Below are 143,144 nucleotides of genomic sequence, written 5' to 3' on the forward strand. Positions count from 1 at the left end.
AGCAGGTCCAGGAACAGCTTCTTCCCTGCGGCTGTTACACTACTCAACACTGTACCTCGGTGACTGCCAATCACCCCCCCCCCCCGGACACTCCTCCCACAGGAAAAACACTATGACTATGCATGTAAATAGATTGAAATCATATTCTATGTCGCTCTTAGGGAGATGCTAACTGCATTTCGTTGTCTCTGTACACTGACAATGACAATTAAAGTTGAATCTAAATCTGAATCTTTTAGGAACTGGCACACTCCCCCTTTCTAGGTTATGGTCTTTCCAAATTAACCCTAACCCCTGAATGCATTTAATGTATTTCGTTGTCTCTGTACTGTACACTGACAATGACAATTAAAATTGAAATTGAATCTGAATCCTGTGCTGTAAACTAAATAATGGACAGATTATTTCTATTATTTATATCCCAGCATAGGAGTGTAAATTAGTTTGAATATGAATAAAGGCAAAAGATAAAAATGCTTTCAGTTTGGGCTATCAAGTGATGAGCACAAAGCCTGTCAGCAAAGCTAATCAAGGACTAGCATTCAATGCAAGAGTCATTGATTTAATGACAAAGCATCTTGTTATGGCAGTTTATGGGGAAGCCATGATCAGAGAACGTGCTGTTTTGAGCCAAAAAATGTTTGGAGAGTATTGTTTTTTTTTTTTGATAAAGTAGATAAATTGAAATTGTAACCACATCCAGAAAAATCAGCAACCACAGAATCAAGATTATTTGTAAAAAGATTTTTGAAGTGTTGAAAGAGGCATAACAGCTGATTTCTGCATGGCAGGCTCCCACAAACTGTGATAAATGTTTGACATGCCAATTTTTATCGGGGAGAGAAAGAGTTAAGGCTTTGGGTCAAGAACTAGAAACATGAGAAAACAAGCACGTTTGAGGATGTAGATACGGGGAGGAGTGCAGAGAACAGAAGGAATGGCTGTGAGAGGATGCTGAACAAAGTTGTCCAAGTCATTACTTGAGAAACTGACAGACCTTTGTTTCCATTGATAATATTCCAGCTTATCTCTGTATCATGTTATTCCAGCTGCTGGATTTTCAACCAATTCTTTCTTTGCCAAACAGGCCAAGTGCCAACTGAAAAACGAGAAGTTCCCAGGAGCAGATGCAGTTTGAAAACTTGACAGAGAGGAATCCAGTTGCAAGCCTGCATCCTCGTCTTCCACATCTGGAGAAGTTTGCCCTCATCCACTTTGGAAAGAAGAACACATTATTATTTACATGGAGTGTGACTTCAAAACCTTGTGCAAAAGAATCTGGAACATGAAGAGTTAAATCTTAGCATGCAGGAAGGGTATGTGATTGGGAAGGTGCATGCAGGTAGACTGGTACTGAATGGTCTGTTGTGTAGACAATAGGTGCAGGAGTAGGCCATTCGGCCCTTCAAGCCAGCACCGCCATTCAATGTGATCACGGCTGATCATCCCCAATCAGTACCTCGTTCCTGCCTTCTCCCCATATCCCCTGACTCCGCTATCTTTAAGAGCCCTATCTAGCTCTCTCTTGAAAGCATACAGAGAACCGGCCTCCACCGCCCTCTGAGGCAGAGAATTCCACAAACTCACAATTCTCTGTGAGAAAAAGTGTTTCCTCGTCTCCATTCCAAATGGCTTACCCCTTATTTCTTAAACTGTGGCCCCTGGTTCTGGACTCCCCCAACATTGGGAACATGTTTCCTGCCTCTAGCGTGTCCAAACCCTTAACAATCTTATCTGTTTCAATAAGATCCCCTCTCATCCTTCGAAACTCCAGAGTGTACAAGCCCAGCCACTCTATTCTCTCAGTATATGACAGTCCCGCCATCCCGGGAATTAACCTTGTAAACCTACGCTGCACTCTCTCAATAGCAAGAATGTCCTTTCTCAAATTAGGGGACCAAAACTGATACAATACTCCAGGTGTGGTCTCACTAGGGCCCTGTACAACTGCAGAAGGACCTCTTTGCTCTTATACTCGACTCCTCTTGTTATAAAGGCCAACATGCCATTCGCTTTCTTCACTGCCTGCTGGACCTGCATGCTTACTTTCATAGACTGATGTACAAGGACCCCCCAGATCCTGTTGTACTTTCCCTTTTCCCAACTTGACGCCATTTAGATAGTAATCTGCCTTCCTGTTTTTGATACCTAAGTGGATAACCGCACAGTTATCCGCATTAAACTTCATCTACCATGCATCTGCCCACTCCCCCAACCTGTCCAAGTCACCCTGCATTCTCATAACATCCTCCTCACTGTTCACACTGCCACCCAGCTTTGTGCCATCTGTAGGAAGGAACTGCAGGTGCCGGTTTAAACCGAAGATAGGCACAAAAAGCTGGAGTAGCTCAACGGGTCTTTATTGGAAAGGATGGGGAGTACAATAACAACTTTGCAAGGCTTGGTAAGATCACACAGGAGTACAGCGTGCAATTGGACCTACTTGCATTGGAGGTGTTGCAGGGATAGTTTCACTGGGATGAAAGGGTCCGCGCACAAAGAGTGGTTGAGTAAGCTGCGTCAAAACTCGTTGATGTTTAGAAGACCTAGGCGTGATTTTTATTGAACCACGTGAGGTTCTGAAGGGTTAGACGGGATGAATAGTATTAGATGTCGAGGGGATGGCACTCTCTCCCCAGACAGCCTTGGAGGCGGAATGATTGAGAACGTTCAAGGTGAAGGTTGACAGACCTTTAAGTTATAAGGGAAGCGAGAGGTAAGGGGAGAGAGACTGGATCAGCTGTGATTTTCTTAAATGCTGGAGCGAGTTCAGCAGTCGGACACTGCTGCTATTATTTATGTTTTGGTCTCACACAAATGCAACTTGGAGCAGTAACCTGGAGAATGGGGCATAAGCCCACGGCTGCTGATTCTTTACAGCGAGTGTAGAAATAGCACCGATGGATGAATAAGAAATTGTCTTGCAACAAGCGGCAGCCGCTTGCAAAGGTCTGGAATATATAACATGAAATTGGGCGGTGCTTCCAGAAAAACAGAGACTGCCGGGATAGTGGACGACCACAATTTCACGCTAATTTACTGGGGATCTGGTTGTGTTTCAGGTTGTCTTTCTGCACTCGCTCGATCTGTTGGTCAGGATGGGCAGAACCGGACTCTTTCTCTTGATCCTTGCCTCTCTGAGCGGGTTTTCCAGGCAGGATGAGAAAGTGCAAGAACTTAAAGTGGAAGTGTTGGTGAGCAAATCCCTTTTACAAGCTGTTACAAGCTCCGAGACCTTTAACTTTCGCGACAACAATGCGAGTTGTCTGCTACAAATATCTGTCTCTTCATTTGCAAATGTGTATGTTTTAATCAACAGCTGAAACCAGAGGGATGTCCTGAGCTGTCGAAATTTGGGGACACTCTTCACATCCACTACACTGTAAGACATTTTAACTTGCTGTGCTTTTTTTTGCTTTACAAAGTCTGCAACTTGAAAATTCGAATTGTTTTTGCTACTGTTGAAATTTAAGACGGGGAATGTTACTCCACGCGTGGGACCCGGTGGGAGGTCTGGTTGTACTAACACGTCAGCAGATATGTCCCCGACCAGGGAACGGGATTGAGAGAGAGAGAGTATATTTTCACGTGGGAAGCCACCACACTTGGGGGAGGTGGTTGTTGGAGTTGAGGAAGGACAATGATTAATGAGCGAAACGATGTGGCAAGTGGACACGTCAGTGGAAACTCACACTCCCCACTCACTGATCAGTTTCTGCTGGAGTTCAGTCCCACACCTCCAAACAAGTGAATTCATTTGAAAGTAGCGTGGGGGTGTGATGCAATATTCCATCTATTTTAACTAGAAGCAAACTAACAATATGGTCATTAGGAATTCTGGAGGTTCATTAGCTCGTGACATATTTAAATTTTGCATTCACGTTACTCAAGTTAAATGTGTTGACTTAATGTAAATAAGAACGCGGATATAAATAACACACGCAGAAATCCAGCGCAAATTGAATATTTATTTACTGACGAAATTAAACTGTGGAGCAAAGGAAGGCAGAACTGGACAAATGAAGTAACTGGGAGCTTCTTTTAATATAGACATCGGAGGATGCAAAAATAACTTGAAGGCATGTGCTCGATGAATGAAGCAGAGATAGGGAAGGATAACACTTGAGAGACTGAGCCTCCAGCATTACAACAGCGACCACTCACTTGCTGTAAATTGCTCTGGGCATCCTGGCTTGCCAATAAAAAAAATCCTTAAGAAATGCTTTTACATGGGCAAAATCATCAAATGTAGATCAAAGCAAACCATCACACCAGATCTGTAGAGATTGTTCCACTTCAAGCTATTCAATCCTACAGCCACTTTAAATAAGGGGAAATTAAATTTATATATTGGTCAGTTATGTCCTCGAAACAGAAAGTGCTGGAGGAACTCAGTGGGTCAGGTAGCATCTGTGGAGGGAATGGATAGGTGACATTTTAGGTCGGGACCATTCTTCAGTCTGTGTTACTAGAGGGGGGATCTTATAGAAACTTACAAAATTCTTAAGGGGTTGGACAGGCTAGATGCAGGAAGGTTGTTCCCGATGTTGGGGAAGTCCAGAACAAGGGGGTCACAGTTTAAGGATAAGGGGGAAATCTTTTAGGACCGAGATGAGGAAAACATTTTTCACACAGAGAGTGGTGAATCTGTGGAATTCTCTGCCACAGAAGGTAGTTGAGGCCAGTTCATTGGCTATATTTAAGAGGGAGTTAGATGTGGCCCTTGTGGCTAAAGGGATCAGGGGGTATGGAGAGAAGGCAGGGATGGGATACTGAGTTGGATGATCAGCCATGATCATATTGAATGGCGGTGCTGGCTCGAAGGGCTGAATGGCCTCTACTCCTGCACCTATTGTCTATGTCTAGAGCACTTTGGGTTTTGCTCAAGATTCCATCATCTGCACTTCCTTGTGTCTCCTAGTACACTATTACCCTTTGTTGCCGTTCAGACTGTGAAATGTTGCTAGCTGCCGCCGCAGGTATAAGTGATCGTTAAATGTGTATTTGCAATTACTTGAGTAATCTTTTGCCTTTGGATATTCAATATCACGCTAAACTGTCATCTATCAATTCCATGTTGTTCAAGAAGGAACTGCAGATGCTGGAAGATCGAAGGTACACAAAATTGCTGGAGAAACTCAGCGGGTGCAGCAGCATCTATGGAGCGAAGAAAATAGGCGACGTTTCGGGCCGAAACCCTTCTTCAGACTGATGGGGGGTGGGCTATTCTATCAATTCCATGTGTTTGAAGTAAAATGCTGCAAGTGGTATGTTGAATGATATAGAATATTAAATCTGGATTCGCTGGGGCTCTTCTGGAAATCACCACTTTGGTGTGAATTGGGATGCTCCCCAGTTGATCAGTGGAGGAGTAATCGAATGTTAGATGGTCAAGGTTACTGCTTGTGGCGTTGTTGAATAACTATGACAAAGCCCTATGGGAGTGCGCACTGGAAAGTTGATGTGCTTTTATTCTGCTCCGTTTCTTAGGGCAAGTTGGAAGACGGGACGTTGTTTGATAATTCTTTGATCCGGGATCCTTTGATGGTAGAACTGGGCAAAAAACAGGTTATTCCAGGTAAAATGTGACATTCTGGTGCTGGAATGAAACCATACTGAAGAATTGCCTCATAATCACAATTACAAAGATCGATTCAAGAATGAGATGATTACTTGCCCCTTTCAATACTATAAATATGACACGCATGAAAGTAATTTTGACTTCCATCCGTAAACACAAATCTTCATTGAGGTGTGATTGCGACCAAGAGGTTCATTACGATTCAGGTATTTTAATTCAGTTCCAATTCTGAAACCATTGGTGGAAGTGTGCTGAAGAAAAATTTGAATCTGATTTTAATTTTGTTTGTAGGTTTGGAACAAGGTCTTCTTGACATGTGTGTTGGGTAAGTTGATTTGATTGCATCAAATTTCACTTGAGCCGAAGTCTAGTTGATGTGAAAAGCAAATAAAACGACAGATGCTGGAAAACTGAAATACAAAATGCGGGGAAAGTCAAGGCTATATCTGTGGAAAGGGGAGCAGAGCCAATGATGATGGGTTTCCAACCCGAAACAGTAACTGTTTCCCTCTCTTTCGCCAGCACTTTCTGCTTTTATGTTAATTCTTTTTAAAGTCAGTGACTTAAATAATATGTGTTCACCTGTGCCTGTTCTTCACAAGATCATGAACAATTCATATCTGTCGTAGGTACACAAAAAAGCTGGAGAAACACAGCGGGTGCAGCAGCATCTATGGAGCGAAGGAAATAGGCAACGTTTCGGGTCGAAACGTTGCCTATTTCCCCCGCTCCATAGATGCTGCTGTCTATTTCCTTCGCTCCATAGATGCTGCCCCACCCGCTGAGTTTCTCCAGCATTTTTGTGTACCTTCGATTTTCCAGCATCTGCACAGTTCCTTCTTAAACAATTCATATCTGTCAGTGTGTTTAGCTTCAGCTTTGCTCCAGAGTCAATCTCATTTCTGGCCTGGTCTCTTCCCTCTCAAACTTTTAAAAAAGTGGTTGGACAGAGTTAAGCAACTCCAGATGGGAAAGCTGCCTTGTTATTGATCATTGCATCATTTTGCTCAATGCTGTCGATACTCTTGAGCACAAGAGGTTCTCTGGGTGAAGTGATGATGCGATGCATCGTTACCTGCTCTTTTGGGACAGTTGGCCAGTAAATGAATCGCCTGAATTGGCTGTGGAAGACTGCTGACTGTTGTTGGCGGGAAGAAGTAACGTCCTAAAACTGAATATCAGCGACTGTTTCTCCAAGTGTTGAAAGTTTACATGGCATCCATCATTTCTGCAAAAGGTCTCACTCACTTCCTGTCAGACTTTCCCTATTTGGAAAGACACACTTTCTGGAGCCCCGAAACCACTGTCATAGAAAATCGGCAAGCTCCATTTGTAAGAAGCAGAAACTGCAGGATTTTGGGGATGCAGCGTTGATATTGTATGGATGGCTGACGGCAACTCGGTCACAAACGTGATATTGCTCAAATAATCCAGGATATTATCTTATAATATGTGTTGTTTATTATGCAAAGATTAATTTGAATTTAGTTTACACACACAGTGCAGTAATGATGATTGGTTATATGTTCTATAATGTATAATTAGCATACAGTGTAAACAATTTCTAAATATTTGGAGTTTCAGGCAGTTCATAACATTCTGGTCCACACACTTTCCAGGAAAAGTTACACATTACAGAAAGGTGCTTTGAATTTCCCTTTTCTAGCCCAACTATACAATACTGAGGCTAATGCCCCTGTCCCACTTAGGAAACCTGAATGGAAACCTCTGGAGACTTTGCGCCCCGCCCAAGGTTTCCGTACGGTTCCCGGTGGTTTTTGTCAGTCTCCCTACCTGCAACCACCGGCAACCACCTGCAACCTCCGGGAACCGCACGGAAACCTTGGGTGGGGCGCAAAGTCTCCAGAGGTTTCCTAAGTGGGACAGGGGCATTACTCTACTTGCCTTTCACCAGGGAGCGACCTTTGCTTTTGTTAGTAATACGCCAAAGTTACCAACTGAGCAATAGTAATCTATTCGATACTGGATGATTCGCAGATAATATAGTAAGAAAATAATGATGTTCTTGCAGAAAAACTAATAAAGTGTATTTATTTAGAGAGAAAAGAAAGTTAACCATTCCATCCAATCTGGCGTATGGGAAACGAGGCTTTCCGCCGACAATTCCAGGTATGTACACATTTGGTTTTCTGAAGCCACCTCAAATTTATGTACCAACTTTAATCTCAATCACTTGCAGTATTTATTGCACAATGGTAGAAATTGATATGAGGACCCAAATTTGCATGATTTGTAATTTAAGACTTTTTAACTTAAAATTTGTGACGTAAAGTGGGAAGTTAAATGATTAGATGAGGCAAGGAGAAAACGTGATTAGGTGGCAAAGCAAATGGGTTTTGACTTTCTGCACACTGCATGTTTCTCAGAGAGGCAAGGACACAGTGAGATTAATTTTGATTTCAATACATGGAGATGTCCAGAGAACAACAGTGCATAGGATGAATAATTTGGAGAAGTGAGAGGAATATTCCAAGCAGTAATCAACACTGAAGGTTACAATTGAGAGGGCTTGGAGACTGGAGGTCACTGGAAGATCACCTATGAAATGGCAAGTTTTTTCCCTGATCTACTGCAGAAGTGTGGACATGTGATAGAAGTGTTGCCCAGATAGAGAGAGCGTTGTTTGTGCTCTACATTGTTAAATATTCGGAGAAAAATTAGTGATCTCCTCCAGAAAGTGAGAACCAATCTTTATTGAGACCTTAGGAGTTCAACGTGAGATTGAAATCTGCTTTTGATAGTGAGGCCCAGATGATGGTCAAAATAATGAATTGAATGCTCGGGTTTGGTGTCCGAATCACCCTCCTTTCAATTCCACTAGTGTTCGTGTACCTGCATAGTAAGTACTGAATTATATTAAATATATGGCTGTATATTGAGTTTAGAACTGTTTTCTGCATTTCAGGAGACACTGTACTGTTATTTGAGACGGAGTTGGTGACATTAGTGAAATCCACATATTGGAAGAAGATGATGGACAATGTGATCCCAATAGTCTGCCTGCTGCTCATCCCTGGACTTCTGTGTCTAATAGGCTATTACCTCTATTCAAAAGCACACACCCCAAAAATCTCCAAACGAAAGGCCAAGGAGGAGAAAAGAGGAAAAGCAAAAAATAAATAAAATTTCTGCTGAAATGTAACTTTTGTTTGTATTTTTTCAATAGAGTTGCTTTAATCTTTATTCACAGCTTATCACCCTCTGATTCTGGGAATGGTATCTGTGTAGAACCACTTGCAGGCTATTTATCATCAGTACTTCGAGTAATAATCACAGGTTCAGCTTTAAGCAAACATGCAGTGTTCCTCAAGTCTACATGTATAACAGTGTAAAACATGTACTCCACAACACTTCTACAATGGAGGGTTTTATTCCCAACTTGATTTTCGTTTACGTAATGTCCTTATCACTTTTGTTTTAAATTCTGGTGGTGGTGTCAATTATCAAGACACGTACAGATGTACATTCAGATGCAAAGAAAATAATCTTTTCAATCCTGCCACGGTGCCACTCTGTAGAATTCTGAATTATGCAGAGGTGCACAACGCATTGAAGACAGTTCCCCAACGTACCTGCGATGCAGTTCACTCCAAATGATATAGAGTGGGAAGTGGATGTGCAATGTTATAGATAATGTGTCATATCAAACCTCCATTAGTTCAATGCAGGAAATGAGCATTGTTTTACACAAATTATTCAAACAAAAGAGGAAGTTGGAAAAAGCCTGCTAACTGTATAGGCTTAAACCCAGTCATGGTGTTTAAACTCCTAATTGGGGTCAAGGAACGTGCGTTCACGTCGCGGCAACTGCTTCCACCAATCTCTCCACCACCACACACAAGAAGCAACAAGACAGACACCATTGTCTGCAGATGCAGAGAAGTGTGTGCAGCTCTGGCTGAACAACTTCTAATCTTGTGCGTGGACTCGATAAGAAGAATTGAGGAGGAAGCCTTGGGCAATCTCAACCTGGTTCCAAATAGGTGAGAATAGGGAAGGAAGAAAGTCCATAATTCAACACGAATCAGCATGGAATTGGTCGTCCCGCTCACAAGACTTGGTGACAGCTGCAGTGGGAAATACAAATTCACACTGGTGGAATTGTGTTCTGTAGTATTGCAGTTGTGCCAGCTTGCTGGACTGTTTACACCCAGCCGTGATATTACTCGTGGATGAGAGGGCTTGATGTTGAAATGTAAACCAGGAAACTATCACGTTTCTTCAACTGTGGCAACAAAACCCGCTATAAAAAAAGTGTCAAACCTTCGCTGGCAAGCTGCCATCAATCAGTCGTCAGGCTCAAGCTGTGTGGACAGCACTACTGTGGAGGGAGGTATGGACAAGGTTGGGCCAGTGTTGGGGTGTTGGTGATCAGATCCCATAGTCTTGCCTCAAGTATTTTTATTATTTCAACTGTGACTTCTGCCTTATGAAAATGTTAGACTAAAGGTTAACTACCAGTCAAGCAATTATCCTCCAGATAGTAACCTATAACACCACAAAGTGGCAGTAAAATAATTAGTCTTTGCTATTTTGCTGCCCACTCCCACAACCCCCAGGTTTTAATGAAGGAGAATCATGGTTATGTATCTCCTCTCCTTTGGGCCATAATCCCCCAAATGACTGCCACTTTGATCTCTGGTCAGTTAGTAACAAGCTTCAGGTAGCCACCCCTTCCAGCAATACTAATATCCAGTCATAGAACCAAACAGGTCAGAATCAGGCCCTTCTGCCTCCCATCAAGTACTCATGTACACTAATCCTATTTACCGGCCTTCTGTGTCTTGGTGATTCAAGTGTTCACCAGGTACATCTTAAACATTGTGAGACTTTTGGCTTCCACCACACCCTCAGGCAGTGTGTTCCAGAGTCCAACTATGCTTTTGTGGAAAAACAAATCTTCCTCAGATTCCCACTGAACCTCATACTCCTCACTCTAAACCAATGCGCTGTAGTATTAGACACTGTTACGCTGAGGAAAAGTTTCCTATTTATCCCATCTGTCCCCCCCCCCCTTGTAATTTTGTACACCTCCATCAGGTTTCCCCTCAGCCTCCTCTGCTCCAAGGCGAGCAAAACCTGCCTTTCCTGCCTTGCCTCAGTACACCAGTCCCACCTGCAGCAACCTTACATCAACTAAGTGGTAGACAAAAATGCTGGAGAAACTCAGCGAGTGAGGCAGCATCTTTGGAGTGAAGGAAATAGGCAATGTTTCGGGTCGCGACCCTTCTTTAGACTAGGGTCTCGACCCGAAACGTTGCCTATTTTCTTCGCTCCGTAGATGCTGCCTCACCTGCTGAGTTTCTCCAGCATTTTAGTCTACCTTCGATTTTCCAGCATCTGCAGTTCCTTGTTCAACTAAGTGGTAAATGCTTGGATTATTTGTCATTGTTCTTGGTCAGATCTGTCTTAGTAGTTATTTAGCTCGATAATTAGGGGGGAGGGGTGGTTAAATGGCCATATCGGTTAGGCACCAGTCAATAAATTTAAATAAAAAGACAGACACATTTAGATATGAACTGAAGTGATTGTTAGACTGTGTGATCAATGATATGTGCAGCCTCGATCACATTGTAAACTGGCTTTGAAGCTGCAGATTCTATCACAGGTATATTCATTTTCACATTAGTTTTGTTGTTGATGACAATGAGGGGGTTCAGATTTGATAGGATTTCTTCATTGACTGAGATTCCATCTAAGTACTGCTTGAGGAGTTGCCGAAGATTCATGTTTTCCTGCAGTAAGGCATGTTTCTCTTGTTCTAATACCATCTGGTCTAAGAGAACCTTATTGTAGCGCTTCCAGAAATGCTCCAGGGCCATATAGTTCATCATCACCTTGAAAGATAAGAGGGAAAAGTCCCCATTTACCATGGAATGTGAGAAGAACAATCGCTGTGGCAGATCTGGGATGACATTTCCCACATCCAAATCACAATTAATATCTTTCGTTTCAGCCCAAAATCTCAACTAATTAGAAACATAGAAAATAGGTGTAGGAGTAGGCCTTTCGGCCCTTCGAGCCTGCACCGCCATTCAATATGATCATGGCTGGTCATCCAACTCAGTATCCTGTACCTGCCTTCTCTCCATACCCCCTGATCCCTTTGGCCACATCTAACTCCCTCTTAAATATAGCCAATGAACTGGCCTCAACTACCTTCTGTGGCAGAGAATTCCACAGATTCACCAGTCTGTGTGAAAAAAGTTTTCCTCATCTCGGTCCTAAAAGATTTCCCCCTTATCCTTAAACTATGACTCCTTGTTCTGGACTTCCCCAACATCGGGAACAATCTTCCTGCATCTAGCCTGTCCAACCCCTTAAGAATTTTGTAAGTTTCTATAAGATCCCCCCTCAATCGTCTAAATTCTAGCGAGTACAAACCAAGTCTATCCGGTCTTTCTTCATATGAAAGTCCTGACATCCCAGGAATCAGTCTGGTGAACCTATTTAGAAGGTCAGGAGAGTTAACACTGCCACCCTGGTTTATCACTCGACCAGACTATCTCGTCATTCCCACGTTTGCTATGCACAGTGTGGTTGTTGCATTTTTTACATGACAAGGGTCTACACCAGAAGTACTTCATGGAAGAGTGTCCTAAAGGTGACGGGAAAACCCATGTAGAAAAAGTACAGTTAAAATTCTTGCATGATTTACTATCCAAATATTGTCGCATCCCTGAAACAATGTTCTACAAATTAAATGAACCAGATACTCAGTGGCCCAATTTGGTCTGTTCCATGTTCTCTGAAGAGAAAACTCTCTCACATGCACAAGGTTCAAACCCTAGAATACCTATCTTCACCCAAATCTTGCCTTTACTCCTTCCATTCCTAGCTGTAAGCATAAGCATTAGCTAAGATTTAATCTTCATTGAAGATAGACACAAAATGCTGGAGTAACTCAGCGGGACAGGCAGCATCTCAGGAGAAGGAACGGGTGACGTTTCAGGTCCAGACCCTTCTTCAGTCTGCAGAAGAGTCTCGACTCAAAATGTCACCCATTCCTTCTCTCCAGAGATGCTGCCTGTCCCGCTTCCGTCTGAAGAAATCGATCACCCATGTCGCCCATTCCTTCTCTCCAGAGATGCTGCCTGTCCTGCTGTGTCTATCTTCAATTGAAACCGGCATCTGCAGTTCCTTCCTGCACATTTAAACTTAATCCACCTCCAACCACAGGCCATTGACATTTCCACAAATCCCAAAGTTTTCATGAGGCAGAACTTGCCCACCACCTACCTCAGCGAGTGCCTCGCATGGCTTCTTAATCATTACAGTCTGAACCCTTTTCTCTTCGTCTGGGGTCAGAGAGGACGCGTAGAATGGAAGAACCTTCTCTTCTTCCGTTTCCAGTTTCCTGCACATCTCTGCCATCTTCAGTATGTGTTCACCCTGGGGAGATCAAAGGTGTGAGCATTCACTCTGCCAAAAATAACAAGTCTTCAAAATCGGCTCTATAAACAATTGCCTTTGGAAGGACTCCAGCGCTCATCCAGAACAGAGGGTGGACAATACTTAAGGAGTTTGTTTGAGGAGATCTGGAGCACCTTTAAAATGGAACCCATGGACAGATTAAATGACTCCCAGGGTTTTACCTCACAAGGTTTGAACTTCTGTGAACAGCTCGCCAAATTCCATGCTGAAATTGTAAAAGTACACAATACTTTCATAGTCCGTATACTATGCTCTGGACACCATACTCAGGACTTTCATATGAAGAAAGACTGGGTAGACTCGGCTTGTACCCACTAGAATTTAGACGATTGAGGGGGGATCTTATAGAAACTTACAACATTCTTAAGGGGTTGGACAGGCTAGATGCAGGAAGATTGTTCCTGATGTTGGGGAAGTCCAGAACAAGGGGTCACAGTTTAAGGATAAGGGGGAAATCTTTTAGGACCGAGATGAGAAAAACATTTTTCACACAGAGAGTGGTGAATGTGTGGAATTCTCTGCCACAGAAGGTAGTTGAGGCCAGTTCATTGGCTATATTTAAGAGGGAGTTAGATGTGGCCTTTGTGGCTAAAGGGATCAGGGGGTATGGAGAGAAGGTAGGAACGGGGTATTGATTGGGGATGATCAGCCATGATCATATTGAATAGCGGTGCAGGCTCGAAGGGCCGAATGGCCTACTCCTGCACCTATTTTCTATGTTTCTATAACAATCAGGACAATAGGGTGTGAGATCACCTTTCGCTGCTCCTGATTTCCGGCGAGCAGAGGCCAATTATAATCCCTGATCCCTGGAAACAATCCAGTGGATCAACATTGCACTGACTCCAAGCCAACTCTCTCCACCATAAAGCACGGAGACCGAGTTCGGGAGTCCTGGACGTTACCTTAGCACAGACACTCTTCAGTACTTTGGTTGCAGCGTTACTCTCGAGGGTCAGTTTGACAAGACGCTCATGCTCTCGTGCTCTGAGGTAATTCATCTGGCTTTTCTGCATGAGAAAGTGCTGCTTTATTGCGTCCTTTTCATCCCGCAGTTTTTTATTTTCTGCCTCACACTTTCGTGAATTGGCTGCTATCTTAATCTTCAGTGTTGCTATTGTATCCTATTAAAAAATACGGCAGTGAATGTAAATATTGATTTAAACTCAGATCTAAATGGAAGCGGCAAGGATCACAGTACAAGTAATGCTACAGGTAAGACACAAGACAAAATAAATCAGCAAATTGTGGAATTCATTGCCACAAAGGCTGTGGAGACCAAATCCTATATATTTAAGATGGAGATAGATTCATGATTAGTACAAATGTCAGGGGTTATGGGGAGAAGGCAGGAGAAGAGATAGATCAGCTATGATTGAATGGCGGTGTAGACTTGATGGGCCGAATGGCCTAATTCTGCTCCTATCTCTTCGTAAATTATGAAGAAACAGTAACAGCAAGTTTTAAATGCTGTAGGTTGAAGGGAAACGGACAGGTGGAAAGACAGAAGTAAGGAAGAAAACAGTTGTGTGGGGCTTGTAAACAGTGTTTGAAGTAGAAAGCTGTGGAGAAATTCCCTACATCCATTCCCCCAACTGTTGTTACTATAAGTACTGAGGATGAAGTTTCAAGCACTTGCCTCACAGTTTTCCATCCACTATAATTGAGTTTGTCTGAAACTTCCCAATGCATTACGAACCACCCACACTCTGCTCCACTGTCATTGCTCGTTCATCAAATCCACCCTACACTTCTTGGGGAAGAACATTGCAGGTTTGGAGTTTACATGACACAGCAGAGAAGGTTCAGGGAGGGACAAGAAAGAAGGCCACAGAAAGACCATTATTAATATTCTAGGCCAGTGATTCCCAACCTGGGGCCATATGGCAAATTTCAGGGGGGCCACGGAATTTTGGGGGGGATTTAGGGGGTTCACAGGTTCAATGAAGGGGGGCACAGAGCTACCCCTTCATAAGTTGCCTCCTAAATTTCAGTTCTAATAAATTTAAATCTATGTAGTTGAAATATATTTTTATGTATGATTATAAATGGTTGTTTCATTGAACCCACAAAATATTTTTGATGTTTGTGGAATAGAATAAAAGAGAATATATGTGCAATTAATAGACACTGATATTTTTATGGAAGGTATTATAATATTGAATTACTTTTTTTCCATTAATAATGTCGGGGGGGGGGCACAGAAAAATTAAAAGATCCCAAGGGGGCCATGAGCTAAACAAGGTTGGGAACCACTGTTCTAGGCTATCAAAGAGGAACGTTGTCTGTCCATTTCCCTTCACTGATGCTGCCTGACCCACTGAGTTCCATCATTTTGCTACCAATCCAGTTTCTGTCTATGGATAGACTCGCGCACATACACATACAGTGACGTTATACTCGGCAACAGCTATGGTGAAGTATAACAGGTACAATCGCTATTTCTTCACACCTACTTGCATTCTCTGCAGCTTTTTCATTTGCATCTCAATCTCTTTTGCACTCTTCTCATCGCGTGACTTCAGTGTTTCGAATGCCAATTTCCGGTCCTCGGTTGCATCAATGTAGTTCTTCAGTGCGAGCTGGAACTGCATCCACAAGTCTTCCACTAATCCTTCCAGATAAACCCGGAGTGAATGCTTCTCCTCCAGACTCTAAATACAGCAAAAACATTGCCCCGCTCACTTAATGCCAACGAGCTGTTTGGTGAAGTCATTGAGAAATATTAAACATGACAAATGTCAGAAATGGAGACACAAGGAACTGCAGATGCTGGAATCGTGATCGAACAAATATTGCTGGAGTTACACAGCGGGTCAGTCAATATCTATGGAGGGAAAGGACAGGTGACGTTTCCAGTCAGGACCCTTCTTCAGACTGGCCCAAAACATTGTTTGTCCATTTCCCTCCCCAGATGCCGCCTGACAAATATTAGAAGTGCTTCTTTTCAATAAGGCAAACAAAGTCTGCCATAGTTTCCACAATAGTAATTCTAAAAGAAAATCTATGAACACACAGGGGTCAGTTTTAATTCCAATCTTCCTAATGTTCTTGGGCCCATGGTTGCTCAAAAGTTATATTCATGAAAAACACAGAGAGAACAAAATTACTAAAGAAGCTTTTAGATAGGTACGCGGATATGCAGGGGAGGGTGGGACATGGATCAGGTGCAGGTAGAGAAGATGAGTTTAACTTGGCATTATGTTTGGCATGGATATTGTGGGTCAAAGGGCCTGTTCTTGAGCTGCACTGTTCCATGAATTCTATGAATCTTCATTTATTTCCTGTATTTGATTCCATACTTAGTCCTGCACTGTCCAAGCTTTTTTTACCTTGTTTTTGAGGTCTTCCCTTGTACTGTTAAATTCTTGCCGTGCATCATTTGAGACCTCACCAAAGATTTGGTCCATTGCGTACATGATATCCTCCAGATTGGTCATCTCATGCTCATGTTGTGCGATCATCTGTTCTCTGTGCAGATGGAGAGTGTCTTCAACAACTACCACAATAACACTTTATTAACCGTAACAAAGAAATAAATCACTTCATTACTTGTAGAAACATAGAAACATAGAAATTAGGTGCAGGAGTAGGCCATTCGAACCTGCACCGCCATTCAATATGATCATGGCTGATCATCCAACTCAGTATCCCGTACCTGCCTTCTCTCCATACCCCCTGATCCCCTTAGCCACAAGGGCCACATCTAACTCCCTCTTAAATATAGCCAATGAACTGGCCTCAACTACCTTCTGTGGCAGAGAGTTCCAGAGATTCACCACTCTCTGTGTGAAAAAAAAGTTCTTCTCATCTCGGTTTTAAAGGATTTCCCCCTTATCCTTAAGCTGTGACCCCTTGTCCTGGACTTCCCTAACATCGGGAACAATCTTCCTGCATCTAGCCTGTCCAACCCCTTAAGAATTTTGTAAGTTTCTATAAGATCCCCTCTCAATCTCCTAAATTCTAGAGAGTATAAACCAAGTCTATCCAGTCTTTCTTCATAAGACAGTCCTGACATCCCAGGAATCAGTCTGGTGTATGCTGGTTGTATGCTGTCTTGTATCATTAAAGGGCCATTACGTCAATGAAGAAACAATTTATCTTTTCTAAATTGAAACAGTCTGCTGACTTTATTATTTACTATTTCAGAGTTTAAGGGTTGCCTGCCGCGACAAAATGGCCGCCGGGGAAAGTCAGGGAAGCAGATATCATAATAATGTTTAAGAGGGATTGAGACATACACGTGAACTAGTCGGGAATGGACGGATATAGACTGTGCTGATGTACAGCATAAAATGGCATCATGCTTGGCACAGACATGTGGGCAGAAGGGCCTGGTCTTGCGCTGCACTGTTCTATCTGTTAAGTCTAATATAATTAAGGAAATGGTGGCATAGTGGTTCATTTACTGGACCAGTATCTAAAGTTATTGATCGAGAAACACGGACTTGCATCCCACCATGGCAATTAAGTAATTTAAAGCCTATTAATTACATTCATCCAAATTAAAAAGCTCACCCTTAAGAACATCTAAGAAACGTTATTCGATCTTTCTTTAGAATACTGACATTTCTTTTGGATAGGTACATGGATATGCATGGAGTGGTGCGATATGGAGCACATGCAGTTCTGCAGCTGACGTGTTCACCATGGACATTGTGGGCCAAAGAGCCTGTTCCTTGTGCTGTAGTACTGCCCCATGTTCTGACATGATTCACATGAAAGTACTGGACTGTCATAAAAGATGTTCATTAACAACTTTCAAGGTCTCACCTCCTTGTCACATAGAAACACAGACATAGAAACATAGAAAATAGGTGCAGGAGTAGGCCCTTTGGCCCTTCGAGCCTGCACCGCCATTCAATATGATCATGGCTGATCATCCAACGCAGTATCCTGTACCTGCCTTCTCTCCATACCCCTTGATCCACTTAGCCACAAGGGCCACATCTAACTCCCCCTTAAATATAGCCAATGAACTGTGGCCTCAACTACCTTCTGTGGCAGAGAATTCCACAGATTCACCACTCTCTGTGTGAAAAATGTTTTTCTCATCTTGGTTCGAAAAGATTTCCCCCTTATCCTTAAACTGTGATCCCTTGTTCTGGACTTCCCTAACATCGGGAACAGTCTTCCTGCATCTAGCCTGTCCAACCCCTTAAGAATTTTGTAAGTTTCTATAAGATCCCCCCTCAATCTTCTAGTCTACCAATGTGGGCATAGATAAAGGTGAATAGCCACTGTCTTTTCCCCAGAGAAGTCTTAATACTAGACATAATAGGTGTAAGATGAGGGGATTGATTGAAAAGGGACGTGAGGGGGAAATATTTTACACAGAGGGTGGTTCATATATGGAACGACCTGCCAGAGGAAGAGGCGGGTACAATTATGACATTTAACAGACACTTGGGCAGGTGTATTGACAGGAAGGGTTTGGAAGGATATGGGTCAGGTGCAGCCAAGTGGAAGTAGTTTGGTAAGACAACTTGATCAGCATGGTCGAGTTGGGCCGAAGGGCCTGTTTCTGTGCTGTATAACTCTATGACTATGACTTTTTTTCCCTTTTTTTTTAATTAGAAGCAATGTACATACATAATAATCATGGTATATAACATAATACATTTCATGTACAACTTCTTTTTTTTATTTTTTATTTTAAGATAGAAAAGAAAGAATGAAAAAAGAGAAAATTGAGGATAGTAGTGATGTGTAGGGCGCAATAGTTGACGGTTAATGATTGATATTTAGATAAATAGAGTGCGTCCTTAGAAGTGTGTAAAGAAAAAGCCCCAAAAATAAAAGGGCCTTAAGAAAAGAGAGCTCTATCTTTTTTGCATATTCTGCATATTTTCTTTCTTTTCTTAAGTCTATGACTTTTAACTGCACTATAAAATGGTCTAGTAAGACGCCCAGCTCAATAAATGTTGGATTTGCTAGTGAAATGCATGTCTTGTGGAAGGAAGAGACAAAGACTTTTGCCTCCGTCATAGTGAGGAGGTGCCTGGTGAACTCATTGTGGTGGATGTTAATTTGTGTTTATTGTATGTTTCGTTATTTATTATTATATATATGACCGCAGGCAACGAAATTTCGTTCAGACCGATAGGTCTGAATGACAATAAAGGAATCTAATCTAATCTAATCTAATCTAATCTAATCTTGTGAGCAAATAGAAAAAAACTGTTTTGCATCCTAACCTTATTGTCAATAGATGCTCAAATTGGATACTGACCTCTCAACATCAAATTCTTCTTTCAGTGACTCCAACTCTGCTTCAAACTCATTCTCTAATAAGACCAGTCTACTCCGCTGCAGGTCCACCAACTTGTCCACGTTTTGAATGTGGTTACGCATGGCTGTTGCGTACTGCTCCTCTGCCTCTTCCAAATCCTTTGTTAAAGCCTGGATGAAGAGACAATAGAAATACATCAGTGGGTTCGCTTAACATCAGTAAGTTTAACCAACTCACTCAACACCATTCCCTGTGGCAAAAAAAAAAATCTGCTGGGGGAACTCAGTGGGTCAGGCGAGGAAAATGGACAGTTGAATGTTTGGGTCGAGCTGCTTCAACTGGGCCATCCCTCAACGTCATCTGGGCCATCCCGCAACGTCATCTGTCCATTTCCCTCCACAGATGCTGCTTGACCTGCCGAGTTTTTTTGTTTTTTGTCCCAGATTCCAGCATCTACAGCCTTCTTGTGTCTCCGTTCTGTGTGGTTTGGCAGTTTGGAATTCCACTGCTGGAAACGCTTTAACATAGAAACATAGAAACATAGAAAATAGGTGCAGGAGTAGGCCATTCGGCCCTTCGAGCCTGCACCGCCATTCAATATGATCACGGCTGATCATCCAACTCAGTATCCCATCCCTGCCTTCTCTCCATACCCCCTGATCCCTTTAGCCACAAGGGCCACATCTAACTCCCTCTTAAATATAGTCAATGAACTGGCCTCAACTACCTTCTGTGGCCGAGAATGCCACAGATTCACCACTCTCTGTGTAAAAAATGATTTTCCCATCTCGGTCCTAAAAGACTTCCCTCTTATCCTTAAACTGTGACCCCTAGTTCTGGACTTCCCCAACATCGGGAATAATCTTCCTGCATCTAGCCTGTTTCTATAAGATCCCCCCTCAATCTTCTAAATTCTATTGTGTACAAGCCAAGTCTATCCAGTCTTTCTTCATATGAAAGCCCTGACATCCCAGGAATCAGTCTGGTGAACCTTCTCTGTACTCCCTCTATGGCAAGAATGTCTTTCCTCAGATTAGGAGGATTGCACTTTACTGCAATATTTGACTGCGCTTGGCATGCTTGCCTTCGTAGGCAAGTCATTGGGTTGAAGAGTTGGGACAGCATGTTGCAGTTGTTCAAAACATTGGTCGGACTGCAGTTGGAGTATTGTGTACCATTCTGTTCACACCACACAACAAGAAGTATGCAGAAGAGATTCACCTGCATGTTGCCTGGAATGATAAGCAGACATCGGATAGCTGGGTTAATTCTCACTGCAACATGCAGCGTGACCTAATAGAGGTTTATATAATTATGAGGGACATGGATAGAATGGATAATCAGAAGTGTTCAAGAAGGAACTGCAGATGCTGGAAAATCGAAGGTAGACAAAAATCATCCGAGGACGTACATCCATTGAGGATAAATGGGGATACTGTGGATAGGGTGAACTGTTTTAAATACCTGGTAGTCCACATCACTGAGGATATGACATGGACATCACACGCCTCAGCACTCGTGAGTAAGGCAAGGCAGCGCCTTTAACACCTCAGGCAATTGAGGAAATTCAGTGTCTCCGAGGATCCTCCAGTGCTTCTATTCAGCGGCTGTGGAAAGCATCTTGTCTGGGAATATTACCATCTGGTTTGGGAACTGCTCTGCCCAGGACAAGAAGTCTCTGCAGAGAGTAGTGCGTTCGGCCGAACACACTATGGGAACTTCACTCGCCCCTCTGCAGGAACTATACATCAGGAGGTGCAACTCCAGAGCCAACAAGATCATGGGAGACCCCTTCCACCCCTGCAACGGACTGTTCCAGCTGCTACAGTCATGCAAAAGCCTCCGTTGCCATGCTGTGAGAACGGAGAGGTTGAGAAGGAGTTTCTTCCCAGAGGCCATTCGGACTTAAAACTCCTATCTCACCAGGGACTAACTTTACTGAACCTTTTTCTTTCCACCCACAATATTTAATATGTAAAAGAATATGTGATTCTGTTTGTAGTTTGTTTGGTTGTTTGTTTGTCTTTTTGCACAAAGTCCGCGAGCATTGCCACTTTTCATTTCACTGCACATCTTGTATGTGTATGTGACGAATAAACTTGACTTGACTTGACTTGAAATGCTAGAGAAACTCAGCGGGTGCGGCAGCATCTATGGAGCGAAGGGAAATAGGCAACGTTTCGGGCTGAAACCCTTCTTCAGATGATAATCATGGATAATCGGAATCTTTTTCCAAGGACCAGTCTAAAATTAGAGGGCAAAGGTTTTAGATGAAAGGGGAAATTTTAAAGATCTGAGGGGTATGTTTTCCACACAAATGGATGGTGAATATCTGGAACGAGCTGCCAGAGGAGAGAGTGGAGGCAGATACAATTACAATGTTTCAAAGACACTTGGACAGGTACTTAAATAGGAAAGGTGTAGAAGGGATATGGGCCTAATGCCTGCAAATAAATAGCTTACATGGGCATCATCGTCAACATGGGCGAGGTTGGCCGAAAGGGCCTGTATCTGTGCTGTATAGTTCTGTGAGAGGCATAGATAGGGTAGACAGTCAGAACCTTTTTCCCAGGGTGGAAATGTCAAAGTCGAGAGGGCACAGCTTCAAGGTGAAAGTTGCAAAGTTTATAGGAGACACACGGGGCAGAGGGTGGTGGGTGTCTGGAACATGTTACCAGGGGTGGTGGTGAAGGCAGATATGATAGTGGCATTTAAGAGGCTTTTAGATAGCCACATGCGTATGCTGGGAATGGAGGGATATGAATCATATGCAGGCAGAGAAGATTAGTTTATCTTGGCATCATGTTGGGCACAGACATTGTGGGCCGAAGGGCCTGTCCCTGTGCTGTACTGCTCTATGTATGTCCTATCTTCCCTATGATCTGTGATTCTATGTTTGTGTTCGTTCTACTTTCTCTCCTAATTCATCTGCTCCAGTTGCATTTCACAATGACTTTAGCGAGGGGCAAAGGATCACTTATGCTCTCACCCTGATGACACTGTCTTTCCGATCGACAATTCTTTCAAAGGTTTGACTCAAGATCTCAATGTCTTTCCGCAGGTCTGTAGCTTTTGCCTCTCGCATCACAGTGCGCCATTTCTCATTTAGCTTCAGGGTGTTGAGACGGGTGTTGTGTTCTTCTTTCGACAGTTTGTCCTAAGAGCAGAAAGAATGAGGTAAATCAGAAGTATGATACACAAACCATACAATAAATAACAAGATGCAAAGTAGTAATGATGGAAAAATTATCATTATTTACACAATCAATGAAAATGATATGAATTACAAGTATTTACAGTCTAGTCTCACTACAGAACACCATGAAAATCTTGTGTAGGCACGAACTGCAGTTGCTGGTTTAAATCGAAGATGGACACATAACGCTGGAGTGACTCAGCGGGTCAGACAGCATCTCTGGAGAGAATGATCAGGAGATGTTTTAGGTCCTGAAACGTCACCTATTCCTTTTCTCCAGAGATGCTGTTTGACCCACTGAGTTACTCCAGCTTTTTGTGTCGATCTTCACCATGAACATCTTAATCCTCAGTGCCTGAGATCTCAGTCAGTCAGTCAATTTTATTTGTACAGCACATTTAAAAACAACTCACGTTGAACAAAGCGCTGTACATCGGTGCAGGTACTAGTGAGATACACACAATGGTACACAGACCTAACAATACATACATAACCTGTTTACAGCTCCCTTCTCAGAGGGGCCTCAAATACGCTAGGGAGTAGAAATAGGTTTTAAGTCTGAACTTAAAGGAGTCGATGGAGGGGGCAGTTCTGATGAGGAGAGGGATGCTGTTCCACAGTCTAGGAGCTGCATCCGCAAAAGCGCGTTCGCCCCTGAGCTTAAACCTAGACCGCGGGATAGTCAGTAGCCCCAAGTCGGCCGATCTGAGGGACCTGGAGGTAGAATGGTGGGTTAGAAGATTTTTGATATAGGAGGTGGTGGCGGGGAGGGAGGGGGGGGGGGGGGGGGGGGCAAGCCCGTTAAGGGCTTTGTATACGAATAAGAGGAGCTTGAAGTTGATTCTGTACTGTACTGGGAGCCAGTGGAGAGAGGCCAGGATCGGGGTGATGTGGTCCCTTTTACGGGTACCCGTCAGAAGTCTCGCTGCGGCGTTTTGGACCAATTGCAGGCGGGACAGGGATGATTGGCTGATGCCAGTGTATAGGGAGTTGCAGTAGTCAAGGCGGGAGGAGATAAATGCATGAATGATTTTTTCAAGGTCGTCGAATTGGAGGAATGGTTTGATTTTAGCTATGGTACGAAGCTGGGATGTTTTAATGCTTAGCAATGATCTATCCATGTTCTCCACAGATGATGCCTGACCTGCGGAGTTATTCTACCACTTTGTGTTTTTCAATAAAACATCCTGGCCACTCATGCGGCTCTCGGGGAGATCTGTGATATCCCCTCCCTTGTTTGAGGGGTGTTCCCACCTGTGTCTAGTAGCAGAAGGACCGTAGACTGTGGTCCTCCCCCACAGAGCCTTGGCATTGGCTGCACTGAGCTTCAGTGCGACCCTCAGCACAGCTGCACGACACCATGGACCCTTTGAAGCTGAGGACTGAAGGAGAGACATTTCCACTGCAGAGATCATTGTATCGATGTGGGGCCTTCCTTTGAGATCAGGTGACAAGTGCCATCATCTTGCCGTTGGCCTCAAATTCCAGGCTCGTGATTATCAGAAGATTCCTTCATTCCTTAAACCCGTTGCTTGCTATTTGTTACGTGAAGTGATTGTTGCTCTTGATAAGTCACAAGCCAACGAAGTACGTAGTGGGTAAGGAGCTGCAATATCACACTCCCCACTCTTCCACACATCCTACCTGAAAGCTTTTTTCTAAAGAAAGAATTGTACTACTGTCCATCCCATGTACTAAAACTGTGCAAAAGCTCTTCATACATTCACAGTGTCTATGCATTCAATATTGTCATACTCGGTCGTGTTCACATCTATCTTTAACCGTCCTTGACTCTCATGTGGCCTCCTTGTGCTGCAGTGCTGAGAACTATATTCTATCTATTGTACTCGTGCTTGACTTGGTTGTAATTACGAACGGCACATCTGATCTGTTTGGAAAGCACACTATTCACTAAACCTCAATGATAAACTTATAATCTCCAATCTAAACCCACTAGAAACACACCGAATGGGCCACCATATGCATCATAGCAATCACAATGATAGGGACGTGGCTCACATCGGCCAAGTCACAGTTAATTCTCGTGACAGCCACTGTTTTATGCAAAACCTCTGACTACCTGCCAAGTGTTTAGCTACAAAACAGGTTTGCAGTCTAAGTTGCTGTCTCTGCTCAAGACCATATTGCTTTCTGTGGCCTGACATTTACAATATTGCGTAGGGTTCAGAGATAAAGAGCGTGGTGTGGTCAAGTGTACAAAACATGATACTTTTTTTCCAAGAAACCGACCACGATAACAGATGACAGATTACGAAGGTGTAAGTGACCTCAATGTTATTTTTGGCACCAGCTAATCTGTAGTGAGATTTACAAACTTCAACAAAAAACTCAGAATAAATTAAATGCACACAGGGAGGTATGGTTTTCAACAAATACTGTGAGAACACACAGGATGGCTAATAAGCAACATCTGTAAACATTTTAGGACAATAATGATACCAAAATATGAATAACAACCGACCATTTTTTTTAAAAAGCGGCTTTTATATACCGCTCCCTCTGCAACTCCTTGGTTCACTCATGCCTTCCCACTCAAACCATCCCCTCCCCAGGTACTTTCTCCCGCAACTTCAGGAGATGTAACACCTGTCCCTAGCATGGAAACAGGCCTTTCGGTCCACCGAGTCCACGCACTCCAATGATCACCCATTTACACTAGTTCTATGTCATCCCACTTTCTCAGTCCCTCCATACACACTGGGGACAATTTACAGAGGGCTTATTAACCTAGAAACCCACACGTCTTTGGGATGTGGGAGGAAACTGGAGCACCCAGAGGAAACCCACGCGGTCACAGGGAGAACGTGCAAACTCGACACAGACAGCACTCGGGGTCTAGATCGGACCCGGGTCTCTGGCGCTGTGAGGGAGACTCACCAGTACATGGGGTGATTCAGAGTGGATGACAAATGTTGGTGGTGCTTGCCTGTGCTTGCCTCAGGTTCCAGAAAACAGATAATAAAAACTTATAAAACAGTCTTATTAGTTAGTAACTGGGCATAAAAATACTGGCAGGGAAACCGTTAAGATTCACACAGTAAACAGTCTCATCTCTTGTTCCTTAGTGAAATTAGGGCGAGGAAAAACTGCTCAACCACGCTTTGGACAAACACTTAGATGTGAAATGAGGAAGTACCTTTAAGAATTGGCTCAGCATGTCCTCTTTCTTCTTTTGCATTTCCTCTTCCTCCAGCAACTTCTGCTGCATATACAGCAGGCGTTCCTCCTCGGTCATCTTGGCCAATTTTTTACCCGCTTGCTTCGGCATAGTGATTTAGTCTGCAGAGTTTAAAATATAAATGTCACCACCATGAGAAAAGGACACCACCATCCATTTAAAAACCCTCTGTGAGAATGCAATATGTAAGAGCACTGGATATTTATTTCAGCTTTGGTGCTGTTAATGTTTAGAATAGGTAACAACAACAGAGAATTGGTTTCCAAGCAGCATTTTATAACATGGTTTATACCATGGGTAATCTTGATAATAAAAAATTATAATATTGGTTAATTTGGTGACAACAAAGCCAAAAACAGATATATGTAGCATTAATTAAGTAATCTGAGTTCTGGTCTCCAAAACAGTTGATGGCTGTGGAAATGTGCTCCTAGTTTAAGACCTGATCAACCTCAATCCTCTGTCTTTGTCAGCAACACACCTTATGAAGGGTCTCCCAGTCAAAACTTGACTCAGCCACACCCTAGTAATAACTGAGAATCTCCCAGCTTTTCTGTTTTTGTCAACCATTTGACAACCAAGTCCTATGTCACGAATGGGGTAGAGGTGAATCGAACAGTATCTTGGATTATGGATGATATTTCCTTCAAAGGGCCGATAACAGAGGGGAAGAAGCTATTCCTGAGAGACTGATATCAGAGGGGAAGAAGCTGCTCCTTTATCTCCAAAATACTTTATAACATATCTGAGAAATAAGAAACAGAAAATGCTGGGAGTACTTCGCAGGATATGCAAATTGAGAAAAAATAGAGTTAACAAGTCAGGCCCTTGGCCTTTCACCAGAGAAAGCTGTTTCTCTTGCCACGGATGCTGCCCGAATCGCCAAAGATTTCCAGCATTTTTTGTTTTCTTACGGATTTACAGCATCTGCAGTATTTTGCATGTATGACCAAAAGAGAATTGTCTGTGACATTCAGACTTTCGGGAAGGTTGACAACATTCTACCAAAGATAGAACAGCGGTTACTGCTGTTTTTGAGATATATGCATCAAGCATATACTTTGAGTTAGAGACACAAGATACTACAGATACTTGAATCGTGAGGTAACAGACGAACTGCTGGAGGTACTCAGTGGTTCAGGCAGCATCTGTGGAGGGAATGGATAGACTGTCTAAGGAAAAATCTCGACGCAAAACATCGCCTATTTATGTCCACTGTCTGACCCACTGAGTTACTCCAGCACGTTGCGTTTTACTCAAGATTCCAGCAGCTGCAGTTCCTTGTGTCAATATATCAATGTATTGTTATGTATTTGCTAATTTTATGAAAAAACAATTTTCTTACAGTTGACCTGGTATTTAGGGGCTTACACGAAACATTAGATTAAGCTCCACATGATAGGCTCATCGTCAACAGTGATGATGGCAGATTAAATTATAGTCTTAAAAATGTGGAGTGTTAGATTTTGGTAGGAAAAGTGAGACGAGGCAATATGAAGTGGAGGTACAAAAGAGAGCTGAGGGTATACGTGATAGTTTAATAGAATCTGCAGAGCAGGTTGTAAAAGCAGTTTAAAAAAAACAAGGGTGTCCAGGGACACACAGAGTAACCCAGTAGGTCAAGCAGCATCTCTAAACTATCTCTCAACCTGGAGATCATGGATAGGTGACGTTTCTGTGTTGGGACCCTTCCTCAGACTGACTGTGCGTGGGGGAGAAAGCTGGAATCTCTGGGGTTTATAATAGAAGCATAGATTACAGGAGCAAGGAAGCAGTGACGAACATTTATGAAACACTAACAGAAGCTGTCTACATAGTTTCAATCAAGTGAGTCCGTTTCAGAAAAAGCATTAAGGTGACTGGGAGCCTGAAGTCTGAAGAAGGGTCTCGACCCGAAACGCCACCTATCCATGTTTCTCCAGAGATGCTGTGAGTTACTCCAGCACTTTGTGGCTATCTTCAGTGTAAACCAGCATCTGCAGTTCCTTCCAGTTTGTGGGATCTTGCTGTGCAGCCGATTAGCTCCCCCCCCCCCCCTCCTCGCCATAAGAGTGCTGGTACCGGACACCTCATTCACTGGGAAACACTTGGGGATGGGCTGAGCGGGAAGAGGCCGGGGGAATGGAAGTGTGTGTCCCACCGCCCAGGCTGGAGGCCAACATTGAACATGGGTCTCCATTACTGGGGGCGGCCTGTATTCTACGGGGAGCCGCCGGCCTATCCCTCGCCCTTCCTCACCTTTCCCCGTCTCAATTCTGCTTTCGTTCCTTCTGAAGCACCAGGCTCTTTCGCGTTTTTTTCTTCTTTTTCTTTCTATTCCTTTCTCCGCTCCCGGTGTCGCGCGTAACCTAGCAACCGCTCGGTCTCACAATGCCATAGCAACTGCCAACAAGGAGTGGATGCCCAGATGGCCTCTTGGTCTGACAACCACCTCCCCTCCTCTCCTACAGCGCCACACTCAGGCCTGGAGGATTCATATGTTTCAAAATAAATCATCCTGCATCATCTCAGATATATATATGTACAATATATGCGTAGGAAGGAACTGCAGATGCTGGTTTAAATCCAAGATAGACAGAAAATGTTGGAGTAAATGCTGGACACAAAAAGTAACTCAGCGGGTCAGGCAGCATCTCTGGATAGAAGGAATGGGTGACGTTTCAGGTCGAGACCCTTCACCAAAAAGTATATTTATATATTTATTTATTTTTAAATGATACAACACAGGAGAAAGACACATTCTGGAGTAACTCAAGGGGTCAGGCACCATCTCTGGAGAGAAGGAATGGGTGACGTTTGGGGTTGAGACCTTTCTTCAAACTCATGGGTGACTTTTCGGGTCGAGACTCTTCTTCATACAACATGAGTCTCCATTTCAATCATTTGTTCAAAAGCAACTGTTTGTGTGTTCTGGCACAAGTACTTTGTGTTTTAACAGTAGTTGAAGGCAAAAACCACCATCATCTCAAATTGCAGATTACAAAGTCTGAACAGGCATCAAAATATTTCTTTTTGATTTACATTTGGAGTTTGGAATAAAGCAGCACATATTTTTTTTATTGTATACATAGCAACAAACTGTGAAATAAGGGCACCATAAATTACAGAGATGCCAAAATGGAGTTGATGCTATCACTGAGGAGAAACCTGGCAAGTCATTGTGAAGTTTCAATTACAATTTACAAACTCAATGAATCAAAAACCATCAATATAGATGGTGTTGCATGCAAGAAACTGAATTCTGCTCTTGCTAAGTACAGTTCCAATGTCTGGGGAATGCAAACGTCATGATTTTTTTTGCAATGGAAATTAACTGAACTATGAGTCAAAACAAGTCATGACACTGAGAGTGCAGCAGGAAATATTCTTGACATTAAGCTACATGCATGTGAACCCAATTGCCTGTGGGTTTGGTGCTCAACTCCATTAATTAACTCTTAAATTGCCTCCTCAGATGACCAGCAGGAAACATGGACATTTGCAACTGGAGGTGCAGCACCCGCCATCACATGAGGAAGCCACTTCGCAAATTTTGATTGAGATCCTGGGTTTTCTGCAGGATCTATTTTCAATTTGGTTAAACATGAAAGCTACCTGGAATGATGATGATTAGGTCAGTTAAACCTATTAATCAAATCTAATAGCTAGAACGCTGTTTGTAACTAAGATTGTATTGATGCCAAAATATACTCCACTCACTGCATTTATTGTCAACTGTAACATGATGTCTCAAATCTTGTACTCAGTGACCTGAACAATTAAGGCAAACGTGCTAAACAACTTGTTCATCACTCTGCATCGCCACTTTCAGGGAATTAAGCACTTGTATCCCTGGGTCTCCCTGTTCCACAACACTCTCCAGGACCCTGGGTACAAGTTTCTCCTCCCCCATCAATCCCTTAATTCATCATGTGCTGAACTTTGTGGCAAGACTTCGATCCCTTACGCCCATACTTAATAAATTCAGTATAGGTTTGGGCAGAAGGATATCTTGGAATATCCGCCATTCAGGAAGTAGTCTGTCTGAATCGTGAGGCTCTGTAGGTGTCAGAGGTTATGGGGAGAAGGCAGGAGAATTGGGTTAGGAGGCAGAGATAGAAGAGCCATGATTGAATGATGGAGAGGTCTTGATGGGCCAAATGGCCTAATTCTGCTTCTATCACTTATGACCTTATGAAAAGTAGGTGTGGATCCAGTCGGGTGTGTCTCTGAGGAGAATGTCACTTGGCAGAACACCTCACTCCCAGAACTTTCAAACAAGCACCAAGAACTTGCTTGGCTGGCGGTGAGGTTTTTGACAATCCACAGGTCTCGCAGTCACCATTACCGATGCTAGTGTATTTTTACTCCTGACTTAACAAAACAACTTAAACAAAATTTAAATTCTTCAGTTTCCATAGTGGAATTCAAGAAGGCAGCTCGTATCATCAGAGACCCACACCATCCTGGCCACGCTCTCATTTCACTCCTGCCATCGAGAAGAAGATATAGGATGGCCTGTACCTATTATGGTAACTAAAAACTGTAATGTCCAGCCATTAAGCTCTTAAACACTACTCAACAATAACCAAAACTATGAATTATGGACTGTCTTTGGTTGCACTAAGAACTTTGGGCTTTTTTTTAGGATTTCATTAGGGTCTCGACCTGAAACGTCCCCCATTCCTTCTCTCCAGAGATCCTGCCTGTCCCACCCGCTGAGGTTATGTCTCCTGTGTCTATCTAAGAATTTCATTGTTCCATGGTCAGTACATATGACAATTGATTTGTTGCGTTAATGTAATTGTAAAGCGGCAGCAAGTAAGAATTTCATTGTTCCGTTCCTTTTGCGTATGATAATTAAACACTCTTCATTTGATCTTGACTTTTAATTTATGGGTTAATATCTGGAAGCTGCAACAATAGACAATAGTGTTTAAGAAGGAACTGCAGATGCTGGAAAATCGAAGGTAGACAAAAATGCTGGAGAAACTCAGCGGGTGCAGCAGCATCCATGGAGCGAAGGAAATAGGCAACGATTCGGGCCGAAACTTCCTTCGCTCCATAGATGCTGCTGCACCTGCTGAGTTTCTCCTGCATTTCTGTGTGCAATAGACAATAGGTGCAGGAGTAGGCCATTTGGCCCTTCGAGCCAGCACCGCCATTCAATGTGATCATGGCTGATCATCCCCAATCAGTACCCCGTTCCTGCCTTCTCCCAATTTCCCCATGACTCCTCTCTTTTTAAGAGCCCTATCTAGCTCTCTCTTGAAAGCATCCAGAGAAGCTGCCTCTACCGCCCTCTGAGGCAGAGAATTCCACAGACAGTATTAATTTTATTCTGTGGCTCAACGCAACACATAATTCTGAGTTGCTGACAATAAAAAATGGTCAGAGTTTGATTATTACTTTTAATCGGAGGTACTAGTGGGTCCTTCAGCCTTGGGGACCACTTTGAGATGTATTCTACTAATTACACACCAAATGCATTCTGTACCAAATGGAAGTGTGAGTCAGAAGTGCCCACCAATCCTAACAGTACTCCCCGTACACCAATTATTATTTTTAATCACTTAATGATAGCAATTTTACAATAGCATAACCCATTATGGCTTTTTAAATTCTTCTTCTTAACACTTAAAGAAGCTTTGTTGTATTAAACACACTTATTTGTATTACCCCCTCTTCCCCAACCTATGGATGCATGTGTTTCCCCCTGAAGAATTCAAGAAAATGGTTTAAAAAGGCAGCTGGAGGTTGTTTATGCATTTGGATCCCAGGATCGCTGCTGGTTTCTGCCTCCTACCATCAGAGTGCCCTCAGCGATGGACAGCAAGTTATTTCTCCTCGTCTTTGTGGCAGTCAGTTACCTAAGAATGTCCGCGTGCTCTAAAGAAGGAGAGTTCAGGTCTATCTATCAGGCAGATCACGAGGTCAGTCCCCCTGCAAGAACTCAAACTGCAGTGGTAAGAACCCCTTCAGAAGTATTTTTTTACATCCTCCATTTAAACTAAAAATGCTGTGAACACTCAGAAACAGAGTTAACTTTGGGGAAAAAAACCAAATAAATTGCAGATGCTGGAAATCTGAAATTAATATCAGAAAATGCTGGAAATACTCAGCATTTGTGGGGAGGAGGGAAATCTGTCACAATCGATCCTGCGAACTGCTTCCAGCATTTTGATTTAATCAGTTTTGCCTTGAAATGTGAACACTGTTTCTCTCTCCATTTGAATTGTGAATTCCAAGCGTACAGTTTTTATGTCAGATTTTCAGCATCTGCAGGATTTTGCTTTGGTTGTTAACAAATGCCTGTGGGTTCAGGTAACTTTCAACGCTTTTAACGGCAATGTATTCTGCTGGGCACCCATAAATAATCTTCCTAGGCTTGGGAACGAACACTTATTAGTTGGGGGGGAAAAAGGTACAAAAGATACAAAGAAACTCAGCAGATCAGGCAGCTCGTTGTTTGTTCAAGAAGGAATTGCAGATGCTGGAAGATCGAAGATACACAAAATTGCTGGAGAAACTCAGCGGGTGCAGCAGGCAGCTCCCCTGGAGAGAATGGACTGACGCTGTTTCAGGTCAGGAACTCTTCTTCAGATTGAAGAAGGTTCCCGACCCAAAGCGTCACCCATCCATGTTCTCCAGAGACGCTGCCTGACCCGCTAAGTTACTCCAGCTCTTGCGATCGAACCCGGTTCTCTGGCGATGTGAGGCAGCAGCTCTACCAGCTGCACCACCGAGCTGGCCTAAGAGACGGGGGAAACGAATGGAGTTCCCATTTGCGTACAATTCGAGGACTTGGGGATGCAGAATAAACAGTAGGGAATATGAATACTGGGAATGTGAGGAAAGAAAGAATTATGCATTCAGTAGTTAGAATCTGGAAATCACTGCCTGGGGGGGGGGGGGGGGGGGGGGGGGAAGGACTTTGCAGGGATATGGGAAGGAGGTTAGAGGTTGGGGTTGTGGCAAATCAAACGGATTGCGTTCGTCCACAAGGAGCTAGCATGGGTTCTCTGGGCTGAATGGTCTTTTTTTCTGCACTGCAATAATTCTATAATTTTATATGTTGCTGTCCTTGAGGAAAATTAATAAAGCAGTAACAGACACTGAGACTTTCTGGCTTATATTCTGCAATAGTTGCCGGGTCACAGAAGATGCAGATTGTAGCTTGAAAATATACTTCAAAGCTGTGTTCTGATGTGTACAGTGCACAACGGTCAGGACATTGACATAAAATGTTATAAATACAGATGTTGAAAGCAGAAGCATGTCTGTGTGTCTTTATAGAGTTGGCAAGGTGTCCACATGATAACAAATACAACAATGTCCAGGGCTATTGTGTTTGCGGTATATTCCAGACAGCCACACTGTATTAGATGCACATTCCATTCCCCGTGACATTCTTAAGTACAGGCACATATTGCAAACATATGTCATTAAGTTCGAAAATCAGAGACATTAAGCATTGGAGAAGCATTTCTTGAGCTGTTTGCACGTTAGCTAGCTGCATTCAACGTTCAAAGACTTTTGTAACAGCTGCAAGTTAGTGAGAACGTATGTGCATCCAGAACTAGGCCCACAGTGGCGCAGCTGGGAGAGCGATCCTGACATCGGGTGCTGTCTGTGTGGAATTTGCACGTACTCCCTTTGACCGCATGGGTTTCCTCCCATGTCTCAAAGACGTGCAGGCCTGTAGGTTAATTGGCCCTCTGTAAACCTCTCCTCAAGTCAAGTCAAACCAATGTGCAGGGAGCGGATGAGAATGTGGGAAAAGCAGAGAACTAGTGTGGACAGGTGATCAATGGTCGGCGAGGACTCGGTGGGCTGAAGGGCCTGTTTCCATGCTGTATCTTTCAATCAATCAGTCAAAATGCACTTAAGAAGGAACTGCAGATGCTGGAAAATCGAAGGTAGACAAAAGTGTTGGAGAAACTCAGGGGGTGCAGCAGCATCTAGATGCTGCTGCACCCGCTGAGTTTCTCCAGCACTTTTGTCTACAATCAAAATGCACTGTTCATCTGGATGTGTTACAATTTTCAAGTCCTGTTAAGTTGGAACTAAGGTCAAAGTCAATTCAAAGCACAAAGTCAGTTCAAAGTCAATTTGCAAAATGATGTGGTTGATGCTCTGGAAGGAAGCAAAGAAAATGCACAATTCTAATTATTTTTGTTTTGTTTCTGCATCTCAATCCTGCTCTTGCGCTCCAAACCCCTTTGCAAATGAAGGTATTTTGTCCTGGTCTGAGAGGCTGACTAATTGCTTGGATCTGACTATCTGCAGAATGGCGATGGATACAGTGTAAAGAGGCTGGGCAGTGATCACACGCTCAACGCGCTGCTGAACTCCATAATCCATGTCCCAGAGAAGGCGGGAAGAAACCCTTCCTTTGTATTCGAGCCACAAAGGTAGGTTTGCACTTCGTCTGTGTTGGTTTGTTCAGTAACCACTGCAAAGACGTACAGGTTTGTAGGTTAATTGGCTTCGGTAAAATTTCAAGTTGTCCCTAATGTGTGTAGGATAGTACTGGTGTACAGGGATCGCTGGTCTGCGCAGACTCGGTGCCTTGTTTCCGCACTGTATCTCTAAACTAATCTAAAGATAGACACAAAAATCTGGAGTAACTCAGCGGGACAGGCAGCATCTCTGGTGAGAAGAAATGGGTGACGTTTTGGGTCGAGGCCCTTCTTCAGACTTCAAACTAAACTAAACATCCCTCTCCTTAAAACAGCCCTTTGACAACTGGATTATTAAATTTGCCTTGGAGAAGGGGAGAAAAATAATAATAATAATAATAATAATACATTATACTTATGGGCGCCTTTCAAGGACTCAAGGACACCTTACAAAATTTAGTAAGCAGATTACAAAACATGTAAGCGGAATGATACAAAATATTTTTTTAAATAAATAAATAAATAATAGTAAGGACATCAACAATACCCAATTCAGAGAGAGAGAGCAGCGGCAGCTAATCGCACTAGCGTTCACTCTCCCTTCCGGCAGCCATCTTGGAAACGGAACAATCAAAACACATTTGAACATTGAACATCCACCATAGTGGCTCCTACACACTCCTCACAGTGGTGGAAGGCAAAATAAAGTTCAAGTCCTTCCCCTAGCTCTTCCTCGGTCGTGGGCCTCGAGCCCCCGTTGACGGGACGAACTTGACTCCCGTAGCCGGCGTTGAGGCCCTCCGCGTCGAGGCGCTCCACTCCCCCCTCCGCGGCGTTGGAACACCCGACTAGGCCTCACCCGAGACTGCGGGCCCTTGATGTTAAAGCCTGCGGTGGTCACGGTGGGAGCGACCCCAGGCAAGCGACCCGCTCCGATGTTAAATCCGCGCCCTGGGGTGGGGCTCATGACAGTCCGAGGAGGCTTCCAGCTCCAGTGATTGTAGGCCGCAGCACCCGGAGAATGAGATCCGAAAATTGATCACATCTACGGGAAGGTAAGAACATGAAAGAAGTTTCCCCCACTCCCCTCCCCCCACATAAAACACACCAAAGAACAATAAAACAAACTTAGAACAAACTAAAAAAAAAAAAAAAATTAGAACATTTAAATAATTAAATTAAGTTGGAATTAAAAAGCTGGTGACCATGATGTAAAAATCCATAAGGAATGTAAGGATAGACACCAAATGCTGGAGTAACTCAGTGGGTCAGGCATCTCTGGAGAAAATGTATACGTGACGTTTTGGGTCGGGACCCTTTTTCAGTAAGGAACTAGAAGCAGGGGTAGGCCTCAAGCTTGCCCCATCATTCAATATGATCATGGCTGATGTGTCCCAGGTCTCATCTCCTCCTCTGTGGAACTTCCCCAGAGCCATCAAAACCCAATATTCCAGAAATGTAACCACTTCAGTCTCCACAACCCTAAGGGGTAAAGAATTCCAGAGATTCACCACCTACTGTGAGAGGTTGTTCAGAATGCTGGTTAGGCCACATTCAAATTATTGCGTGCTGTTCCAGTCGCCCCATTACAGGAAGGATGTGACGGCTTTGGAGAGGGTGCAGGAGGTTTACCGGAATGCCGCCAATGAATTAGAGAGTCATAGAATGGTGGCACAACTGGTGGAGCTGCTGCCTCAAAGTTCCAGAGAGTCATAGAATGGTGGCACAACTGGTGGAGCTGCTGCCTCAAAGTTCCAGAGAACCTGGTTTATCCCTGACCTCTGGTGCTGTGTGTGCGTGTGCGTGTGTGTGTGCGTGTGCGTGTGTGTGTGTGTGTGTGTGTGTGTGTTCTCCCTGTCACCACGTGGTCATCCCCCCCTGAGTGTTCTGGTTTCCTCCCACCATCCCAAAGGAGGAGGATCATGACCCGAAACATCACCTATCCATGTCCTCCACAGATGCTGCCTGACCCGCTGAGTTACGCCAGCACTCTGTGAAACGTCACCTATCCATGTTCTCCACAGATGCTGCCCGACCCGCTGAGTTACTCCAGCACTCTGTGAAACGTCACCTATCCATGTTCACCACAGATGCTGCCTGACCCGCTGAGTTACTCCAGCACTGTGTGAAACGTCACCTATCCATGTCCTCCACAGATGCTGCCTGACCCGCTGAGTTACTCCAGCATTCTGTGAAACGTCACCTATCCATGTTCTCCACAGATGCTGCCTGACCCGCTGAGTTACTCCAGCACTCTGTGAAACGTCACCTATCCATGTTCTCCACAGATGCTGCCTGACCCGCTGAGTTACTCCAGCACTTTGTGCTTTGCTCAAGGTTGCAGCATCTGCAGTTCATTGTGTCTCGCTTTTACATTGATCACTGTCCTTATATTGATTTTTGTCTGTCTGTTGGTTTAGGTTTGGGCGTGCAGCTCAAAGAAGCTTCGACTCTGGCACTGAGCCTCAGATACACTACCAGGACTGGGAAATCATTCCGTCACAGATCTGGAGCATGACCATGCCACAACGGTTTGGAAAGAAGAAATAATGGAACTGGACATCCGTAAAACCAAGAGAATGAGCATTCTTCCGCAATGGCTCACCTCGACTTAGAAACTATTTGTCAATTAAACACCTCCAAATATTGTGCTTCTAGAAATTTGTTCACTTGTGATACATATACTTAATGAACTGTTAAATAAAGGTGGTATTTAGTGAATTGCTTTACTTATTGGAGATTTTATTCACAAATCAGCCCTTGCCAACCGTTCAAAGAAATGTTTTTTTTAAATGGGCAAACTCCAGGTTGGAGACTTGTATTTCGATAGTGCTTTTCACACCGTGGGCATATTTATTACTTGGAACATTTTGATCATATACTCCCATGGTGATCGGTACAGATGGAGAGCCCGCAAGGTCTTGTGTGCTGATATTATCAGCTAGCCTTGTTACCTCATAATTCAGCATTAGTGTGCCTAATTACAAATACATAGCTAAGATGCAGAGGCATTCTGGAGGGCCAGACAGCAACATGGTTCTTTGGGCCCCATTCTTTAGTTAGAGGTTACTTAATCTGTGGAATTCATTGTCACAGAGGGCTGTGGAGGTCAAGTCAGTGGATATTTTTAAGGCAGAGATAGGCAAATTCTTGATTAGAATGGGTGATAAGAGTTATGGGGAGAAGGCAGAGGAATGGGATTAGGAGGCAGAGATCAGCTGGGATTGATTGAATGACAGCGTAGACTCGATGGGCCAAATGGCCTAATTCTACTCCCGTAACCTGTGAAGCTGTGAACAGCACTGAAACATGCATGGATGCTACAATGAGGGATAAGCAGAGCAGAGACATTTCTCCTGCGTTCCTTCAAAGTTTTGACCAACATTGTGCATGCAGAGGAAGAGGCAAGGTTTTATTGTTCAGTCTTGGGATGTAGGGGTCATCCAAATTGTACAAGCTCCAGTTAAGCACGCCCACAGAACAACACTGGACACTGTCCATCTCAGTTATACAATCAGGCCACCTGAATGGGTTTTGAACACAAACACACACACACACTTCGAATTCAGAAGCATGTATGCAACCACTTACCCACCAATGCCTTACATTGAGTTTCTTCCCAACAACCATCACACGACAAACAGCAACTAAACTTTGAACTTCAAACTTTCTTTGTTGCACTAGGGACTTCTTTTTTAATTCATTGAGGTTTTTTTGTTTGCTTTATTATGTTACCTATTAAATACTGTGCAAACAAACCTGTTATGCTGCTGCAAGCAATAACTTCATTGTTCCGTTTCGATATATTTGACTATTAAACACTCTTGACTCTTGTACCCAAATCAAACAATCAAAGGGACACATTGGCAGTGGCTTTTGGAAAAGCACTCAAAAGGTCTCAATGAAACCAGGTGATGCAAGGACTCTGAGACCTGAGATTGGAAACCCATCCCAGAGGAACTCAGCAGGTCAGGCAGCATCTATGGAGGGAAATGGACAGGCAACGTTTTGGGTTGGGAACCTTCTTCACATTGGCTGAACCCAGGGCCGGATTTAGATGAAGAGAGGCACTAAGGTATTTCACTTGTGAGCCCCCCCCCCTCCAAATCCCCCACCCCCTCGACTAGAAGACCATGACTACCCGACAGTGACAGTGTGACACTTTTAGATCCTACTGTATGTTGTCATTAAACAGTTGGTTTTAAAATACATATTGGATTCACTGCGGAGCGGGCGATGCCTTACCTGGAGGGGTGGTGGGTGGTCAGGGTGTGGGGGGGGTATGAGGACTGTAGTGTGGGTGGGGAAAGAGCTGGGGTCACATGGTTTGAGGGGAATGGGGAAGACCCAGTGGAACAGCCACTGAGATTACCAGGGTTAGGGGGGGCTAGCACTAGGACCCAGCGCAGTCAAACCCGGGGCAGTGGGAGTTAGCAGCGTGGAAACGTCAGGCCCGGTGCTGAGTCCAGGCTGCAGGTAAGGCGATGGCTGCGGGCTGCTGGAGGGCGGTGGAGTGGCCAGGGTCAGCGGGCAAAGAGTAGGAGGTCCTGGTGGGCGGATGGTCGGTGGGGCGGCGAGGTTCGACGGGTCCGGTGAGGCAGCGAGGTGAGTAGGCCCCCCTGGATCTTGAGGCCCTAAGCTTAAGCTTGTTTAGCTTATACGTAAATCCGACCCTGGCTGAACCCGTGTGAAGAAGGATGGGCGGCACAGTGGCTACCACAACACTTAAGAAACATTTAGGCAGGTTCATGGATGGGATAGGTTAAGAGGGGTACGGACCAAACACAGGCAAGTGGGACTAGTGCAGATGGGACGTGTTGGTCAGTGTGGGCAAGTTGGGCTGAAGGGCCTGTTTCCACGGTGTATGACTCTATGACAGTGAAGGTGATTTTCGTTCAAGGGTTGCACAGGGCCCCTCGCACAGCAAAATACTTCTATTTATTTAGGATGATCATTGAAATAATTCCCCTACCTGCTGCAGTTTGGCCTTGCTGCAGCTTGTGAAAGAAAGATTATTCCTAAGGTCAGGCAATACCCAGGTGGGAAATACACCTCACCAGTTCACGTTGGGAACATTTGGAAGGGTTTAATGGTCCCACTGGAAAAAGGCTGAGTCGTCCATCTCAGTTTGTGAATGCGTTTAAACATCAGGACATAGATTAACATCCAGCTCTCCCCAAAGAGCATCTAATAATAAAACGAATACTGATGTATACTAATCAGCATCCATTAATGGTTTCTGTATTTAGCTGTCCAAAGAGTCACACGTCTGCTTTGAGAAGAGAATTGCAAGATAATTAGGGTGTGCTAAATCCTATCGAAAGCATGATCAATATAATCTGATCATGATCAATGTAATAGCAATGCAATATAACTCAGCATTTCAGAAGGAACTGCAGAGGCTGGAAAATCGAAGGTAGACAAAAATGCTGGAGAAACTGAGTGGGTGCAGCAGCATGTATGGATGCTCCTCAATTTTAAATTATCAGTCAATTAGAAATTGGTTGGTCACAAAATCAAAACAGAATGGGGGAGGGAGGTGGGGATTTATTGATGGAAAAAAAATCTGTGGATAAATATAGCTTAATTTTGAATTGATACAGGACTGGTACAAGAAAAGCACCGATGATGGGTAAAGAGCGAACTACTGTCACGGGACACCACACTCCATTGGGGACTAGAGAACACGGCACGGTTACAGCGCTAGAGACTCGGGTTCAATCCTGACGTACGGGTACAGTCTGTACGGAGTTTGCACGTTCTCTCCGTGTCCTGCGTGGTTTTTCTGCGGGTGCTCCGGTTTCCTCTCACACTCCAAAGACATACAGGTTTACAGGTTAATTGGCTTTGGTTAAATTGTAAATTGTCCCCAGTGTGTAGGAGTGTCAGTGTGTGGTGATCGCTGGTCGGCGCGGGCTCAGTGGGCTGAAAGGCCTGTTTCCATGCTATATCTCTAAACTAAACTCAGGATGAAGCGTCACCCATTTCTCTCCAGAAATGCTGCCTGTTCCGCTGAGTTACTCCAGCATTCTGTTTTGTATGGCAATTTGAGCGCCCTGGAGAGGAAAAGACTACAAAAAGTAATAAACACTGCCCAGTCCATCATCGGCTCTGACCTCCCTTCCATCGAGGGGATCTATCGCAGTCGCTACATCAAAAAGGCTGGCAATATCATCAAAGACCCACACCATCCTGGCCACACACTCATCTCCCTGCTACCTTCAGGTAGAAGGTACAGGAGCCCGAAGACTGCAACGACCAGGTTCAGAAATAGCTACTTCCCCACAGCCATCAGGCTATTAAACTTGGCTCGCACAAAACTCTGAACATTAATAGCCCATTATCTGTTATTTGCACTTTAACAGTTTATTTATTCATGTGTGTATTTACGTATATAATGGTATATGGACACACTGATCTGTTTTGTAGTCAATACCTATGTTCTGTTGTGCTGAAGCAAAGCAAGAATTTCATTGTCATATCAGGGGCACATGACAATAAACTCTCTTGACTTGATTTGACTTGTTTAATTGTTCCGTTTTGGGACACGTGACAATAAACACTCTCGACTCTCTTTCTCTTCCTCACCATCAGAACGAATGGTGTCCTTAAATCCGAGTCAGGTTTAACCTGGGACAAATTTACTGAAATTGGTGGTCTGTCACCGGACTCCAAGAAGGGACCTAGTGGAATGCTGTTGTGGGACAATGGTGTGGACCTCAGAGAGAGCTTGTATTTTCATGAATAACCCTCGGTATTATGGATCGGCAACCGGGTTCTCCATGCAAAGTGCATTGGTGTATCGTTGAGCTAAAACCGTGTGCTGCTGCTCAGGGCGGTACAATGGCACCACCCACAGGAAAGATTTAATATGACCGTGTGTTTTGTAACACTCAAACAGGGAAAGTTAAAGCTAATCTCATATAAAACCAAATACAGAAAAACTATTGACAGATAATGTAAAACATGTAGTATAAAATCATCAATATCAGATGGGGTTTTTTTTTATGTGATAAAAGGAAATATGTTGTTAAGCAGGAAAGACTGCAGAGAAGATTTACAAGGATGTTACCAGCAAAGATCTTCCGCTATAGGATCTTTGGTTACCAGGACTTGAGGGGCTGAGCTCTGGGTTGGACAGGTTAGGATTGTATTCCTTGGTGCGCAGGAGGCTGGGGGTTGGGGTTGGGGGGGGGGAGAATCTTGCAGAGGTTTATAAAATCACGAGGGGAATAGATAGGGCGAACCAGAGGGCATAGGTTTAAGGTGAGAGGGGAAAGATTTAATAGAACGAGCTGCCACTTTAACTCACACCAAGCTATTAGTGGTGAATTGGCGACCTCTAGTGATGAGAATCCTGATAATGCTCAAAGTAGATTAAATGCTACAATTTTGCAGTCTGAAGAAAGATCCCGACCCGAAACGTCACCCATCCTTTATCTCCGGAGATGCTGCCCGACCCACTGAGTTACTCCAGCACTGTGTGTCTGTCTGTAATGCAACAATGAATCCAGGTTGAGCAAACAGGCCAATATTCCCTCAGAATCCCGAGGGCGATCGGCCTATCACACAAATCCCACTTCTTTGGGAAGAGATTCAACTCATTCGCATTCCCTTGCGTCTTCTTAGGGCCTTGCATTTTTCATGGGCGGCGCAGCGGGTAGAGCTGCTGCCTCACAGCCCCAGAGACCCGCGTTCAATCCTGACTACGGGTGCTGTCTGTACGGAGTTTGTACGTTCTCCCCGTGACCTGCGTGGAGTTTCCTCCCAAACTCCAAAGTAACCATATAACGATTACAGCACGAAAACAGGCCATCTCGGCCCTACAAGTCCGTGCCGAACAAATTTTTTTCCCCTTAGTCCCACCTGCCTGCACTCATACCATAACCCTCCATTCCCTTCTCATCCATATGCCTATCCAATTTATTTTTAAATGATACCAATGAACCTGCCTCCACCACTTCCACTGGAAGCTCATTCCACACCGCTACCACTCTCTGAGTAAAGAAGTTCCCCCTCATATTACCCCTAAACTTCTGTCCCTTAATTCTGAAGTCATGCCCTCTTGTTTGAATCTTCCCTATTCTCAAAGGGAAAAGCTTGTCCACATCAACTCTGTCTATCCCTCTCATCATTTTAAAGACCTCTATCAGGTCCCCCCCTTAACCTTCTGCGCTCCAGAGAATAAAGACCTAACTTATTCAACCTATCTCTGTAACTTAGTTGTTGAAACCCAGGCAACATTCTAGTAAATCTCCTCTGTACTCTCTCTACTTTGTTGACATCCTTCCTATAATTGGGCGACCAAAATTGTACACCATACTCCAGATTTGGTCTCACCAATGCCTTGTACAGGTTTGTAGGTCAATTTGGCTTCTGTAAATTGTCCCTAGTGGGCCCGTTTCCACACTGTATCTCTAAACTCAAGGTATCTACCCAATTCTCCAATTGAGTCGCCATTGAATCTACTCCCAACATCTTCTCGGGTAATGTGTTTAAGAAGGAACTGCAGATGCTGGAAAATCGAAGGTAGACAAAAAAGCTGGAGAAACTGAGCGGGTGCAGCAGCATCTATGGAGCGAAGGAAATAGGCAACGTTTCGGGACGAAACGTTGCCTATTTCCTTCGCTCCATAGATGCTGCTGCACCCGCTGAGTTTCTCAGGTAATGTGCTCCACACACAGAAGAGGAGTCTATATAGTCCTCGCGAGCCTGCTCTGCCGTTCAATAAGGAAGTGGCTGACATGATCTTGGCCTTGCATCCATTTTACCCTCGACTCCCAAAAATCTGCTTACCGTGGGCTGGGATATATTCAGTAACTGCCGTCACACTCACTGCTCTCTGGGAGGGTAAAGAACTCCAAAGACTCACCTTCCTACGAGTGAAGAAATAATCCTCATCTCCATCTGAAGTGGGCGACTGCTTAGTCTGAAACTCCCCCTCCTCCCCCGTCGATTCTCAGTTCCCCAACTGGGAGAAGTTTGCCTCTTCATCCACCCTGTCAATTAAGCCTTTCTCTCTCTGACCACCATCTTTTGTTTCTTCTCCTGGACCTTATTATTACTCATTTTAACCAGGGGCCGCAGTTGGGAGTGCACTAGGCAGGCTCCCCTCAGACCTGAGCCCAACACTTTCAAGGCAGCTGCCTGACCTATTGGGAAGTACTGTAACTAATGTCAATATTGTAAATAGTTGTGGGCGTGTGTAGAATCAGCTGTTTTTACCATAAGACTAGGCTCCCACTGTGTGTTGTCAGAAAGGCTGTCCTTTGGCCTACAACTGGGGCAGAGGGGGGGCTACCAATGCCACCTACATGCATGGATCCTCAAAGAATCCATCATCAGTCCACAAGGTAGAATTCTGATCGGGGCAGGGATGCTGCACTCAATCTAGGAGTGGTGGGTGCTCACTTCAGCGGTCTGCTCTGAATTTCAATCCATGAATCTTCATTGTAGCATTCACATTCCTCACTTTATAATAAAACTGTGCAAACATATTTAATTTGTGTAAATGTTGGAAAATTTAAACAGTGGGTCAAAGGGTGGATGGCTTGATCTTCACTCCATCAGTCTGATCCCCAAAATGTGTCACATATGTTGCAGGAGGTTAATTGGAGAGCATTCCTTCCTTTACCCAGATCAAGAGAATTACATGGCTCTCACAGCAGACTGTTGGTATGCATTTAGCAAGTTTTGGTATTGATTCCACATCATGGCTTTCTGTTTGGCCTGATTTGAAGAGACCTAGATTACATTCAGAGGGAATCGAAGTACGTTATATTTTTCACCTGCCAGCTTTCTCCCATTGTGAAAGGAAGATGCACTTGGTAAATGCACTTGCAAAGACTCTGGTATCTTACCCATACATTCTCCTTTGCATGTAAGCCTCAAATCTGTCTGCAGGATATTCTTGGGACAGAAACACCAGCAGGCTTGGTATCAGGCTTTCAATTTCACGAGACTAGATATCAATCAGCAGCTGAAATGGGGAGGTCAACTGAGATGTTACTGGCAATAGTTTTTGGTTGAGGTCGGCCACATTCCTAATCTAGAGAAATGAACTGCTCGGTGAGGAAACTCTGTAATCCAACATGTCAACTGGAAGTTGAGGATGTGATGTGATAATTATGGGCAATGTCTTCTATGTGCACAAATTAACCCATTCACTCTCATCTGCACTGGAATGGTGGGCAAAGAGATGTCATACCAAGTGCTTATGTACCAAAGCCAGGCAAATCTATGTGCATGTTAGATGAATGGAAAAAAACACTGAAAATACAAGGTTAAACAGGTAAGGCTTAAGCCTTTTTTCCCTCTCCTCCATAGATATCAATGAAGCTGCTCAGAGTCCCAGTATTTTGTTTGCCTTTAAACAGGGATATATTCCTCTCATCTCCCCAAACACAGTTCCATGTGAATTTTCCAAACACACCAGTTCTCCTTGGATAAATAAACAAAACCTTCCAAAAGTATGGCAGAGTACAAAGTATGTAATTTATGGGGGGAAAAAAATCACATTACTTCAGTTCATAGTTAAAGAGATTATATAAACTTAAAACATTAAATTCAACACAGCAATTTCAATTGAAACACAATTTTCCTTACCATAAAAAAAAAATCCGCGCATAGCATCTGTATAATGCTTCGCCTAGAATCACATTTGCTGGGTGAATTGTGCACTCATTGTGTGGTCAGGGACAATTTATCCCAAAGTGCGGCTCAGCCAGCACCAGAGAGGCTCTTCCTCCGCCCTATCCCAGCACCTATCCCAGAATTGGTCCACACAGCAACTGCATCAACATGATTTTGTTTCTGAATGCATTTACAACAGGCAACTGACCAAACAATTCTCGACTCAATGTGCCTTCAAACAAAACTTTGAGGAACAATTTAGTGCACCACTTTTGATTTTCCCTCCCAAGGTTGAAGCCGTAACAGCCTTAAGTGAGTCTAACTGTTTTGTGCTATGGACCCACATTGGTTGTCATTTAGTACCCTCACAGCAAGTAACAGGAACTCTAGCCTTATCAGCTCTGGGCCCGAGGTGTGAAACGGCAGAGGTTCATACTGTGCGAGTACATCTCCCTTCCAAATCTCTCGATCACTCTCTCTACCTGTTCACCGCCGCCTCCCCGATGTAAAACGGCCTTTCCAAAGGTATTGAGACAGTGCCTTACCAAAGTGACAAATCACACCACGCATGCTTTGACAGCAGGTACCAGTAAGCTTTGCATGGACAGGCGGCAACAGATCCTTTCCTTGCCCAATATTCACACGCTGTACAAAGGGCACTCGATAGTCATTAAACTCACTGTTTTGCGATACAAGCCAAGCATCAGCCTTGAGACACAAATACCGGAGTAACTCAGCGGAAGAGGCAGCGTCTCTGGATAGAAGGAATGGGAGACACTCGATGTACCTGATCTAGTATCACACTGCATCATTATTCACAGGCCATTTTCTACTTTATAACACTTTAAAAGTACCATGTTGAGGTATGAAAGTCCTGAAGTCACGAAAGTGCTATAGAATTTCCAATTTCTTTTTTCCTTTGCTTTAACTGGAGGAGCCTCTTTCTTCTGTATTTGAAGTAAAAAGGTCTATATTCACTATAGACAGCTGCAAAGTCCAATGATGGTGGGCACTTGTTAAGGGTGCTTTTCTAATACACGATTCTATCAACAGAAATATGGCAGGATCATCAAGCGAGCTACTGATAAGGTCCTGGTGTGGAACACAAGTATAAATTGGTTCATCTGCAAGCTGCCATTTGTGCAGTATGGAACAATGACTTTCACTGAAGTATGGTGTGACGTATGTGGTCACTTAGTAGTGCACATCCTTTAATTAAGCCGGTCATTGGACTCAAAAGTTCCAAAAATGATAAATAACATTTCAAATAAGCATCATAATACTTAACAGAATTTAAAAAAATCATATTTATCTCTGTAGCTTATCCTAACCTCCCACCACCACACAGCTGCACAATTATTTGCTGAAAATGCTGCATCATGTCCAGATAGGATAGCAGCAGATAGGAAACCTCTCATAGAGATCGGCCAGAGCCTTTCTTTGAAAGGAGCAATCAGCAGCTTCCCAACGCCCAGGCAACCCTAGTCAAGATCATGCCTTGGTACACTCGAGAAATCCACAGGCACACAATGCCACAAAGTGATGGGACACACACACACACACACACACACAGGCATACGGACCAAGTGCTGCTGGTAAATGGGATTAGTAGAGACGGGGTACTTGATGGTTGCCAAGGACACGGTGGGCCTAATGGCCTGAATCTGTGGCGTAGGACTCAAAGACGACATGTTGACACAACAATGTCCCGTGTGCAATGTGGCTGATTACCGATCTTGACAATCATTACAGGTGAATGCCCTAAGTTTGGTCCCTTAAAACACATTACATTTTGAGGGAAAATTGGATAAAAAGAATCACAGCAGATGCCAACATTACTGAAGCAATTCTACTAGAACTACTGTAAATAGGCCCAGGGTGCTACTTACAACCACGCTGGGTTTCTTAGTACCAGTTTTGGGAAACCCATGGGATATAATGTGTTCCCCAATGATAACGGCAGGTTGGCCCACCAAAGAACTAAAGACCTGTCTGTGGGTGGCCCGTGTGGGAGAACACGTTATAATTATGCAATTCCTTACAAGAAGCCTTCAGATCCCTTTCTTCTCCCGGACCGCACTTCTCTTTCCTAAAATTTAAAAAGGCACCTGGTAGGCAGACTGAGCAGCACGGAACTTTCAGTCAAGTGCATGTCTTGTGAGATTCAAGTTGTTGATTTTAAAAAAATACTTCAGTCGGGAGCAAAAGAAAATAGTGCTGGTCAGATGAAGAACGACATGATTCAGCATCAGACTCATTTTCCTCCAGCCATTATTTTCAGATACTGCAGTGCATTGTGAGCTGCATTGGCACGAGCACAATCCCTCATTGAGGCAGAGCCATGGCAGACGGTGGTGGGCTGCGTGGATAACTCCACAAGACATTGGTACAAACCACTCAAACTCAACTCTTCTGGAAAACAAAAGGACCACAAAAGACACTCGAGGTTATCAGATATCTTGATAAACAGGATCACATACTTGCATCAAGCTACTTATCAGTGAACTAACGTTCTACCAGCTGTCTTTCCCTTGAAATAGATTAACTGGTCTATCAATCACCAAAAACTGCAAAGTAACCATTAAGGACCTACAGTTGGGAAATTAACCACCATAGAGAGATGAGATTCTGAATTATGCCAAGGATTAACTGGAACAATAAAGTAGAGGAAATTGCACAGAATTGGCTTAGTACATAATGGATAGAGATGGATCAAACTTGAGCAAAATACAATGTTTAGTTTGGTTTAGAGACAAAGCGTGGAAACAGGCCCTTCGGCCCACCGAGTCCATGCCAACCAGCAATCACCCATACACTAGTTTTTTCCTGCACACTAGGGACAATTTACAGAAGCCAATTAACCTGCAAATCCGCATGTCTTTGGAATGTGGGAGGAAGCCGGAGCACCCGGAGAAAACCCACACGGTCACAGGGGGAACGTCCAAACTCCATACAGACAGCACCCATAGTCAGAATCGAAACCGGGTCTCTGGTGCCGTGAGGCAGCAACTCTACCGCTGCGCCATCGTGTCGTCCAAAATGCTCTGCGGGTCAGGCAACGTCTGTAGAGGGAATGGACAGACCAGGTTTCTGTTCAGGACTCTTCTTCAAACTCTTTGTGTTTAGCTCAAGATTCCAGCATCTGCAGTTCCTTATTTCTCCAATTAAACTTGAGTGTTCGACTGCTCCCGAGTTTGAGTTTGCACTGTCAGCATCATGTTTCAGGTAAGAGTAGGAAGTTCCCTCAAATGTCAGTGAAGACAAATTAACTGATCATTCATTTCACTTAGCGTGTGAAGTTATTGTCGGATGCAAATTAGCTGCAGCAGCTGACAATGTCAATGTTCATTTCAATCAAAGCAGTTTGAGACGTACCAGGAAAGCAAAGAGCAAATATCCTCTTTCACTTCAAAGCTCATCATATAAACCAATCCCTTAACGAAACGAGGATTACTCATTTATTCTTGGTGATGCAAGTAGCATTTCCAGATTAATCAATCTACAAGTTCAAAGACGGATATGCCTTAATGACAAAGCCATACATCATCTTACCAGCAAAAAAACAAAGTGCTGGAGGAACTCTGCAGGTCAGGCAACATCGGTGGAGGAAAATGGACAGGTTTCTGATCCGAAATGTCACCTGTCCATTCCCTCCACTGATGCTGCCTGACCTGCCGAGTTAATCCAGCACTTTGTGTGCTTTGCTCAAGATTCCAACGTCTGCACTTCCTTGTCGCTATCATCTTACCAGCATTACTAAACTTTGATTAATCCACTCCGCGTGGAACAGACTCCATGCACTGTGGTATTCAGCCAAAGGAGACTTACCGATGTCCAAGTAACTAACATCAAACCGCTGCTCTTCTGCCAACTCCCTCAGCATCTGGCAAAAGTTGGAGTTGACCACACCGAGTGGATGGCTCTTGAGGTGCATAATCCTTTCTCCAACAGAATTCCGGAGCGAATCCCATGTGCAACCCGTGTTCTTGCCTCTTGGACAATCCAGTTTGCTGCTAAGCATCTAGATGTAGGGAGGTGGAGCAAGAGGGATAGCAAGGTGGAGAGTGATAACAAGAAAAGCCAAATGAGTGAAGGCGAGCACAGCTGGTGGTAGTTATTCTTGCATTTTTTTAAACACATCTATAACCATACTGATGTGCACAAACTGCAATATTGAGTATCAGGCTGAATGGGCTGTTTAGTTTAGATACAGCATGGAGACAGGCCCTTTGGCCCACTGACTATCGATCACCTGTTCACACTAGTTCTATGTTATCCCACTTTCTCATCCACTCCCTACACACCAATTTACAGAGGTCAATTAACCTACAAACCCACATTTATTTGGGATATGGGAAGAAACCAGAGCACCCGAAGGAAACCCACGTGGTCATAGGGAGAACGTGCAAACTCCACACACAGCATCTGTTCGACACAATTTAGGAAAGCTAACTCTGGCCTCTTCAATTTTCCCCTCGCCTTGCTATAGAACCATACAGCACAGAAACAGGCCCTTCAGCCCATTGAGTCCGTGCTGACCATCAACTGACACTGATCCCATGTTTATTCTCCCCACAGTCCCATGAACTACACCAGATTCTACCCCTCACGTACATCTCCAGGAGTAATTCATAGTGACCGATTAACCTACCAGCCCACAGAATAGGAACCCATTTGACATTTAGCTGAAGATTACTCAATTTGAAACCCACGATGATTAATACACTTAAAGCAAATTCCAACATCATTACGACAGCTGATTGTTGAAATAGGTGAAAGTCATTACAAAGCACGTAGGAGGTTGCAGAAACCCAACAGGTCTGAAGAAAAGTCCCGACTTGAAACATCCCCTATTGAGTCTGAATAAGGGCCCCGACCCAAAATGTCGTCTATCCATGTTCTCCAGAGATGCTGTCTGACCTGCTGTTATTTCAGTACTTTGTGACTTTTTTTTTGGTAAACCAGCATCTGCAGTTCCTTGCGTCTACAGGTTGAATTAATGTTCTTCAAGGAGGGAATCCTGCCCGACTGGAATGCCAGGCTGTTATTTTAACCCTGTGACACACCGTGTGAGTTATACCAAACTGGATTTGAAGTGTCCGAGTTATTCGGTTTCATCCAATTAAGGCAGTTGAAGACGGGCATTGTCGATGACACCCACTCTCTGAGATTGGCCAAGTAAAGAAAATTGTCAACTGTTCCCAAAATCGGCACAGACCACACGCCCACCACAGCCGACCCACTCCCAAATCTCATTGAGATCTTTAAATGGGCACGGTATGAAGATTTCCCCCCAACCACCTCATTACCAATCAGCCTTCAACGTCACTTCCTCAATAAAATCAATCTCCAATCTTGGCTCTGTCCCCATGGTTTTACAAAGAAGGTGGTAGTGGAGTCACATCACCACCATCCAATCTGGTGCTCCATCAGCAACATTAATACACTTACTATGGAAAACTGGTCATCTTCCAACTCCACTTCATTCCCATCCCTCTGATCCACTGGAACGTCATGGATCCTTGCTAACATCTTGGCAGCAGCATTGCGTTTTGCCAGCTTTTTTGAGGTCCCACTTCCTACAAAGAAGATGATATTAGAGCAAATATAGGATTTATTACACACAACCCATTTTTTACATTGCTTTCTCAACTATGGATAAGTGATACCATACTTGTTCTTGAACAATGGACAAAAGTGTTATGCATTAATTATTCGGAATAATTGCTGAAAATGTTTCTCCAAGTGGAATGATAGGAGACATGTGCATGCCAACACCGGTTCTTCTCAATGGCAACCATAATACTGGACACACAATATTTCGAAGGTTGCCTTGTATTTTGCTGGAAACAAGCATGTGCGTTCTCCCTGTGACTGCGTGGGTTTCCTCCCGGTGTTCCGGTTTTCTCCCACATCCCAAAGATGTGTGGGCTAATTGACCCTCTGTAAATTGAGTAGAACTCAGCAATGTGATCCCAAGGTATAAACCCCATCCCTCCCTGCCCTGCACATGTCTTGGCAAGTAATAGAGGTAACCAACTTCAGAACTTCATCACACTGGGATTTCTGGCCTTCAATTGATATTTTCCAATTACTACAGAACAAGTGGACCGACTCCGATTCCTATGTCAGTGTGACATTGCAAGTGACGCACGCACCTGCCCTACAGCAAACTCAAAAGGGAATTTGACACCAGCTTGGTTTGGTCAGCCATGATCATATTAAATGGCGGTGCAGGCTCGAAGGGCCATGGCCTACTCCTGCACCTAATTTCTATGTTTCTATGTGTGCCATCTTGGACAGAACAGTGACCAGAAGCAGCAGAGAGCCCTCACTCCATAGAGACAAGCACAACACTGAAATACTTGCCTATCTCCAGGAATCTCTCTACCCTGCAGGTCATGGTGAACTCTTTCCTGTGGGCAGGACCCGATTCCTGAGTCACTGTATATTCTGGGAGTCTCCATCCTTTCTGAACCACTAGCTCCTGGAAAGAAAGGGCACACACTAAACGGAGGATTACTGAAAGCATTTGTCCAAAGACATTAACCCACAATTATCAGGATATAAATCGGCCCTCTCCCAATCATAAACCTCCCAAAACTTTACGCCACCTCCTTGCCAATGAAACTCAGTGCTTCCATGAGCATTTTCACAAAACCCATTGCACAACTTTGCTCCAAAGTATTGCCTCGTTGATGGAGACAAATCATATTGGGGATAAATGCAGTTTTAAAGGTACACAAAAATGCTGGAGAAACTCAGCGGGTGCAGCAGTATCTATGGAGCGAAGGAAATAGGCAACATTTCGTCCCGAAACGTTGCCTATTTCCTTCGCTCCATAGATGCTGCTGCACCCGCTGAGTTTCTCCAGCATTTTTGTCTACCTTCGATTTTCGAGCATCTGCAGTTCCTTCTTAAACAAAATGCAGTTTTAAAACCTGCTTCATCTTACCCATGCGAGTAGCCCCTGAATGTGAAAATACAGACAAAAAAAAGGATGAAAATCCCTTGTGTCAAATATCCGCAATCTTACATTTCCCCGTATTCCAAACCAGTTCCTAACACATCCAAGACACTACAGAGTCTGGTCTCTATATTACAAAAAGGGTACAGAGGAACTGGCGAGGAAGCAAGCAAGGTTTGTTGAAATGGCACCAGCTCGAAATGTGTAACTTTCAGAAAAGCTGGGGCTTTTTCTCCGAAACAAGGGCGAGGTGCTGTCCAACTGAGATTGAAAATTATGACGAGCTCTGATCGAGCAGGAGGGAGAAAAACGTAGTCAAAGCTACTGCCCAGAAATGTAAGAAGGTCTCTAATAAACACTTCAGGCAATTTGGCAGAAGCTTCACTCCTTGGAGTGGTTACAATGTGGAAACTGCCATCGGAAAGCATGGTTGAAAAGAAAAGGCACAGCTGGATCAGGTGGATAGCTGGATAAACACAGAGGGAACGAATGGGACTTAAGGTGATGGATAAAGCAAAGTGAGGAGAGACATGCATGCAGCTTAAACACAGATTCAGACCTGTTAGGTTGAATTTTCTACTTCAATGAAGTTATGTAAAGCTACAGAGCTTAAAAATGCCAAAGGGAGATCACATGCAAACTGGAGGAACAGCACCTCATATTTTGCTTGCATAGCTTACATCTATTTTTTTTTGTGCTTACCTGTCCCACCCCCCAACCGATGCGCACCCATTACTCCCATTATCATGTCCACCTATATCCATCCCATTGGCTTTAAATTTCACACCTCTTCTCTTTATCAACACCCCTTTGTCTCCTTTTCATCTCTATAATTTGTTCACCCATCTGCCTATCAAATCCCCCATTCACCAATCCACCTCATTTGCCATACTTTGTCTCACCCCCACCTCTTTGACCAGCACTTCTGCCTGACCCCCCCCCCCCCACTACAATCAGTCGTCACCTTACTCCCACGTCTCAGTCGGAGGATGGGTCCCAACCGGAAACGTCACCTATCCATGTTCTCCACAGATGCTGCCTGACCCGCTGAGCTACTCCAGCACTTTGTGTTGAACTTAAAAATATAATGTATTCTCGGATTGTGGGAAAGAAATAAATACCTGTAGAGCTCCCACGGGGTTACATTCCGCCAACTGCGCGGAGCTGGAGCTTTTCGATTCATTTCCAGAGATTCTGGAAGAGAAAAATACAAAATAATAGAACAATGAGAAGTACCAATTTGTAAAGATTCTTAGAAACAAGGCACTGCAGATGCTGGTTTACACAAAAGTGCTGGAGTAACTCAGTGGATCGGGCAGCATCGTTTGGAGAATGTGGATAGGTGACGTTTCAGGTAGGGACCCTACAATTGGTCTGAAGAAGGGCCCCGACCTGAAACATCACCTATCCACATTCTCCAAAGATTTTTCAGCCTGACCCGCTAAGTTACTCCAGCACTTTGTGTAAATACTCTTTATTTGTTCTGAACACGACTCTTCACAGTCACTCCTCCCCCACGTGAGCGGAAGGAACACAGCAAAGCCACTCACTCTTGGGCCTCTGTGCAAGCCCGTTGCTCACTGATTCATTGGTACCAAGTTTCGAGGAGTGATGCCACAGTGATCTCTGCAAATGACCATGTGAAGCTCTTTGGGCTAATGGGTACAGAAGGTCAATGTACTTTTCAGTCATGCACCAAGTGCCCCACAGTGGCACTGCTTGGGATTTGGTGGAGATAGATGATACAAGACAATTCATTGAATAGTGACTTACAAGATCCAGAAACTAAAAAAAAGCTTGCCAAAGCCCTTAAAAGCTCCAGTTGTCACATTGAACTCAGTGCTCGTGTGGAGTTCATAGACTATTGCATAGCAGGATGCTAGAAAATACTTAAGGACATAACACATTGAGGATTTTCTTTCATACCTAGCCTCTATAGCGACTTGTCTTAAATTGACAACTCAGTCTTCAACGAATTAGAGCCTAATAACTTTGAGATTATGGTCGTGGACTAGGAATGCAGGATGTTTCAAGTTCAAGTAGCAAGTTGTGAAATTGAATTCAATAAATCCAGCAATTTGTGCACTTGAATCATAAGACAAAATACCACAAAATGATTCAGATTAGTTGGATGTGACCCGGCCTCAACCCGTGATAATCCAATGCTATATCATCGATTCTTAAGTGTCCTCAAATCAACAAGTATAATTTTGCCAACATTTACTGCATTCCATGAACATTTTGATTTGCAAGGAAGACTCTCCCTTGGTTTTGTGAGCACAAGTGCTTTAACGTAGACAAGGTTAGAACCATTCCACATTTACATTGCATATCCAAATTCATCATGGGCAACTGGTACACTGTTTTAGAGTCAGAGACATACAGTACAGAAACAGGCTCTCCTTCTGTCTTGTCAATGCCGACCAAGACCCATCTTGTCCATGCCGACCAAAATGCCCCATCTTAACTAGTTCCATTTGCCCGCGTTTGGCCTATATCCTTCTAAACCTTTTCTATCCACGTACCTGTTGAAGTGCCGTTTAAATGTTATTGTACCTGCCTCAATTCCATCCTCTGACAACCCGTTCCATTTACCCACCACCATCCTCCTTTCCAGCCAAGAGTAGTTCCATTCTTCTGCCCCTGAACAAGTAGACTGAGCACCTGGACACATTCTACTAAAGGTATGGTATGGAGTAACTCGGCATCATTGAATATTTTCGAGTGAAACGGAAAGGGGTTAAAAGTTCAAAATTTAAAACTACATTTGCACACCACCTTATCACGTCCGTTGGAAACATTTCTGAAGCACTTCGCATAATGGAGTTTAGCGACTGTCGTGCAGGCAAGCGCAGCAGCTACTTTGCGCACTGCAAAATCCAATATGTCATTAGCTTATTATTGTCACGTATACTGAGATATAGTGAAAAACTGTTTTGCGTGCTATCCGGAAAAATCTTACCGTACATGAGTACATCAGGTAAGGAAAAGGAGAAAATAAACACTTCGCAGAATAGTGTTACAGCTGCAGAGAAAGTGCAATTTTTTTAAAAGCGCATTGGCCACACTAAGATGGGTTGGAAGATCAGAAATTAATCTCGAGCATATGATAGGTCCGTACAAGAGTCTGATAACAGCAGGGAAGAAACTGTTCTCAAATCTGGTGGCATGTGCTTTCAAGCTTTTGTACCTTCTGCCTAATAGGAGAGTGGAGAAGATGAAATGACCGGGGTTCGAGTGGTCCCTGATTATGTTAGCTGCTTCCACGACGCAGTGTGAAATAGAGATGGAGTCGATGGATGGTGTGGGGGTGGGCGGGGAGCTGGTTTGTGTGCAAACTGATTTGTGGACGGCTATGAAACAAACATCTTCAGATGGTGCTGGCCTGGACACCACAGAAACTCTCTACATGCATTTGAATAGCACTGAGGGACATTTTATAATCCCTATCTACTTTACATTTAAAAAGGGCAATTCCAAGCATCTCATGAATAGCAATCCCAATCCCGAGTTGCCCACTAGTGGAGTCACACAGCACAGAAACAGGCACTTCAGCCCAACCTGACCATGCTGGCCAAGATACTCTATCTACACTAGTCCCACCTGCCCGAGTTTGGCCCATATCTATCTAAGCCTTTCCTATCCGCGTACCTTTCTAAATGACTTTCAAATGTTGTTATAGTACCTGTCTCAACTACCTCTCTGGCAGCTCGTTCCTTACACCCATCACCTTCTGCTTTACTCAACAGTCATATCATCTAGACTGATATCTTTAAGAGTACACTGGATTACTGCATTTTATTCCTACTTATAGCTAACACTACCATGAGTGTATTAAGGCAACAAAATATTGTACTGATTAGTAAAATATTCATTTTCAATCAATAGATTCTTGACTAAAAAGAGTTGGGTCAATCAAAACTGCACCAAGGGAAGATTGTGAGTAAGTGGCCTTGGAGAACTGAAGAAATTACTATGTTTAACTACAAGTAGCAAATAATTTTATGTCAAATTTATCTTGTCATTCCTGAGACACCCCCGCTGAAATGTTTGCATTCGTGAACCAAGATGAAATAGAAAAACAGTGGAGAGAATGTCACCAAGTTTTGGACAGTCAGAATATCCAACTCATTTCCATTAAAACATGTGGCTTTCCCAGGTGTATTTCAGTAAAGTCCAACTATGAATAAAAATGATTGACAGAATACGTGAAATGTCATGTGATATTTTTCATATGGAGTGAAGGCGGCACAAAGTCCCAGGTCCAATCTCGCGCCTGCACTTGGAAGAAAAGGAATTTGCATTCACATAGCGCCATTATCATCACTTTCAAAAATGTTCCATAATGTTCACAGACAATAATTTGCTTTGAAATGCAGTGACTTATGTAGGCAAATGCAGCAGCCATTTTGCGCATAGCAGTGTCCTGCAACTGGCAATGAGAGGAGTGACCAGTCAATCAAACTTTGGGGGCACTAATCCAGAGAGACATTTAAGCCGTAGAACATGGATGCGCTTTTTTTGGGGGGGGAAAAAGTACACGTGCCAACCAATTTTTCACATCCACCTCAACCATTGGAACACAGAGGGACTCAGTTCACCGTTTCATCAGAGCAACACCTCTGAATGCAGAAATCCTTCAGATCGGCACTGAATTTTAACTGGGACAGCAAAAAGGGGAACAAGAATAGAATGGATGGGGGTTGTGCGGAAGGATGAGAACTGTTACAAGATTTCTGCTCATGATCACCAGCCAGTGTCCTCTGGTGAAAGTGCAGATGTGAACAATAGGGGTGCACGGTAATTAACATCACTGTGTACAGCTGCAAAATCCAACATGGTTAAAGGATCGCCTCCAGAAATGACGGGGCGATCACCAGGAAACTTTGGAATGGTTTCCCTGCATATGTCACTGCCTTTAGGAGAGATGGGCGTGAGAGAGGGGCAGTTAAAGGTTTGAACGTCACCGTCACACGATGGAATAGAAAGCTCTTTCCAGGTGCAGTTAGCTATTCACGTACTTGACTCCATCCAACATAGGCTCCAACATGTTTCCTCCCTTTAGTAATTTCAGGGCAGCTTCTGCTGCCTTGTGCTTTGCTGCCTTTTTGCTAGGCCCCTGACCTGAGGGGGGGGGAAAAACATTAATTAAAACACAAAGTACGATTTAAATAAAAGTCACAAAACAGGTGCATGACACAGTACAACCAGTTTCATCAGCCACTTCAGCCTTTGAAACCCCAGGGATGAACTGATTAGACTGTTAAGACAAATTTGAATAACTTGTCTCAAAGCAGAAAGGTTTGAATCCCTATTTAAAAGAGGAATGTTTGCCAGATGAGTCAAGTGTGCCTTTGTTGCCAGCATGCGCCATTGGGTGGGAATTGTACCGTTAAACTCCACAAGTACACAAGTATAAGTACACAATATCGGCCAATATCTCAGTCCAGCAGATAGGAATCACTGCATTAAAGAACAAAACTCCACTTTTATTTGGTAAAAATCTGGCATGGGAAGAAAACCTGACGACCTGATCAAAATGTTCTTCAACCAACAACCCACACACGTCCCCCCTCACCCTCTCTGTTATCAGGCTTCAGAACATACCTTCCTTAAGCTAGGGTACTGTCCAATTCACCTCGACCCCATTGCGGACATTGGACTTTGTCTCTGGAACTGAAGCGCTAAAATGCTGAGAACTATATTCCCTTTGCTCTACCTGTTGTACTTGATTTTTTTTAGGTATCGGAAAACAAAGCTCTTCCGTACATGTGACAATAACAAACTTATATCTAAACCAAATGCTCAATGCTGTCTGCGGAATATTAACACACAAAAAAAGGCACTGTGACTATTGCATAAAATAGTCACAGCATTTCAAAGGCATCCACACAAAATGATTTACTTTTGGTTTGCAGCTCTTAAATGGTTTGTGCATGGGGGGAAAACAGGTCACATCTGGCACACCACCTCCACCTACAATAAACAACTGATTCCACGTGCTGTCATCTCATTTACAAAAGGGACATCAGTCTGCGGTTAAGAAAAGGTCGATTTCCCCTTGAGTTAAAAGTTTTTATTAAAGTAGATCCAACTAATTAAGGAACAGTTTTACCCAAAGAACGATGAGAAAGTGGTCCCGCATTAAATAGTTTTCGGCAGCTACATGTGCATATTTTCTTATATAAGTATTCTTTCAGGGTCAGTTACATAAGAAAATAAGTAGGAGGAAGAATAAATTGAAAACACTAAATGCTGGAGTAAATCAGTGGGTCAGGCAGCATCCCTGGAGAACATGCATAGGTGACATTTCGGGTAGGTGGATATGGACATGGGTATGTGATCTGAAACATCACTTATGCACATTCTCCAGGGATGATGCCTGATCAGAATTTTGTGTCGTTCCTTGGTAAACCAGCATCTGCAGTTCCTCGTTTCTATGGGAAGAATAAATGCTAATAGGACGAGATGAAGCAAAACCATGTGGAGAACAAACTCTGGCATGGAGCAGATGGATCGGATGGCCTGTTTCTGTTCTCCAACTTTGATATGAAGATTTTGGTTCCAGATTGTCAGAACACATTCTGCTGGAGACCTCTTATTGCAGATTTCCTTTCTGGAAAGTGAACTACTTGAACAGCGCTTCACAAGAGTCTGCTTTGGATTGGCAGCCATTACACTGACCAACACGAGCATTTTTTCAGTCATCAACAATGATGTTAGCAATAATCCCATCAGAACATTTTGTCCTTGCCATCTCAGAACAGATACAAACATTGCTGTTCTTCTTGCATGTCCATGAGACTTAAATCAGGTTGCTTACTAAACCAGATTAAATTCAACATAATAATCTTAATGGCTCCACACTCGGAACAGCACTGTACATAGAGCTGAAAAACAATGTTAACCTTGAAGATAAATAAAAGCAAAATGGTGGAAACAGGCAGCAAACATCTGTGGAAAGAGAAACAAAAGTATTTTTTTTTTAGGCTGACAAACTGTTACCAGAAACAGGAAGAGATAGAAGTGCTTTATGTTGCTGAGAAAGAGGAATGGTGGAGAAAACCATGTGGGCATATCGGTGAGAGTTGTTGTCCTTCACGTTTTTTTATTAAAGCAGGTAACATCATTTCTTCACATATATAACGTGTCATACGGCACAGACAGCGTGGAAATATAAAGGAACATGGGAAAGGAAATTGGTTTTGAAAATTGCCACCAACAAATAAACGAGGAATACCCAAGCATACGTACGGATGCAATGCCTTAACAGAATTTGACCCTGTTCCCAATTGTGGTTACAGGGAATACGAGCAATGAATAAAATAATTGAAAGAAACATTTGCACGGTGGCAGAGCTTGAGACTAGCGGAAATTTCAGAACGCATTGTTCTGCTGAAATACTTTCTACCATGTCTAATTTCCATTTCCATGGAAAAAAACAACTTATAATACCCCCAAAACATGGAGATGTCTCGCACTGTAATAATCAATGAAACCATACCAGCATCACCAGTGCCAATTACCAGATCTTTATAGAAAATGAGACAACTTTTTCCTTTAACACTGGAACCCCTTCGTAACCAATTCAAACAAAAACAAATGTTGAACGTTGAAAAAAATGCATTGCTACTTTCAAAGTGTACAAGTCGATTCTCCAAAGAAACCATCACAAACTCCCTCACCCTCCTTGAATAACTTGAGACACAAACCTGTGCAGTTAATATCTCCGACTGTCACTCGGAAAGTGAAATTGGGTTGGTGGGCCTGGCCCTCAGCTTTCAGCAGGTCATACACCGGTGTCTTTCCAATCCTTGTTCCATACTCTTGTAGTAAACTAATTGGTGTCTTCCCAGGATTTGAGGCCAGCATTTGCTCAATACTGCATAATAAAAAGATAAAACAGGTAAGTTTGTAGGACTTGGACAGAGGAGTTGGAGATGGGGTAGTGGTTTTCAAGGATAAAGAGATCAAAGACTTTTGTAGACACAAGGAACTGCAGGTGTTGATTTCAAATGTTTTCAAATAAAAAGACACAAAGTGCTGGAGTAACTCAGCAGGTCAGGCAGCATCTCTGGAGAACATGGAGAGGTGATGTTCCGGGTCGGGTCCCTTCTTCTGACCCGAAATGTCAACTATCCATTTTCTCCTGAGATGCTCCTGAGTTACTCCAGCACTTTGTGTTGGTGACATTTCCAGACTGCTGTGGTTCAAAAAAAAAAGAAAATGGCATCGTGATGGCAACAGATTTTGTGGGGAGGGGGAAGCAGGATGTGTTCAGGTAAAAATGTTAACATCAGCTCGCATAGAGGCAGGGAGGGAAGATGTCTGATCACTAGATGAGTGGTGCTTTCCACTACTTGTGAGTGAGTCACCCAAAATCTTTCCACCATCTGTGCAGCACAAGATGATGTATGAAGTATGATGAGATACTTTACACTTGACTAGATGAGTATACCTTCCACAACAGCCAAGCAACTCAACAGCATCCAGTACAAAATCGCTTGGTTGATTATCACCCATAAAGTTTACCTGCACCCTGTCACTACACGCACCCATACCAACTTGGGAAAATTGGCACCAGTATTGCCTGATACACGATGACCCAGTAGCTGCAATACGCACCACTTACAAAATGTACTGCGGTTACTTGCCTTGGCTACTGCGACAGCATCTCACCTATGCCTGCTACCACTAAGAAGAACAAAGGGCAATAGGTCCAGGGGAACTCCACCAGCAGCAGGATCTTCTTCAAGTCGCACACCTGCAACTCCCTCCCCGACAACATTGGAGCACTTTCACTTGAAGGCCTTCAAAATATAGCCATTACCTACTGATGGGCAATTGAGGACGGACAATAAAATACTAGCCTTGCCAATAATGACCACCTCCAGGAAAATGAATGAATAGAGATGTGCATTTTGTGGATAAAATTATCTTGGAGAGACCATGATGGGATTGAGGGGAAGTGGGTAGAATAGTTTAATAAAAGGGTGAAAGGGGATTAGAACGAACTTTAGATAGGGGTGGGGTAAAGATCTCTTGTACATTTAACCTGGCAGAGGAGGAAGGGGGTACGTCGTGTGAATTTTAAGCATCTGTAGTGTTTCAATTTACTTTTGAAGTAAGAGTTGACCAAATGGACTCAATTGTTGTGACAATTAAAATGTTCACAAAAGTCTTTGCTAGTGTCGTTAGGGTGGTCGGTGGAAGAGCCAATGTCGAGGAGCTGTTAGACCAAGGGCTTCGTCTGCTACTTCGGGTGAATGTACAATATCTCATGAGGCAATTTAGAAGAAAATAGTGTTCAAGAAGGAACTGCAGATGCTGGAAAATCGAAGGTACACAAAAATGCTGGAGAAACTCAGCGGGTGGAGCAGCATCTATGGAGCGAAGGAAATAGGCAGCAGCATCTATGGAGCGGGGGAAATAGGCAACGTTTCGACCCGAAACCCTTCGGGTTTCGGCCCGAAACGTTGCCCATTTCCTTCGCTCCATAGATGCTGCTGCACCCGCTGAGTTTCTCCAGCATTTTTGTCTACCTTAGAAGAAAATAGTTATCGTTGTTGCCTTGGAGGCTTAACACTTCTACTTCAACTAAAATCACAAAAGCATATTACGAGCTTAGTTATTGTCACGTTGATGTTTGGGGAAGCTTGCTGTACGCAAATTTGCGATCGTATCGTGCTTCCTACAACACGACAGGGACGTCCCGGGGAGATGAAGAGAGTAAGTCTCCTTTAATGTGGCCAGGTTGTACCCGGCGGCAACGAACAAAGAGCTTCCCGTAAAGGGCCCGCTTGGACGAGCTGCTCCTCCGTACCTGGGACAGCTGGAATTCTTCTTCGCTGCAGCAGCGGCCCGATCCTCCGTCATCCCAGGCAACGCTGGCGGTGATCGTGGCTCAGACAACGGCAGCGGCAGCGACTCCGGCTCCTCCACGGTCCCGCATAAGCGCCGGCGCGGATGCCACTACGCAGGCGCGCCGCCATCGCTTCCGGTTGGGGGGTCAGGCGGCGGCGACGAAAAGGGCGCGAAAGGCGCGAGGACGGAGAGCCAGCGACGACCGCCATGTGACGAGGGAGAGAAACACGTTTCCTGATCAAAGTATGCTCAACCAAGCTACTTCTTCCAAAAACCCGCCTTTTAAAACCGGTTCTAGCAAGTAGTTATCCCGCCCACCTTGACTCGTTGCTCCTCCCACGAGTTCCCATCCCCCCTTCTCTCACCTCACTCGTCCCTTCACACCTTCCCCTTTAAATGTCCCCATGCTTTTCCCTGAACTTGCACAACTTGGATTCCCCATGGGATTTACTTAACTTTCCGCTTAGAGTTGAAAGCAAAAGCAAAATCAAAACCACACTCCTCCTGCCTGATGAATTTTCTTTTGTTCTGAGTGAGATAAAACACCAAATAACAAAGTACCTTGTCAAAAAGACGTTTGGACACATACAGTAAAATGATTGTTGATAGTAAACTTCTTGCTGAAAGTTTATTAAATTACGAGGGGCATACATAGGGTAGACAACCCTTTTGCTATGGTTTGTATGGAAACGTATTATCTATTTTATGTAAAGCACTTTGGTGTTAATGCAAGTTGACTTAAAACGTGCTATATAAATAAAACTTGCTTACTTTTCCCAGGTGGCAATGTTAAAGACTGGGGGCAATTCAATATTCGTACCATCACCCATTCCTTCTTTCCAGAGACCAACAATGGCCTGTTTCCTTTATCATTGTTACCTTTTTTGCATAGCATCCATTCATTTGTTTTATATCCCTACATCATCGTCTATCTCTCATTTCCCTTTCCCGTGACTTTCAGTCTGAAGAATGGTCTTGACCCGAAACATCAACCCATTCCTCCTCTCCAAGGCTGCTGCCTGACCCGCTGAGTTACTCCAGCATTTTGTGTCTCTCAATGTTCATACCGTTGGGATGTAAGCTACCCAAGTGGAATACAAAGTTCTGTAACTGCAGTTTGTGTGTGGACTCACTTTGACAATGGCGGAAGCCCAGGGCAGAAAGGTCAGAATGGGAAGAGGGGTTGAAATGGTTAGCAACTGGGAGATCCAGTAGGCAGGCCTTGGTCGACTGAGCCTCATCTAATGCATCCTGTGTTCATGATGTGAAATGTGCATCGCAAAACCAAATGTAGACACAAAAAGATGGAGTAACTCAGCGGAACAGGTAGCATCTCTGGAGAGAGTGAATGGGTGACATTTCGGGTCAAGACCCTTCTTCAGACCAAACGTAGACTCGGTCGACCGTTCCACTGAACACTTGCGCTCAATCTACCAAGGCCTGCTAGATCCCTTGGTTGCTAACTGTTGGTCTCCCAGAAAAGTGGTGGATTGGGGGGGGGGGGGGGGGGGGGGAAGAGAAATAGAAGAGAAGACACATATTTCAACAGGGTTCTCATGATGGTCGTCCAAGCCCAACTTCGCCCAAGCTTTGTTTCCTTCATCAGAAAACACAAGCGCATAATTGGGATGGGGCTGTGTTTCAAGTTACACACTGACAAGCCATTTATCAGATAACAGCTATGAACTGTATTTGATACAGTTCTTGCTGTTTACAAAAACATGGAAATGGTTGGTGATATAGTGAGGGAGTGTTGGAAAAGAAGATATCATCTGTCATCCCTGAACACCCCAATAGCATGTGAAAACTTTAAATTCTGATCAGAACTCATCTGTTCAATTGCAAAGCATTATTACCATGTGGTTCACCACAGTAGTACAGCAAGTTTATGTGCAGCATAACAAAGGAGCCTCCACCCTGCATCTCAAATCTACTTATTTTGCATGGGAGGGGAATTGAGATTGGTGTGGAGGAAGTGATATCAATGAATAGAGTAGAGCTCTTAAAACTTGTGGAAGTATGCATCTTCCAGTAGTTGTTTTTGGTGGGGGGGGTTTGAAGAGGGGGGGGGGGGAGATGCTGCTGCCTTGCCTCTAAAGCACTTGAGTATTTATTATGGCTCAAATCAAATTGATAGACATTGACTGGCTATTGTACAGTTAGTAGTTTGCGAGACAGCCTAGTGTGCAGAGGGAAAAGATAATTGAAAGATTTACGTCAATAACAGGAAAAACCCCATTACCATCATAGTACCTTCAGTTAGAATTTAATACAGGCAGTGCCTTCCAGCAGATTAGTTTGGTTTTCCAGATCAAAAGGACCCTTCAAATGGTTATAAAATAAAGCAGAGTTTAAAACTAAGATAGACTGAAAAACTGATCAAAAACAACTTTTATTATATTTACAGTTCTATACAGGAGCAAATGGGCATGTACTTACAAAAGAATACAACAGTTCATAAAAAAGCCGAGGTATATTCAAATGGATGCCACATAGAATTTTGCTTGTGTCTAAGGTGAAATACAACAAACATTGGCTTTTAGAAAACTTTCTGCAAAATACTGCACAGTTTAAGATTGTGTCAGTTTACAGATTGTTTTGTTACAAGTGGCAATATTTCTCTTTCAGGACTTCCTAAAAAGGAAATATAGAAAGATGCCATGGAACAGCACAACACAGGAACAGGCCCTTCGGCCCACCTTGTCTGTGCCAAACATGTTGCCAAGTTAAACAAATTTCCTCTGTACATGATACATATTCATCCGTTCCCTGCATATCCTAGAAGTTTCTAAAATTATGAAAGCTGCTGACAAAGACAATCAAAACTTTTTTTTCCCCCAGGGTGGAAATGTCAAATAAGAGGATGCAGCTTTAATATGAGAGGGTGAAAGTTTAAAGGAGATGTGCAGTTCCGTTTTCTACACAGTGGTGGATGTCTGGAACAGACTGGCAGTGGTGGTAAGGGAAGCAGATACAAGAGTGGAATTTGTGTTTGTTTGGAGAGATGTGAATATGCAGGGAATGGAGGGATATGGATCACATGCAGACAGTGGATTAGTTTAATTTGGCATCATGTTCAGCACAGGGTGAAGGGCCTGAACTGTTTTACATTCTACATGTAATATAACACCATCACAGAGAATGGAAGAACCATTTTCTTCTATTGTGTTCCCAATTACTTCATGAGTAAGGTGTTCAATCTTGCAAAAAGTGCAACTACATTTTTATTTAACAATAGTTACCTTCATTTAACTACTATGCAGTTTCTAAAAAAAGTCAACAGAAAGAATCTGGTCTGGGCATTAAAAAAAAAGTGCATTCCAACTAAAATCTCTTAAACCAGGCAGTTTGACAGACATCTCAAAATACCTTTTTTCGTGAGAATCCCAGAGCACAGTTGCTTGTGACACATGCTTCTAATCTGTACTACCCAGCAATTTAAAATTATAATCAAAACTGATGACTTTCAGCTTTTTCACCCTCCTCTCCCCCAAACTACTTTGGCCTGCTTTCCGTTGTAATTTTTTAACAAAACAAACTATAGTTTATGTGTTCAAGAAGGAACTGCAGATGCTGGAAGATCGAAGGTACACAAAAATGCTGGAGAAACTCAGCAGGTGCAGCAGCATCTATGGAGCGAAGGAAATAGGCGACGTTTCGGGCCGAAACCCTTCTTCAGAACTATAGTTTATACTATCTATGTCACCATATCCTTTCTCACAGAAGGCAATGCAATAGTGAAATACAGCCAAAAAATCCTACCATATCAAGCCTAGCCAGAGGAGAGCTATTCAACCTTCTCCTGCTTCCCAGCTTTTGGTCTGTGGCTTTATGGTTTACAGCATAATGGTCATTCAGACTATTACTATTCCTGACAGCGTGTTCCAGCCTCTCCCTAGCTACTGGATGCAAAAAGATACCTCAATATTCCCTCAAATCCTTCTACAATCAGGGACATTAATGGTCCCTGGTTATTAACCTCTTTCAGTTCTCAATTTTATATACAATCATACTCCACGAAAAAGAAAAATATTTTTTTTTCCCTTGAGGGAAGTTGAATAACAAAGTTTCACTCGACTAATTTGAAATTTGCGTTGTGAGCCTGCGACACGATAAACAGACATATTTGGGAGCATTACCGCCCTCTTTTTCGTGCAATTTTAATTTAGCATACTCCTAAGAATGCATTAAACTTTCAGTGTGTGCTTGAGACACAGAATACTTTCAGCACCTCCAAATAGGTCTGGAACTGAAAGTGCATTTGTTTGACTCAATTGGAATCAAGAAAATAGATGTTCCAAATCCTTAGCCAGCATTTGATTTATTTTTTGAAATGTTTGAAACGAATTATGGTTTGTATCCTCCTATTATTTGAAGACAATTTAAAAAGGATGTGGTGGTGCTAATATTGGTAAACTTTAGTGAAGATACGTAATCAGCCATGATCTTATGAAACTTGTCCATTTTAGAGCAACCACAAGGTCTACTGGTCCTATTTTTAATTGTTCTGAAGATCAAACATAGGACAAAGCTGAATACTTCAAGGATACATTACACATAGGTAGTAACAATTCTATCAATGGGGAATCCATTTAACTCGTACCATTTTAACTGATTTGGAAAAAGAATAACAGTTTAAATAGTGCAGTGGCAGTCTTAGATGAACTTTTGCTCTTCCCCATCCCATCTGTTTATTTCAATGCCAATTTCATTTGCCACAGGATCGAAGGGGGCACTGCAACTCTGAAGATGGTTATAAATTGATATTTTGCATGTAAGAGATAAAAACTACATCATGATGATAGCTAGCTCTATTTGTGCTTGACCAGCCCCAACAGAGCAATCAAGATAAACAGATATTTGGCAGTCGTGATACCGGAACTGTTCCACTGGAACAGAGAAGGCCAAGGCTTTTAAAAAAATTAAAAAAAAATTAATTGTGCACTTTTTTCCTTTCAGAACCTTATTTCAATATTATGCCACAGAACCATCTTCAAAATGGCTAGAGATATAATTCAGGCTTTGCTATTCCAATTGTTACTTTTCCAAATTCTCACCTCCATATTTTGCTTCACTCTACTTTCTCAATCTTCACATGTTCAGTCTGAATAGGAGTAATACAAAGCATTCAGACTTGACAAGGGACAAATGCACACATATTAAAAATGTAGGAAAAGTACGTAGCATTTTCAAAATGCAACACAAGAACACGCAAAATACTTCAGACTGAACCATTTTCATATGTTGTTTTAATTATCATTGTCACCATAACTGTACATGTCCATATTCAATTAATATTCCTATGATAACAAAGTCAGATCAACTATAGCAACAAAAGATAAATAAATTGATATCCATCCCTTTTTACGTCATGGAGAATGTAGGCAGTTAAATTGACTTGCAAGTAAAGGTTAAAGTACCAATAATTCAGGGAGAATGATGAATGAGACATTAGTTACCCGAGCAAAAGTAGCCCCATTAGACGTGGGCAACCCAAATACCAATGTACCATTAAATAGAAACCTGAAAAAAAAAAAACAAGTTTGCTGGCCTTTAATCTGTTTTTAACATCTGCAATGGGCAATATGGATTCCATTTTAGAATTAAAAAAAACATCTTCATAAAAATAAATAGTGTACAATTTATCAACACAAACTTACTCGTACTATTTCCAGCTAAAAAGCAATGTTAGTGTGAAGGAACAGTTTTTATATTAATATTTGCGGGGTAGCATCCAGTTTCGCAGAAGCCGGTTTCAAGTGGAATAAAGAAGTATTCTAAAACAATGACTGGAATCACTTCTGGAGGAATAAGCCATTCTGTCTCCTTAACTGGACAAAAAGTAAACTCAAATAAATTAGTGTCAATTTGAAACTACCTTTTATTACTCTTTGCTGTACCGTTATCAAAATTCATATTTCTTAAAAAAACCCAGATTAAATTTGCCCTTTCAGAAAGGCAGTACGTCTGATACAGTCAGAGGCTCTGATTTTGGAGCTGAGGTACATACGTTAACAACCAGCTTAAGCTAGTCAGGGCTGTTTGATGGAGATAGTCTCTATAGAACCATGTAATCACAGATTGGGCCATTATTTGGTGACATGGTGTGATACTTGTTCTGAAGTCAGCAATTCAGATTTAACGGCTGTGCCTATTGTAAACAATCAAAATCAGTGTTTTTTGTCTGAGCAATTGTACCTTCAGTGGCAAGCAAGACAACTTGAAATACAATTGCTGGGGAGGGGGTCGGGGGAGGTAGTAGGGAGGGTGGCTAATTGGAAGGTAAGATTACCAGTCCAAATTGTATATGTCCTCACCCCTCCCCCTCCCTTACATTTCATGAGAATCAATCTCATCACCCCTTTCACATTTTTGGGCAATGTTTTGCAAATTCTGCAAGGGTAAATTTCCATAATACAAACAGACATTATATGGGTGTTGCCTGTATACTCAACCCTAAAAACATCTAAACCTGGAGTTTTAAAATGTTTCCTGCAAACCACTCTTTTATTTGGCCATTTAAGTTAAGTTACTTAAACCACTCTTTTTTTTGGCCATTTAAGTTACCATTGTTTGATTTTTAAATCAAGGGTACCACTATTAAACATTTACTAGAATAAAATGGAGGTGTGGGGATGAAGTGCAGTAGCTTACCCTGCACATTAGACAAAAAGCACCAGAATTCAAAAAAGCCTGGAATTAAAGTAAAATATGCCAAATCACAGTATATGCATGGAAAGTGATGAACACACACTTCATTGTGTGCCTAAAAAAAAAAGACAAAGTGCTGGAGTAACTCAGCAGGTCAGGCAGCATCTGTGAAGAACATGGATAGGACCATTCTTCAGACTCAGATACGAGACGCAAAATATCATCTATCCATGTTCTCCAAAGATGCTGCCTGACCTGCTGTGTTTCTCCAGAACCTTGTGTCTTTTTTGAAAACCAGCATCTGCAATTCATTGTTTCTTCATTTTGTGTCCACCTTTGAATAGGCAACCTCTTCTGTCCCAAAAAATGTCTACTAAACCAGTATTTAGGTTTCATACATATACATCTGCACAATGCCTGGGCAACAAAAGGGTTAAAATATTAACCCATATTTGGCAAGGTACTTTGGCAACTAGCTAGTAGATATGAAAGTCAGACGTTTGCTCTTTATCACTTCGAACAAATGTCTCTGGAAACTTCAACATTAATATTAGCAAGTTATTACTTTTTCTCCATTTCCTTGTTTAGGTTAAACCCACATCACAACTGGTTCCTTCTGTGTTGCTCAACAGGTTACAAAGTGGTGGAGGAGTTAGTGTTTCCTGCGACATTATTCACCATTGGCTCTACTTGTAGATTTATCCTCGGCATTTTGGGGCGGATGCGGCGAATCTGTGAAGTTAGAAACCAGATTACTTGAAAAAAAAATCTGCTGATATAGGTATGGATGGCACCCAAATGTGCTTTAAATTATTCAAGCTATAGTTTCTCTCCCCCCACCCAAAAAGCACTCCAAAACAAAAGCCAGACCACTAATATATATCTAGGAGACATGCAGGTACTGTTCCCATGTACCTACTGCCCACATCTTTCCTGATGGTAGAAGTCACGAGTTTGAGAGAGGAGCCCAGCCGAGTGACTGCAACACATTTTTCAGATGGTATGCATTGCAGCTACTGTACATCTGTAGCGTAAGGAATGAATGTTTCAGTAGTTGATAGAGTGCCAATTAAAAAGAACTGTTGAGCTTTGAGTTTTTGGAAGTTGTGTCACCCAGACAAGTGACGAGTACTTCATCACACTCCTGACTTGTGTTTTGTCACTGTGGAAAGGGATGGTAAGAGGGGAGTCACTAACTGCCAGAAACCCAGTCTCTAACATGCTTATAGCCATGCTGTTTCTGTGGTTGACCCAATAGAGTTTCTGATCCATGTTGAACCCCACCCTTCCCCAGATGTTGATGGTGGAGGACACAGCAATGGTAATGCTATTGAATATCAAATGTAGATGGTTAAAGACTCATTGGAGGCTATCATTGAATGACACCCATAGTTTCAGTGGTACTTGCCACTTAATGTGCGGCTGAATATTGTTCACATATAACTGAATACAGGCATGGACTGCTTCATTTGCCGGGCTTGAATTAGAATTGAACATAGTGTAATCAGCAGGGAACAATCCTGCTTCTGGCCTTAGAATGAAACAAAGGTTATTGATGAAACAGCTGAAGATGTTGGGCCCCAAGAAACTACCCTTAGGAACACCTATAATGTCTTTGGGTTGGTATGATTGATTTCAATTAACCACAAACATCTTATGTGCGAGGCATGACACCAACAATTGAGTTTTACCATTGCTCTTTGATGCGCCAATTATTTCCTTGACATCAAGAGAGGCACTGACGATGCCTCTGAAATTTAGCTCTGGTTCACATTTAAACCAGTGCCATGAAGAATTCTAGACCCAAGTGGTGCTAGCAAAACTACAACATGGCATCAGTGAGCAGGTTATTGGCGAGTTTGCTAAGCAGTGACATGTACATGTCATGCCCTGCCTTTATTGAAGATGGAGATATGCCAAACCACGAGGCTGCAGAACATGATGTACATTTCAGCTGCTGCTGAGTCCTTAATACCTCATGGATGCGCAGTTTTGAGTACCAGATCAGTCCAATTTGATTTGTTTGTGGTGCTGCACAAGATGGTGGGTGTGTTCTTTGTGTGAAGACAAGCACATGTAGCCTTCACATTGATTTACCCACTACTTTCCACAGACCCAAACCGACAGCTATATCATTCAGTATTTGGCCAGCTTGATCAGTACTGGTACAGCCAAAATACCCTTGCTGTTGGACAGTGAAGTCCATTATTATTGTATTATTGACTATTGTATATTTATTTGTGGTGTTATTGTGTTAATGGGCCTGTAAAGCTGCAGCAAGTATTCTTCCGTTCCCAATGCATATGACAAATACTCTCAACTCCTCACCCAGAATACATGTTATTCCCTTGCTACTTTCAGTGATCTTTCAAGTATAGTTCAACAGATGAGGGACAATGGTAGGTGATAAACAGAAGGTTTTTTCTTGCTCAGTTTTGACCTGATACAATGAAACCTCAGGGTGTCACGACTCTGTTGAGTCCAAGGATTACTCTTTCCCTCCAGTACATCACTGTGTCACTATCTCCGATGGAGATGTTGTCCTTCTGTGGGACAAGACATATCCAGGGATTGTGTTGGAGGAATGTAGCGCATTGTCTGTAAGGCACAATTTTGTGAGCATGACCAGGTCAGGCTGTTGCTCAACTAGTCTGTGGAATGGGTCTCCCAATGGGCACCAGCGCCAAGGTATTAGTGCAGAGATGTTGCAAGGTCAGCTTGGCTGGGAACAGTGTTTGCCACGTCCAAATTAAGTTCCGAAGTCGTAGCTAGGTGGTCTATCTAGTTTTATTCTCTTGGAAATGTCACAACTGATTAGGGTGTATGGTTGCTTCATAAGGTATTGAGATAACAACGTGGTTAAAGACTTGAGACATTGGCCAGAACTGGTGTGGTTCACAAATTCCTCCCCTGAAAAGGTCATCTGTGAACCAGATGAGACTTCACAAAAAAAAAAAAAAATCAGTCAAAAAAATTGTTACCAAATGCCACTGTGCTGCCACCACCACATTTGTTTGTGCAATTAGGCCAGTGTTCTGGTCAAGGTACTGAGAGAGTAAGAAAGGTAAACGTTCCTTTCAGCAACATCATTAAGATATTTATAACAATAGAAAATGTAGACTTGTGCAGGAAAGAACATGGGGAAATGCAAAGCACTGTTAAATAGAAAATGCTTACCCATTCTTCAACTCAACATTCTGGAGAGTATTTGGACATTTACATGTGATGTTGTTCATCAGAAAGCATGCCGCTCAAAATTTGAACCTGCCATGAGCAAACTAAGGGATTTGCAGGACAAAAAAAGTATCCTTTATAGGAAAAGGACAAAACATTGCAACTTGCTCCTAGATGCAACATCTCAGGTTTAACAGTGTACAGCTGGAGCGAGTTTCATTACGGGGCTTCATCGCACTTGCAGCACCATGTAGAGTTTTGGTCTCTATAGCTGAAGGAGAATATACTTACCTTGAAGTACAGTGTAGATTGTCTAGATCAATTCCAGTGGTTGTCTTACAAAAGGAGAGAATGGAGGTGAATAGACCTCATCAGACCTCGAGGAGAGGTGACGACACTCAACATGCAAGATCAAAAGTGTCACTTTCCTCAGACTGAAGATTCCAGAATGGGGCAGTGTCTCACAATAAAGGATCACCCATTTTGGGTGAGAAAGAAGAGTAATAGCTCCACTTTGAGAGAAGAAAATCCCAAAATATACCACCCTTTAAGGGCTGTGTATCATTCAGTATACACTATTCAAGACCGAGATGGATAACATTTTTGGGCACCCAGGGAGCAGTGAGATAATGATGAAGCAGGAAACTAGATTTGATATAGATTAAGCATGATATTGAATGGCAGAGCAGGCACAAGGAGCCACATAACCCATTCTTATTGTTGCTTCAAATGCACTCAGGCAGATTTAAAAAAAATGTTGACTCCCGTTGTGGAGCAGTGTAGAATTGCACTGTAACCAGTCATTTTTTAAATTTAGCTAATGTTATGGAGTATAAAGTTTGTAAAATGCTCCTTGCAGACAATCTTTCTTGTGTTTCTATCACTGAACCAAAGACAAAATAATCGGAGACTTTTGTTTGCGGCAAGCAGTGTTCTGCTGGCTGAAGATACATTTAGTGCAAAAGTTCTTACTTGCTGGCTGTGCCGTGTTACTACTTTCTGGGGTCTTGATTTCCACAGGGGGTCTCGTCCACTTGCTGGCTCGATATGCAGCCATTTCCTCCAGATTTCTCATTACTGTAATGGAACCTTTCTGAGGCTGAGCCAGGTTGTTCACTTCTGCACTCCTGTAGCCAAACAGTTAAGAATCAACAAGGCAGACACAAAACTACACATCTAAGTCTGCAATACAAGGTTAAGTAGTGGCACTGCACATTCATAATTTATAGCTGTTTGCTTCTTCACCATAGTTTGAGATGGATAACTCTACAGGCAGCCAGGATACCACACAATTTGGAAATTACCCATTGTGTTTTAATTCGGTGTTACTTTGGTGAAGTAGAACTTGGGCACTGCTGGCAAGGTTAGATTTTATTGCCATACCTAACTGCTCTTAAGATTGCTGCAGCTGCTAGCCTGAACATAGAACAGTACTGGAACAGGCTCTTTGGCCCATAAATTCTCTGCCAAACATAATGTGAAGATAAACTAATCTCATCTGCCTGCACATGATCCTATTCTCTGCACATCCATGTGCCTTTCCAAAAGCCTCAAATACCTTGAACTCTTGCAATCCTTCTGGTGAAGTAAGCAGAATCGTGCTCTTGTGCAGGGAGTTTCAGGAGTTAGTTAGATCCAGCGATGATGTAACAGCGATATATTGCCAAATCAAAGACAATGATCGGTACCTGCAGCTTCTAATGTTCCTCCATCTCTATATTTCTAGGTCATAGAAGTTGTAGGTTTGGAGGTGTTGTTGAAGAAGCTTCGGTGAGTAAATGCAGTGCACTTTGTGGATGGCCATGGTGTGCCAGTGAATTAATGTTTAATCAAGCTTTTATCAAGTTGTTTAATCAAGTTGTTGTAGCAATTCTAATCCAGGCAAGTGGAAATTGGTGTCAGCATCATCACAACAATGCCAACAGTTAGTACTATGAATTAGGTATTCACTTATATTGCGCCTTTTCTCAGAAACATCTTCCAAATAATCATCATTGTTATGCAGGCAAATGCAGCAGCTAATTTGCGCTTAGCAAATACATACTAAACTACAAGTTGGTAAATCACCAGTGATGGTTTCGGAAGGAATATTGGTTCAGTACATTTTAGTCACGGAGGGAAAAATAAGATGACAAATCTCTTTTGATTCTCATGGCATTTTTGATGCACGAACCATTTATCACATGAGTAACAACACATTTGAAATAGATCACAAGCAGACAGGACACCTACCTGTCGAGTGCAACAACACTACTGTGGCTTATTGAACGCTTCACCTGTTTATTTAAAACAAAGGAAAAATAAACAGAAGTTAACGTCTCTAATCCTGAAAGCAAGACTCTTCGACTAAGTTAAAAAATTACAAGACCCCAGTCCAAAGTTTTGTAGCTGAATCCACCCACTTATAGGTCTTGTGGTACTGCAGCTGATTTGTGTGTTAAAATCGAGCGGTAATACTGGGATAATTATGCACGAGAGAAATCTACTTTTCCCCCAATTCAGCATTTGTTGCCTGGAACAAACTTTCCCCCAATTGCAGCATTTGTCCCTCACCTGGAACAAACCCGATTGTCTCATTTAACTAAGATACAACCTATGGTTCTGATGCCACAATTAGATATTGTCCCGATTGCTTCCATCTCCCAAATAAATTACCAGAGCTCAGTGAGGAACCAATCAAACATCAGTCCCATGACATATTGCATTATTGCATCATGCCACATAGTAACAGCAGTGGACTTACACCCAAGCTGTATCTAAAGTGAGATGACCCGAGCAAGGTTTTTGTCCATGGAGAAAAAGTGAAAAAATAAAGCCCATTACATGACAATAACACAGCAAAATGCACCCTTCCCTCAACCCAGAAACCTGCAAGCAAGGGATGGTAATACCTTTATAATAAAAATGAAAATATTTTATGTCCACTTACCCTGCGAAGAGGTGTAGAGGTGACATGAGCAGCAGGGGATTCAGGGGGTGAAAGCAGCTCTGGGGATATCCTCACACTTGCTATTTTCATACAGTCCTCTAGGGTAGTTATAAAAGTATTGCACGTGGCTTTAAGCAAAGAAGAAGCCTCGTTCATTTTCTGAAAGAAAACAATACATTTGTGCAAAAACCGACAGTGTTGCACACAGAACAAAGCACTTATCTCTTCCGACGTCACCTTGAACACATTTATTATTCGAGGTAGACTACAAGAGCATGGTAGAAAAGTATTAAACAGGAATTAGGCCACAGTTTAAACACAATATACACTACTTGTCACTATGTTGCAGAAGAGATGTGATAGGACTGGAGAGTTCAAGGGAATGTGGTGCTGGAGATGTTCAGTTGCTGCAATAAATGTAAATAAGAAGCCACTCTGACATATTTGACCGCCAGTCAAAGAAGCACCTTAAATAAACCAGATTCTTTCGTTTTGCTTTTCCCTGGATATTACTCTGCATGTTACTTCACTACAAAATAGAAACCTCATTTACCTCCCTCAACTGAGCCCTCCTTGGATTGTGAACAATATCTGTTCCTTGCATTCAGGGTAAGTTGACTTTGAAGGTCCTGTGTTTTTACAAAGCTAGATATGTCATACCTACGTGCACAAATAAACAACTGAAATTCCCTGAAAAGGAGATTAATAAAGTATTTTGGGATATCCTAGAAACTATCCTGAACAATTGGTCTTCAGGGGATAAAGCCAAGGTCTCTGCTTAGATTATTTTGGTTAATTCAATAACTAAAATGTCTTGAACATTTACAAATGCAGGTTTGCAAAATTCAATTAATCCCCAAGATCAGTCAAAATTCACCGAATGTAGGGAGGGATGTCGCCACACCATCACCTCCTCCCCCAGCAATCCATTCCCACCTTCATCACAGCAATGAGGACAACTGTGGCAAGCCCCACCTATAATCCCAAACCACAGTACATTGTTGCAAATGGGACTTTGAATCGTCTGTGTTTACCGAGCCATCAGTGGGTGGCGACAGGACTGGATTTTGTGACAGCTTATATGAATCTTATGATAATTTCCCTCCATCTGTTGCACAATATTTCCAAATCGATGTCTCTCTAGCTACATGATCATGGAAGGGTTACAGCAAGAATTCTAGTACAATACCTCAACATCTGGAGTGGATCCAATCTCGACCGGTTGTGCAGATTCCTGGATCTTATGGACCTGCTGCATCAGTAGGTCACAGTACAGACGAAGCTCGGACATTTTGAATTTCAATGAATCCTCATTTTCACTGATTTCTGCAGCGATTTAAAAAACTTAAATGTTACATTCTTTTCAACAACTAAAAAAATTAATTACCCTCAAATATAACAAATTTAGTATAGTTTATAGTATGGAAACAGGCCCTTCAGTCCACTGAATCCAATGCGACCATTGATCACCCGTTCACACTAGTTCTATGTTATCCCACTATCTCATCCACTCCTGACACACTAGGGGCAATTTTAGAGGCCAATTAACTGAGAAACCCACATATCTTTGGGATCTGGGAAGAAACCCAAGCAGTCACAGGGAGAATGTACAAACTCCACACAGACAGCATCAGAGAGAATCAAACCTGGATCTCTGGTGCTATGAAGCAGCAGCTCTACCAGCTGTGCCACCGTGCTGTCCATATACCACGACTGTTTTTAGACATCTTTAAATTAAATTTCATTTGCAAGACTCATGGCTCTGAAACAGTCAAAAATAGACACCAAGTGCTGGAGTAACTCAGCGGGTCAGGTGCATCTCTGAAGAAAAAGGATGGGTGATGTTTCGGGTCAGGATCTTTCTTTAGACTCAGGCAGCACGGAACAGAATTGAAACAGCAGGATTAATCAATTGGTCTCCAATGTGCTGTGCAAGTCATACAGCCTGTTCCCCATCACGTGGAGACTTGCATTAATATGGGATCTTCACAATTTCCACAGGGCAGCCCAGCTTGTAGAGCTGCTGCCTCAGCTCCCCAGACCCAGGTTCTACCTTGACATTCAGGGCTGTCTGAAAAATCGGTACATTCTCCTGTTACCATGGATTTCACCCCCATCCCAAAGTCGTACAAATCGGTAGGTTAATCGGCTGCATGTGGCATACGAGCGTGTAGTAGTGGGAGAATATGTAGGAGGCGCAAATTAATTCTTGGTGGTCAACTCAAATGAAAAATCCTTAAAAATGGCAACTACTCATGAAAGATTTATTAAATTAGTACCTCGCTCCTTCTTGGTCTTGCTGCTTGTCAGGCAGGCTTTGGCACTTCCAAGTGCCACCAACCATTTCTGTCTCTCTGCCGCATTCATAGCCTTGAGGTAGAAGTATTGCTCTCCTGGGATAATCAGGTCCATCCTTGTGTTATCTGCTAAATGCACTAACAAGATAAATGCATTACTTCACTGCGGGGATTAGGTAGCAGAGTTAGGAACTTAGTCACAAAAATCATGCAACAAAACTCAATGGGCAGAATAGAAGAGGAATCTTGTACTCAAAATAGCAACGAGTATAAATTACACTGTGCGACATCTCATGGGAACTAATAGACCCACCTTAACAGAAATTACTATAATGGATGCCAAAATCTATGGTTGCTCTACCTTTTATTTCACACACTGCCATTTTGATGCTTCCTTTACTGCCTTTGTCGACATCTTCCTGCGAATCGTAGTAGGAGAACACGCTGCCATCCAACACGAAGTACCTTGGTTGCCAACCTACCAATGACAGATTACAAGAGTCACTAGAACATTATAGCAAGGGACAAGTAATGAATACGTTGTGGGGAAAAGATTGGGGTGGGGTAGAAACCGAAGTGCCTTCAGTTTGTTTATCCATTCAATGAGATTAACCTTTGTTTAGATTAGAGATACAGCATGGAAACAAGTCCTTCAGCCAGAGTCCACGCTGACCATCGATCATCTGTTCACACCAGTCCCACGTTATTCCACTTCGCATCCACTCCCTACATGCTAGGGTTAATTTCAGGGAGAATGTGCAGATTCCACACAGACAGCATCCAAGGTCAGAATCAAACCTGGGTTGCTGGCACTGAGGCAGCTGTTCTACCAGCTCCCCCACTGTGCCACCAGAACCACCAGACCAGAACCAGGCCGCGGAACAATTGCCATTGCCCGCCGGGGGCTTTGACTCTGACATCGGGAGGGGAATGGGGAGTGCAGGGGAGAGATAAGTTTTTTTGCCTTCCATCACAGCGAGGAGGAGATGCGCTGTGATGGATGTCTGTGTAAATTGTGTTGTGTCTTGGGTCTTTTTTTTCCATGTGTGTATGACTGCAGAAACAACATAGTTACTCAGGTTAATGTTGCGTAGTGTTCAAGAGCCTAATATCTCTACTTCTATAGGGTCAGGCAGCATCTCTGGATTCATGTCCTTCAGAGATGCTGCTGTACCCACTGAGTTAGTCCAGCACTTTGTTTTTGTTTGTCAACTGTAGTCTCTGGTATCTACATCTCTACCATGTAGTCAATCCCCCCCCCTCAACAATAAATGCTAACATTGTTAGCTTTCCTAATCCCTTCCTGTACCTGCGCACTAGCCTTTTCATATACCCCTCAAGGGACACAGATCCATCAATCTCTGGGCTCTGCTATCTCAGGTTACTCCCTTAACTGGTCCACATCCTTGTATAACCTTGTGTTCTCTTCACAACTTACTTGCCTACCCTTGTCTCATCAGAAAATTTAGCGATTATACCATTGGTGCCTTTATCAATGCAATTAGTCAAGATTGTAGATTGTAAAATGGCAACCTGGTTGGCCCACTTCCGTGCGATATATAGCTCTATAGAGATATATTCAGCTCTATTACTATGCAAAAACGTTTAGCCTAACCATTTGCCCTGAAGAAGGATTTTTTCCAACCAGAAAGTTACCTTTATATGCCTACTTGTCCACATTAATTAGATCCTATACCATGAGCTTTAATTTCCACAATAACATTTGGGATAAGGCACCTGATCAAAATGTTAAATTCTACACCCTTGATGGATGTCAAAAGGTTTGTAGCAAGACACCAAACTTGACCAGTTGGTGGTGGTTAAGTCCCCAGGCTAACATTCAGAGGACTTAACGCTGATCCAGAGACACGTTTGGATTCTCCTAAATTTTGATTTTTAATTAAAAGAGCAACAAACCCATCACAAAAAAGTTACTATTTTGACCTTCCCACAAGTCAAGTGAGGGGTCAAATGGCTACTTGCACTCATGTGTATTGACGAGGTTTTGTATTTACTGTACACTTTAAAACGCAGGAGTGGTTGACCACAACTTAATGCTCAAAAAGTGATAAAGGACTCCCATCTTTTAAATCTGTCACCCAATCTGTCATCCTGAAAAATATATTTAAAAAAATATTACAAAATTCTAAAGTAGAGATTTGCTTTAAAAAAAAAAGACATCCACAGAAGGAGGCAAGCAATTGAAAATTAAACCAACTTGTAGATGTTGAAAATCATGAACAGAAACAGAAAACGTTGGGAAGACAGAGCTCAGCTGAAATCTGTGGAGAAGTTGAACACTATCATCAGACCTGACCAAATGCCGCCTGACCTGCTGAGTCCAGCATTTGTCCCTTGCAGTGGAGCAGACAATTATTTTGGCTCAAGTTATACAAACACAACAAAAGTACACCACCCAGAAACCAGTGTCGCTAGGCATTGCACCACAGTATTCAATGGATCTTGGTACATACTATGTGGGAGCATTGCAGCTCCTCCTTTTTAGAATAGACTTTGTGGTAAGCAGCGAGAACAGGCAGAACAAGCAATCACCAAAAGATCAGGTTGAGCATCACTGACCCTTGACATACATTCAACCACTGATGCACTCATTTGTGATGTGCAACCCAGGCTCGAGTTCTACAGCTCTAAACCTGGTGTGACTGGGTATTGGGAACATAGTTTTTCTTCATTGGATTTGAGCTGCACCATATCCAGTACCAGCAAGGATGGCAATCTTCTCCAAAAATCAGATCACCAACACTATTCCATCAAATTCCAAAGCAAATGTAATTTGAAAAAAACTGCAGATACTGGAAATCTGAAATAGTCGTCTGACAAAGGGTCTAAGACTTGAACCATTGACTGGTTCTCATTTCCACAGATGCTGCCCAACCTGCTGAACTGTTCCAGCAGCATCTATTTTTAATTATTTCTGAAGCAACACGGGCACCCACCTTATTTCTTAACATACATGCTGCAAACTGAAAGTACTCCCTTCAAGATAGTGTATTCATTTAACTTCTTTGTTAAAATTTGTGTTAAAATTCTCATTCTTGTTTTCTTGCAGTTTACAATCGTCAGTCCTGCAAGGTCTGTGTTTTCAACTGCTTGGGCCTAGAGCTCTGAATCCTCCCCAAACTTTTTTCACACCACTTCCTCCTATGTCACTATTTCAAAGCTATTTGTTATCTGGCCTGTTATGTCCTAATGTGAAGCATTGTACCATTTTGTTTGATCCCACTTCATGTTAAAGGTGCTGTGTAGTGTTGCATTGATAGTAAATTCATCACAGATTGGAATTTTCTCTCGCCTTCACGTTAAGAGCACAGACAGAACATATAACCCAACAAGCCCCTGCTAGTGTTTATGTTCCAAGCAAACTTCCTCGCACTTCAACGCAGCGGCCAATACAAAAACTCCCTCGTGTTTATCGAGATTCCTCTTCACATCAATGTTATTTATCTTGCGATGTTAAGCCCACTGTTCGAACCACTCCTCACTCAGTTCGTAACGTGTATTATGCCAACAATTTAGGATTCTCTACAAGACTGTGTATGTCCTACAACATATTTTACAAGGATCTGATGTTTTTGAAGGCTTACGTGAGGGATTCTTGCTTCTGCAGACTTAACACAACTGTTAGTTTATTTTCAATACAACCGCGATTCCAGAAGATAATCAGAAGAGTGCTGAGCTCCATTCGTCACACACTTTGGGAATACATCACCTCTTAGGGTACCACGGCAAAAAAAAATGGTCTCAGTGTCGAACTGCAGTACCGTCAGAGGTGATGTATTCCCAAAATGTATGACGAATGGAGTTTAACACTTTTTTGATTATTTTCTGGTAGGGCACAATCAGATGCGGCACCCTTGTGCCGAAGGAGGTTGGAACAGTTCACAAGTTCCCACTCTCCCTCGCTACACAGCGACCCCCCAGCCGTGGCCCACAAAGAGCTTTTCAGCTGTAACGAAACAGTTGTCAATTGCAGCGAGCCCCAACCCATTTACTGAGCGAGTACGTGGGCACATAAACTCTGCCAACAGCTCCGTGTCGGCAGCAGGTGAACTGACTTCCAGAATCGCCAAACGGAATCAGTGGGAGCACCGTGCGACTTACCACTCAAATAGTTGGTCCATTTGTGTAACACCCCCTCCATTGAAGCAGCTGCTGGATCTCCTCAAGTTGCTCGAGTCGCTGCAGGAAACAACAGGCACGCCTGTGATTGACAGCGGCCGCAACCAACCCAGCGGCGCTGCAACAAGTGCATTGTGCCGTCACCGAGGCCCCGTCGCCGCAACCGGCCAATCACAGCGGCCGAACTGGGCTTCTGCTTCCCCCAATGGTCGACTCTCGCCACACAGCTGGCCAGTGTAAGCGGCGGAATAGAAGAGTTGGCCAATGGAGATCACGCTGTGCGGGATGGGGCGGGACATTTGAGCAAATCGCGACACTGTCTATGATGGCGTTTGTCGGAAGGAACTGCAGATGCTGCTCTAACAGAACTTAGACACAGAGTGCTGGAGTGACTCTGGGTCAGGCAGCATCTCTGGAGAACATGGATAGGCGACATTTCCAGTTGGAACCCTTCTTCACACTCAGACCCACTGAGTTACTCCAGCATTTTGTGTCCATCCTCAATGTTCACATGTGCAGGAAGGAACTGCAGATGCTGATGCTACACCGACGATAGACACAAAATGCTGGAGTAATTCAGCAGGACAGGCAGCATCTCTGGGGAGAAGGAATGGGTGACGTTTTGGGTCGAGACCCTTCGTCAGTCTGTGTCCATCTCTGATGGATTTTCCCAGTTATGAACACACAGAAATTCGTGGACGTTTTTATTATAAAAGTTGTTGCCCTGCCAATTCTGCATGTTGTAGTCAAACAGAGACAAAGAGAAGAAACAAAGAACTGCAGCTGCTGGTTAATACACCAAAGGACACAAAGTGCTGGAGTAACTCAGTGGGACATGCAGCATCTCTGGAGAACACGGATCTATGGAAACAATGTCCGGAGATGCTGTCCAATCTGCTGAGTCACTCCAACGCTTTGTGCCTGAGAGGGAAAGAGAACTTGCAATAATTCCCATCATCAGTGTCAAACACCCGTCCCGACTCCAATCCGGGCCGCGCGGCAGGGATAAACGGGACCGGCAGCAGACAGGCTGGTACTGTGGAGAGGAGAGGAGGTCTTGTGGGGGGAAAGGATGGGGTGGGTCTGTAGGGGAGACATGGGTTGGCCAGGGGAAATGAGATATTGTGTGGAAGCGAAGGGGATTGGGGGAAATGTAAGAATTGGGAAGAAGGATCAACCCTGCCATTAATTAAGGTCAGGACTGATTTAGGTTTAGGTTTATTATGGCCCCTGGTCCTGGGCTCCTCAGCCAGAAAGAACATCAAGCCCTTTAGAAATGTTGTAAGTTTCAATGCAATCTCAACTCCCGAAGAATAGCCCCAGTCAACTTAATCCCTACCACACAGCGAAAAGACAGAATGCCGGGGAGATCAGCGGGTCAGGCAGAATCTGTGGAGACAATGGACAGACGATATTTCAAGTCTGGACCCTTTCTCTGGACTGAAAGATGCAGGGGACGGGGATGGGGTGGGAATTAACACAGAATGCTGCAGTAACTCAGCAGGACAGGCAGCATCTCTGGAGAGAAGGAATGGGTAACATTTCGGATCGAGACCCTTCTTCAGACTGAGAGTCAGGGGAGGGAGAGATAATGAGATAAGGAAGTGTAAGGTATGAGAAGGAGACACCTGGATCCAGGTGAGGATTGATGGATAGACCAGGTATGGGGGAATAGAGGAATGGAGAAATGCGTGTCTCTAGTAACTAGTCTGGGTGAGATTGTGGTCAAAGAACAAGAGAGCAGTAAAATCACAGGGTGGAGGCAGTGAGAGAGAGACTCTCAGAACTCCAATTGGAGAGAGGAGGGGAACATAAAGGTTGGCGTACTTTGAGGAGTGTTTGCAGTGGAACAGTAATATGGAGACACAAGTAGCTGCAGATGCTGGAAAATGAACATAAACCAAATTGCTGGAAGAACTCATGAGGGGTTTCTCTTGCCATTCAACCATGTTCTCACCTAGACTACACCCACAAAAGCACACTAATGCCTCTACCTCCTCCGAAGAACAAGGAAATTCAGCATGTCTCCAACGACTCTTACTAATTGTACAGATGCACGATAGAAAGCATTGTATTTGGATGTCCTGCAACTTGGTTTTAATACCCAGTTCAAGGTTGCAGGGTCACCTGCGTACACAGGAGGTTCAATTTGTACCAATGTTGCCCTTGATTGATGTGCTGCACAAACTCTCAATCAAAGATCCAAGCAGTCGTCCAGTGTGGCAGGGGTGTGAGACTGTCAGGAGCACCATCTTTCAGATGAGGGATTGAACCAATGCCCTGCCTACTTGTGAGTGGCTGTTAAATCACCCCCAACACTATTTCAAAGAACCAGCCATTTCTTCACAGTTCTCAGGGCAACAGTTTATCCTTCAGTCAAGATCTTGGAAATCTTATATGGTTATGTTACATGGTGCTGTTTGTGGAATCTTGCTGTGTATAAATTGGTTGCCTGGTTTTCCATAGTACAGTGGTAACCGCACTGGGAGAAAGCAGATGCAGCGTGAAGTGGCTCTACCACCTGCTCATTATTGCTGATTAAACTGGAGAAACTGGCCAGTTAAAGTGTAACTCTCACATCCCACCCTTCTTTTTAGACAGTACGGGATAATGCAAACAACCCTGGTATCTGGTGTTGCTAGGGTACGGATAACAGGACGTATATCACGCAAAGCATTTCCTGCTGCATTTTAATCACCATTGGCTCTTTCCATTTCTCTCACTACACCTCTAGCAGAATATCTCGTGCATCAAAATAGATTGATTTGCTCTTTTGGAGTTTGGGGATTTGTGGGCTGATGCAGGGTGTGGTTCATAGTGTGCAAGCAGCAGCTAAATGGTGATGTACATTCCAATAACATTCACGGTTGGTTACACAGGAGTAGACCATTCTAGCTTTGCACCTGCTCCACCATTCAACAAAAGTGCTGGTCATCAATTTCAGGAACTGGGCTGGAGACACCCCAGTCTGTATCAGTGATGCTGATGTGGAGATGGTCCAGAGCTTCAAGTTCCCAGGCATAAATATCATCAACATTTTGCCCTGGTCCAACTCTACAGCCGAGAAAGCACGCCAAGGCCTCTACTTCCTCAGAAGATGAAAGAAATTCAGCATGTCTCCAATGAGGTTTATCAACTCCTACAGATGCACTGTAGAAAGCATCATTGCTTGATATGGAAACTAGTCCGCCCAAGACCGCTAGAGATTGTAGAGAGTTGTGAGTGCAGCCCATTCTATTACACAAATTAGTCTCCAGCCGCTCCACCTATGGCTCCATCTACACTTCACGTTGCATCAGGGAAGCAGCCAAAATAATCAAGGATCAGTCACACATCAATCATTCCCTCTTCTCCCCTCTCCTGTTGGACAAAAGATACAAAAGCTTGAAAACATGTACCACCGGGTTCAAGGATGGCTTCTTCCCAACTATTATCAGACTCTTGAACGCTCCACTCATAAGCTAAGGATGCATTCACGATCTCCCAATCTGCCTCGTTGCAGCTCTTGCACTGTTTTTTAATCTGCACTCACATTTGTTTTCTCTTTTTGCACTACCTTTTGTACTCATGTATGGTATGATTTGACTTGACAGTACACATACAAAGTTTTCACTGTATAGCGGTACACTTAACAGTCAATCAATACCAATGTGATCCACTTCAATCCTTTTCTGCCAACTCCATGGGCTTTTTAATATCTTCTGTATTGGCACATTTTGTCTCATCTTATCACAGATATTCCCTCTGTTCTGCCATTCTCCCCATCCACCACCTTCTCTCCCGCTGAAAACGTACTTGTTTTCTCTCTGTGGGGCACCGGACCTGATTAATTATTTCTTTCTCCACAGATGCTGTCTGATCTGCTGAGTGTTTCCAACATGTACTGGATACTGGACTTTCCTACTGGATACTGGACTTTCTAACCAACAGACCCCAGTCTGTGAGGTTAGACAAGCACACCTCTTCAACCCTCACCCTGAACACCGGCGTTCCTCAGGGCTGTGTGCTGAGCCCCCTCCTCTACTCCCTCTTTACCTATGACTGCACACCTGTACATGGTACTAACACCATCATCAAGTATGCAGATGATACAACGGTGATTGGCCTCATCAGCAACAACAATGAGCTGGCCTACAGGGAGGAGGTCCAGCACTTAGCAGCATGGTGCGCTGACAACAACCTGGCCCTTAACTCCAAGAAGACCAAGGAGCTCATTGTAGACTTCAGGAAGTCCAGAGGCGGCACGTACACCCCCATCCACATTAACGGGACGGAGGTGGAACGTGTTTCTAGCTTCAGGTTCCTGGGAGTCAACATCTCCGATGACCTCTCTTGGACCCACAATACCTCTACTCTGATCAAGAAGGCTCATCAGCGTCTCTTCTTCCTGAGGAGACTGAAGAAGGTCCATCTGTCTCCTCAGATCCTGGTGAACTTCTACCGCTGCACCATCGAGAGCATCCTTACCAACTGCATCACAGTATGGTATGGCAACTGCTCTGTCTCCGACCGGAAGGCATTGCAGAGGGTGGTGAAAATTGCCCAACGCATCACCGGTTCCACGCTCCCCTCCATTGAGTCTGTCCAAAGCAAGCGCTGTCTGTGGAGGGCGCTCAGCATCGCCAAGGACTGCTCTCACCCCAACCATGGACTGTTTACCCTCCTACCATCCGGGAGGCGCTACAGGTCTCTCCGTTGCTGAACCAGCAGGTCGAGGAACAGCTTCTTTCCGGCGGCTGTCACTCTACTAACCAACGTACCTCGGTGACTGCCAATCACCACCCCCCCCCCCCCCCCCCCACGGACACTTATTATTATTTATTCAAATCGTTTGCTATGTCGCTCTTCAAGGGAGATGCTAAATGCATTTCGTTGTCTCTGTACTGTACACTGACAATGACAATTAAAATTGAATCTGAATCTGATGTTCTGTTTATGTTAGCATTCGGTTGCCTAGCGTTAAAATATCCCGGGCACCCTATTCCAGACACCCTCATATCTCTAAGTTAAGACATTTTGGGGGATATGAGGAGGCCATTTGACCCATCAGCCCCAAATGCCTGACCCCTAAACAAGGGCATGGCCCCATGTTTTGGAACCTCCAGCCTTTTACCAGGACTCTCCATGTCTTAAATGTAGCAGAGAGATACAATATCTGAACACATCAAAACACTCTTGGAATAAGTTTCATTCAAGCAATCTTCAGGAGGCCAGTAGGTCGTTACATTGCAGGGAAATGAACGGAGCCACTGCTTTGATGATGAGAGGACGCGTGAGCACCAGCATGGATCAGTGGGGCCAAATATCAAGTTTATATGATGGAAATACTCGGATAGGTTTCTTGGGAAGTGTGGTGTGTGTTGTGTTGCTCACATAGTCACTTCCTACTACTACTACTACTACTACTATTTTGCCGGATCTACTTAGCAGTCTGAAGAAGGGTCTCGACCCTGAATCGTCACCCATTCCTTCTCTCCAGAGATGCTGCCTGTCCAGCTGAGTTACTCCAGCTTTTTGTGACTACTTTGCTGGGGACGTTTCAGCAAGGAATGCTGTTCCTCCAGAGCTGCCCAGGCCGAATCATTGCACATCTGAGGTTTGGTGTCTCTCCTGAAATTGGCCGGCTCCTGTGGCAGGGGTGAGTTGATCACATTTCACGGTGCCAACTGGCACATGTGACAAATAAATGTATCTTGTATCTTGACACATGGCCACTTGGAAACACGGATAGAATGCAAAATAACTAGTTTTAAATGTCCTAATGTAATGGCATTTCAAATAGTTGTAGCTCCATTGCATACTTCTAGTGTAATTGCCCTGTAAGTTATTGAGGAACTTGCATCGAAATAACACATCAGGTTGAACCGGGAGAACAGGGTGTTCTGTCAATATCGTTATGACCATACCTCTTCCAACGGCCAGCCTCCAACACCGTCAATGTGAAACTTGCTATCAAAGTCAAAACCCGTCTCACCCGCCCACCCCGTCACTCTTGGTCCCAGCATAATTTCCATGCTCAATTCCCCCCCCTCCTCCCCGACCCCCCCCCCCCCCCCCCCCACCCCCCGGTTTCAAACCCCCCTGTGCCCATATCGACAATCTGAGAGTCTGGAAAACATACTGGAGGGATTCCACTTACTTTCCCTGCAGAATTTGTTTTGGTCAGATTTTTCATTCAGGTCTTGAGCCAGAGAGATACAGCTTTTGCTCACCGATTCCGTGCCGACCGACCATCCATTTACTCATCAAACATTGCTCCCATTTTTTGTATTATTCAGAGGCCAATTAACCTACAAACCCGCTCGTCTTTGGGATGTGGGAGAAAACTGGAGCACCCGGATAAAACCCACGCGGTCACAGGGCGAACATACAAACTCCGTACAGATGGCGCTGTGAGGCAGCAACTCTACCGCTGCGCCATCGTGCAAAAACAAAGAGGTGTCTGTTTGATGCCCCTTTCCTGAAAATGTGTTGCCGTGCGAGTCCTCATGGGTTCCGGATTTCTTCTAATTCTTCAATGAAAAGCATCTTACTTTCCTTTGACATTATGTCACTCATCAGTCAGTGGTTTTCTCTTGTTTTATCCCTTATGTGGATAGAATACTCACCGTTACTTTTAGTTTATCATTTTGCATCCTTCAACAGGAGGCATGTAATTTTAGTTGATCGAAAACACTGAGCTCGATGTCCTAGTAATATTTTCCAGGTAACCCAGTCAGTATTTAACGCCCCGAGTTCAATCCACATTGCCCCGTGGTCGGGCATTTCCTAGTCTATTACCGTAACCTTTGTGCGAGCCCCGTCTCTCAATCAATTTTCCATGACATCAAATGCTTACGCACACCGCCTCATCTGTTTGGTGTCTGGCGATGTTTTCTCCGCTATTGCATCTTCTCGTTGGCGTGGTTTCAACGCATTTAAAAAATAATTGTCCTCTCACTGGACGTTAGACGTGGGAGTCGATGACAAAGCGAGGATTTATGGTCCATTCTTAATTGCCCTTGAACTTGCATTGCAGTCAGGGTACTTAAGATGGGTCTGGAATTACCTGGAGTCCAGACTGATAAAGAGAGAGGTAACTAGAGGGTTTAATGACAATCCATGGCCATTCTATTTCTAAAAAATAATTGGATGTAAATGCAACTCAACGTCTTTAGAAATAATTTCTAGCGCTTGCTGTTTTATTAACAAATTAAATTCTGTTATACATCGCAGCACAGGAGTCCCATAAACTCTACATTGGCACGGGGAACATTGAAACAAATTCCAACAGCATCTCACATCTTCCAGCAGGCGGCGCCGCTGTAACATTCTTCCCACTGTTAGTACAAGAAAACAAAATATTCTCTCAACTGCTCCAAGCACACATTATTCACACATGGTCTGGAGGAACAGAGGTGAAAACAAGTCAGTCAGTGCTTGTCTCGGTCTCAAAACCTACCCACAAATGGCGTACATCTATAATGTCCCCCAACTGAGCCAGGGTTCAATGTTGCTGAGTTCAAACAGGTAAAGTAAGGGCATTTACTGACACAATACTGCTTGATCCCCTTAATGCAATCCAGGATTCCCAAGTGCTCACTGACAACCCCTGCTAGAGATGTGCCGTGTGGACAAGGCAGTTATGGTTGTGACTACGCCCATGATCCAATAGCTTGTTGCCATGTTGGGTCGAGACTGGTAAACAAATAAGATCATAAGGTCATAAGGAATTGGAATAGAATTCGACCCAACATGTCTACTCCGCCATTTAATTATGGCTGATCTATCTTTCTTTCCTAACCCCATTCTCCTGCCTTCTCCCCATAACCTCTGTCACCTGTACTAATCAAGAATCTATCTATCTCGGCCTTAAAAATATTCACTGACTTGGCCTCCACGGCAAAAAATTCCACAGATTCGCCATCCTCTGACTAAATAAATTTCTTCTCATCTCCTTCCTAAAAGAACGTCCTTTAATTCTAAGGCTATGACCTCTAGTCCTAGACTCACCCACTAGTGGAAACATCCTCTCCACATCCACTCTATCCAATGTTGGTCATTTGCGTAAGGAGCATGCCTCAGGTGGAGGGAGGAGAGAGGGGTGAGGAAAAAACTTCTCCAGCAACAGAAGCTGTTTCCAGGTAGAACCAAAGCACAGCAGGATTTTAAATAAAAAGGACAGACAGTAGTTAAAGATTTAACACAGGAAACAAAAGTCCAAGTTACTCTGATCAACTATGGGAGCGAGCTGTCCCATGGAGATCTTTCACCTCATCTCTCATGCTAAAATGAATGTTATAACTGACTGACAGGAGCTCTACTCAACTCTCTAGTGGCATTTGTCGCTTTCCCTCTCTTTCCCCCTCCGTTCCTCAGCAGCTTTACAGGTTTAGGCACAGAAAACCTAACCTGCTTCTTGCGCAACTCCAGCAACCTTTTAAAGCCTGATTTTTTTTTCAGTAAAACCTCTGTGAATTATTCACCTCGTTGGATCCTAGGTTTTTTACGATTTTTTTTTAGCATCTTTTCCTGTCAGAGAGTGAATGAGGGGGGGCTTCAGGTCCCAAAGTATGAGACAAAGTTCTAAGTCTTTCCCAATTAGAAAGCAGCCACATTTTCATGCAGAAATTATTTTTTGAAGGGGGAATTGACAGCTGATGAGCCGAAGAGGTGCTCCTTCTTTATGTCTCGACCGAGAGCAGCACCAGATCTTGGCCAGTCCCACCTGCACCAGACAACTTTATGTAAAGGTTTGGGGGGAAAGGGCAAGAGGACATCTTCGGAGCTGAATTCAACAAGAGAATACAAGGGTCGAACTTCGCTGTGTGCTTGGAAAACAGACACTTACACAAGGCACACCCACAAAAGAATACACAACGTGTTTAGCTGGTGTTTGATATCACACCTCATACACAAAAAAAGTAACGGCATAAGGATAATATATTATACATTCTTGACTAAAGCTTATTCCATAAATTCTCCAATATCAGGCAAAATAAATGTCTGAGCTATACAAATAAAACTATAGACTTTGATTAAAATATGTAATATACAGTGATGTTGAAAGCTCTTCAAATATATACCTTTTTGCCACTCAGTCCAAGGGCTACCTCAGCATCACATATTTGCAAAGTAACAGCCAGTACCCCACAGGCAAAGTGGGTTTTAGACTATGCTGGGCAACCATCATCTCCCTTCCCCACTCCTTGTGTACTTTATGGGATGATATATTTTTCGCGATGGGCAAATTAGAGCAAGGATTGGAAAGGCCACTGTCTAATTTTAGGTAAAATAGAACCCATTCCACGTATGTCCAGGTGAGTGGGAGCTGCCACTCTCTCTCTCATCTCCCCACCACTGTTTGGGAGAGCCCAATCATTCTAATTGTGTTTTATTATTCCTTCAAAGGACATGGTGTTTATCATCCACACTTCCCTGGCCCTAGAGCCAAGTGGCTCTGAGAGAGCAGTTAAAAGTCTGGAATCACATCTGGGGTAAGGTAGGCAGATTTCCTTCCCTTAAGCACAGTGGTGCATTAGTGGGCTTTTAGGAGAATTTGGTCATTTCTAGAATACACTATAACAGAGACCCTGGCTATAGTGAGCTAGCTTTATATTCCAGATTTATTTAATTAATCTACCTGAATTTGAATTCCCCTGTTGTCATGGTGGGATTTGAATGTGTCCCTTGGATTTGTGGTTCAGGCCTCTGGCTATTTAGTCATTCTGCAATTTACCCCAAATATCATGATCATTGCCTTGCAAGCCTCCTTCCTTGTTTCTAACCCCTGGCAAGATTCGGGCCAAGGGACTCACTGTTCCTGCTCACCATCCACCAATGTGAGGTCAGAGCTCAGAGAGCAGCACTGTGGAGCGAGCAGTGTGCTACAAATCTCTTCTTTCGTCATCGGTAACATCTGCAATTCCACCAGCCGAACCACCCTCCTCCCCAAAAACAAGGAAAAGCAACATTGCCAGTACGGCCCTGGTTGTTCTTAGCTTTGATTAATCTGTGAAGCCAAACTTTGAGTATATCGTTAAACATAAAGGTTACAACACAGTTAGCAGTGACTGACTGACTGACAGACATTTTGTGACTGTTTATCATGGTAATAATGAAATCTCTTGGATTAATATTTTTGAGATGTCTATATCGGAAAAAGAACATAAAAAATATATTTTTCTTCACTGAAATGAATGCTCGTGATTCCTCCTTTTATTCAGGCACGTAACCAGAAGGCCATTTGCAAACACATTAGTTTGAAAGACAAATCTCCACACTGCAGGCTTTTGTACTAAGTGGCTGTGTAGAGTGGTTTAATTCTGGGCAAGGGCTCTCTTGGGGGGGGGGGTCTGTGTTTGCTGAGCTACATCCACACTCACCATCAAAAGCTGCCGAAAACCCTTCCCTTCAACCATCCATTGTCGATCCCTTAGCTGCTTGGTATCTTTAAAAGATCTCTTGCATGTGTGCACAATGACAAGGTGTCTGGTGTTGGAGGGTTGACCTATGTCTGTGGCAACCTCTCACCAGCTCTGCAGAAAGCTGCAATGGGGAAAAAAAGAATTACATTCCTACAGCACCTTCCACAAGCTCACGATATCCAAAGCATTTGATCTGAAGTGAAATGTGTTGTAAATTGCACACAGCAATGACAACCAAATCATTCATTTTACTGGTGTTGGTCCAGACTTTGCATTTGGTTGGAAGCCACGTGAGCATTCCGACCCTGGAGTGTGGAAGGACATTTGTGTGTTCAGGCTAGAAACTCATAATCCATGTTACCCACCTGAGGGAGTGGTGACCCGTGGTAATAACTCATCGACACTAATCCGTTCCCAAGGGTCTCTCAGTTACGTGCCCCAATAAAATACATTGGCATATTGAACAGGCACAGCAGAAACGATCACATGAAATCACCACTTGTCACGTGTTGTGACTCTACTCTGAGATCATATAATAGCCAATCTTTGTCATCAACACATTCAGATATGCAGCACAATATATTATATACACACAATATATATTATATATATCCAGGAAGCTGGTGCTGAGCATCACTTTGTTACTAGCTCCATGGTTCCTGTTTACATTAGAATAGAGACCAAGGCCATTTATACTAGCATTTCAAAGGCAAATGAGTGCTTCTGCAGGCCAGCACATGTGATCCAAATAATTGAATGCAACATTAGTCAAGGCTGATTCAGAGGCCAGTTCTGGAGATCAGAGGCAAGAACTTGAACTGCGGGAAAAGCTACAGGATGCGTGAGCGCTAGGTTCCAACTTACTCTCCTTCTACAGTCCAGTGGTAATGGGATTGGAGTGTGGTATCTGAGGTTCCCAAGGTGATGTTCATCAGATGGCCAGCTCAGGAGGCTACAGCACAAACCATCCATCACCCAGAGATGCATCTAGGCTGGTTGTTGGGAGAGATGGCAATAACAGGAATGAGGGTAGCTGTTGCTGAATGAAGGATGCTTTACCACACTGCGGCACTTACTGATGCACACCCCATTCTCTCAGGGATCTGTCACATGGAATTTGTGGTAGGTTAGAGTGTTTGGCTGTGCTGACATTCAAAACCAACCAAGCATCAAAGATGTCCCTGATGGTGCAGTGAGAAGGAGATAGTGCAAGGGAATTCAGGACAAGTGCAGCAAGGTTCTGGGAGAACACCTGCTAACATTTCCGATCGACCCAAAAACAAATACTGCAGATGCCTAGAACCTGTCGTAAAAACAGGGAATGCTGGAAACATCAGCAGGTCAGGCAGTATCGATGGAGAGAGAAACAGTTAACATTGACAGGTTAATGACCTTTCAGTGGAAGGTCTGTCAGTGTTCCAGTGAAACTTCATCCACCTGAAACATTGCTAGCAGGGGATTGAAACGTTTTTTTAAATGCCAGGTTGTGCAGCAGATGGACAGTTCATTCTCAAGTGTAAATCAGGGCAGAGCAGCAAAGCTCCATGTTTTGGTGCTGAGAATACTTAAAGGGGCAAATAAACTCCGTCCATCCCATGGGAAGTGTCGTAGAAATCAACACTCAGCCAAGGCCACGTTAGGGGGAGCTCACATCTCACCACCCAGTCTTGCTTGGTCTTGGCTTATTCCCAATGGAACAACCATGGTGTAATGGCCCAGGAACTGAGAGAGCAGCCCTTGCAAATTAGGTCTCCACTTGGATTTTTGTCTTGGGAAGGTGAGTCTGGTTTGTAGGTAATGAAAGCAACTCAGAAGATAGTCTGGTCACTTTCATGGTTCTATTGGGGGAAAAGGTTGCTGTAGTTTCTGCTTCATCCACTCTAATTAGCCTGTTTTCTGAGCAAACTCAGACTGTTTGCTGAACAGAACAGCGCTGGTTTTGAGCCTAGACACGCACCGTAGCCCACGTCCAATTCCCTCTGATACACGAGCTGGGTTTGTGCCCAGACTGACCTATTCTGATATCAGTCGGAAGGACTGTTCGTTCTATCATTCCACAAAACAGAGCTTTGGCGAGTTAACATGCGCTATAGTTGCTGGCAAGGAGTCCCACACAAATCCATCACACTTCATCTTCACGCACTTCCAACTGAGCTCTCACCAGCTTCATTCTCCCAGCGGCTTTCATTGAAAGTCTCGATAAATGTCAGACCAATATTACACTTTCACTGTCAGACTAATATTACAGTTAGACCTGCTCTGAACTAGCCTGATGATCAAAGGCTGGTGCACATTTGACTTTCTGCTGTAGAAGATGGTGGTGTCTTTATACAACTGTGAACACTCCAAGCTACTAGAGACATTTACACTGCAGCACCAGATACTCTGAAAATTCCCTATGCGAGTTTGAGCGAGTTCCTGGTTTCACAAGTCTGGATCTAACATTGATCCCAATCTGTCTACCACCCTTCAATCATCCCACAGCCCCTTTCATCCTTATTTAGTCCCCCTCCTTCACAATTTGCACATACTCTTTGTATTATTCACATGCGGCATCACTCAGTAATCAAGTCTGCAGGGCTCCCCTTTACATGGGCAGTTACAATGAGAATCCTCAGCAAAGCGCAACGTAGGCAGTGTACAGGGTGGTCAACTTAACTCGCCACCACTCTCTGAAGGGGAGCTGGGCTGTGAGGGAGCAAGGCCCTGCTGAACACCGCCACTCACAAAATGGCGCCATCGAACCAGAGTTCAGATGAAAAGGAATCTCATGCAGTCTGATTATCCACCTAGAGGCTAAAGTGGACCTTAAACAGAGAGAAGGGGATGTTTCTAAGAGGAAAACTGATGTTTCTAAAGAAGCTTGTAAGAAGGAACTGCAAATACCGAAGATAGACACAAAAAGCTGGAGTAGCTCAGCGGGACAGGCAGCATCTCTGGAGAGAAGGAATGGGTGACGATTTGGGTCGAGACCCTTCTTCAGACTGGTTAGGGAGCTGGTTCCTTTGGGTGATGCAGGAGGAGCTAGCTATCCTTCTTGCCTGGCCAGGTGACTCCTTTGGTTTGTCTTTGAATGCAGCAAATCCCTGACTCATCTCTTCTGTGGGCCGAGCATGACTTTGGTGATGAAGTTCACTATGGCGGATGCTGGCTGCTCTGGGTCGAGTTCAGCAAACAGATGGCAGACATTGTCAGACGTGCTTCCCTGCTTCTTCGCCACAAAACCAAACATCCTGCAAGGGGCGGGAGAGAAAAAATAAGAAGAGATCGCTGCATCAAAAGCAAAAGCCCGCACATGCTGGAAATGCAAACTAAAAATGTAACATACACAGCAGCTCAGGCAGTGCCTGAGGAGGGAGAATGAGCTTATGCTTCAGGCTGACGACCTTTCACCAAAACTGGGAAATGATGGAGGCGAGGCAGGCTTTATTTTTAAGACAAGCGGGAGGCGTGGAGACAACAGAGGGTGGATCTGGAGAAACCGAGTGCTACAAATGGCGGAGGTGCAAGGCGATAGGGGCAGGTGAAGTCACAATACACGGGCCCAGAGGTGGTGCAAGTGGGAATCAGAATTATTGTTGGAATGAGAGAAGCAAGTGTTGACTCCAGAGGACTGCACTGTGCCCAGTCCGAAGCTGAGGTGCTGTTCTTCAAGTTGAGCTTCACTAAAATAGTGCGGGGACAAAAACCAAGAGGTGGTGGTGGAGAGTGAAAGGTGACTGGACGGCCAAGGTCACGTTAGGGGATTATCAATATCAAGTGCAGCAGTTGTGAGATCCTCTGAATGTTTGGGCCCCAGTATAGCTCAGTGTGTGGGAGTTCACGCTTGCTAGAGTCTGGAGAAGGTTGGGAGTGGATGGGAACTCACCAACCAAATGGATCCAACTGACTTGCCTGTGGTTCCCACGTATCATAAATCAATTAAAACCCCCCCAACATTCTCCCCACAACTCCCCAACCACTTACTTTGATGTTGTGCCATCTGGGTTAGTCCACCTGAAAAAAAAGAGTAAACTGAGCGTGGGTGTGTGTGTGTGTGAGTGAGTGTGTGAAACCAGACATCACACGAATGGGCTCGCTTTCATTTGATAAGCAGAAAGTGTGTTTTCCAGTGTGAAGTGAAATATTGTATTTTTTCATGGTGCAATTGAAAAACTAAAATCCTTGGCCATCTCTGCACAAAATTGAAAACAAATAATCGTGTCCGGATTACAGAATCACGCGTGAGAAATTGCAGCTGGCAAAGAGGCAATCATTTACTGAAACAAAACACAGAGTGCTGGAGGAACTCAGCGGGTCAGGAAGCACTGGATGCTGCATGGCCAGCCGAGTTCCTCCAGCACTCTGTGATTTGCTCAGCATTCCAGCATCTGCAGTTTGTGTGTGTGTCTCCAATAATTGACTGAGGATAAGTTCCAGATTTGAGGGCGTAATTCAGATACGAAAATCTTGTGTGCGAGGCCAGGCTGCTAAAACAGTCAACGGCAATTTCTAATGTACAAAGCATCCCGTGTGAAATGCCTCTGGAGTTATCAAAGAACATGTCTAAACCTGAGCAATGAGGAAAATTATTGGGATAGATCACCAAAGGGAGGTTGATGGGAACACCTTCGAGGGGGAAAGAGAGTCGTGGAATGTTTAGGGATGGAATTCCAGAGTTAGGGTCCAGGCGGCTGAAGACAAGAGGAGTGCAGCAGTTAAGAACGCTTGTGGAAGCTGGAAGAACATACAGAGACAACTATGGAGGGATTTGAGGATGGAGATTTATAAACCATTATTGGAGCAGGAACCAATGTAAGCACAAATGTGACATAGAAACATAGATAATAGGTGCAGGAGTAGGCCATTCGGCCCCTCGAGCCAGCACCGCCATTCAATATGATCATGGCTGATCATCCAAAATCAGTACCCCGTTCCTGCTTTCTCCCGACAGGTGGATGTGAACTGGAGTGAAGTAAGAGTCTGAATTAACTCCTGCCCAAGAGGCTGAGCATGTCTCCAAATTCTATTCACATTGACGTTGGGCTGTGTGATGCAGCAGGACTTTAGTGCTCAGAGCTGCAGAGCTGAACTGGGAACAAATAACCTGGAATATTATTTATAAAGTTGTTAATGAACCCTCGAAATCAAGGGGTATGGGGAATGGGGTGGGGTTTGGTCAGGGTATGACGAGATTATCAACGTCCATACCTTCGCAGAGCTGGCCGTCACCTGCTCACTGCCTAATTTACACGTTCATATTCAAAGTGTCTGAGGCAGAGGAGAGACTGTGTGTGGCAACGTTGGCACGGGTCAAGGGTGAAGTTACCTTCTGTCCTGTGGGCCCAGGTTGCAGAACGTTACCGTGTTGACTGGGTAATGGCGTCTGAAGAAAATCCTGTTGATCAGGAAAGAAGACGACACGTTTAAAAAAGTGGAGTTTGTGTGTTTGTGCGTTCTCAAACTCCACTGTGAAATACAGTCTTAAGACAACCAGAACAAGCCGAACAAAACATTTATTTATAAAACACTTCAACTAGCTTTCTACAAGACGCATTCCTGGATTTTAACTATTCACCATCACTTTTTAAAAAACTGATTTTATTTTGGAAATGGGCAGATTTTGGCAACACAATATATTTGTCTGAGTCTAACTAGTTAATATGAATCCGTCAGGGCTTGGCTGTGAGCCTGCAACAGGCTAGTGTGCACACAGTGCGGTCTGAATTATGGCCTCTCCTCAAGAAGCCGCCAACAGGAAAGTGAAGTAAATCAAATTGCGGATAATCATTCATTTCTCAGTCCTGCATGTCAAAAAAAAAACTTTTAATTTGTACTTTCATGATCTCAGAAAGGCCCTACAGGCAGCGAAGCAGCACTGATGTGTGGTACAGAAGCATGAAAGCACGCACCAGTCTGAAGAAGGGTCTCGACCCGAAACGTCACCCATTCCTTCTCTCCGGAGATCCTGCCTGTCCCGCTGAGTTACTCCAGCTTGTTGTGTCCACCAGACTCAGGAACAGCTTCTTCCCCTCTGTTATCAGGCTTTTGAACGGGCCTTCCATAAGCTAGGGTACTGTCCGATTCACCTCTACCCCATTGTGGACATTGGACTATAGTCTGCACTCTGTATCTTCCCCTTTGCTTTATATTTTGTACTTGAGTTTGAACTGATTTTATTGTTATATGGTATTATCCGATCTGTTTCAATAGCATGCAGCTCTTCACTGTATCTCGCTACACATGACAATAATAAAGCTGAACTTGCTGTTGTAATGCAGTCAAGTTGTGCACAGGATGTTCGCATACATGACAGTGTGATTGTGGGCAGATTGTTTATTTCAGTGATGTTGTGGAGTTTAGATTGACGTACACTGTGGAGAGCTCACGTGCTCTTTGGAATAGAGCCATTGTATCATTTACACCCACCCGAGACAGCAGGTGGGGCCTCAGGATTATGACCATCACATGAGAAGTTTGAAAAAGATGTTCAGACGGTTTCTAGGGGGTCCCCTGAGCACCATATTGCAGAAATGGAAGGTTTTTTAGTTTAGTTTAGAGATACAGCGCGGAAATAGGTCCTCCGGCCCACCGAGTCCGCACCGACCATCGATCCCCGCACATTAACACTATCCTACACACACTAGGGACAATTCACACACACACCAAGCCAATTAACCTACAAACCTGAAGGTACACAAAAAAGCTGGAGAAACTCAGCGGGTGCAGCAGCATCTATGGAGCGAAGGAAAAAGGCAACGTTTCGTCCCGAAACGTTGCCTTTTTCCTTCGCTCCATAGATGCTGCTGCACCCGCTGAGTTTCTCCAGCTTTTTTGTGTACCTTCGATTTTCCAGCATCTGCAGTTCCTTCTTAAACAACCTACAAACCTGTATGTCTCTGGTGCGTGGGAGGAAACCAAATATCTCGGAGAAAACCCACGCAGGTCACGGGGAGAAGGTACAAACTCCATACCGACAGCACCCGTAGTCGGGATGGAAGCCGGGTCTCCGGCGCTGCAAGCTCTGTAAGGCAGCAACTCTACCGCTGTGTCACCGTGAGCGCCCTCACCGTGGTTTTTGCCTCAGCTCCAATATCTCCACATTAGTAAATTAAAGGGTCTGGGCCGCCACTGGTGGCTGTACAGGACACGCAGCAGATATTACAACAGCTCAAGGTCTCTGGTAACCCTGATTTGGCCTTACTTGCGTTGGCTGTCTGTGAGGGTGATGCCCTGCACGGAGACTTTGAAGTGGACCATGGTGGCAGTGGGCCGAGGCTGCATGGAAAACGTCTGCATGGTTGCTTTGGCAACTGCCTGTGGGCCAGTCAGCGACTCTGTCTCCACCGAGTTTATATACAGCACGTTGCAGGCTGAAAAGAGGAAACATAGATTAGATTGCCCTGCCCAGATCAAACGCCAGCACAAAACATCGTGGAGCTTTCCCAAGGATAAAGGAACGAAATGTATTAAAGAGTTGCAAGCATGCCTGTACGATCCGTGCTCTCATGCAGCAATTGTATCTGTCCACATGCTCATACACTCACAACTACTGAATCATCAGCCTGTTACTGAATCTAAGTCCGTGCACAATAAATGTAAGAGGATAGAGACAAAATGCTGGAGTAACGCAGCGGGACAGGCAGCATCTCTGGAGTGAAGGAATGGGTAATGTTTCGGGTGTTTCTTCAGACTGAAGAAGGGTCTCGACCCGAAACGTCACCCATTCCTTCACTCCAGAGATGCTGCCTGTCCTGCTGAGTTCCTCCAGCATTTTGTCTCTATCTTTGATTTAAACCAGCATCTGCAGTTCCTTCCTTCACAAATGTAAGAGGATGTCTGTCTGTCAACAACTGATGGAAACCCTTTATCCCATCTTGGCTGTGATAGGATTTTTTTTGAAGTGCTACCCAATTACTCCCAGTTCCCTGCTCTTTCCCCATTTTTCCGTCCCGATAACAACTATAGCTGTGTGGTGACAAAGTTATTGTAGTGGTAAAGTTATTGGATTAGCAGCCAGAATTCTGGACCCGAGACACGAGTTCAAATCCCATGGTGGCCGGCATCTGGAACAGTTAAACACAAATAACTGGCTTAAAAGAAAATGTCTTGGTGAAACCATTGGTTTGAACCTGTTCGATTCACCAGAATCCTTTATCTAGTCTGGCTGATGTGTGAGTCCAGACCTTGGTTGAATCTTAACTGCTTTCTCAGTTCAGGGGCAATAAGGGATGGGCGATAAAGCAATGACAGAATTGTGTCAATTGTGAGCTATATTTTAGAGGGAGTTAGATGTGGCCCTTGTGGCTAAAGGGATCAGGGGGTATGGAGAGAAGGCAGGTACGGGATACTGAGTTGGATGATCAGCCATGATCATATCGAATGGTGGTGCAGGCTCGAAGGGCCGAATGGCCTACTCCTGCACCTATTTTATATGTTTCTATGTGAGGTGGCACAGTGGCACAGTGGGTAGAGCTGCTGACTCACAGCGTCAGAGTCCCGGGTTCGATCCTGACCTCGGGTGTTATCTGTGTGGTGTTTGCATGTTCTCTCTGTGACCACGTGGGTTTCCTCCTGGTTCTCCGGTTTCCTCCCACATCGCAAAGACATGCGGGTTTGTAGACTAATTGGCCCTCTGTAAATTGCCCCCTCGTGTGTTGGGAGTGGATGAGAAAGTGGGAAAACAGAACTAGTGTGAACTGATGATCAACGCGGGCTCGGTGGGCCGAAGGGCCAGTTCTCATGGTGCATCACTAAACTAAAACATAAACTAAACCAAATGAGAAGCCCAGTTCCCTTTTGGAAGTTTTAGTTGAATCTGCGTTCATCTCAGGCAGCATACCAAGGACTTAGATCCAGCCAGGTCTAGGGTTGGGATAGATTGCAATATTCCCTCAGCCAAGCAGCAGTGAGCTGGGGTGAAGCTGGTCCACAGAGGCCCAGAGTTGCAGCACTCACCTGCTCCCTGTTTAAGCAATTCAGCAGCGGTACTGGTGTTGCCGGGTACAACGCTGTCCGCAGTTTCATCCATGGGATCTGCAAGAGAACGGCAGGACGCGTCAGTGGGGCTGTCAGTGAGAACTGTGGAAAGCATGGGGGGAAAACAACAAGGGGTGGGAGAGAGGATTGGAAGGGAGGGTGGGAAGTGTGAGGAGAGGGAGAGGACAGACATAGAAACAGAAAATAGCTGCAGGAGTAGGCCATTCGGCCCTTCGAACCAGCACCGCCATTCAATATGATCATGGCTGATGATCCAGAATCAGTACCCCATTCCTGATTTTTCCCCATGTCCCTTGATTCCGTTAGCCCTAAGAGCTAAATCTAACTCTCTCTTGAAAACATCCAGTGAATTGGCCTCCACCGCCTTCGGTGGCAGAGAATTCCACAGACTCACAACTCTCTGGGCGAAAAGGTTTTTCCTCATCTCAGTCCTAAATGACCTCCCCCTTATTCTTAAACTGTGGAGGCCTCAAGCTTGGCATCGACTCCATTCCACATGAGATTAAGTATTGTTGGCCGCACAAATAGTGTAAAGGAATAAATGAACGATGATGGTTTCAAATTTAGCTCTGCTGGTTTGCAATACAATTACTTTGTTAAAATAAAAGCAATGTCCATGCGCAGGAGCAAGTGCATCCTGGTGCAAGCATTAAATATTGCAATATATTGTTCCCAAGGCAGGGCTGTGCAGAAATTGGGACACTAGTTCTATCCTACACTCTTGGGACAAATTACAGAAGCCAATTCACCTACTAATCCGCATGTCTTTGGGACGTGGGAGGAAACCAGAGCACCCGGAGAAAACCCACGCGGTCACGAGGAGGAAGTAAAAACTCCGTACAGACAGCACCCGGGGTCAGGATTGAACCTGGGTCTCTGGCGCTGTGAGGCAGCAACTCTTTAGACAATTTTCATTTCCCAATCTCTTCCATGCAAAGAGCCCAGAGTAGGTGTGAGGGGACTTGAAGACTCGGAAGCACTCCAGGCTTTTCACAAAACAAAGGATTACCTTTATTTGGAATCTTCAGCTTGTAGGGCAGGGAGATGGGCGTGATGGAGTGCTGATACACCAGAGCTGACAGGCTTCCTATGGGACACCCAAACACAAAAGCAAGTTAGTTCTCAATGCCAAGTGTCTGAAGGCTCATTTAACATCAACTGCTTTTCTCACAGCAACTTACGATATCACCAAAACGTCCGGAAGACCACCACTGGGAGCTATGAGCATAATGTATTCACTAATAGATCCAGAGAGGAATTCAAGGAATCCTTACTTGCCAAGAGAGTGTTTAAAGTTGGGACTTATTTATACAGGGTGTGACTGAGTCAGATATTGTACAGTCATTTACGAGGAAGCGGAATAAACACATGTGGGGAAAATGGTATCGGAAGATGTGGGGATGAGGAAAGAGGAAGCTAGATAGGAGATACAGTAGATGCAAAATGCTGGAGTAACTCAGGGGGAGAGGCAACATCTCTGGAGAGAAGGAATGGGTGACGTTTCGGGTCGTGACCCTTCTTCAGACTGATGATTTAAACCAGCATCTGCAGTTCTTTATTACACAAGCTGGAAAGGAGAATGGTCAATTTGAGATTAAGTACTGTCTGGCATGGACAGTTGAAGTCATAGAATGAGTGCAATATAGAGATAGAGTCATCGAGCACAGAAACAGGCCTTTCGACCCAACCTATCCATGTTCACCAAGATGTCTCATCCAAGCCCATATCCTTCTACACCTTTCCTATGCATGTACATGAGGGGGCAGCACTGAGGGAATGTCGCAGTACTGAGGGAGCACCACACTATCTGAGGGGCAATGTTGCCCTGTTGTTGAGGAGGTCTAGAGGGAGTGCCGCGTTGTTGGAGGGAGCATGTTGAAGAGGACTTGCAGACTGTGAATAGGTTTGGGGTCACCTGTGTGAGCCTCTAACCTGCCATCTCAATAAACGTACCGAAGTGCGGTTCATTCTGACAGCCCTTGATCTTCACTCCCTTTGAGCCTGTTTCGATGAGGAAATGCCGTACGAGCAGTTCATTTGGGTTGCCTGTGGTAACAATGCAGAGAGTCAGCACACAGAGTCAATACAGCTGAGGGAGGCCATTCAGTCCTTCTAACTCATCCTGACTCAAGGTGCTTGTGATCCTCAAAACCGAAATGTTATACGTTTTAAATCCAAACGTGCTACGAGGTTGGCTCAGATGTACTCTCCGTGTTTGCCAAATTATAGATTTTAATCCCAACCTCATCAATGGAGCTTGTTCACTTGGCATTTCTGTTTCCGAGTCAATCTGACCCAACTTTGGACTTGTCTGCGTGCGGGCCCCGGTGGGTTTGGTCCACAAGTCAGATTCCTAACCTGTTACCTGACTGCAGCTCAGTCATAAGTGAACAACACTCGTTTCAACCGCAGGTGCCAAACTGTACACAAAGCCAGTAGCAGCAGCTAAGGCGTGCCTCAATATAAGCTCCTTCCAAGCGAGACACCAGTTGGAACTCAGGTGAGGTGTTAAACCTTCTGGAGGGACGGGTAACAGGAAATCCTGCTTCACTTATTTAAATGTTCAGGTACTCCAGTGGCTCGTCATGGCACCACCAATAGCTAGATCCAGCGGGGAGCATAGCTCTGTGGGCATAAGAGCTGGTCAGAGGTTGAGTATCCTGTGGCAAGCGACCTACCTCCTGACCCACCAAAGTCTTTCCACCATCTATAAAGCTCAAGTCAGGAGTGTGAGGGAATACTGTTTGCTTGCCTGGATGATACAACTCCAACAACTCTCAAAAAGCTTGACTCCATCCAGGACAAAGCAGCCTGTTTGCTTGTCACCACATCCACCACCTTAAACATTCAGTCCTCCCATGGTGTGCACATCACCAAAATTCACTATAGTTATTCAACGAGGCTGCTCTGAGAGCATCTTCCAAACCCTGCCACTGAGAAGGGTAAGGGCAGAATATACACCATCCTGACTTGGAAATATATCACTGGTAGTTTATCACTGGGCGTAAATCCTGGCATCTCTCACCTCAACAGCTCCACCAGAAGGACTGCCGCGGATCAGGCCAAGAGGTCAGCTCACCACCATTTTCTCAAGGCAATTGGGGTTGAACAATAAATGATGGATTTAGCCAGCGATGCCCACATTCCAAAAAAATGAATTAAAAATTGTCGATGTATGATTTTGTGTAAGCTCACAAACGGGGAGCATTCAACACGTCAAGATAGACACAAAACGCTGGATTAACTCAGTGGGACAGGCAGCATCACTGGAGAGAAGGAATGGGTGACGTTTCGGGTCGAGACCCTTCTGCATTCAACACGTCAATCTTGGCCCTTTGTGCGATCCCATTATCGGTAATCTAGCTCCTTTCTTCATTCTGGACATGGGGCAAACATGAACACACACGGAATGTCAGCCCCCACATCGAGACCCGGGTGGCTTTGTGCAACCTACCTTTACTGCTGTGGGAGCTGAAGTTAGCTGGAGGCGTCACCACTTTGAGGGCAAGGCCATAGGCCCCCTGGAATGAATTGCTGTCCCGAATCAGGAATGAGCCAGGCTCCCGGTCTTTCAGAAGGGCAATGGCTGCAAGAGGAATACATTGTTAGCATTCTTTTCAAATAAAGTGAGTTGATTTTTTTAATTACTCGCATCTGCTGTGGTCGGCCTACAGTGATCTATCTGTCCAGACCAGTCACAAAGCTGCATGCCACCCTGGATCAAGGGTTAGAATGGACTGCTCGTGACCCTAAGATAGACACAAAAAGCTGGAGTAACTCAGCGGGACAGGCAGCATCTCTGGAGAGAAGGAATGAGTGACGTTTTGGGTCGAGACCCTTCTTCCGACTCCCTTTCCAGTTACAATTAATTTAATGAGACAAGAACCAGGCGTCTAAGTGGTTTGCTCACTCCCATTTTACTTGGCTCTTTGCTAAGTTCTGATAAAAATGAGTGGGGTGGGGGTGGTGGTAAAGAAAGGCTGTGCTGAAGAAAGATGCCAGAGATGATCAAAGTGCCTATCGGTGAAGTTAATGCAGATCCTGAACCGCCCATCTCTTTCCCTAGACTCCCCACTTTGCAATCTATCTACAGCCTGGTTTAGAATAGGTTAAAACTAAATGAGAGTTGAAGTTGTTATCTGTGGAGCTGTGTCCAGAATGGTTTGTTCCATTCTCCATGACGACAGAAGCTATGAAGTCTGTTCCCACCAGGCTATTTTTGAAAGAAAAGACCTCGATGTCAGAACAACAGGAAGTTGCTGCCGACCTCTGCCTGGAACGTAATGAAGGAACGACTCCAAGTTGCTGAGCTCGGATATTTTGCTATTCATGGGACGAGGCAAGGTACCAAAATGATCACTCAAATGAGGAGGTCACCCACGCGGGGCATCCATACCCGGTGGAGGCACGCAGTGCACGGTGCAGGTCGTGGTACCACCCTGACACTGAGCATTTGATTTCAACGTGATTTCTGTGCAAGGTCTCCAGTGTCAAAATAATCTACTCCAGTGATGCAGCCTGTGAACCGCTGCCTCATAGCACCAGAGATCAGGTTCGGTCCTGACCTCGGGCGCTGTCTGTGTGTGTGGAGTTTGCATGTTTTCCCCGTGACCACGTGGATTTCATCTGGGTGCCCCAGTTTCCTCCTGCACTCCAAAGACGTGCGGGTTTGTAGGTTAATTGGCTTCTGTAAATTATTCCTTGTGTGTAGGATAGTGCCAGTGTACGGGGTGATTGCTGGCTGGCATGGACTCGGAAGGCCGAAGGGCCTGTTTGCATGCTATATCACTATACAAAACTAAACTGTGTGTAGGGAGTGGGGGGAGGTGATATGGGGAGAATAAATGGTGAATGGATGTTTCATAATCAGTAGACTCAATGGGCCAAAGGGCTTAGTCAAAGAGAGAAACAACGCAGACACTTCAGCCCAATTTGTCCACGCCTCATCTAAGCTAGTCCAATTTGCCTGCATTTGACCTATATCTCTCTAAACCTTTCCCATCCAAATGTCTTTTAAATGTTGTCATAGTACGTGCCTCAACTACCTCCTCTGGCAGCTTGTACTACATATCCACCGCCCTCTGTGTGGAAAGAGTTGCCCCTCAGGTTCCTATTAAAACCTCCTCTTCTCAATTTAAACCTATGCCTTCCAGTTCTTGATTCACACTGCCAAATATAGTATAGAACACGGCATCTGCCATCAAAGTTCACCTTGGTCCCTGGAGATGTTCGGCTTGTACCAAAACTTCGATGTGTCCTGGACAAACCTGGCACTGATCTGGCTTTCCTGATGTCCGTCTGCAGGAAACACAAAAGGGAAACATGTTCAACATGTTGAAACAGAATGGTTTGGACTGCACAGAGACGAGGGACAAAAGGACAAGCTGAAGAAACGTTTCAACCCAGCGTGTTGAGGGGGCAGTTGACTCTCACTCCTAACCTCAGCTTCCCAACCTGCCTGAGGTTGCAGGTCGATGGTGGCCAAATCCTGCACCTATGTTCTATGTTTCTATGATTGGAATCATCTTCAGGAAATCATAACATCAGTGCTAGAGTTGATAAGCAAAGGACTCGCCAATATAAGAAATACTGTAAAACCTTGCAGGAAAGCCATGCACAGTGCAAGCTTCCATTTTACCAGCATTAAGCTCGACAGGTTACTTTTGAAAATCACAAGGGGGTAATGGGATTTGTCTCCTGGGTGGGAGGAACAGCAGGAATATAAGGTCATAAGTGATAAAGCAGAATTAGGCCATTCGGCCTATCGTCCACTCCGCCATTCACTCATGGCTGATCTATCCCTCCCTCTCAACACCGTTCTCCTGCCTTCTTCCCTAACCCCCTGAAACCCGTACTAATCAAAAATCTATCTATCTCTGCCTTAAAAACATCCATTGACCTGGCCTCCACAGCCGTCTGTGGCAAATAATTCCACAGATTCACCACCCTCTGACTAAAGACATTCTTCCTCATCTCCTTCCTAAAGGAACATCTTATCATTCTGAGGCTGTGACCTCTAGTCCACCTGGCAGTTCAGGGGTCTGGCAGCTCTCAAGAAGGTCCCGGAGTCAGTTCCCGGACTCTGGCATGTATAAACCAAGGGGTTACAGTCTCAATATAATAAAGGGTCAGCCGGAGATGAGGAGAAATCTCTTCACCCAGAGGATGGTGAATCCATGCAATTGTTTACCCAAAATGGCTGTGGCGGTTCAGATGTTAATATATTGAGAACAGAAATCAATAGATTTTTAGATCTTCTGATATTCAAGAGATGTGGATAATTCCATCTCCATCAACATCAACATGGCATCAGTCTAAGATCTGAGATTAAGGGACTTGGTGACACGGCAATGAAACAGGACCTTTGGCCCAACTCGCCCGTGCCGATCAAGGTGCCCCAGCATCTAGTCCCATTTGTCCACAATTGCTCCATATCCCTCGAAACAAGCAGGAACCCGAAGTCTCGGGAGCTCCAACGCCGCAGAAGGTTCAATCAGCCCCAACGTGAGGTTCGATGGCTCGGCGCGGGGGAGCTGAGGATGCAGGAGCTGGACGCCTCGACACGGAGGGCCCGAACACCGCCGGCTACGGGAGTCAAGATCGTCCCGTCAACGGAGGGCTCAAGGCCCCCGACCGAGGAAGAACTAAGGGAAGGACTTGAACTTTATTTCGCCTTCCATCACAGTGAGGAATGTGTAGCAGTCACCGTGATGGATGTTCATGTTAAAATGTGTTTTTTGCGTCTGTTGCTTTTTAAATTGTATGACTGACCAGGCCAGTGAATTTCACTACACCAGTTGGTGTATGTGACAATAAATGAACCTTACCTGTAAACGAGTGCATTGGGAAGGCCAATGTAGTCGGGGAGAAGGTCACGTGCTGTGCCGTGCTCTCGCTGGGAGATTGCGCGCCTCTGTGCGTGGGTGAGAAGGACCTTCCATTGGCTGGTCCGTGGCTGGCAGACATCCGCCGTTTCTCTGGTAGAGGCGGCTGCTGTGGGCACATCGAGCCGCTGGCCTGGTAGGTGAAGACTTGGGAAGGAGAGGTGGGCGCACTGTAGGGGGACGTGACGGGGAAGGCAGGGGTTGGCGGTGCCTGGGACTCCGGAGATCCTTGGCAGGACTGCAGGGCGGCCATGTCTGGGCTCAGCGGGTGGTGTTGCACGCTGGCAAAGCACGAGTCTCCGGTGGTGCCATGCGGTGGGTGCCTGACGATGGCCGAGCTGGGTGGTGTCATGGAGGCACAGTGATCTGCGGCAGTCTCTGGCACACTTCCCTTGGCAGCTGGGCTACGAGGTGGCTGCGTCCTGCTACAACCATCTTTGCTTTGGTTTGGACTCAGCTGCGCGTCGATGGCGATCGGCTGGCGGGTGGTTCCCGGGTCACCAGGTGCCATGTGGGTCTCAATGCCATTTACCTGATGGGCACCAGACTGTTCGGCTGGGCTGCCGGGGCTCCTGTCCCTTTGACAGCCATTTCCTGGCTCAGGAGAGATACCGACTAAGCACAGGCTCGCTTCTGGCCGGGGCGGGGTTGGCTGCCTTTGGCCCGTAGCAGGAGGAGACTGGACAGGAGTCCTTGGGCTGCCCTCCGCTGTTGCTGTGCTGTTGGCAGTAACAAACACATTTGTAAAAAAGTGATGCCATTTACATTTACCCAACATAAAGAATCAGGATACAAAGGCCCAGATATTTCCAGTCCATTGCGGGTGCAGTGGCAGTGTGTTGGACTCAATTCCAGAATCCATTGACTCCAAGTTTGGAAGGAAGTATCGTGTCCAGTCATAACAAGCGTATAAGCATTAGTGAACTTCCAACCCAGTTGTTACAAAGATGCCTCTTGAGGTGGAGCTTAGTGAGCTTAGAAACATAGGCAATAGGTGCAGGAGTAGACCATTCGGGCCTTCGAGCCTGCACCGCCATTCAATATGATCATGGCTGATCATCTAAAATCAGTATCCCATCCCTGCCTTCTCTCCATACCCCCTGGTCCCTTTAGCCACAAGGGCCACATCTAACTCCCTCTTAAATATAGCCAATGAACTGGCCTCAACTACCTTCTGTGGCAGAGAGTTCCAGAGTATGCTTCTGGGAAAGGCAGTTTATTGTAATCAGATTTTACATTTATAGATTGCCTGACTGTCGACAAACGACTTTTAATGATGCATTGGATGTCTACAGTGGCGGCGATGTGAGGTGCTTTCACTGGGAGCTTGCTTGCCTCTGCTGGCTAGTCCATGGCAGGCTGACATCCACCATTTCTGGCGCACTGAAGCTTGGTGCAGCCAGCGTAAAGGGTCCGTAGGGAAACAGTGCGGTCTAGGGTCCAACAACCAGGGGCAGGGTCTCCTCAATGCTTCATGGATATATTGTTTAAGCAGGAAACAGGAGTGAGATTGATACAATGTTTAGGACTGACACTACAATGATTACATACTACAAATGGCGTATATTTTTGGAATTACTAAAGAAGGCTGCCAGTTCTGCAGAAAACAGTGGAGGAACTACGGACACACCAGACTCTCATATTGGGAGGGAAACATTTCAGGAGAGATTCAGTTGAACTGGTTCACCTGTGGACCATCGGTACCATGGAAAGTGAAATGGGCAGTGGAGTGAGTGAAGAGTGCATGGTGCAGCACTGAGCGTCACATACGCACCACAAATGACTTCTTGTGTCTGTGCAATGAGCAGCATTGTCAGTGGAGGGACACAACACATGGTAACAGGGGTGGGGGGAATGGGAGGTGAAGGAAGAAAGGGACAGGGAGAGGTTTGTGAACGGCAGATCCATGCAAGCACTTAAGAGAATGTAAGCTGGAACATACTTCTTTTGAGTTAGGGTTAAGGATTATGAAGTCTTGATCTCAAATCCCTCTAGGGTCTTGCCAATCCTGCAATTTCCTTCAGCTTTACAACCCTCTGAGATTTATGCATTCTTTCAATTCCGACATCTTCAATTTTAATTGCTCCATTGTTGAGGCTGAGCATTCAGCTGTCTGGGCCGTGAGCTGTGAAATCCCACCTTTTTTTCTCGGACTCTCTCTCTCTCTCTCTTTGTCCAAGATTTTGGTCATTGGGCCTCATAAGTCCCGATGTGACTCAGTGAGAAATTTTGGTTCAGTAATTGCTCCAGGAAAGTAACTAGGGACATTTTACTCAGCTAGAGGTACTAGATATATGCAGTCATTAAGGAGACAACTTCAGCCAACAGTCTGAAGAAGGGTCCCGACCCGAAACGTCACCTACCCATGTAATCCAGAGGTTCTGCCTGACTCGTTGAGTTACTCCACCACCTTGTGTACTGTTTTGTAAAACAGCATTGGCAGTTCCTTTGTTCTGCCAGCTGTTCATTGTCTTTGATACTTTTGATTCAACCTGCACCATTGTCAGATCATTGTTCCTTGTGTGTTGGCCCAATACTGTCTCAATAGGAAGCTTGTCTGAGTTGGAGACTCGAGAGAGTCCAACATAACTTGAAGATGATAAAATGTTCTGGATTGGGATTGGGGGGGGGGGGGGGGGAGGGAAACGTGCAGTCATGTAAAATGAGAAGAATTCTCAGAGCCCGTGCTATCATTCATTTAATTAGGCAGTTGAAGTATTTAGGACAGTGGGGCTGATATACGACCAAGAGACAAACAACCCTATAAATGGTTGGAGTCAGTGTCTCCAATGACTGCACGAGTGCCAAACCTGTGTTGTAACAGTTATCCTCGGAGAGCACTCCCATCAGCCACATGTGTGATCCATCCTAGGCTGAACAGAAGCAGCTGTGGGATAAGAGGGAGCCAACATTTTCTATCAAATTAATTGTGCCAAGTCTTGTGACTTGAGCCACATCATCGTCCCTCTGTGAGCCCTTCAAAAAGAACGCTGGGCGTTGCCGCCTTGAGGACTTGAATGTCATTGTCCATCTGGAAATTCCATGTCCTCAATTTCAAAGGTGCCCACGGAATAGGCAAAGAACGGGCAAAGAGTGTAATAAACCAGTTCTGGGTCCCCCCCCCCCATCACATGCAGTGGCTAGGCTGCTCGAACATGCAAGGACTGCCAAAGAAGGGTCTCGACCCGAAATGTCACACATTCCTTATCTCCAGAGATACTGCCTGTCCCGCTGAGTTACTCCAGCATTTCTAAGGAGTGCCAAAGATTGTCCATCCCAGCGTCTTGGGATCACTCACTGTTTCCCGAAACTGGCTGCTATGAATTCCAGCAGCCATTTCCTGCACAGCTAGCTCCCACCAGCAGGAACGCAATAAATGATCAGAACTTTTGTGTGATGTTGTTTGAGGGATAGATGTTGGCCCAGGAGATTGGGGAACGCTCACCAATCCTCTTTCAAAATAGCATCTACCTGAGAGAGTATACAGGGCCTCCAACAGTGAAGGACACCCTCAGTACTCCACTGCAATGTCAGTCTACATTTAGGTTCTTGAATGTCTAAAGTGGGATTTGAACTCACAATGTTCTGACCTAGAGCCCAGCGTGCCAGTGGAATGCAGTGGGATCACAGAAGTGATCGATCATCGAGATCTATGGTGCAGGAGGAGGCCATTCGGCCTATTATTTCTATGCCAGCCAACACAAGAACTAATTAGGTTTTTCCAACTTTCTATCGCACTGTGAGTTATGGCAGTTCAACTTCTTCTTCTTCTTGCGTATATGGCGTGCACAGCCTAAAGTTGTAGGACAACTTGTTCTGTTTGATCTTCTGTTTGTGCACGCCAGGTTGATTGCATTCGTCGCAACAGGGTGGACCACGTGAAGGTTGCAATCTCCCACCCCAGTTCAACTGCTCATCCAGTGTGATCATTTAACTTAATTTACACAACCATCTTCTGACTCACCTGATCTATCTGTCCTGCCACCTTCAGGAACCTGCGGATGCACACCCCACTGTCCTTTTGTTCCTCTACATTTCTCATGTTTCCCAGAGACACAATGATCTGCCTGTTATTCCCAGAACTACCACACCCCACCTTGAGCAGGATATGTATTTATTATAACTGGGAATCAAAATCAGTGGCAGATGTTTTATCTCCTTGTGTTTAAGTTATCTAATACTTTCCACCTGGACAATTGAAATGTCTCCCAGGCATTGCTTCACAAACCACCTCCAAAACTCTTTCTTAACTTTCTGGGAAGTCTAAATGATCCACAGGTATAGTCTGATGTAATTTGGTATTTTTGAGGCATTTTGCCCATTTTGTAACTTCTCTATTTCAAACAAGAAAGCAATGTATATAGTGTAGGCAGGAACTGCAGATGCTGCTTTACACCGAAGATAGACGCAAAATGCTGGAGTATCTCAGCGTGACAGACAGCATCTCTGGAGAGAAGGAACGGGTGACGTTTCAGGTCGAGACCCTTCTTCGGGCAGTTTGAAGAAGGGTCTCGACCCGAAATATCAACCAATGTATATACATATTGCTGCATAAACAGAATGACTTGTTTGGGAGGCATTCATCACAAACGCATTCTAGCCAACATTAAATCTGTGAAGCACAACTACTCTCTGCAGGGTGGACCACAGATTAACCATCCAGATCACTTCAGATGGCTGTACACATGAGAGGTTCTTGCCACTGCCACCCTGATGTTGAACTCCTCCATAGAATAAAACTATGGGGATGCCAACAGCTGTAATTTCCTAACCAAAATACTGGGTAATCTGCCCAGGTTTGACCTAATGCAGGCTCAGCAAAGTCTATTCATTTCAACAAAGAGGGACAAATGCAAGGAAGCGAGTTAAGTTTCAGGCAATTTACAAATGTTTCATATCGGGTGAGTTAATTGAAATCCATTTAACTGTTTGCAAGTTGATTTTCAATTTTTTAAATGTGCTTTTGATTCTTTTTAAAATGTGATAAGTTCTTTAATAGATGAAAAATTTAATAGCAAAACACAAAATGCTGCAGTATCTCAGCGGGTTAGACTGCATCTGTGGAAGGAATGGGCAGACGACTGTTCGGGTCAAGACCATCTTCGGACTAATTAGACTGAAACATGTTATAGCTTGATAATTCTTTTTTTAAGTTATTGAACATTTTTCAAAGTTTCTAAATGCCAGAGACATTTGGAGCCATTAAAATACTTTCAAAAGTTCTGACATTCAGTAAGTATATGTGGTATAACATATGATGAGCGTTTGACGGCACTGGGCCTGTACTCGCTGGAGTTTAGAAGGAGGGGGACCTCATTAAAACGTACAGAATAGTGAAAGGCTTGGATAGAGTGCATGTGGAGAGGATGTTTCCACTCGTGGGAGAGTCTAGGACTAGAGGTCACAGCCTCAGAATTAAAGGACGTTCCTTTAGGAAGGAGATGAGGAGGAATTTCTTTAGTCAGAGGGTGGTGAATCTGTGGGATTTGTTGCCAGACGGTTGTGGATGCCGAGTTAATGGATATATTTAAGGCAGAGATAGATAGATTCTAGATTTGTACGGGTGTTAGAGGTTATGGGGAGAAGGCAGGGGAATGGGAGGGAGAGATAGATCAGCCATGATTGAATGGCGGAGTAGACTTGATGGGCTGAAAGGCCTAATTCTGCTCCTATCACTTAATGACCTGATGTGGCTTAAATGCATATCAAAACATTTTGGGGGGGAGTTGGAGGGGGTGTCCTGTCATTTACAGAAGTAAGATCTTACACTGTATTGGGATTTTTTGATCAGGACTCCCCTTTGGGAAGTTGCTTTAGATGAGCACAGGCAGGAGAATGGCGAGCATGGGAAGGTCACTGCTCACTGAAAAAACAGAAGTGCTCTCCTTTTTTCTTGCTGCAGATTTCTACATATGTTGCCACAGAGGAATGTACCTTTCAGTATCCGGTCCAGAGCTGCCTGTGGATCCAGGAGTCGATGCTTCAGTCATGTTGGACGGAGAGCTGCACAACACCATCCCATCACAGTGGTGTTGCCTTGCAATCTCAGGGTTTCTATGTTTTCCAGGGACACCTTGTACCAACGTTTGTTTTCCCCGGGCTATTTGATCAGTGTTGATTTGGACTTCTAACAGAAGAACGAAGGGAACATATGCTTAATGGTTTCTCTTTATAATACTATCGAACATAGAACAGTGCAGGTAGACACAAAGTGCTGGAGTAACTCAGCGGGTCAGGCAGCATCTCTGGAGAGAAGGGATGGGTGACGTTTCGGGTTGAGACACTTTTTCAGTCTCGACCTGAAACGTCACCCATTCCTTCTCTCCAGAGATGCTGCCTGTCCCATTGAGTTACTCCACATTTTGTGTCTACCTTCAATTTAAACCAGCATCTGCAGTTCTTTCCTACACATGGAACAGTGCAGCACAGGAACAGGCCCTTCGGCCCACAATGTCTGTACCGAACATGTTACCGAGTTAATTCCTTCTGCCTGCACATGATCCATATTCCTTCATTCCCCGCATATTCATGTGCCTATCAAAAAGCTTCTTAAATACCACTATCATATGTGCCTCCACCACCACCCCTGGGAGTGCATTCCAGTCATCTGTGTAAGAAAACTTGTCCTGCATATCTCCTTCAAACTTTGCCCCTCTCACCTTCAAGTTATGTCCTCAAGTCTTTGACATTTCCATGCTGGGAAAAAAGTTCCGACTGTCCACGCTATCTATGTGTCTCTTAATTTTTATAATCTTCTATATCAGGTCTCCCCTCAGCCTTCAACCCATCTACATTAATGTCCAAGTCGTTTAAATATCTAGCAGGCAACAGAGATCCCAGCACTCCACCACAGGACACAGACGTCCAGCCAGTGGACCACCCTTCCATCACGACCCTCTATCTTCTCTGGGTAAGCCAATTCTGAGTCCAAACTATCAAGTCTCCCGTAGATCCAAATGGAGGACCTAGCGTGGGGGGGGCTGACTGCCGTGAGGGATGGTGGGAGAACAAAGGGGGGGGGGGCTCTCTAGTTTAGAAACCTTTGCCCAGGGGATAAGTCTGTTTATGTGTTTGTTCATTTGTTCTGGTGAAGGCGCTGTGCACACGGCAGCCAGACAACACTCGCTTGTCTTTTTGTTTTTCACTTTTAATTTAATTTGAATTGCTAGTGTTTGTGTACCTTGTTGTGTGTTGTGACTGTTGGCAGACCAATTTCCCTCCGGGGATGAATAAAGTTCTATCGTATAGTATTGTGTTGTATCGTATCGATCCCATATGTCTTAATCTTCTGGATCAGCTTATCATGTGAGACTTTGTCATTCCTGCATCCCAGGACAACTCTAGCACGATTTACTCCACAACTTCACTTGAAGACATTGCCTGCTTTGTTGAACTGTTTGGGATGGGCTGCCAACCTCTTTCTCTTGCCACTCTCAGCCTGGACCACTGATGGCGACACTTCCCTAGCAGTGGCTCAGAGGTTGATCAAGTTCACATCAGTGGTATCACAGCAGCCAGAGGAATGGCAATTAACTGCATTGAGCTAATCTCACCAAAGTCCTTTCTGAGTGTACATCCCCCAGTTACCGACTACAAGTCACAAACAGATGCAGAGAGTAGTTTTTTTTTAAATTTCCATCCTTGAGTGGGATATATTGGCATTGGAGGAAATGCAGTGTAGGTTTATCAGGAAAATAATTGTAATCCAAGCATTACTTTACAAGCGTTACTTTATAGGACTGACATTTGATGAAAGAATGGATCGACTGGGCTTGTATTCACTGGAATTTAGAAGGATGAGAGGTGATTTGTATAGAAACATATAACATTCTTAAGGGATTGGACAGGCTAGATGCAGGAAAAATGTTCCCCATGTTGGGGGAAGTCCAGAACCAGGAGTCACAGTTTAATAATAAGGGGTAGGCTATTTAGGACTGAGATGAGGAAAAACGTTTTAACCAAAGAGTTGTGAATCTGTGGAATTCTCTGCCACAGAAGGCAGTGGAGGCCAATTCACTGGATGTTTTCAAGAGAGAGTTAGATTTAGCTCTTACGGCTAACAGAATCAAGGGATATGGGGGGAAAGCAGGAACAGGGTACTGATTGTGGATGATCAGCCATAATCATATTGAATGGCGGTGCTGGCTCGAAGGGCCGAATGGCCTACTCCTGCACCTGTTTTCTATGTTTCTCAGATGAGATCCCACAAACTAAGTTTGTTTTCTCTGGAAGTTAAAAGGTGATGAGGAGATTTGATCGAGCGATGTATTCAGGGGCATCGATGGGGTGATTGGGGGGGAAACTATTTTCAGTGGTTGGGGAGTTTGGATAATCAAAGCTTTTTGTGCCAGGATTTCAGGAGTGAAGTCAGGAAACACTCCCACGTGCAGAGGATGGGGAGATAATTTGAACTGTGTTCTGCAAATGAATAATTGGTGAGTCAGATATTGGATTAGAAAATAAATAGATTTTTGGCACAAAAAGGCATTGAGGTACCACATGGGTCATAGGTCGGCCTTGATCTTGGTGAATAGCAGAACAGGCTTAAAGGGGCTGAATGGCCTTCTCTCATTCCCATGTTCCCAATAATTATACCCAAAAGAATCCCAACTATTGGGAGCAATCTTCGTGCGGTGGTGATGGTGGCTGAGGGCATTGCCAGGAATTTTACCCATGGCTTGCACACCATTTGGGAGAAAGTTGCTCAACGGAGCCACCCGGTGGGCAGAATCCACAATTACAGTCCTGCAAAAATGAATGGAGACTGTTGAGAGAGCAAAACTAGAGAACAGGAAAAATATTTGAAAATAGGACTTGTCCTCCCGCACGAGATTTTTACCAAGATATAGATGAAGTTTGTTAAAGCTTCGGTCCATAACCCTCAACTGTGCTTGGGTAAGGTCTTTAAATAGGAGTGGCTTAAATTAAAGGTACACAAAAATACTGGAGAAACTCAGCGGGTGCAGCAGCATCTATGGAGTGAAGGAGATAGGCAACGTTTCGGGCCGAAACCCTCTCTAAGTGGCTTAAATTAAACCAGGTTGCCGTTTATCTTCTGTGCTTTTGCCATTTATTCAGCAGTGGTCAGGGAGAGGAGGAGAATATAATTGTTCTATGGTTTCTGATATCACTTTGTTGAATTGTTTTAATCAATCCCAGCACCACAGCAGGGAGTTGCAATGCCCACTGTGGGCTTTCGGTAGCAAACTGGCCGAGAATGGGTAAAAGTAACTAGAAAGTCCGAATAGCATTAAGATCTTATTTTCCAGGGAGCATTCCGACCGACATTGTGCAAACTCTCCATGCTCTTTGGACCGAGAGAAATGCTTGAGCATAAAACATGCAGCAGGCAAAGGGGAAGTTTGCATAGATCTAATTAACTGAAGCATCTGGAATTTGACTTCTGAGAGCAGATGAAGGAAAGGCTTCCTCTTTGGGATGAGATGACAAGATTTAGATCATCAGGGAAGCTTATAAAAGTTAATCGCTCATAGAGCTTAGTCTTATGAACCATGTGGATACCAGTTAGTGACAAGGACATCTTAAATTGATTTTTCGTCCACTCCTGTTCAACATTTGAAAAAGTATTTCCAGAAAGCAGTAGGCAGGAGGACAAATGGAGCAGGTAATAGATTAGAAGAGAATGTCAACAGGGAAGACTGCTGGAATCCTGTATAGATTGAAGAGGTATGGGGATGGCTTCCTGAAGATAGAAGAATTGAGGAATCTGCAGAGGTCAGTAGCAGAGGAGACAATCAGGAAAAGGACACAATCCACGAGGAGCGTGACTTACCAGGTGGTTGGTGTGAGAAAACGGCTTCTGGGCTTTGTAGATCTTCATCGGTTATTCTTGCTGCTCGATCACAAGCACTTGGGTTCCTGGACAAGACCCGGGGTACGGTCGGGCTCACTGGCGACACAGACGCAGGCCCTTGTGGGCTCGGACTACACGGTCCCAGTGCAGGAGGTGACATGAGTGGACTATCTGTGTAGACCTCACAGCCTCTGTTGGCACAGTGCTGCTCCTGGTAATGGTCGTATGGACAACTGCAGTGTGGATGTTGCTGGTAGTCTGGGCTGTACTTCAGCTCTGGGTACCTGCCGTAAGGAGGGTGTGATTCAGGAGACCCTTCCATGCTTCTCTGAAGCTGCCCATGAGGCACTGGTGAAAGCGGACTGGAGTATGTGTGCACCAACGGGGTTGGCATTGGCATATTTGCATGGGCATGGCTATAACCAAACGAAGGGCATCCGAGCGCTCTTGAGTACTGGCTGTATGGGTGTGCAGGCATCAGCAGAGGAACTGTTTGGGGAGCTTGTCCATTTCTGATCGGATGGTTTAGCAAATGTGGCTTCAGGTGATCATGCTGCCACATGTCCAGGTCAGGATGGCAAGAGTGCTGGTACAAGGACTCATGGTCCAACTTAATGGCATTGAACGCTGCTGCAGACCTCTCCACCTCTTCCTCTGACATTTTTAAGGAACAGTTACGGCAGCCGCAGTTATGAGACATGATTTCTGGTGGGTTGCGCTCAAGAAATTGCACATGCTGTCCATCCAACAGTCCCTCTAACTGGTGGTAATCAACGAGCCGGTTTCTATTCGCATTCATGTCGTGATCTCTCTGAGCATCATCCCTCTGTCTAATACGATGGATCAGACCAGGAGGCATTCTCTCTGCACAAGTATACTGGTGAAACACAGGCGCGTAGCCTTGGAGGACTTCATTGCGTGGACGTTGATAGTTCACCCTGTCCAACATGGCTGCCTGGTGCTGCATGGGGTCTATGCCTTTCACATGCTCGTAGGAATCATGCATCATGCCCTCCATCCCAATCTCACCCACTGGACCCACGTTTCTCTCAAACGTGGGCCGTCTTCTCTCCAGCGTCATGTCTGGCCGGTAGTAGACATCGTTCCGTATTCCTTCAGGGCTGTGGCCGTAACCAGGTATCCTGTGCTCTGGTGAGTGATGGCTGACCTTGAAGTTGTACGGGTGGTGGATGTTTCTCGGCAGAGTGGCGAACCGATTCATCTCGCACACCACTTCATCGTCCAGGATGTCCGTCTCTCGTTCGTTGGAGCCCGATCGGCCATTGGAGCGGCTCTGGGAAGCCGCCCGTGGTTGGGATAGCGCATTGTGCACGTTCTTCACTGCACCGACGCCAAAGCCACTCAGCAGCTGATCCAGCTGCTCCTTCTCTACCTGCGAGGGTGCCTGCTTCGTGCTAACGCTGTGGTCTTCTGTCTTCACCGATGCAGTGGAGTGGCCAGAATCTGTGCTGACAGACAAGGTGTGGCCGCAGTGAACGGACGTGACGCTTAATGGGCTTCCGTTGGCTGTGCCAATGCTTGGACTCCTCTTCTTCACCTTGGCATACAGGCTTCCATCCAGTGGCCCTCGTGTGTGAGGTACTTCTTACAAAAAGAAAGCTTCAGCATTAGATCTGTGACAGAATTTACAATCTAAACGTACAAAGAAGTTCACGTTAGAGGAGCAGAATTAGGCCATTCGGCTCATCGAGTCCACTCCGCCATTCAATCATGGCTAATCTCTGCCCCCTAATCCCATTTCCTACCCCATCCCCATGATCAAGAATTTGTCTATCTCTGCTGTAAAAATATCCACTGACTTGGCCTCCACAGCCCTCTGTGGCAATGAGCCGACTAAATAAGTTGCTCCTCGCCTCCTTTCTAAAAGAGTGCCCTTTAATTCTGAGGCTATGACCCCTGGTCCTAGACTCTCCCACCAGTGGGAGAGTCTAGGACCACATCCACTCCACATCCACTCTCTCCATGCCTTTCACTATTCTGTAAGTTTCAATGAGGTCCCCCTTCAACCTTCAGCGAGTACAGGCCCAGTGCTGTCAAACACTACATTCTTTTTGCACAGAGGATGGTGGGTATATGGAACAAGCTGCCTGAGGAGGTAGGTTCTATCCAACATTTAAAAGACACTTGGACAAGTACATGGATAGGAAATGTTTAGAGGTATATGGGCCAAGCGTGGGCAAATAGGACCAGAGTAGATGGGGCATCTTGGTCAGCATGAACCATTTGGGCCAAACTGCCTGATTCCAAGCTGTATGACAATGACTCTAAATGGAGATAAAACCTATGATTTGATGTTAAAATCACTTGCATGCCACCTGGAATAGAACATGAATGGGCAGTGCAGACCGGAAGGAATGTGGATGATTCTGACCTTGAGGAACATCTTGCCATGTTCCTCACAATTCTCTAAATCTTCTCAAGCTCTAAGCAATGATTTAAGTTGACTTAGAAACATAGAAACATAGAAATTAGGTGCAGGAGTAGGCCATTCAGCCCTTCGAGCCTGCACCGCCATTCAATATGATCATGGCTGATCATCCAACTCAGTATCCCGTACCTGCCTTCTCTCCATACCCCCTGATCCCCTTAGCCACAAGGGCCACATCTAACTCCCTCTTAAATATAGCCAATGAACTGTGGTCTCAACTACCTTCTGTGGCAGAGAATTCTACAGATTCACCACTCTCTGTGTGAAAAAAGTTCTTCTCATCTCGGTTTTAAAGGATTTCCCCCTTATCCTTAAGCTGTGACCCCTTGTCCTGGACTTCCCTAACATCGGGAACAATCTTCCTGCATCTAGCCTGTCCAACCCCTTAAGAATTTTGTAAGTTTCTATAAGATCCCCTCTCAATCTTCTAAATTCTAGAGAGACTTCATTTCCAAAACTTAAAAATTAATTTTCAATAAGGCGCAGTGATTTCCCCCAAATGAATCGTGTGGCCATGGTCATTTATGGTGCAGGTGGAAGCAATCCGGCCTTTGGCACCATGCCAACTATCCAGCCTGATCCCACGCTCCCACTCACCTAGAAACAGCAAATAAAGTGTTCACTTGGATACTTTTCGAATGTGGTGAGTGAGTTTTTCAGCCTTCATCCCCTCTTCAGGCAATGAGTTCCAATTCCCTGCCACAATTCCCTCAACTCCCTCCTAATGCTTCCACATTGGACATTCTTTTAAGAAGGAGATGAGGAGGAATTTCTTTAGTCAGAGGGTTGTTAATCTGTAGAATTCATTGCCACGGAAGGCTGTGGAGGCCAAGTCAGTGGATATTTGTAAGGCAGAGATGGATAGATTCTTGATTAGTACGGGTGTCAGGGGTTATGGGGAGAAGGCAGGAGAATGTGGTTAGGAGGGAGAGATAGATCAGTCATGATTGAATTGCGGAGTAGACTTGATGGGCCGAATGGCTTAATTCTACTCCTATTCCTTATGTTCTTATGATATGTCACTTTAAATCCAAGCCTCCTTTCCCCAGCCCCAGGAACTCATCAGAATTGTCCTCTCTGCTGAGGGAAATAGAGTCACAGAAACAAACCCTTTGACCCAACCCGTCAATGCTGACCAAGATGCCTCATCCCATTTGCCCATATTTGGTCCTTTCATTTTACCCTTTCAAAGCCTCTCAAGTTGATAAACCGCAATTAAATCTTCCCCCCCAGTCATCTTTGTTTCCAGTAAAAAAAAACACTCCAGCCTGTCCTCATAACTATAATTCTCCAGCCCAGGCAACATCGTCATATCTTTCCATGTAAGCACTCTCTCTAATGCAAGGGTCTCCTTCCCATAGTGTGGCTAGAACTGCACCCACTGCTCCAGCTGTGGTCTAACTGGCACCTTGTACACTATTGGCATGTCCTCCATGTTCCTGGAGTCTGTGCCTTGGCCAATCTATCTGCCCTGCTACCTGCAGAGATGTGTGGACATGCACTGCAAGATACCCATGTTCTTCCTCACTTCTAAGTTGCCACCGTCTACTCTATACCAGATGGTAAATTTGCATCCCTGAATAACCTAATTTGAGGAAGGGTGCCCAACAACGTATTACAAAGGGTCTGGAAAGGGGTCGTGGAAAGAATTTCATTTGTGAAATTGAGATAGACACAAAATGCTGGAGTAACTCAGCGGGACAGGCAGCATCTCTGGAGAGAAGGAATAGGTGACGTTTCAGGTCGAAACCCTTATTCAGACACAATTTCATTGTGAAATTGAGAATCTGGCTTCCTTCTGATGTCTATTAGCTGGCACTCGTTGTCAAGGTTCCACCTTGAAGGGCAATCGCTTGTGGGCAGCGCCAGAGTGCTCTCAGCAGCCATCAATCAGTGTGAGGCAGGATTAAAAACTAATCAACTGCAGTGCACTCTGAGATGTATCAACTGGTTCAGTCACAAATACCTCTGGCATTTTGTTTGCCTGCATCAGCAGTTCTCCCGCTAAACTCATTGGCTGTCAGGAACGCGTTAAGATATTCCCATGCATTCCTCCATCCCCCGTGGTCACAGGCACATTTCCTGTTTGGATAAAGAAACTGAAGTTCTGGACTTTGCTTTGAAATTGCACATTGGTCGGGCAAATGAGTGTCGGACTTGCGTTCTACTGGCATCTTTGACAACTGCGGGGGCATCTCAAAACGGCAGTAAAATAGTTTAAAAGTGCAGTCATGGTGGGAATGTATGAGTCATGCCAGCCAAACTGTGCACAAAAACTAATGGGGCAATGTCCAGGTCACCGATGTTAGTGATGATAGAGGGATAAATGTCGACCTCAGGATATTGAAGAAAACACCACTGGACCATTTATCGCAATCCAACAGGGCTGATGGAACATGTAGGGAAGAACTACAGATGCTGGTTTAAACCGAAGATAGACACAAAGTGCTGGAGTAACTCAGCGGGACAGGCAGCATCTCTGGACTTTAGGAATGGGTAATGTTTCGGGTCGGAATCCTTCTTCAGACTGAAGATCTGAAGTCTGAAGAAGGGTCTCGACCCAAAACGTCACCCATTCCTTCTCTCCAGAGATGCTGCCTGTCCCGCTGAGTTACTCCAGCTTTTTGTGTCTATCTTCGGTGTAAACCAGCATCTACAGTTCCTTCCTACACAGTTGTACTTCCAGAGTACCCTTCCCTCCCCCTTCATTACCACACTACATCACAGCCTCCATCCCAGGGCTCCAGTCTCTGTAGTGAGACTTGAACCATCTTTCAACCCAAGACACGAGAGTGCTGCCCAATGAGCTATGGGTGGCATCAATCAAACTTGGACCACTCGGTTGTATTTGACACATTGGCTTAAGCGGGTTTACGGACTTGACTGGCACCAGTGAGTGTGTGGATGTCAACTGCAACTTCTACTTGTGATTCTTGGCTGCTGTTATATTCAGTCCTTGTTAACACAGATGTGTAGGCACGAGGGATGTTGAGATATTTCCTTTTAATCAGTGGTCTGACTCACAATGAAGCTACTGCTAGGAGGAAAGAAAATGTTTGCTTGAAGTGGTCTGTAATAACACGTGAGAGGGCCTGGCTGGTGCTGTGGACATATTCCTTTCACCCGAGCTCGAATCCAGCCAAAACCAACACGATCAAACGTCTCTGTGTCTGCACAGCTCAATCAGCCCTATAGTCAGCGCAGGCCCTTTGGAAATAAAGATCCTGCCCCTAGGCTCAGCCAGACAGGTGGCTGGATTTGTGCGCCACAACACTGCATCCTGGAAGTCAGGGCTATTCTGAGTGTGATTAAGCTTTATTCTCAGGTACAAGCCGCTGGGATTGTTTGATACACGCAAAAGGGGAGGCGGCCATATCACGTCCAGATGAGCAGAAGAGAACCAAGTTCTACTGCAGTTGAAATGATAGACGTTTACAGCAAAGAAAGTGGCTCCACTTTTCCAAGAGTTGAGGCGAGGAGGCTGGTTTGCTTGCTGTTGTGTGCTGTGTTTTAAATGGTCAAGACCTGGTGCAGTTTAGTTTAGTTTACAGCGCGGAAACGGGCCTTCCGGCCCACTGACTGAGTCCGCGCCGGCCAGCGATCACCGCACGTTAACACCATCCTACACACACTAGGAGCACGTTACACTTACACCAAACCAATTAGCCTACATACCTGTACGTCTTTGGAGTGTGCGAGGAAACTGAAAATCTCGGAGAAAACCCACGCAGGTCACGGGGAGAACGTACAAACTCCGTACAGACAGCACCAGTAGTCAGGATCAAACCCGGGTCTCTGACGCTGCAAGGCAGTAGCTCTACCGCTGTGCCACCGTTCTCAGCACTGTGGCTGGGATGGTGCCATGGTAATCACAGTCCCACATCTTGGACAAGCTCCTTCAACCAAGTTCACGAACAACTCACCACCAATTTATTAAGGGTAATTCAGGATGGGCAAGAAACGCTGCTTATATCCCACGAGTGGGATGACGGGACTGACGTATGATGAAAGAATGGGTCGACTGGGCTTGTATTCACTGGAATTAGAAGGATATAGAAACATATCCAATCCCATCACATACAGAGAGATTACCTCCTTAAATGGCTGCAGGGGGGGAGAGGTGCCCTGGACTCCTATTGATGAGATTCATTAGCTTCACAGATCAGTAGCCTAGAATAGAAATAGATGTTTGAATTGTTTGAAGTATGCACCAGCTTTTACAGAGGTGCTTTGGCTCTGTGACACCAGTCTGTTGTCAGACACTGAGATAATGCACGTTTTGACTGAACTTTTGGAAGGTGCAACGCACTGTTGCTCCAACTAGGTACTTGTGCCAATCAGATTAAGATACAAAGGCGCAATCGTGTTCAGAAAAAGGGGACGGAAAGGGGTGGTGTTGTCTACGTGTGTGTCTGAGAGTGTGTGTGAGAGAGCATGTGGGTGAGAGTGTGCGTGAGAATGTGTGTGTGGGTGTGTGTGAGAGTGTATGTGAGTGTGTGTGCGTTTGTGTGAGTGTGAGAGTGTGTGCATGTGTGTGTGTGAGCTTGTGTGAGTGTGCGTGAGTGTGCGTGAGAGCGTTTGAGTGTGTGGGTGTGTGTGAGAGTATGTATGTGAGTGTGTGTGCGTTTGTGTGAGTGTGAGAGTGTGTGCATGTGTGTGTGTGAGTGTGTGCGTGAGTGTGTGTGTGAGTGTATGCGTGAGAGCGTTTGAGTGTGTGTGTGTGTGTGAGCATAAGTGTGCAAGTGTGAGCGTGTGTACGTGACTGTGTGCATGAGAGCGTGTGAGTGTGACAGCTTGTGAGTGTGATAGCGTGAGTGTGTGAGAGTGTGTGCGTGTGAGTGTGTGCATGAGAGTGTGTGTGTGTGTGTGTGTCTGTATGTGAGTGCGGGCGTGAGTGTGTGTGTGTGTGTGAGCATGTGTGTGTGTGTGTGTGTGTGTGTGTGAGCGTGTGTGAGCATGTGTGTGTGTGTGTGTGTGTGTGAGCGTGTGTGTGTGTGTGTGTGTGTTGGTGGAGGAACGAAGTCCTAAACTCCTGGTGTGAGACACTGGAATAATTTGCATGGTTGTTTCTGCAAACGGAGCTACAGAGAGTGCGGGTGTCGAGGGTTATGGGGAGAAGGCAGGAAATGGGGTTAGGAGGAAGAGATAGATCAGCCATGATTGAATGGCGGAGTAGACTTGATGGGCCGAATGGCCTAATTCTGCTCCTAGAACTGATGAACTTATGAGAGACTGCAGCAGCAGACAGAAGCCACAGAATATCTTAATTCTACACTGTTACTTTCATGCCCAACATCTTTTCTGCAGACTGAACCTTCCAGTTCTCGAAGCTCCATCTCAAGCAAGCATCTACTCTATCAAACTCTGTGTGGATTTTATAGTTTTCAATGGTTAGATCACCAGACAATCTAAAATTGAAGGAATAGTTGCAATGTTGCCTATCTAGTTGAAATTACACAATGTCTTTCGTGTCCATTTCAGAATAACCCAAAGTACTTCAGGGTGAATGAGGTCAGTTTGAAATGCAGTCACTGTTGTGAAGTGGGAAACACAGGAGACAACTGCAGTGCAGAAGGCAACATGAGAGATCATTTGGGCTGCAGCAACTTCAGGAGGGGGTTCGGCGTAACCTTTTGAGGGGCGCTTCGGGATGGGCCACAAATACCTGCCTCACCAGCAACACCAGAAACACACAAAAAACATGGAGTTCTGAATTCCATTCCAATACCTTCCAAGCCATCCTCGTGGTGAAGGTTGAAGTTCTCATAGGAATCCCATCTCACTGTTGGATCAGAGGTGTTGTAATCCACAGTTACTGTTGAGTCATTCCTTAAGTGTTCACCCTCTGCAGTTGGAAAGAGAATTGAGATTCATATTTCACTAGTGCCACCTGCCCATATTTCCTTTGTTACCTCTGCCAGCTGACAGACCTCACCTTACCCAGAATTAGATCTAAAATCTAATTAGAATCTACTAGAACAGCATATACAATAGCAGATCAAACAACAAGGTCTAACTGCTAACAGGATAAATTGTGCACAATAAGATCTATTAACAGATCGATTGCACACACAGAGTCCGATTTAAATACTAACAGTGATCTGAAATAAAAACAGAACATGCTGCAGTTACTCAGCAGGTCACACAGTGTCTGTGGTGAGAGAACTGAATGAATCTTTTAGGTCAACAATCTTTCATCAGAACAGTGAAATCTAACCATGTGGAAGCAGGTTTTTTTTAACAACCAAAATCCATGTTCTCCACAGATGCTGCCTGACCTGCTAATTTACTCCAGTATTTGTGTCATTTTTTGTAAACCAACATCTGCTGTTCCTTGTATCTCAACAGTCAGACCTTATTGTGCGCAACAAGGGTCTGTTATTTAAATCTTGCTTGCTCCATAGGGCGGCATGGTGGAGCAGCGGTAGAGTTGCTGCCTCACAGCGCCAGAGACCCAGGTTCGATCCCGACTATGGGCGCTGTCTGTACGGAGTTTGCACGTTCGGTTTTCTCCGAGACCTTCGGTTTCCTCACGCACTCTAAAGACGTACAGGTTTGTAGGCTAAATGGCTTGGTGTAAATGTAAATTGCCCCTAGTGTGTGTAGGATAATGTTAATGTGCGGGGAACGCTGGGCGGTGCGGACTCGGTGGGCCGAAGGGCCTGTTTCCACGCTGTATCTCCAAACTACAATAGATCTGTTATGAGAAGTTTTAGAATAATAAAGATCATCATGCACACGATTAGATCCAACTGCTCATACAGTTCCAGCTTTTAACTGAGATACCTACAGTTCACTGAAGAGATCTGTCTGTGACCCAGCATCTAGCCACGCCCAGGCCAAGGTTTCTGTCTTTCTCTGCCCAGATGCTGACTGACCTTCTGTGCAATTGCTTTCATTATTTTTCCACTTACAGATTTCAAACTTTTTATCCTCAATTTCTTACCTTTGATTTTTTCCGGTCCAGAAGAGAAAATGAACTCCACCATAGCATCTCGTGGGAACCTGTCGTCTAGGAAGAGGGCAGATCAGCAGTCAGTACCAGTTGTGCCAATGAAGCTTCCGCGTGTACCTTGTGCTTGGGCTCTTCACTATCAACCAACCCTCATAAGTTCATACGCTCTAGGAGCAGAATGAGCCCATTCGGCCCATCAAGTCTACTCCACCATTCAATCATGGCTGATCTATCTTTCCCTCTTAACCCCATTTTCCTGCCTTCCCCCTGACACCCGTACTAACCTTGACAGACTCCTGCCATTCTTCGTCGAATTTAAATCCCAAGCCTGATGGGACTACAAACCACAGCAGTCAGAGCTCCATGCTATTAATGCAGGTCAGAAAACCCCAGTCAGGTGAGAATGTGGCTCAGGTACCCTCTCTCCAGTGCCTCTTATTTAATCCCATCAATTGCATTGGCATTAAACATTGGGAGTTCTGTACAACTGATACAATGCCATCCTTTTATCCTAAGCCACCAAAACAAATTTCTACCATGTGGTGTCCCAATATCGGTTTTAAGAAAACGAGCTGAGAGATCTACAGGGTTATCAGACACTGCCCTGTTGTTGAAAACATTATTTTACAGGACACATATGTAATATTTTGCGAGTTTAAAACCAGACGTGGACGTGGTCCATACATCTATTCCAGCCCAGACGGGGAATCCTCCATTTTAATTCCAGCCCAGAAGGGGAATCCTCCATTTTAATGGTGCCACCCTGGCCTTGTTCCTTTCTGAAGCAGCAGTGCTGAAACATTACAGGCTGGTGGAAGGATAACACCGAGGCTCATGCTCAGCAACCTCAACCCCAATTGTTTGAGAGCAAAGGTGCCACGTTGAGATAGCTTGCATTTATATAGCGCAGCGTCACATCATTTAGCGCCTTACCCATTGAGTAAATTTGAGACGCAGCCGCAGCTATTACGCAGGAAAATGCGGCGGCCATTCTGCGCACAGTGGGAACTCCACAGAGAACAGGCAGATGCGCAGTTCATTTGTTTTTGGTGGTGTGGGTTGGGAATGTTGGTCAGGCCAGCAGGAGAATGCCTCACTCTTTGAATAGAAGCTACGGGATATCATTGGACAGAAGAGGTAGTCAAAAGCCTGTTTGGATATCTGGTACTTAGAATGGCCCCTCTGACAATACCTTGTAAACACTTGACGTGATAGCCTGCAGTTCCAAAGCAAGTACAGTGTCTAAAAAATGCTTCATGTGCACCTAGCTACTGTATTGTTAGTAAATATAGCAGGTATTAATGGGAGAGCTGGTAAGTCCTGCTATGAAATAGTGCAGCTTCTGGGTCCAAGGGACCAGCTTTCAAAATCAAGGAATGGCCATTTGGCCCATCTATATGCCTCCTGTAGAACAATCTATTCAATCCATGTTCTCTACTCGTTTCCCTCAGCCCTGCAAATTCTTCTCTCATAAGTGCCTATCCAATTCCCTTTTGAAACCACTCAGTGACTCTGTTTCCAACCAGCCCCCTCTCCTGTTTACAGGCAGCTCTCTGTACAAGAAGAAACATTTGCTCACATCTCCCTGTCCATTATCTTACAAGATATCCAATTCTGGATGTTTTACCTGGGGTCAATGGACAAAGTCTGCAAAACCACCTCCCTGTATTGGGTCTGGAAGAGGCTTGTTCATTCCTCTGAAAAACTATGTCCTGGGGGAAAGGCCTTGTGGCCTCTCTGGGCAACACAGCAAAGGGTGGGAAAAGGGGCAGAATTTAAATAACAAAAGTGGAAGCAAAGATTTTAAAGTTTGTACAGAACTGTTTTTATTTATTTCCCCTACCACCTAACACATGTTTGCTCTTGAGTGGGTGTGGACCGTACAAGGGGGCGTTGAACAGAGAGCATTTCACGTTTGCTGCATGCTTAATGCAGACAGGGATACTGCTGTTCTCGAAAATTCCCACTGACCTCCGTAAGCATCATCCAGTTCATCCTTTCCAAACCAGAGCTGGGTGCCATGGATAGCGCAAGTATGGAACTGTACTCGAAATACAACGTCCCGTTCCGGGTTTTTGTATTGCTTATGGTAACACTTCACCTGCAATGGCAAGATGGAAGAACATGTCTAAGACTGAGCCACTCACTGGACGTCACCAATATTTACAATCGCTAAATGGCCAGGGTGGGGGAGTGGGGCCTCAGCTGCTCCCAGTTCAGCAGCAGAAACACACCAAAGTTCAAGACTTTGTGTTGGTTCTCAGCACACTGCCAGGCACCTTGTGAGGGCCTTGTGTTGGAAGAGGCTTTGGCTGCAGAGGTTGGGCACAGCAGTTTTGCAGTGCCCGTAATGCCTGGTGATGCCCACACAAGCCTCTAATTATTATTGTTGGCCACCATCCTCCAATCTGTAACGATGCTCACACAATCCCTGGTGACACCCACATAATCTTCCAGACAGTGCTGATGTCCGCGGTCTTCCAGTGGTGTCCATGGTCCATCAATCCACATTGGTGTCCATGGTCTTCCAATCCACAGTGGTGTCATAAGCTCTAGGAGCAGAATAAGGTCATTCGGCCCATCAAGTCTACTCCGCCAATCCACAGTGATGTCCATGGTCCTCCAATCCACAGTGTTAATTCCCATTTACGCTCCTCAGTTGAAATCTTCTGTGCCAGAGACCAGGTGAAAAGCAAAGCAGAGGTAACTTTCTCCACTGAGGGCACAGAGGCGTTAGGCGATGCCAGGCTTTTCAGGCTTTTCTGCCTGTCTGAGCATCATGAACCTCATAGTCAAATGGCAGCAAGTGCCTAGCTGTCCCTGTTCTGTGCACCATATTCTCCGTTTCTTAAAATGCCAGTATTTGTTCCTCGATGCAATCATTCAATAAAAAAAGCAAGTGGCAATTGGTCACAGCAATTAGTAAACATGTTTCAATATTTACAGTTGGAACCCATTCGAAAAGATTTGAAAGCCAGAACATTGGGGAGTCCAAATACCAAATAGTGGAAAAACAAAACTTCAGCCCAAAATGCTAAACACAACTGAATTTTGTCAGTTCGGCCCAAAACATCACTTATTCCTTCTCTCCAGAGATGCTGCCTGTCCCGCTGAGTCACTCCAGCATCTTGTGTCTATCTGTGGTCTGCTAGTGGACCGGTGACAGATTGGAGGGCAGTTTATTCACAACGGTACAACAGAAACGTTTATCTCTGAACCTGGCTTCAGCCTGGACTTTTGTGCCCACGTCTCTGGAGTGGATCTTTAACACACAACCTTCAGACGCAGACGTGAAGGGTGCCGTGTCAGCTAAAATCAACAGCGGCACGGTGGCGCAACGGTAGAGTTGCTGCCTTACAGCGCCAGAGACCCGGGTTCGATCCTGACCACGGGTGCTGTCTGTACGCAGTTTGTACGTTCTCCCCATGACCACGTGGGTTTTCTCCGGGTGCTCCAGTTTCCTCCCACACTCCAAAGACCTACAGGTTTGTCGGTTAATTGGCTTGGGTATAAGTGTAAAATTGTCCCTAGTGTGTGTTGGATAGTGTTAGTGTGCGGGGATCGCTGGTCGGCGCGGACCCAGTGGACTGAAATGCCTGTTTCTGCGTTGCATCTCTAAACTAAACTAAACTAGACTAAACCGACCATTTAACTGTACTTACCTTTGCAGTTCTGGGCTTGACATGCAGAGTACCGTTGTCTCTCTGGGCAAGCCTCTTGTGGCAGCTCTGTCCCTTGTCCAGCCGAGGCATCTCCTGATGATGCCAACACTCTGCCTTTGACACATTGCCCCCTCCACCCTGCCATGCCCACACTGCAGATCACTGAAGATAGACACAAAAAGCTGGAGTAACTCAGCGGGACAGGCAGCATCTCCTGGGTGAAGGAATGGGTGACATTTCGGGTCGAGACCCTTCTTCAACCGGAGACGTTTCGGGTCGAAGAAGCTGCCTGTCCCGCTGAGTTGCTCCAGCTTTTTGTGTCTGTCTTCTGTGTAAACCAGCGTCTGCAGTTCCTTCCTACACATTTGTCAGCAAGTCCACCAGTGATGGTAACTCCCACACGCACAACATGTGCTTCTGATGCCATTTCGGGCTCTGCCAGATGGCACGGCGCTGTGCCACCTTGTTGTGTGAACCAGATGAACAAGGGAGCCCAGGCAGTTGAAGAGCCAAGGCCTGGAGTTGCGGCAGCTTGGTCAGAATGCCTCAGGTGTGGTTGAACCACTTTTATTGTCTCCCTACTCCTGTTTCCATGTGCGGCTGTGAAATCAGAAACCCAACCAAGAGAATACTCACCCCTCTCCATGTCACCAATTACGGCAGGAACTACGCCTAATGACTGGTGGTGGTGGGGGGGGGGGGGGGGGGAGGGGGGAACAAATGCATGAAAAAATGCAACAAGGTGTGAATGCAAAAATAAATCCTCCCTACCTGTAGACACCAACTGAAATCATGACTCTCTCTCTGAGAGATGCCTGCTGAGCAAGCCAGGGGCCCTTGTAGGAGCCTCCTACAAGCCAGGGGCCCTTTGGAGCTTCAGTCTGTGTGCAAATTTGGATTTGAAAGGGTAGAAGATGCAAATGGCCGAGGACACAGACTCCATCTCAAGCACCCAGACTGCAGAGTAGAGGCACAGTGGGCACAAACAAACCCGGCACAATTCAGGTGAGGCTCTGTCAGCTAGGGATTGGCACAATAACAACTTCCTTCCCGGTTCAGCACCTTGGAAGGCAAAGGAGCTGGCGTCAAGTTAGTTCAGAGGAGTCAAGGAAGAGACACACACCGGTGATCAAAGTGTCATCAAAATGTGACAGAACGTCTGTGCATTGCATGTCCTGCCAGTTCTGCCGCTGCCCTTAAAGTGCCTGGTTGACAGCCTCGGAAATTCTTAAGCCAAAAAGAGCAGGTTTGCAATTTGTTGCCGTCTTTCAGGATGCCCTCGAGTGTTGTACCAGAAATTACGCATTTTTGAAATCGAAACGAGAAGGAAAAGCAGCAGCCAAAATTGTAGACAGTGAGCCCCACCACAAGCAGCAATGTGATGCTGAGCAGAGGATCTATTTTAGCGCTGGTTGTTGAGGGACAAGTGTTGGCATGGAGCAGTAATTGCATGGGATTTTTTCACATCTACCCTGTAAGGCAGCAGGACTTGGGTTTACTGACTCTTCCAAAAACCATCGCTTCAGACACTGAGGTGCTTGCTCAATGCAACACAATCTGGATTTTACACAATCTGGTTTAGTTTATTGTCATGTGTACCGAGGTGCAGCAAAAAGCTTTCATTCAGTGGAAGGACAATACTCGTTTGAGCGGTGTTTCAAAAGGAACTGCAGATGCTGGAAAATCGAAGGTAGACAAAAATGCTGGAGAAACTCAGCGGGTGAGGCAGTGGCTATAGGAGCGAAGGAAATAGGCAACGTTTCGGGTCGAAACCCTTCTTCAGACAATTGAGAGGAATGGCTCAATTGGAATTTAGCCATTTACAGTGTATTGATACATGATAAGAGAATAACGTTTAATGCAAGGTAAGGCCAGCAAAGTCTGGTCAAGGATAGTCCGATGAGGTACATAGTAGTTCAGGACTGCTCTGTGGTTGTGGGAGGATGATCCAGTTGCCTGATTGCAAACGCTCTGGAGCAGGACACAAATACACATCTTCTGATTTGGAAAGAGTGAACACCTGCTGAGCCCTGGGTGCATGGTGACGTGATGTATTTGCCACACGGCTCCTGCCTGCGATGAAGACAGTGGCCCGAGTTTTCCCCTCTCCTTCTTTGCCTCCTTGAAGAACTGGTATCATTGCCAGGCAGGCTCTGCCAAACCATTTTTCCAGAGTGCCAACCAGCAAGGAACGTTGGCAAAAGCAGATTAGCACAGAAAGCTCAGCAGCTTCCCACAAGTTAAGGCCCAAGGAAAATGTTGAAGCCGATGGTGTCAGGGTTTGCGATCCGGGGCGCTGTTTGCCTCACACATATTTCAGAAAGTTTGGGGATGTGCACCAAAATGATTTAACGACGTCAATGTTAAAAAAACAAATGTGAGAGTCAAGTATTGCAATTAGAGGAGACTAGAAATGATGAAATGATAATTAAAGTCATGTACATATCAAGGATCAATAGCTTGCACAATAATCATTAATGGAGCCTGTATGATAACTACTAATGGAGTGTATAATCATGTTTAAAGGAATATGTTTAGTTGTGATCACAGCATTATGTTTTAAATGATCAATGGAGTTTATATTAATGATGAATGGAGCGTGTATATTAACAGTTAATGGGGTATAAAACTAACTGATGGAACATAGACATAAAAAGCTGGAATGACTCATTGGGACAGGTAGCATCTCCGGAGAGAAGGAATGAATGACGTTTTGCAACCTGTTCCTTCTCTACAGAGATGCTGCCTGTCCCGCTGAGTTACTCCAGCACTTTGTGTCTACCTGCGGTTTAAACCAGCACCTGCAGTTCCTTCCTGCACAAACTAACTGATGGAGTCTGTTATGCAGCAATTAGTGGAGTGTGTGGAGCAATGCTTAATGAAGTGTAAAGTCAACAGGTGGAGTTATTAAAACAATGTTTAATGAAGAGTAAAGTGGCGTGTGTAATAACAATGAATGAAATGCTCCAAACTCACCATGATGTCTCCCTTCAGCAGTAACGCAGGCTCGATGGAGACGCACAGCTTTTTACAACCGGGTGCTTGGACACTGCTGTGGCAAAAGGAATGAAACACGTGGATTTATAAAGATGCAGAAGGCTGGTAATCTCTATCCCGCACACTCATCCCCCCCTCCCCTCCCCTCTCTCCCTCCCCCCCCCCGGACCCCAACAATTTTGGACCCCATATCTGAGGAAGGAGGAGGTTTACAAGAACCATCCCAGGAATGAGTGGGTTAACTTATGATGAGCGTTTTATGGTACTGAGCCTCTATTCGCTGGAGTTTAGAAGGATGAGGGATACCCTCATTGAAATGTACAGAATAGTGAAAGGCTTGGATAGAGTGGATGTGGAGAGGATGTGGGAGAATCCACTAGTGGGAGAATCCAGGACCAGAGGTGGCAAAGAATTCCACAGATTCACCAGCCTCTGACTAAAGAAATTCCTCCCCATCTCCATGTTGATGTAACATGACAATCAGATGCAGTGTTTATTCTGGATGAGGAATTCTTGAGCGAGTGTTAAGATATTATTAAAAACCAAATCCACAGAAAACAATTGTACATGGTTGTTTTTGCATTAAAAGAAGCTTAAGAGAATGTTTTTTCATTCCACGCAAGATGTTTCTTTGAGCATTGAGCATGTAGTCTGCAGACTACATAAATACACAGTAACTGGTCACTTACTAGATGCCTGAGGTGTAGACGAGTTGCATGGACTGATAAATCTTCAGGAATGGGTGGTATCCTGTAATTAAAACAGAAATCCATTGATCTTTGGCCTCTCATGGTCAGACATGGTCAACATTTTAATCTAAAGATAAGCACAATAAGCAAAGAGATAGTGGGAGAGGTTGGAGACCTCTGGAAAGGAGGGAACGGACAGCACTATTCAATCAACCCACGCCGCAAACTGCGTCATATGTAGTTCTATTCCTCCCTTCCCTTTCACAACGAGTACAATTGTCCAATTGTCCATTTCAATTCTGCAATACAAGATGTGTAGGAAGGAACGGCAGATGCCGGTTTAAACCAAAGTGGAGTAACTCAGCAGGAGAGGCGGCATCTCTGGAGAGAAGGAACGGGTGATGTTTCGGGTCGAGACCCTTCTTCAGACTGATGTCAGGGGAGGGGGCGGGACAGAGATGGAATGTAGTCGGACACAGTAAGACTGGTGGGAGAACTGGGAAGGGGGAAGGGGTGGTGAGAGAGGGAAAACAAGGGCTATTTGAAGTTAGAGAAGTCCATGTTCATACCGCTGGGGTGTGAGCTACCCAAGCAAAATATGAGGTGCTGCTCCTGGTCATCGCTCTTTGTGGGATCTTGCTGTGCACGCGTTAGCTGCTGAGATTCCTACAATGACTACACAGCTCAAAACTACTCCAATGGCTGTGAAGTAGTTTGAGATGTCCCGAGGTTGTGATATGAGCTCTGCATCAATCTTTTGTTTATGCTGTTAACGGAAATGAATGGTTGACCTGGATTAGAGATCACCACAGCGATGCATCTTCTTTTCCACATTCCTCAGATTCGAGTCCAAATTTGAGTCCAATTTGTGCTTGCACATAAATAAAATCTAATTACATATTCTGCAGCACTGCTAACTCCCCCAGAAGGTCAAAAACTCCAAAGGACAACCATTACGCAATGTTGTCAGCTGGGCCCGATGTGAATGCTTGGTCTTGTTTAAGATTCGGCTGCAAATCTAGAATGTTATTAGACTAGTGTGAAGAGCTCAGCCATTTCCTGTCCTAATTGCTCTAACTCTGGTTTATGAGCTTGGCGCTGTTAAACAAGCCCAACGCAAAGACTCCTGCTTGACCTGCTGCTGTTCTGCTCTGTTGTCACTAAGTCATGCAAAGTTTTGGGGTTAAAGTAGGGGATCGCAAATTCACGGAAAGGTTTCGACACAGGAGGCCATTTGGTTTTATCATATCCATGATGGTCGATGAAGTGCCACCCAACCTAATCCCACTACGCAGGTTGTTGTGGGAAGGAACTGCAGATATATAGGAAGGAACTGCAGATGCTGGTTTAAACCGAAGATAGACACAGAGGAAAACTGGTTTCTAAAGAAGCTTGTAAGAAGCAACCGCAGATGCTGGTTTAAACCAAAGATAGACACAAAAAGCTGGAGTAACTCGGCGGGACAGGCGGCATCTCTGCAGAGAAGGAATGGGTGACGTTTCGGGGTGAGACTTTCAGTCTGAAGAAGGGTAGGTTTAGGCACAGAGTTAGTAATGGAGGGAAGTGTGGACTCTACGAAAGAGCAAAAGTGGTTGTAAAAGCATGGAAGCTAATGGGAGAGCAGGAGCTGTTCAGCCCATGTCGTGGAAGTGAGTGTAGGCAAAGTGGAATCAGCAGGAAAAATGAAGACGGCGTTTCAGGAAGCTTGACCCCACTGTGTGCTTCTCTGCCTGCGAAGGGAAAACAAAAAAGAATTTTCCAGAGTTCAGGAGGTTATGAGATTTAAGCAGTTCTCGTGAGCTGAGTAAACACAGTGCAAATGCTCGGGAACATTCAGTGCTGCAGAAGGTCTGGAGGTTGAGCAACTTCCTATATTCCCAAGTAGACGAGAGTGGCACTGCACTAATGGTCACCAATCAATACTAAACTGTGAAAGCTGTTTAAATTCCTTGTCGAGATATGTGGAGCTGGGTAATTGTGACGTATTCAAGGAGCAGCTAGTAGTTGTCAAGGATTTTGTTAAACTCCATATGACATTCCTATAAGTGTCTGATATTATTGAGCAGCCGGTTATTGAAGTCTGAAATGTCTTGATTGTTGCCATATTAGGAGCAGTCTTGGAGCGCTGTAAAGGCTGGGATGTTTCTGGAGATATTTCTACTAATTACCATGGCATCCACAATCAACAATTTCACAGTGAATGGCAGGGCCCTGGGGAGTGGTGTGGAGCAGAGGGATCTCGGAGTGCAGGTACATAGTTCGTTGAAGGCGGCATCATAGGTCGATAGGGTGGTCAAGAAGCTTTCGGTACATTGGCTTTCATCTGTCAGGATACTGAGTATGGGATGGGATGTGAAATGTTCAGTTTTGGTCACCCTGCTCTGGGAAGGAGGTCATTGTATAGGAGTATAGGAGCAGGGAGGTTCTACTGCAGTTGTACAGGGTCTTGGTGAGACCACACCTGGAGTATTGCGTACAGTATTGGTCTCCTAATCTGAGGAAGGACATTCTTGCCATAGAGGGAGTACAGAGAAGGTTCACCAGACTGATTCCTGGGATGTCAGGACTTTCATGTGAAGAAAGACTGGATAGACTCGGCTTGTACTCGCTAGAATTTAGAAGATTGAGGGGGAATCTTATAGAAACTTACAAAATTCTTAAGGGGTTGGGCAGGCTAGATGTAAGAAGATTGTTCCCGATGTTGGGGAAGTCCAGGACAAGGGGTCACACAGTTTAAGGATAAGGGGGAAGTCTTTTAGGACCGAGATGAGGAAAACATTTTTTACACAGAGAGTGGTGAATCTGTGGAATTCTCTGCCACAGAAAGTAGTTGAGGCCACAGTTCATTGGCTATATTTAAGAGGGAGTTAGATGTGGCCCTTGTGGCTAAAGGGATCAGGGGGTATGGGGAGAAGGCAGGTATGGGATACTGAGTTGGATGATCAGCCATGATCATATTGAATGGCGGTGCAGGCTTGTAGGGCCGAATGGCCTACTCCTGCACCTATTGTCTATGTTTCTGTTAAGCTGTCATTGCACACAGTATGTTCTGCAGATAATGGATGTGGATTGAAATAGATCTGCATGAACACAATTACCTCCATGGGGCTCAAAACTGGGTATAGCAGGGATGACGACATGGTGCAGGAACAGAGGCATGCTGTTCATTTTTATCGCTCCAGACAGCAGGCCGCTGAAGTAATAAATGTATCTGTAGGAGGAAAAGACAGTGAAGTCAAAGCTCTGAAAACTCACTCTAACCTCAACCTGGATACCATCTTGTGGTGCTGGGAGAGGAACACGCAAACCACTCACATACATCGGGGCACTATTTCAGCAGTGACAGGGTCTGAAGAAGGGTCTCGACCCAAAACGTCACCCATTCCTGCTCTCCATAGATGCTGCCTGTCCCGCTGAGTTACTCCAGCTTTTTGTGTCTATCTTCAGTATAAACCAGCATCTGCAGTTCCTTCCCACATATTAATTTGTAGGGCTACAGGAGTACATGGTGAGAAGGAATAGGACCGACTGAGAGTTGGTGATGGGCTGAAATAGCCTCCCTCTCTCTCTCTCTCTCTCTCTCTGTCATAACAAATATGTTACAATCTAGTCCTCACTGCAGTTCACAAATACAGTCCAGAATTGGGGTGGGCATGAGGGGTGGTGGTGGTGGTGCTGCCTGGTGACGGAGCAAGGGGCTTCTGACTGATCCTTGTGCCCTTCCCAACCAAGCCCATTGCGCTAGGAACCAGTTGTAGCTCCTTGTTGAATCAGGAACAACACGTGGATTTGTACGGTACCTTTAACAGAATAAAGTGGCTTCAAGCAGGAGCTTTATCTGATGAAATCTCAGACCAAACCACATTGCTCAATCAAAGCAGGTAGCGTTGTGGGGTGTTTTAATGGAGGAGAGCGAGGCTGAGATGTTTCGGGAGGGGATTCCACCACAATTATAGTCCAGACACAGTGATAGAAACTGGTGCTGGTCGAGTGGCCAGAACTGGAGGAGTGCTGAGATCTCAGAGGGTGACGGAGAGGCAAGACTATTTGACGACAAGAATAGCAAATTACATCTTTAAAATCCTCTCTGGTTTCTACATCATGGGAAGTGCAAGATTATCCAGCTCTGAACTGATTCCTGAGCCTGTAGAGAACAAATCAGAGCCCCTTTCATATATTTATCACTAGTAAAGTATGAACACCAACATTTGTACAAAAGAACACCAACAGTACGCACAAAAATCCTGCAATGGTGCTGTAAAATGAACAAGCAATGTATCATAGAAACATAGACAATAGGTGCAGTAGTAGGCCATTCGGCCCTTTGAGCCAGCACTGTCATTCAATATGATCATGGATGATCATCCAGAATCAGTATCCCGTTCCTGCCTTCTCCCCATCACTTGATTACATTAGCCCTAAGAGCTAAATCTAACTCTCGCTTGAAAACATCCGGGTGAATTGGCCTCCACTGCCTTCTGTGGCAGAGAATTCCACAGATTCACAACTCTCTGGGTGAAAACGTTTTTCCTCATCTCTGTCCTAAATGGCCGACCCTTTATTCTTATACTGTGACCCCTGGTTCTGGACTGCCTCAACATTGGGAACATTCTTCCTGCATCTAGCCTGTCCAATCCCTTAAGAATCCCTGAATGAAAAGATGCTTGCTAATTGTTTATGCACTAATTGCTATAAGGATATTGGCACTAGCTGAAGAGAGTGGTCTAATTTTTTAATCGGTGGCAGAACTTGTTTGAAGAGGTTCTGACCTGCTGTCTATATATGCACTGGTTGGACATGTCTAAACTGGGCACCTTTGCATTTGCCCTGATGTTTGCACCGGGCAGGTTATTACACCGTAAAACAACTAAAGGGCCTGTCCCACTTTCACAACCTAATTAACGACCTCTGCCAAGTTTGCCCTTGACTCGTACTCGCAGCATGGTCGTCACGAGGTCGTAGTAGGTCGTAGGTAGGTCATGGGTAGGTCGTAGCAGGCCGTGATGCTAGTCGTAGGTACTCATGGCATCAAGTAGGTTGGGGCGTTTTTTCTAGCCTGATGAAAAATGTCCACGAGTAAAAAAGGTTGTGAATTAGGTCGTGAAAGCGGGACAGGCCCTTAACTGTCAGTTGGAAATGCAGGGCGGTCTCGGTACGAGGTGGGTTCACTCACCTGGTTTGCGAAGGCTGAATCGCTGGAGCCACTTTGTCCTCACAGAACTTCCTCATGGCGAGAGTACTGAGCGCCTGGTCAGCTCTGCATTTTAAAAAGGAGATACGTGTTAAGAACGACTTCACACCATGAACCCTCAGAACAAAACGTGGGATTGAGCACCGCTCCTGGAAATTGAGTGGATAATTCAGACCAGCGTTTGAGTGCAGGACGGAGGGGCTGCTGCAGCCTGAGCTCAATGCAAGAAGCATTTGCTGCATGAATCCTTCCTGCATTTGGGACTTCCCGCCGTGCAATAACTGGCCAGAGAGTCACAGCAAAGAAGCCCTTCGATGCCGCCGCTGTGACTGTCGGCCAGATTCCCACGTCCCAAAACCACCAGTGGGTTTCTGCTGAGTTGCAAGGAGTGCAATTGCTCAGCTGTCCCCCTGATCAGTGCAGAGTCGGCCTGGCTCCAGTTGCGGGTGGTAGATCTTACCCTGCAGAGATCTTGCTGTAGTGCATGTACGCTGCAATGATGACTCCCGTTCGGCCTTTGTTGCCCTGTTGGGACACAAACGAGAGAAGGGCTGATCTCCTGGACCAACGTGGAAAATGTCATAAGGTTAAATAGAAGAGGAGTATCAATTCGGCCAATCAAGTCTTCTGCGCCATTCAATCTCCGCCATCTCTCCCTCCTAACCCCATTCTCTTGCCTTCTCCCCATAACCCCTGACACCCGTACTAATCAAGAATCTATCTATCTCCGCCTTAAAAATATCCACTGACTTGTCCTCCACAGCCGTCTGTGGCAATGAATTCCACAGATTCACCACCCTCCGACTAAAGAAATGTCTCCTCACCTCCTTCCTATAAGAGCATCCTTTAATTCTGAGACACATTCATAAAGCTGAACCTGCTGGGAATAAACTTGGCAACATAAATTTCAACTTCAAGTGTGAGTTTAGAAGAATGAGGGGAGGGAACTTCATCAAAACGTACAGAATAGTGAAAGGCTTGGATGTAGTGGATGTGGAGAGGATGTTTCCACTAGTGGGAGAGTCTAGGACCAGAGGTCACAGCCTCAGAATTAAAGGACGTTCTTTTAAGAAGCAGATGAGGAGGAATTTCTTTAGTCAGAGGGTGGTGAATCTGTGGAATTCATTGCCACAGAAGGCTGTGGAGGCCAAGTCAGTGGATATTTGTAAGGCGGAGATAGATAGATTCTTGATTAGTATGGGTGTCAGGGGTTATGGGGAGAATGCAGCAGAATGGGGTTAGGGGGGGAGAGATAGATCAGCCATGATTGAATTGCAGAGTGGACTCGATGGGCCGAATGGCCTAATTCTGCTCCGATGACGTATGAACTTCCCTCATATGCTCGAGAAAAAAGCCTCCTGTGTGTGTCGGGTAGCTACATGCAAAGGGACAGAGAAACTTCAGCAACACACTGCTGGAATATTTCTTTATCCCGTTTGAATTGCCATCAACCCCTCCTCCTCCCCCCCCCCCCCCCCCCCCCCCCCCCCCCCCTTGCAGTGCAGGACGACAACGTGGTGTGGGTCAGAGTTGAGCCACATCTCCATGGCTTTGCAGATAGCGCAGATCTTGTCCAGCGGAGGAGCATGAAGGTCAGGCCAGCCAAAGTCCTGAACCTGATAATCCAAAGCAGATCAGGGTTATTATTGCAGAGAAACAAGGGACTGCAGATGCTGGTTTACTAAATAAACACACACACACACACACACACAAGGTCACACACACACACACACACACACACACACACACACACACACACACACACACACACACACACACACACACACACACACACACACACACACACACACACACACACACACACACACACACACACACACACACACACACACACACACACACACACACACACACACACACACACACACACACAAAGTGCTGGAGATAGACACAGAAAGATGGAGTAACCCAGTGGGTCAGACAGCATCTCTGGAGAAAAGGAATGGGTGAGGTTTCGGGTCTAGAACAAGATGGGTCTCAACCCAAAATGTCACCCATTCCTTTGGTCCAGAGATGCTGTCTGACCCACTGGGTTACTCCATCTTTTTGTGTCTATCTTCTGTTTAAAGCAGCATCTGCAGTTCCTTCCTACGCACAAAGTGCAGGAGTAACTCAGCGGGTGAGGCAGCATCTCTGGAGAACATGGATAGGTGATGTTTCAGGTTGGGACCCTTCTTCAGATCTCCATTTGCCTGACCTGCTGAGTTACTCCAGCACTTTGTGCCTTTTTTTCCCCCCAGGGTTACTATTTATTTGTTTACTCGTTTCCCAGATGGCAGCATCACTGGCAAGACTGGCATTTATCATTTAACAATCTGGTGGCGTAACTACCATCTTCACCAACACTAGATTTATGTTATTCCAGAGTTCTGCTAACTTCCACAGTGCTATGGTCATGCCTCTGTTTCTAGACGTGATCCACAGTAACATAGAAAATAAGTGCAAGAATAGGCCATTCGGCCCTTCGAGCCAGCACCACCATTCAATATGATCATGGCTGATCATCCAAAATCAATACCCCGTTCGTGCGTTCCCTCGATTCCCTTAGCCCTGAGAGCTAAATCTAACTCTCTCTTGAAAACAGCCAGTGAATTGGCCTTCACTGCCTTCTGTGGCAGAGAATTCCACAGATTCACAACTCTCTGGGTGAAAAGGTTTTTCCTCATCTCAGTCTTAAATGGCCTACCGCTTATTCTTAAACTGACTCATTGCATATTCATTGCATATGATGAGCGTTTGACAGCACTGGGCATCTACTCGCTGGAGTTTAGAAGGTTGAGGGGGAACCTCATTGAAACTTACAGAATAATGAAAGGCCTGGATAGAGTGGATGTGGAAAGGATGTTTCCACTGGTGGGAGAGTCTAGGACCAGAGGTCATAGCCTCAGAATTAAAGGGCACTCTTTTAAAAAGGAGGTGAGGAGGAACTTCTTTAGTCAGAGGGTAGTTAATCTGTGGAACACATTGCCACAGAGAGCTGTGGTGCCAAGTCAGTGGATATTTTTAAGGCAGAGATAGACAAGTTCTTGATTAGAACGGGTGCCAAGGGTTATGGGGAGAAAGCAGGAAAATGGGATTAGGAGGCAGCGATCAGCCATGATTGAATGACGGAGTAGACTCGATGGGCTGAATGGACTAATTGTACTCCTATAATTTGTGAATGTGAATGTGAACATTGGGCTGCATGGCCTCCTTCAATGCTGAATCTGTTCTAAAATAGCTGAAATGGTTTGATGAGAACTTCAGTCCAACATACCTTGGGGTTGAGTCTGCTGATATCTTGCCTTCTTTCAGACAGATTGAAAAGCTATAAAAGAAATATAGTTATTTTAAACAGGTGAAACATGGTGGATTTGTATGCTGACACCCAGCTGCTGGAGCGGTTAGATCAGGAGCCCCTGACAGTGACTGTTTAAGGCCTCCCAAGAATCAAGCATACTCTTGTACCAGCCACCATTGCTGGATACGAGGGCATTCTCTCGTGTAGCCTTCAGCAAAGACGTGTGGGGTTTACTTCACTTGGGCAGCTTACAACCCAGTGGTATGAACATTGACTTCTCTAACTTCAAGAAACCCTTGAATTCCCTCTCTCTCCATTACTCCCCCTCCCAAGTCGCTCCAGCTTCAAAGTTGTCGTCTTGTTGAGTTTCGTTGTCTGTACTCGTTCTCACCTAGCCCACAGCTAACAATGGCCTGATTCCTTCATCATCGTTACTTTTTTGCATATCTTACATTTATTTGTTCAATATCTGTCTACATCATCGTCTATATCTCTCGTTTCCCTTTCCCACCCCCCCGACTCTCAGTCTGAAGAAGGGTCTCGACCCGAAACTTCAACTATTCCTTCTCTCCAGAGATGCTGCCTGACCTGCTAAGTTACTCCAGCATTTTGAGTCCATCTAGGGTTTGTGAACCTTAAACCACAACTGTGCATCCAAAGACTGCTGGGGGATTTTTCAAACAAGAGTTTCTCCCCGCGCTCCTGAACCAAGAATTTCTTTCCATTCTTCTAAACAGAAAGAAAATCACAGGCCCATGAGTGTGAAGCTCCTTGTGAGCTACGGCCCTTTGCGTCTGGTCCCCAAACTCCTCCGCCCATTTTATTTCCTCCCATTCGTGCTTCCACTCAGTAATTATGTGTCTATGGATTGCTTAGCAATGATTGGGGAAACAGAAATGACCGCAACTTTCTGAATGAATTCATGGCACGTGCTTTTATAGCTGCAGACAGGGCAGTGTGGACATTATTTCAGTGTGTTTGAATAGCATTCCTCACCTAATATTGACACAAAGGAGCTCTCTGTTTATTTTAAATAGGTCTCCATCTTTTAAGAGGAGTTGCAGACAAACCGATCCATTTACAAGAAGTGTCTGACTGCCAACTCACAACTTGGCCGAA

The 143,144-nt window shown here is 44.7% G+C and overlaps 6 protein-coding genes and 1 long non-coding RNA gene across 16 annotated transcripts in view; 3 read left to right on the top strand and 4 right to left on the bottom strand.

Moving 5' to 3' along the window:
* The first annotated feature begins 1,077 nt into the window (after positions 1–1,077).
* fkbp11 (FKBP prolyl isomerase 11) lies at positions 1,078–8,744 on the top strand. 2 transcript variants are annotated; one of them, XM_055664638.1, is made up of 7 exons: positions 1,078–1,316; positions 3,063–3,194; positions 3,320–3,382; positions 5,491–5,578; positions 5,873–5,906; positions 7,641–7,711; positions 8,508–8,744. In XM_055664638.1, the coding sequence occupies exons 2-7, from the start codon at positions 3,099–3,101 to the stop codon at positions 8,723–8,725; spliced, it is 570 nt and encodes a 189-aa protein (XP_055520613.1). In that variant the 5' UTR covers positions 1,078–1,316; positions 3,063–3,098; the 3' UTR covers positions 8,726–8,744. The 2 variants fall into 2 exon arrangements, with proteins under 2 accessions (XP_055520613.1, XP_055520614.1); XM_055664639.1 differs by lacking the exons at positions 1,078–1,316; positions 3,063–3,194; positions 3,320–3,382; positions 5,491–5,578 and adding an exon at positions 5,585–5,787.
* A 2,147-nt stretch (positions 8,745–10,891) lies between these two features.
* On the bottom strand, positions 10,892–28,081 carry ccdc65 (coiled-coil domain containing 65). Its single transcript, XM_055664411.1, has 9 exons — positions 27,902–28,081; positions 25,622–25,764; positions 22,258–22,425; positions 19,269–19,438; positions 16,369–16,507; positions 15,493–15,690; positions 13,942–14,160; positions 12,842–12,994; positions 10,892–11,439 (listed from the first exon to the last, which is right to left on the bottom strand). The coding sequence occupies exons 2-9, from the start codon at positions 25,751–25,753 to the stop codon at positions 11,134–11,136; spliced, it is 1,485 nt and encodes a 494-aa protein (XP_055520386.1). The 5' UTR covers positions 25,754–25,764; positions 27,902–28,081; the 3' UTR covers positions 10,892–11,133.
* A 5,826-nt stretch (positions 28,082–33,907) lies between these two features.
* Positions 33,908–36,742, top strand: npffl (neuropeptide FF-amide peptide precursor like; the record flags this gene model as incomplete). The annotated part of the gene is made up of 2 exons (XM_055664532.1): positions 33,908–34,056; positions 36,465–36,742. Coding segments are annotated over 2 exons (279 nt in total), but the record flags the coding sequence as incomplete, so codon positions are not given.
* A 7,776-nt stretch (positions 36,743–44,518) lies between these two features.
* On the bottom strand, positions 44,519–61,601 carry tarbp2 (TAR (HIV) RNA binding protein 2). 3 transcript variants are annotated; one of them, XM_055664438.1, is made up of 8 exons: positions 61,467–61,601; positions 59,356–59,525; positions 56,665–56,767; positions 52,765–52,837; positions 51,046–51,160; positions 50,128–50,255; positions 48,505–48,697; positions 44,519–47,088 (listed from the first exon to the last, which is right to left on the bottom strand). In XM_055664438.1, exons 1-8 carry the CDS (start codon positions 61,517–61,519, stop codon positions 46,931–46,933), a joined length of 993 nt encoding a protein of 330 aa, XP_055520413.1. In that variant the 5' UTR covers positions 61,520–61,601; the 3' UTR covers positions 44,519–46,930. The 3 variants fall into 3 exon arrangements, with proteins under 3 accessions (XP_055520413.1, XP_055520414.1, XP_055520412.1); XM_055664439.1 differs by having other exon boundaries at positions 44,519–47,085; positions 51,046–51,163; XM_055664437.1 differs by having other exon boundaries at positions 51,046–51,163.
* A 26-nt stretch (positions 61,602–61,627) lies between these two features.
* Positions 61,628–73,236, top strand: LOC129714685 (uncharacterized). The gene is made up of 3 exons (XR_008726371.1): positions 61,628–61,750; positions 68,791–68,939; positions 73,059–73,236. It is a non-coding gene; the product is annotated as an uncharacterized LOC129714685 (long non-coding RNA).
* Positions 68,049–80,867, bottom strand: LOC129714684 (pleckstrin homology domain-containing family A member 3-like). 2 transcript variants are annotated; one of them, XM_055664441.1, is made up of 8 exons: positions 80,681–80,867; positions 76,920–77,036; positions 76,541–76,687; positions 75,451–75,587; positions 74,262–74,420; positions 73,565–73,608; positions 72,305–72,459; positions 68,049–68,890 (listed from the first exon to the last, which is right to left on the bottom strand). In XM_055664441.1, exons 1-8 carry the CDS (start codon positions 80,718–80,720, stop codon positions 68,829–68,831), a joined length of 861 nt encoding a protein of 286 aa, XP_055520416.1. In that variant the 5' UTR covers positions 80,721–80,867; the 3' UTR covers positions 68,049–68,828. The 2 variants fall into 2 exon arrangements, with proteins under 2 accessions (XP_055520416.1, XP_055520415.1); XM_055664440.1 differs by having other exon boundaries at positions 76,541–76,696; positions 80,681–80,861.
* A 7,559-nt stretch (positions 80,868–88,426) lies between these two features.
* The window catches only part of tns2a (tensin 2a), a 148,308-nt gene continuing 93,590 nt past the window's right edge, over positions 88,427–143,144 (bottom strand). For 5 of the 6 annotated variants that reach the window (XM_055664395.1, XM_055664397.1, XM_055664398.1 and 2 more), the window contains 22 exons: positions 142,002–142,052; positions 140,216–140,340; positions 139,185–139,247; positions 138,707–138,790; positions 136,632–136,744; positions 133,534–133,594; positions 132,824–132,899; positions 128,157–128,286; positions 126,177–126,242; positions 124,959–125,075; positions 116,761–118,386; positions 112,902–113,094; positions 106,911–107,686; positions 105,295–105,381; positions 103,538–103,669; positions 102,037–102,129; positions 101,093–101,170; positions 100,042–100,119; positions 98,288–98,456; positions 96,413–96,481; positions 95,071–95,100; positions 88,427–94,337 (listed from right to left, as the gene is read on the bottom strand). In XM_055664395.1, the coding sequence (XP_055520370.1) occupies positions 94,196–94,337; positions 95,071–95,100; positions 96,413–96,481; positions 98,288–98,456; positions 100,042–100,119; positions 101,093–101,170; positions 102,037–102,129; positions 103,538–103,669; positions 105,295–105,381; positions 106,911–107,686; positions 112,902–113,094; positions 116,761–118,386; positions 124,959–125,075; positions 126,177–126,242; positions 128,157–128,286; positions 132,824–132,899; positions 133,534–133,594; positions 136,632–136,744; positions 138,707–138,790; positions 139,185–139,247; positions 140,216–140,340; positions 142,002–142,052 (4,359 nt within the window). In that variant the 3' untranslated portion in view covers positions 88,427–94,195. The remainder of the gene's footprint in view (positions 94,338–95,070; positions 95,101–96,412; positions 96,482–98,287; positions 98,457–100,041; positions 100,120–101,092; positions 101,171–102,036; positions 102,130–103,537; positions 103,670–105,294; positions 105,382–106,910; positions 107,687–112,901; positions 113,095–116,760; positions 118,387–124,958; positions 125,076–126,176; positions 126,243–128,156; positions 128,287–132,823; positions 132,900–133,533; positions 133,595–136,631; positions 136,745–138,706; positions 138,791–139,184; positions 139,248–140,215; positions 140,341–142,001; positions 142,053–143,144) is intronic. The other variant, XM_055664396.1, reaches the window with a different exon arrangement.

This window comes from Leucoraja erinacea, chromosome 40 (genome assembly GCF_028641065.1).
Source record: "Leucoraja erinacea ecotype New England chromosome 40, Leri_hhj_1, whole genome shotgun sequence".
Classification (NCBI taxonomy): domain Eukaryota; kingdom Metazoa; phylum Chordata; class Chondrichthyes; order Rajiformes; family Rajidae; genus Leucoraja; species Leucoraja erinaceus.

Excerpts from the sequence above, each read along its gene's own strand:
- fkbp11 (XM_055664638.1), top strand. The coding sequence starts at position 3,099 with ATGGGCAGAACCGGACTCTTTCTCTTGATCCTTGCCTCTCTGAGCGGG. Across the intron at positions 5,907-7,640 it reads CTTCTTGACATGTGTGTTGG|AGAGAAAAGAAAGTTAACCA; the intron begins GTAAGTTGATTT and ends GTATTTATTTAG. Across the intron at positions 7,712-8,507 it reads CTTTCCGCCGACAATTCCAG|GAGACACTGTACTGTTATTT; the intron begins GTATGTACACAT and ends TCTGCATTTCAG.
- ccdc65 (XM_055664411.1), bottom strand. The coding sequence starts at position 25,753 with ATGCCGAAGCAAGCGGGTAAAAAATTGGCCAAGATGACCGAGGAGGAA. Across the intron at positions 19,439-22,257 it reads GGAAAGACAGTGTCATCAGG|GCTTTAACAAAGGATTTGGA; the intron begins GTGAGAGCATAA and ends CTCTTCATCCAG. Across the intron at positions 15,691-16,368 it reads GGGAAGACCTCAAAAACAAG|AGTCTGGAGGAGAAGCATTC; the intron begins GTAAAAAAAGCT and ends TGCTGTATTTAG.
- tarbp2 (XM_055664437.1), bottom strand. The coding sequence starts at position 61,519 with ATGACGGAGGATCGGGCCGCTGCTGCAGCGAAGAAGAATTCCAGCTGT. Across the intron at positions 50,256-51,045 it reads AGAGAGATTCCTGGAGATAG|GAAGTGGGACCTCAAAAAAG; the intron begins GCAAGTATTTCA and ends TCTTCTTTGTAG. Across the intron at positions 47,089-48,504 it reads TGTTAGTTACTTGGACATCG|AAGAGTTGAGTTTGAGTGGT; the intron begins GTAAGTCTCCTT and ends TTTGTTTTCCAG.
- LOC129714684 (XM_055664440.1), bottom strand. The coding sequence starts at position 80,720 with ATGGAGGGGGTGTTACACAAATGGACCAACTATTTGAGTG. Across the intron at positions 73,609-74,261 it reads CCTCTACACCTCTTCGCAGG|GTGAAGCGTTCAATAAGCCA; the intron begins GTAAGTGGACAT and ends TTAAATAAACAG. Across the intron at positions 68,891-72,304 it reads TAACACGGCACAGCCAGCAA|ATTCGCCGCATCCGCCCCAA; the intron begins GTAAGAACTTTT and ends CTAACTTCACAG.